Source organism: Lontra canadensis, unplaced genomic scaffold, assembly GCF_010015895.1.
Source record: "Lontra canadensis isolate GAN:19392208 unplaced genomic scaffold, GSC_riverotter_1.0 scaffold115, whole genome shotgun sequence".
Classification (NCBI taxonomy): domain Eukaryota; kingdom Metazoa; phylum Chordata; class Mammalia; order Carnivora; family Mustelidae; genus Lontra; species Lontra canadensis.
In genome coordinates this window covers 5,092,271-5,234,169 of record NW_022631109.1, presented here as the reverse complement: position 1 = coordinate 5,234,169, position 141,899 = coordinate 5,092,271, and the positions used below count along the sequence as shown (strand labels likewise).

Sequence of the window (141,899 nt, the reverse complement as noted above, 5' to 3'; positions counted from 1 at the left end):
TTGTACAAATGAATATAAGTCTATAGTTGTGTTAGGTGTGGTAAAGGAGGTAGGAGTCTTCCTGAGAAGTGATAGCTGATTACTGCTCTGATCTTCAGTATTTTTGGAGACACTTTTCAGCAAAAAAAAAATTGAGCGTGCATGTTGTACATATATATTTAATTCTTCATAAAGTATGTATATATATTTATATGTTATACATATTTTACTCTACTAATGTATCATATACATAATAAAATGTGCACAAAATGGATCTTTTAAGGAAATGAGATAAAAATAAATTATAAAATGAAATTCTGTTATTCTTTTCCTATACCCCAAATGAACTGTCTTGCATACCCCTATGACATACAGTTAGTGGTATTTACTAGGTAAAGGTGTTGGGGATGACATTTGCATCTTCTAGGCATGTGCAAAGGCCCTGTGGAAAGAAGAAATATCACTCAAGAGGGATGGGATAAAGGTTAAAGTGGGTAGAGTACAAAGAACACAGGAGGGAATGAGGTGAAGGAGCCAGTCAGCAGGGCAGGGGCACCCAGGACCCTCTGGGTCACCAGAATTGCTTAGATATTTATCCCAAGAGCAACGGAAGCTCCTGAAAGGCCTTCAGTGAGATGTGACATGGCTATATTTGGGCTGTGAAACCATCCTTGTGGGTGGGGGAAGAGTGGAAAGAGAGACCAAGGGAAGGCCCAGAGAAAGACTATGACGGTTTGGGTGGATAAGATGGCAGCAGTGGGTTGGCCGGATGTTTTGGAAATAGATCGACTGGGTTTGCCAATGGGCTGCTTGTGGGCTTCAGGAAGAGGGAGGAGTTAGGTATGACACCGAGATTTTTACTTACCCAAATGGGCCGTGGTAGTAGTTAGCAAAACGGGGAACACTCAGCAAGAATGAGGTCATGGATTTGAAGTCACTTCTGTGCAGGGAGAGTGTGAGGAGTCTCTGTGCTATCTGGACAAAGACGTTAATCATGCCGGTGGTCTGGCAGGCCTGGAGCTCCGAGTGTGGCTGTGAAGTATACTGGGGAGCTGACGATGTGTGCTGGGGTGTCATCTGTAGGAGGCAGCAATCATAGGCATGAGCATGACTGAGACCACGTAGCAAGAAGGCAGAACGAGAGAGGAAAAGAGCCTGGGAAGTCCTGATCCACACCAGCATTTCATGAGAAGGAGGAGTGGCCAGAGAGGAAGGAGAAGAACTTAGAGAATGTACTGTCAGAGGAATAGTAATAACAAGAGAAAAAGCTTTTTGAAGAGGAAGGAAATCCTCTTAAATGCGAACCGGCCACTGAAAAGTCAAGGAAGAGAAGACTGAAAAAAATACATAGGAATCAGAAGGTAAAGGTCATTGGCGACCTTGGAGACCAACAGTGACGTTCCGGTGGGCTGACAAGGGCCCTATGGGAATGGCTTGTCACACAGATGGAGAGTGAGGAAGCGAGGAGGGCACCAAGTACTGGCGATTGTTTTGAGATTTGTGGCTGCCGGAGGGGCAGAGAGGGAGAGGACTGGGACTGAGCAGGGGCAAGAAACCCCTGGAATTCTGAGCACATTTAAAAGCTAGTGGGGGAGGAGCCAGTTGAAAGAGAAAGGTAAATGTTCAAGAGAGGAAGAGAGAGCAGGCAAATACCTGGGGTGGGACTCCCACAAGTGCTATGGGGACGGGTGCCAGGCTCGGACAGAAGGGCTGGTCCCCAAGGCAGAGAGCAAGGGGTGCACCTCCCGCAGTGTCACAGGACGGGGGTGGCCACAGCGTCCCTCCAGCTGAGGGAGAGCGGGAGGATGTCTGTGAACAGGATACAAAGGGACCCCGTTCTCTTGGCTTCCTTTTTGTCTGTGGAGGAAGCCTGAGGCAATAGATTCCAGAATGTGGGGTCGGGGAAGGAGTTAGGGAAATGGTAGGATTGTGGGGCAGGGCTGGGAGCCAGTGTGAGGCTGCTGACTGAATTTGTCAAGGAACACCCACCCCCCCGGAGTGACCCTCCCACAGGGCAGGACCATTGGGTGCAGGCATTGCCGTGTAGTGGGTTCATCCAAAGTTGGGCTTTTGCCACGTGGCATTAGGGAAGGGCAGGAAGGCAAGGGGGTCTTTAGACACTAAAGAGGTATGGTCGAAATGCTGGCCTGAGGAATCAAATGGGGAAGGTTGCCAAGGGAAGGAAGGGGAAAGAAAGAAGAAGGCTGGTCTGAAGTCCCGTTAGGGGTGGGAGAAGAGCTGTGGGGGGCTCCGGCAGCGGCTGCAAGAGGGGCCTGCGGCTGCGGGTGCCCTGAGGGCAGTATGCCCACCAGAGTCAAAGGTACCAGAAGCATCCTTTGGTCCCCTCACAGGGCGGGTAAGGGGTGGGGTGAAGGCCCCCCGTGGTACGGTGAATATTTGACAGACTTGAATTCTTAAGAAGACCAGAGGAGTCAGCGGCTAGTTACGTCAGCACGTGCCTGCCCTGGGGCGTTTCTGGAACTTCATTTTATGGCAACGTGAGACTCTAAGGAAGGAGTGCCCCGAATCTATAACTCCTGAGGGCCACAGGAAGGATCGGGAAGGCTGCATGCTGTGGGGAGCCCTACCTGTGACTTAGCGTCTGGAAGGCAGGGTTGAGGCCACTGGTGTGTTTGCAGTTCCCTGGGCCATAGCCTGAGATCCAGGCACCTGCCCCAAGTGCACGGGGTGTCCCTGGCAGAGTCATGCCAGGGCCTGGGCCTCCTCAGGAGCAGAAGGGTGTCTCTGCCTGCTGCCGCCACTGGAAACCGAACTCCTATGACTCCTCCAGGCAGCCTTTGGGGGGGCCACACTAAATGCAACAGTCCATGAAACGGTTATTAAACTAATTAATAGTATTATTATTAAGACGTCATCAAAATGACTCTAGTAACCTGATGGGAAGTGACACACGAGATGAGTGGAGGACATGAAGCCCTCGAGCTTTGGGTTCTGGTTTCAGTCTGCCCCTTGCTTCTTGTGTGATGGCTGGCTAGTGACTTGACCTCTCTGTGCCTCAGTGTAGCCATTTATGAACTGTATCATTGTCACCGAGTCCAGGTAGGGCAGTGCCCAGAAATTAAAGGCTGGGCTGGACATTGTCCCTTTGCTTTGAGACCTCCTTTTGTATCTTCCTCCCCTCCCTGCCACTCCCGCCTAAGCCCGCTGCCTTTCCCTAACGTCCCCACCCTCATGCCCCTGTCCCAGAAGGCTCAGTCTAGGGCTGTGAACAGCGCCCAACTACCCCTGGCTCCAGAAGTCTCCATTCCATGTTTTCCTCAACCTTCCCCACCCTTGTAAACACCTGCTTTCTGAAACTCTCCTCAGTGGCCCACTTTGAACATGCCTTGTGTTCCTGCCCAAACCCTTAGGGATAGGGTTTTCATTCAGTGTTCGCTATTATTACCAACCCTGATAATTAATTACAACAAAGGGAGAGTCTGCACATCAGAGAGAGGGGATACAGGCTGGCAAAGGTCAGAGTCAACAATGATCAAGCCCTGTTTGCATAAGTCTCCCATGTTTAGAAACTGTTCTCATTAGCCTGTAGCCTGGTTTCTGTTTGGTCCAGCCTCTAGCATGGCTTCCATAGGGTCTAGCCTCTAGCCCCTGCCCATCTCGGAGCTCATGCGGGGAGGAAATTTCGGCTGTTTTTCTCATTTCAAAAAGCCTGACATAAGCCGAGGAAAACTCTTTGACATTCATAGTAACTTGGAGCCAGACCCTCTAGTTTTACTGACCTTCCATCATCAAATCCTATGTTTGTGATAATCAGTAGCCCGTTGGGATGTCGGCCGTGTGACGCAGAAGGGAAATCCACTGGGTGGGCAGCCCATTTAAAAGTCAGCAGCTGCCTAATCCTCCGTGGCTCTGGGTCGCCCAGATGGCCACCAGGAGGTCAATGTCAGAAGCAGCTCTTTGGTGGCTGTGCCTTGCAATCTCTTACAAAATCTCTTAAAATCTCATACAAAAGTCACACGGAAGAAATGATCTGTTGCGCAATCATCTCTGTGGCTGTAGACCTTTAGTGACCCTCAGAAACGATGCTTTTTCAGGAAAGGAGCCCTGCCGGGTAGAGATGGGTGTGCCTTTCCCTTAATGCAGCTCTCTCAGACTCCTCCCTCTGCCTACACGCCGCTCCACCCGTGAACACTGTCAAATCTTCCTTGGGAACGTGTCTCACATGTAGCTTTCCTCTCTCATCGGGACAGGTATAGCCCAGCCCAGCCCCTCGCTTCCTCTCACCGGTCTCTAGGCTGGCCTTCTCGCCTCCAGTCCCTCCGGCACGCACCTGCTAGTCTGATTTTACTGCACATGGACCTCCTATCGTTCTCCCATTCACTAACTGTCTGCGTCTCTCCACTCTTTTAGAAACTAGAATTCAAAATCTGTTGCTGGGTATTCAAGACCCTTCACGGCCGGACCTCACCATTCCTTTGCAAATCCATTTCTTTAATCCCAATCTTTCTCTTCAGCTGGTTTGCCAGACTCCCAGGGCCCCGGATATGTACCCCCTCTGCCCGAATCTTTCCTCTCTCTCCATCTGAGCTACCCCTGCCTCTCCTGTCCATAGTTTTCCTTGAACATTGGGCTGAAGCCCTTCTTGCAGGAAGCCTTCTCTGTTAACAAATGATGAGGACCTCCTCTATAGTCTTTTGTACAGTCTAGACATACGGTCCTTTGAGAATCATAGGGATTCAATCAGACTCTTATCTTTTTATATGTCTGTATCAGGAAAAGCAGAGAGCATCTAGCTTTCATCCTGCATACCAATTCTTATTCCTTTCTAGTGGCTTCCTCAAGCCCTGAGCGCCACAGGCCCTGTCTGAGCAGGGAAGTTAAAGAAGTCTTTAGCTAATTGGTTCTGTCTGCCCCGGACACAGGAGAGTTCTTGCATAAGGGCTCGTCTTTCCCGTATATGAGATATCTCGTCTCCACCAGGGCGTAGTAAACTTCCTGAGGGCAGGGACTTATTCATGTATCTGGCGTTGGTTTTAAGGGTGGGTGAGTCCAGAGTTAGTGGGCAACAGCGTGTATGGATTTCTGTGTTGTTGGCGAGAAACTGGAGGGTTCGGGCTTCAATCCAAAATGTAAGGAGGATCTGGTGAAACAGCCACTGTCCTGTTCTGAAGCCATGCTTTACAACTTGGCTGTTTTTTAAACCACCGGGTTGGAAAATGAGGTGCTTTCCAAGTGTCTGGCCAGAAGTGGATGGATGTCTTCTCTTAGTTTTTCTCTGCACGTGTGTTCTGCACAGTGTCACGTGTGATGGATGACATACACGCGCAAGGCTTTTACAGAATTTACCTCCTTTCTCTCTCGCTAAGAAAGCTTTTCAGAATGCAAATGTGTGAAGGAGGTATTATGAGAATAACCTTGAATGTGCTCTGATTTTGTAAGTGGGGGAAAAAATATCAGATTTCAGGACCTTCGCTCCCATTCGTAATGTATCAGCTTAACAACAAGGTTAAACACTGCTTCCTTTGTCAATAGTTTCATCAATCGTCAAGCATCATAGAATCAAAAAAATCCTATAGCTGTCCTGAAAGAAGATCCTGAATTCAAAGTCAAGTGAACTGGCCTCTAATGAGATTTCTCAGTCTCCCATGCTAAAATGACGTTCGAACATTAGAGACGAGGCGCCCAGATATAAGAAACTGAAAAAAAATATATCTTAAGCATTCAAACGGACAATTGACCAATAGTAAACATCTGTGTTCTCATGCTATGGAAATTTTTGGTGATGCAGGACTGAGATTTTCCTTCTATACATGGACATGGTTTCACAGAAAGATTTTGAAGGCCCCGGGGAAACAAATACAGTGGGTGTAGGGGGCAAGTGTTGACAGTTAAAGGCTGGCTGAGACTGTGCTCAGAGTCAATCCCATTGGCCCGCCCCACTAGCCACAGCCCTGCTATGGCAGCTGGACATGGCAGATAAGGATGGGCTGGATGGGGTGTCAAGACTGAGTTTGGGCCCCAGGCTACTGGACTGAGGGATTTTCTCTGACCTTTCAAACATCCTGGCTTGGAGACAACACTTATGACGGATGCTGATGAGCTTACAACATAGTCTTGCCGTTGTCTTGGCTCCTGTTGCAAACGAGACACATTTTCGGCACAAAGAACGTCAAGCCCGTATTCAAGACTGAGAGCGGTAACAAAGCTGCTGCCCAAAGATCCAGACACTTCTTTAAAAAAATCCCAGATGACAGGGTGGAGAGGTGGGGGTGGGGTTATCAGTCTCATGATGCGGCACCTGCCAGCCAATTAGCAGCAACTCACGGGAGTCTCCGTTTCCACCTGTTTATGGATGGTATCCAGAGATGGTCCCCCCAGGGAGCCATGTTGTGGTGTGTTGTGGTCAGCAGCTTGGCTTTGGGGCTTTCGGGGGACTTGGCTTCCAAGTCCAGAGCAGTCATACATTAACTGTAGGATCTTGGACATGGTTCAAACTCCCTGAGCCCCAGTTTCCTCCTTCATAAAGAATTAGGCTGTTTTTCTTTATTAATATGAGGGTGTACAGTAGGGGAATTATTAGGCCCTTATCTATAACGTTGTGTGAGGTTGTGTGAGGTAAAGTCTGTAGCTCTTCAAGGAGCATCTGGCACGCAGGCCGTGGTCCAGAGGCGGCGGCCATATTGCCCTTTCAGCCATTGTGATTCACTAACGAAGTCAACCAGTTGCGGGGGACCCCCTAGGAGAAGGAAGTCTCTAGGCATGGTCTTGCTATTTTGTGGCTTTCGGTCCCACAGAATGGTTTTGTTTTTTGAATTCTGTTTATGCTGGGAATGTTTGGAGAATGGCAATACGCCCTGTCCCTCCTCTGCTCACGCAGGGCTTTAAGCTTTAGTTGTCTCCACTGTTCTCTGCACACACTGTAGAGTTTCAAGCCACAGCCTCGGTCCAGAATGTCCTTCTCCTGCGTCTCCACCGTCAAACTGCTGCTCCTACTTTAGGGAGCGCCTAACCCAAAGTCAGAGCCTTAGGATCTTCCTGAAAATCTCCTCCCTTCAATGCACACCACCCACCCTGAGATCTGCCCCCAGGTGATGTGATGTGCTCCCCTAGAGTCTGTCTTCTACTGCTGATCTCATAAATATACGTTTATTATTATACGAACCCCTCCACTGCCCACTCCTCCCTCCACACACAGTGTGTGAGTACCAGGACCAGTGTGGGTTGTGGGCTCCTTCACATCAGGTTCTCAGTCTCAAACAGTGATTGATGGAATGAATGAACAGCTAGATGGGGTCAGAGGGCAGAGGTGGGACATCCTCCTGCTGGCCCCGGTGGCTTCTCCTTAGAGAACCACCCAACACCTTAGAAAGAAAACAGACTATTTTATCTTTGGTTCCTTGGTTTGACCCAGGAAGGGAAGGTCATGGTCAAGCTATAAAGCCTGTAGGCTCCATGGCCACGTGCTGGGTTCGAATACCAGCTCTGCATCCAGATAACTGTGGGACTTCAGACGTTCATCCTCTGTGCCTCAGTGTCCTGCTTTGTAAGGCGGGGTTAATAAATAACACCTCCTTCAGGAGGCTGTGAGGTTTAAATGGAACCCTCCAAGTAAACCACTTACACCTGTATCCAACATGTGATTAATGCTAGAGAGGGATTTTGCCCACCAATTTTAGCTTAATAATTTAAAGCCTTTTCCTGACCCTCACATTCTAAGTGGACACCACTTCTCCTTCCCCACCCCCACCCCCCCATTCCCATCTGTCCGTGAGATTGCCTTTTTTGCATCCAGTGACTTCTTGCTTTCTCCTTCCCTGGCGATGCTCAGTCTATAAGGGAAGTGACGGACAGTGTTGTTCCTGCAGCTGACCAGCCTCTAGAGATTTCGTAGATGTTGAACAAATGATTGGATGAAAGGCGACCAGCAGAGAGAGGGTTGACACTGGTCTGGCTGCCGTTTTCACTTGGGTGTCATTCTTGCCTGGTCGAGAGGCACAATGACACAACTCACAACAAGGCTAATTCACCGACAAACCCCCTTGTCTGTTGCAGCTCCCCATCCGTTGCATTAGGTACCAGCCAGGAGTCAGGGAGTTTCCCGGGTGAACTACAAACTAGCCTTTTTAGATTTTAAAATAACAAAGAAGGGGAAAGAAAGTAGCAGGTGAGTCCCAAGGGAGTGGGAGTTGAAAAGGGATTGGGGACACAGACTTGCAATAAACAGAGGAGGAGGTGTTGGGAGAGATATTGAAAGATGGAGCGGTGGCTGAGTTGCCATGGAAACCCTGTGTGGTGCCTGGACCTGAAGACAAGCTGCTCCTTCAAAATGAATTTCAACCTTGCAGCTGGAAGTGTGCCCCTCCTCCCAGAGTACACCCTTCCTTGGGGCCTGACCCTGTGGATTTGCCCATAAGCCTCTAAGACGTAGAAATCTGGTACCAGCAATCCCCTGGGGTGGGAGATCTACAAGACAAGTAATCAGGGAGCCGGAGCCGAGGAGACTTGCTGAGAGACAGGGAGATTGTGCCCAGGAACGGCTCACCGCACAAGAGGGCATTTCTACACCTATGCTGCCTTGATTTCTGGGACCTTTATGAATTCAGGGTGTTCCCATGTGGGCCACAGGGACCACCCCCATTACAGTCATGCTGGGGAGCTTCACAGAAATGTAAGTTCCCAGGCACTACCTATCCCCTCTGAATCAAAACCCTGGGCCTGCGGGTTTCAGAAAAATCGGGATTTCTCACTTCTGCAGCTGGGAATTATCCACATCCAAGTGCAGGAAGCAGTGCTTCCAGCCCTGTTCCTCTGCCTAAAGGGGCAGAGTTGGGATGGTCGGGCCACCCAGTGGCCCGGGCATCAATCTCCGTGGCAGGAAAACACTAGTGAGCTTTGGTAAAATATGACTGGAGATGAGAGGAGATGAAGAAAGTGGCCGGAAGCAGAGCAGAGTGGTTCAGTGTCAGGCTCTGGAGTGAGTCTGCCTGGGTTTGCATCGAGGCCCGACCACTTACTATCTAGTGGTACATCCTATCTGGAGAATGAGATTGCTCCTAGGAGTTCTTCCTGATAGGGTCATTGTGGAGATTCAGGGAGCTCCTATCCAAACAGTGCAGGACACAGGGCAGAACCGCAAGATGAAAGAGGCTGGGACTCTTGAGTTTGGGGAAGAGCCAGTAGACCCTTTAAGACCGTAAGAAATCAGCTTTCATTGTGCTCAGTCATTTAGATGTGGGGGCTCTTTGTTACACAGCAGTAGGGCTCGCCTGACCAATACAGGGAGATTAACAATCAGCCTGTTGACTGTGAAGCTTCAACGGTTGTGGGTGTGTGCCAGGTTGTTCTCTAGAGGGAATGGGCAGGGGGGATCAAGGCTTTGGGCTGGTCAAGAGCCCCTATGGCTGCACCCCAAATTCTCTCTGGTGGTGTTATCTATATGGCTGGAAGGACTTTCCACTCCCAGACACAGCCTCCAGGAGTGCATCCTTCCCTAGTGGCAAAATGAAGAGTTCTGTGAACTCTTAGCTCAACCTAATGGACTTACTGCCCATTGTCCAGACATTAGGGAGAGAATCCTACTTCTCCTTTAGGGGAGAAAGCGAGTGTGCATGTGAGTGTGAGCACGTGTGAGAGTGTGCTGGAGGCAGAACCAGCGTCCTGGGAAATTTTTCAAGTCACAAAATACACAAGAGCAAATTTTCCTTCTTGGTGATCATTTAAAATATTTCTGTCCTAAAACGGCCCTGTGGTGTCAAATCCAAAGGCTCACGTGAATTTTAATGATAGCACTGGAGATTTCAAGAGTTTCCCAATTGCTCCAGAAGACGCCCCCGTCTCTAGAGTATGTGTTACCTTTCTCTCCCTCTGGAGCTGTTTTGGAGGGAAAGTTTGAGAAATGCTGATCCAGAGACCAGAGGGTCCTAAATGTAAGTCCACAGACAGTTCTGAGTGGGCTGTACGCAGGAATCTCTTGGGACAATTGCTGAACACTCAGATTTTTTTGTTCAAAGAATTTATTCATTTATTTGACTGAAAGAGAGTATAAGCAGGGGGAGTGGCAGGCAGAGGGAGAGGGAGAAGCAGACTCCCTGCAGAGCAGGGAGCCCAATGTGGGGCTCGATCCCAGGACCTTGGGATCATGACCTGAGCCGAAGGCAGAGGCTTAACTGACTGAGTCACCCAGGCGCCCCCTTAACATTCAGATTCTTATGCCCATCTCAGAAAGCCTAACGCAGCAGGTTGGATCAAGGTATGTGTGTGTGTTCACCTCTGTCTAAATTATTAGTGGGGTACAGTTCACATGCAGTGAAAATGTACATATTGTAAGTGTATGGCTTCATCCGTTTTGACAAATATTTATCCCGTAGGCTATCACCACACCTCTGACATGCCCCTTACCACTGGCTTCTCCCAGAAGCACCCACTCTTCTGATTTCTATCACCATGGATTAGTTTTACCTGTTCTAAAACTTCTTGTAAATCAATGTTTCTCAATCGGCACTACCCACATTTTGGGTTGGCTAAGCCTTCATGGTAGAGACCTGTCCTGGGCATGGGAGGATGGCTGGCGGCATTCCTGGCTTCCATCCAGGAACAGCCTCCACCTGCCCATTATAACAAGCAAAAATGTCTCCAGACATTGCCAAGTGTCTCCTGAGTTAAGCACTAGTGATAGAAATTGAATGATGTGGTGTGTATTCTTACGTATGGTGCCTTCTTTCCTTCAGCACATTTTGGTGATTTTTCTCTGTTGTTGAGCGCACACAGAATTCATTTCTTTTTATTTTTGAAGAGTATTCCATCATGAAAACAGGTCACAATTTACTTATCCATTTTCATGTTGATGGACACGTGGGCTGATGTCAGTGTGGGGACAGGACGAGTGAAGTTACTACCAGTATTCATGGCTAAGTCTTTGTGTAAACATATATTTTCATTGCCCTTGAATGAATACCCAGGAGAACATTTGTTGGGCCACAGGGTAGATAGGAGTTTACTATGTCCGAAACTCCCAGTCGTCCAAAGTGGTTTCCTATTTTCCCTTCTGAGCAATGTATGAACGTTCCCATTGTCTCCCATCCTTGTCTGTCCTTGGTGTTACCACTCTGTTTCATTTTAGCCATTCTAGTGGGTGTGTAGTAATTGCTCTATTTTTTATGCCTTCTTGGAAAATTCTCCCAAACTGATGTTTTAGTTTTCTAGTGCCACCTAACAAATCATCCGCCAAATTAGTGGCTTAAAATAACACCAGGTCACAGTGCCTTAGGGTCAGAAATCTGGTCCTGACATAGTCGGGTCGTCCAGAGCTGTGGTCATTTCAAGGTCTGACTGGGGCAGGATCTACTTCCAAATTGTTGGCAGGATTCCATTCCTCATGGGCTGCTCTGCCCCCCTGGCCAGCCAGGGCTCCCCAGGCTCCCTGGGCAGCTCTCAACATCACAGCCTGCTTGTCAGAGGGAGCAGGCAAGATGAAATCTAGTTCTCTTGCAAGCTTATCTCCCTTGTGATATCTCATCACATACTCTCTTCACCAGAAGCAAGTCACAAGGTCCAGCCCACACTTGGAGGTGAGGGGCCCGGGAGGCCCCTGTCAGGCCACCTGCCTGTCGGACCACAGCTTGGTCTCCACCAGAGTTTCTCACACCATCTGGGGGGGGGGGGGGGAGAAGAACCTGTTTTATTTCATTTTAACATTCACTCTTCTCATCACAGAAGAGTTCATGGGCAGACCCCAATGCATGAGCCCTACTTCTCATAGCACTAGTCTAGACCTCAAGGTCAAACGGGTATTTCCAACTTTTGTTGAGGGGTTGTAATGCTCGTCTCTGTGCTGAAAGCTTTAGCCCAGTTCACTTAGTTAATCCTCCATCCAACCCCAGGAAATTGGTGTGGTGTTGTCAGCAACCCCATTTTACAAATGAAGAAACTGGGGGCACAGAGAGGTTCATGAATCAGACCCAGGATCATATAGCAAGTAATTGGCAGAACGTGGGCTCCAGCCGCACTGTCTTGTTCCAAAGCTTGAGCACCTGACCCCCAGGCTCCATTTCCAACTCTGGGCTGCATGTCAGTGTGTGTCATTACCAGCATCAGGGGCCAGAGGGACGGAAGCTGGCAGATTCCTTCCTCTCTGCTTGGCTGCAGACCCTAGCCACAGTGGCCTGTGTTTGACATGCTCCAAATGCCCTGTGTCCAACTCTCTCCCCTCTGTCCTCTCCTTTTTTAAATTCAAGTGAAAGGGAAGAAGCCATCTGTCCCCTTTCCCACCCGGAGTCTGCTTCGCCCACCCGTACCTTCCTGGGTGCTGCGATGCTCGAAGACAGATGCCCTAGCTCAAGAGCCCAATGTAATAAACAGCCTTGAGGTGAAAAAAATTAATCATGTCACGAAAGGGGTCGCCTGACGTCTCTGGTAAGGTTAAGCGTTTGTTTACAGATCATTAGCTGCATAATTAATTTCTCTTTTTCCCACACAGGCCCCATAAGGGAAGGACAGCATCTGTCTTGTTCACTTCTGTGTTCCTGACACTTAGCATAGGACCTGGCCTGTAGTGGGGCTCAATAAATATTTGTTCATTAAATGAAGGCTCGCCCCTCCCTCCCCCCACCATCTGTCTTAGCCTGGATGAGGGAGAGCTGAGCCTGCCTGGAGGCCTCCGTCCGGCTCTTCAGCGGGAAGTATGAAGGGGCACAGGAGGGAGGGGGAGGAGGCCACACACAGGGGGTGTCACGGAGCCGGGCCACCCCCTGGCATCGGGGCGATTGTCGGAGGTGGCATCTTCCCAGAGGTGCCTGAAGATACTTTTGGGAGGGGTAGGCAGGTGGAGAGGGGAAGAACTCAGGTCTGGCTTCCAGCTCCCTACGGTCAAGCCCCCCTGCCCAACCCTGGCCCCTTACCCCATGGAGTGTTAAGTCTTGGCAAATCAGGGTTGTCCTTGGGTGGGTCCAGAGTGTCCCTGGGTGTCTCACGCACCTCAGCTGCCACTGAGAGACCCCACGACAGGTGGCAAGAGGGGAGTGGGATGAACATGAGCATGGTGAAGCTGCTCAGAGTCCACTGCAGGCAGGAGCAAGGGGCCCGAGGCCCCGGAGACAGGCGAGGCCAGGACAATGTGCAGAGACCCATCAGAGGGGCCTCCTGGCTCCCTACCGGTCATGCCAGCACAGGTGGGCGTTTCCCTCATTGTTGAACGTCTGTGTCCCCAGAAACACTCCCTGATTCAGTTGGTGCCCATATTTCCACCCTGAGTTCAAGGGACAGTGGGGGGAGGGTCCGCACTTCCAAATCCTGTCCCTCATGCCTTGCAGGGTTAGGCTCTAACATGGGCCCTTCTCTGGGGGTCTGCTCCCCCCACCCGGGAAGCCTCCCTCCTCCCGGCCATCCTACCTTGCCCCCCACTCACCCCCCTCCCTCACTCCCAAACCTCTTTTCTGCTTCTTGGGCACTGAAGTTCCAGCTGTTAAAAAAGGAAACATAGATGTCCTTGAAAGATGAGGCGGAACCAGGCTTTTGAAAGGCAGTAAATAAGGTTGGACGAGGGGACAGGAGAGGCAATCAGCTGCTGCATTTCCTACTTGGAGAGATTCATGTAGCAGCCATCAGACTCTGCTCTCAGCCCAGTGAAGGCCCATGACTCACTCTCCTCTTCGGGGAGCCCTCGCCACACGGGATCTTACAACAGCGGGATGCCGAGACATTCAGGAAGCGGGAATGGCATCTTACCAGAGGCAGTGGTGTCCTGGGATGTTCAAGAACAAGGCAGTGTGCCTCAGTTCTGAAGGCTCCTGGCTGCAAATCCCAAAGACCCCGATCCCAACTCGATCACACACTTGCTTGTGTGACCACCGGTGCAGAGGTGGGACACCAGGCTTGGCTGGTTCAGTGGCTTGAGGACACTGTCCCCAGAGAGAGTTTCCTTTTTTTCTCTCCACCCTGCTGTCCACCATGTCAACTTTGTTCTAAGACTGGCTCATCTCGTAGTCGCCAGACAGGGCCACAGGCTTCCTGTCCGGCTGGGGAGAGAATCTCTTCCACCATTGTGAAATGCAAGTCCTTCCATTCTGTCTGGGTTGGCGTTCCAGGACAGGCACCAACTCCTGTGGCGGGAACAGCACCCAAGACCTGATAGGATTAGGCTAAACAGGTCCCCACCCGCCGCCACCCCACTGCTGGGCCTGCGGTGGGACTCAGAAAACCAGGCGATCTGGAGGAAGGGCAGCATGGAGAGGATGGATATTGGTGGACACCCAAGAAAACCCCAACTATGTGCCCTGGGGCTGCATTTTAAGCTCTTATCAGAGGCTCCTGAGCTCTTCAGGGGCACGCAAATGAAGACCCAGTGAGTAGGGAGGAAGGCCGACCCAGGCCTTGCAGAGACTTGAGGCAACGCAGAGTGAACCTCACTCAGAATTGAGCCCAATGATTATTTTCCCATGGAAAATGCAGAATGAGCCAAATCTGATTCAGCTGGAAATCCATCAACGTAACCCTCTTTTGAAGCGATTGAACTGGGATGAAATCAAATATGAAACTACAAAAGTATCCCCCAAACCAGCCAAACAACCTTAGTTCTGGACCCAACAAGTGACAACAGGGTGGCTCCAAGAAGAGGCTGGGTGTCCAGCGGCCAGTGGGAAGCCGAGCGCCTTTGCGCTGAGGAACAGGAGGGAGCAGCAGGGGCTGTTGCCGCTCAGCATCCAGCATCCAAGACAGACACGGACTTTTTTTTTTTTTTTTTTTTAGAGAAGCAGCTGCAGGGCAGTGGAAGTGACGCAAATTTGGTGTCAAAATATCTGGAGGCTGAACTATATACCACTTGTCAATGATATGACCTCGAACTTCCTCAAGCCCTTTTCCTTGTTGTACGATAGTATAATAAGGATAACCCAGACTTGGATGAAATGTTGGAGGTGGGCGCCACTTTGTGGAGGATAAAAAGATGTGGGGACATCAGTCGTTGCCCCAGTCAGGAGGGCAGCCCCCCCCACCACCCTGTCCCCTCCCCACTCGCCACCCTGCTTTCCAATCCGCCCCTCCTTCAAGTCTAGCTCACGCCCTGGCTCCTCCCTAATGCCCTCCCTGGCCTCCCAGACCCCTGCTTGCCCTGTGCATGCACCGTCAGCTCCCACCCCCTCCCCTCCACAGACACCTACACAGACTGCCTGCCGCCCCTGCTTCTGGAACTGCTCTCCCCAAAGGCCAAATACACCTGTTATTTACTCTCCAGTGAATGACCAGCTCCCCAGATCACCTGTACCTGCAAATAAAGAGCTGTGTCTCCTACGTCCTCGGAGGTCAGAATGTAGAAATCACCTGTCCTTTGAGGGGACACCTCAGAGAGGTGAAATGACCTGCCAAGAGCTGCTCAGCTCTGGAGGTCGGGTCAGCACCAGGAGCCAGGCCCCTTGGTGCCCAGTGACACGGTCAGTGGGGTGAGGGTGTGAGGGGGACCTGATTTTGCAGATCATTTGGGTCTCTCTGTGGGGAACTCGTCACGACGTGTAACGGTGACACATGTTTCTGATGGGTGGGTGTTGGGCCTGGCAAACACTTGAAGGCAGGGGGGGATCCGGGGCCATAGTGACAGGGGCTCTGGGCCAGGCTGGTCTAGGTATAATCCTGCCACACACACAGCCCCCCCCACTGTCTTTGTTCCACTGAGGTCAGAAATGCTTTTCGAGCCTGACCGTGGCAGGCACACCCAGCAGAGATCGGGATGGTGGTGCCCTCATTTGGTTGTACTATTGTCCGCTGGGCAGTGTTTCCGAAAGAGGAATAAAGTGTTTTTTCCCCTCTAAGTCCCTTAGGGAGTTGGGAGAGAAAGGACCACCATGACCCACACGGTGGCAAGGAGACACCAGCTCCTGCCTCTGGCCCCTGGGAGCCCTGGTGATCTCCTCATCTGTTATCCAGACAGTTATGAATCCCTTGTCCCCAAGGTCTAGCCTCCCTTGAGAATGGTCCGGGACAGAGTGTCAGTGAAGGCAGAAAGTCCAGGATTTGTCCCAGGGTAGTGGAATGCAGAGTGTGCAAACACTGTGAACACATGCTTTGAAATAGTGTGTGTGAACTTGTCAGCGCTGACCCTCTGCAGGACTGCCTCACCCCAGCCCTCCCCTAGGCCCCACGCCCCAGTCCCTGGTCACTCCTGTCACTGGAGAGAGCAGCCTTGACCCCTGACTGGCCCCTCTAGCAGCCACAGAAGGGGGAGAGACAGGAGGGCCAGCACAGGGGGGCAGGAGGCTTCTTGGGGGATGCTGCCATGGCTCCGTACCTGCCCCAACTTGAGGGCTACATTGTGGGGTACCCAGCCAGCATGTTGAGATCCAGGTCCAGTCCTCAGTCCCTGATTTCCCTGAGACTGGGCAGACCTTTGATATGGCTGCCTGGTATATAATCTGAATCCCTCCGGTAGAAGATATCTCAGTCCCTAAGGGAGGGATGAAGATTCCACCTGTCTGTGTGAGGCAGCCCTGCAGACTTCAAGCTTCACAAGCACGCGGGCCTTTGTGTAAAGAAAAAGATGCCCTTTCCTCCAGGGGGACTAAGCTCCCACCTCAGGGCACACAGCTGGGCAAGTGGTGCACAGACTGCATTTTGACCCCCATTGCCCCTCATTTAAGCTCTTTTGTGCAGTGCACAAACCATGCAACTAAACACGGCAGCCCTAGCCAGAGTTTTGTATTATATACTCCCTGTGAGCAGGCACTGCGGGCACTGGGGACACAGAAGGAGCAAGACAAGACATGCATGATCCCTGGGCTTACGGGGCTCACACAGGATTGGCCACAAACAGGCCAACCTATGACTACAACAATATAGAGTGAGCTCAAGCCTATCCAGCCAAGAGCATGATGTGGGGAAAGGGAGGGGACAGGCATGGTGGAGGGACTTAATTCACAGCAGGTAGGGAAGGGGTGGTTTCTGGGGGATGGGTTGGGGCCAGGAAATCAGACCCAGAAAGAGTTCAGCCTATCTGAGAAGCAGGGAGGTCAGTGGCTGGAGGGGTGCAAAGGGAGAATTCTGGGACATCAGAAAGGTGAGTGGGGCTGGGTGGGGCAAGTGCTTGAAGGTCACTGCTGGAAGTTTGGATTTTGTTCAAAGTGTGGTGGGACCCCTGGCCCTTCTGAGCCACTGGGTGGAAGAGGGAGTGGGAAGCGACCAGAGACAAGTGGCCCGGGGGATAACCCCTGGGGGCTCAGCAGAGGACAAGGGTCAGGGGAAGGAGGGATGGTTGAACAGGGCCCAAATCTCACCGGGCCCTGCCACCGCTCATGATGTCATGGATTCTGGTGGGGTTGGAGGTGACATTTCGACTTCTGGGGTGCCTCGCCTTGGAGCAGAAAGGGACCACAGGCCTCACTCTGCCCCTCGTGACAGATTAGGTCATAGCGTCTCCTTTCTGTGGGTGGCATGCAGGTGTGAGGTCCTCTAGCGGACTAAGCAGAGTGATGTGTGTTTGCAGTTCAATGTTAAAAAGTCCACGGAGCCCGTGCAGCCCCGAGCCCTCCTCAAGTTCCCAGACATCTACGGACCCAGGCCAGCTGTCACAGCCCCGGAGGTCATCAACTATGCAGACTACACTCTGAGGACCACGGAGGAATCCGCTGTCCCTGCCAGCCCCCAGGCCCCTAAGGACAGCCGCCTCAAGAGGCAGGTCACGGAGGAGCTGTTCATCCTTCCTCAGAACGGTAGGGGTCTCCTGCCCTTGGTTCCCCCCAAGGTGGCACTCCGGGGGGCGGGTCTAGCGGCCTCCCTGTAGATGCTGGGCCTAGCCCAGCCCCAGCGTCAGTCCGTAGCTTTTGGTGCTGGGCAAGCAGGTGGGCCCGGGGCCTCGGAACCACAGTGCTTTACTCCCCCAGATATGTTGCTACAGTGCCTCCCTCCAGGGCCTCCAGCTTCCCACTGGGCAATGGAGAGTCCTTTTCAAGTCTGTAGAGAAGTCCTGATTAATGATTAGATCACAGGCTTTCAGAGTCATGGGTTCAATTCTCATGTACTCGTTGGGTGGCCTTGGTCATGTTGCTAACCTCTCTGGGCCTCAGTTTCCTCATACATAAAATAGGATTGCACTTTCATCTGCCCCATAGGCTTGTTGTGAAGTGTAAATAAAATAATGCGTGTAAAGTGTTCAGCCCAGGGAGTGGCACAAAGGACATAATCACAGCACACTGTTACTATGGTGTTCCTCTTCTCCTTCTCATCATTGTGGACTTCAAGATGTAACACCTTCAGGGGTACGGCGCTATGCTGGGCACTGGGGCAGGTGTGCAAAGCAGACACCATCCCTAAACCAAAGGAGCACGCAGGCTTTCACAAGGAGGCAAGAAATACAACCAGGAGAATGGTTGTTGTGTGGTTTGGGGATTTTGTTTGTGTAGTTGGAGGCAGAGATGGTGGAAGAGGAATCAGTGAACTGATTCTGGCATGGACCCCGATTCTTATGCATCTTCTGGCCTGGGTCCAACTGTATTTCATTCTGGCCGGTGGACAGCGCCCCCTCCAAAACCCACCCAGGACCAGTGATTAGTCCGGCATTTCTTCAAGAACAAATTCACATAGTGCCTGTGGCATGAACGAAGCTGCTCCACTTTTAGCTTCCAGCCTACATTTTATTTTTATTTTAGAGATTTTTAAAAAATTTATTTATTTGAGGGAGAGAGAGAAAAGCATGAGCGGGGTGGGGGGCAGAGGAAGAGGAAAAAGAAGACTCCCTGCTGGGCAGAGAGCCCGATGCAGGGCTCGATCTCAGGTCCTTGAGATCATGACCTGAGCCGAAGGCAGAGGCTTAACTGACTGAGCCACCCAGGTGCCCTGAGAGACCTACATTTTAAATAGATGAAAACAGACCCATTGAGGACTCAAGAGCTTACACTTGGAGGGTGAGGAAGAGCTTGTATAAGGAGCCTTGAGGGTGGATGGTCAGAGTCCTAATTTCTCAAAGCCCAGATGAAGCCAGGATTGGATGCTTTCCACCAGGAAGAACAGGAGAGGATGTCAAAGTCTGGAACTTTGAAAAATTCAGAGCATTAGCTCATCTTCTCGTGGTCATCATTCCTCTTTTTCTTTCTCCCCCCAGAAGCCAAACACCAGCCCTACAGAAAGCTATCAAGAATTAATTCTTCAGCAAATATTGACCACAGGCATGGGTGTGCCACAGAGGGGGATGCCAGATCAATTGGATGTTGTCTCCGGGATGCTGAACATGTCCTACTCCTACCCGCAATGATCCCCAGCACCCCCCGTGGGGCTCAGCGTCCTGCTTCTAGAAGCTGAATCCATTCCGCATTTCCAAGTGATGCTGGCTTTGTTTTGGTTTTGGTTTGGTTTTGAAATTGAAGGCTAAGGTCGTCTGAGAGCAGAGAGCTCTGGGTGCCAGGCAGGCCCTTTCTGTCCTTGACCCTGCTGTGTTCCTCTGTGTAGGACTCTCAGAAGCCACATGGGTCCTGTGTGTGTGTTGGTCTCACTTTACGCGTTGCTCACAGCCTGGTCAATCTGTTCCTGACTTAGACATCAGGAGAATTGTTCACCACTTGCACGAACCTCATAGCGAGCCATTTAGGAAGTTCAATGGTCCTTCAAGTAGCTACTCTCTAAATTTCTTCTGAAAATCAAAATTTTTAAAATTCCTATCTGCCTCAAGTGGCGTCTGCTACAGCTGCTGGAACCTCTAATTCTTGGAGTGTGTTAGAGTGATGGCAGTCTTCCAGACGTTTGGCTCCAGTGCAAGGGAGGCCGAGTGAGCAATCTTGGTGGGTTTAGGAACGTCTGAAATAAAGCTGCGGTCATTCATTGGTTCCACAAGCATTTATTGCACCTGCACTGAAGTCACGTCCACAACCCCTGACCTTGACCCCGGCATCTCCTCCTGATTCATTTCTCTCACATTGATCTCTGTCCGTGAAAGCCTGCGGAGCAAGGATGAGATTCCAGGAGAGGCGGAGCTGGAGACCTGAGCTTGGTTTGCCTGAAGCAGGGTGCCTGGACCACACACGCTCTGACAGTTTCCCTTCTCGAAAGTTCACCAGGGGCTGAGTCCTGGGCCAAGTACTTTCCCCACTTTATTTCATTTCGTGCAAGTAACTCTAGGAAGGAGGAACTATGATCACTCCCATGGTAAAGATGAGGAAACTGAGAAGTCCAGGGTCACATAACTATTACAGGGCAACAAGGTGTGACACCAAAGCCTGTGTCTTGCCCACTGGGTGGGGACAGTCCTTCAAAATGTCATCCTGGGACCACCGGTGTCACCCTGGTGTGGCCACCACGATTTGGCCCCCCAGTTACGGAGCTTTCAGTTTGCATTCATGGTGTACGTGGCAGATGGGAAAGCTGTGATCTGGAAAACGGGACCCTAACAGAGGTGGCAGTGACGGCCTTCCCTCTCTTGACAGGTGTGGTTGAAGATGTGTGTGTCATGGAAACCTGGAACCCGGAGAAGGCCGCCAGCTGGAACCAAGCCCCCAAACTCCACTACCGTGTGGACTATGACCGGCAGAAGGCAGAACTGTTTGTGACTCGTCTGGAAGGTATTATTTTATTTGACTTCCACGGGCTTCCATGTGCCCATCTCCCCTGGAGGAGCTGGGCGGGAGGGATGGGAGCACCTGTGGCAGAGGGAGCACTCTGTAACCAACAGACCCTGAAATGTGTGGGGTTCTCCCCTCCTCCAATAGAACATCCAAAGTGGAGAATCCTGGTTAGCAAACATCTTTACTCCAAGTGGTGATTCAGAGGCCGGGCTCCTTCCATCAGGGGCCCCTCAGTCCTCTCAGGTCTCCTTGTCATCTGTGTCTAGCAGGTGGAAACAGAGGGAGAAGGAGGAGAGAGCACAGCCTCCCCCTTAAAAGCCATGACCTGCATAGACCATGCATCCCTCCCGCTCACTCCTGGAACTCATGGTCACTGACTGCGAAGGAGCCTGGGAAGTGTGGCTCAGTGGGTGCTCAGCAGAAAGAGGAAAGGGGGTTTGGGTGACTAGCTAGCTCTCTCTGTCACAGGTGCCTTTGACATTGAATGGAGCTTTGTGCTGGATATGAAGGGTATTCTGAATGGGCAGCAAAGTTTCTGTAATCCAGGAACTGGGTGGTCTTTCCAAGGGGGTCACGATGTCCCTGGTGTTCCAACCCCAACAGTTCACTTTGCCATCAGCAAACAAAGCTGAGGCTTTGCTAAAGAATTGGGGCTAACAATAGTCCATTCTATGGCTCCTGGGAGTTGGGAGCTGTGAGCAGGAGAAATTAGACTTTTGTATTAAATGTTATGTTTTTAGGGGGTGTTTTTCTTTATTATTCTCTTTCAAGATTTTTTAGCCTTTTCATATCCTTGAGTGCATTTGGTTTTCACAATAGTCCCATTTAACAGATCAGGTAACTGAGGTCTAGCAACCTAGATGACTAGGTGTGACTTGTCTGAGATCGCTCCCGCTATTGGTGCTAAAGCCAGGACTAAACCCAGTGCCCTTGGAGCCCGGTGGAGAGTACTAGCGGGATATGTGGCCTCAGTCCTTCACCTTCTCTTTGGGAAAGGTCAGCTACCCTTTCTCAGGTGATCATTGAGTAGCCAGCCATAAAAGCACCAGGGGTATAAGTTTTTGGAATAAGCCCACCTTGGGAAGCATTAAAAACACCAGAGTTCAGAATGAGAAAACGACAGAGGTAGTGGCCAAGCGATGTGGGTCACAAACGGTTGTGTGGTAAATATTGAAGGTATAGAACAAACAAGAACAGGATCGGAGCACAGAAGTCATCGCCATTCGTGGGTCTTGGCATCTTGGGGACACATCAGGGTCATGAGGTGGGTAGGGCTCTGGGAAGGACCCTATCCTGTCCCTGTTCTCCCAGGAACCAGCATGAGCTGACATGGGCTACCTCGGGGGAGCTCCAGTTTCTAGGGTGATTCCGCAAAGCCATGGTGGTCAGCCTGGGGGCTCCTGTGCTCCTGGGGTCATGACTGTGAAGCTGGACACGGCCACTCCAAGCCAGCATGAGCCGCCCCCCTCCCCTAGTTCTTGCGAAGTCCCACGACTGTGTTGCTGTCTCCTTGGCTGCAGCTGTGACCAGCGGCCACGATGGAGGCTGTGACTGCTACGTGCAAGGCAGTGTGGCCAACAGGACCGGCACAGTGGAGGCCCAGACGGCGCTGAAGAAGCGGCAGCTGCACACCACCTGGGAGGAAGGCCTGGTGCTCCCCCTGGCGGAGGAGGAGCTCCCCACAGCCACGCTGCGCCTGACCTTGCGGACCTGCGACCGCTTCTCCCGCCACAGCGTGCTCGGGGAGCTCTGCCTGGGCCTGGATGGGGCATCTGGGCCTCTGGGGGCCGCCCAGTGGGGTGAGCTGAAGACTTCAGTTAAGGTAGGGTTATGTCTTTCCAGGAAAAGTGAAACCTGTTGGTGGAACTTGGGGTGATGGGACTGGGCCGGTGCTCACGCAGCAAGCTTCACAGACCTTCCCGGCGCGCGTGCATGCATGTGCGTGCAAGGAAGATGAGAGTCGTGGACGGGGTGGAGGGCTGCAGCAGACCACAGCCCAGGCTGTGGAATTCCCGGTGTCTGATTTGCTTCTAGATTGCTTGCCATTGTGGAAAATGTGTTATGAGTGTGTTATGAGTGTGTGGATTCTAATGCTGACAGTAATACCCCATCTGAATTCATGTACACGCCCTGTGTCCCTCCTATGTGCCAGGCACTGCTGGGGAGACGGGCACCACTTAGGACGCCTTTATCCCTAGAACTTACAGACCGAGAGATAAATTGGAGCAGACGAGTGATGATGTGGGACATAGGTTGAATCCTAAGACACCTAACCGAAGTGCTCTGATGGAGAGTTCTAGAAGGCATGGTGGGAAGTGGTGTTTTTGCTGGGCTTTGAAGGACGGACTGGGCTGGGGGCAGCCCTAGAGCCCAGTGTTCTGGGGCCCCTAGCCCTGGTTCCCCGCACCCTCTGCTGCTGCGGGAGCTAAGAGAGGGAGAGAAGGGTCTGCCGAGAGGCTGAGCTGTTCAGGCGGGGGTTCTTGGAGAACAAACCGGTATTCCTCACAGGCCCAGCAGTGAGGGGTCAGAGATCTCAAGGCCGAAGGATGGTATGTGGTTATTTAGCCCATCAAGGCCTAAATCAGGATCATTTAGGATCGTTTAGGATCGAGGCCTCCTTCAAGGGTCTGCCACAGTGCAGCCTAGCGGGAGCCTTCCGGGGACTGGTCTCAACCAGCGGATCAGTGCCTTATGGGGGGACTGCATAGCCTACAAAACCCCACGTATTTACTCCCCGGCCCTTTACAGAAAACGTTTGCTGACTGCTATGCTCGAGTAATAAAAATACTACAAAGGGCATTCATTTTTGAGTACTTACTCTCTGTTCATCTGTTGCTGTGCTTAGAATTTTACTTCAGTCCTTTCCCAGAGCAGCTAGGCAGGAACGACACCGAGACTCATTTACAGGGGTGGGGCCTGGGGTCACCCAGCTGGGACACTGCCAGCTCGGCTTTCCAGCCAGCTGGGTCTGGCTCACTCAGTCTGGTGCTGCCCTCTGGTCACCGCCTACAAGGCCCCCTCCGAGGGGACCTCTCCTGAGGGACACTTTCACTCCCCGCTGGCCCCCCTTTAGGCTATCATCTCCTCCTCACCTTATTTTTTTCTTTCCCAGCCACAGACACTTGATAAAAATTGACAGCCACTCTCCGCTGGAGCCAGGCTGATCTGCAGCAGGATCCCTAATGAGTGTGCGATTTGGGACCCGAGCGGAATCACAGCCCTGGGGTGGGGGAGCAGGGGATGGGGAGAACATCGGACACTTGTGGTCCATTCAGCTGCCAAACCAACTTTCTCTGGAGGGGGAGGGCCTCCCCAGGGCTTCGGGGACTTCCAGCCAGAAGGCTCAGACCTGCTGTCACTCCCCTAGGAGAGCAAAATGCATCCCTTCATCCTGGGAACACCTTGCCCAATTTCCAGCATGTGCCAGGCCCTGTGCCAGGAGCTGGGGCACAGCAGTCATTCAAGGGGTGGCCCTGGCCCCAGCTTGGGGTTGTGGGCTGAGGTGAAAAAGGTGGGTCGAACCCTCCGTGACCACAGCCCTGAGGCCTCTCTCCTCTAGGCCAGAATGGGTTAACCCAGGGGCCGTCTGTGCCCCGGTTCTCGCCGGAAGACACTTAGCCAAACAGTGGCGTCACCCGGGATCGTAGAGCACCCCCCTCTCCAAGGGCATCTTGGATAATTCATTGAGAGCCTAAGAGCAAGTTGGTGGGCAGGGTGAGGCTGCAGAGCCGAGGGGCAGGGGCTGCTAAAATTATCGGTCTAGTACAGACAGGGGTCTCCCCCGGGGCTCTAGGCACCCCAGCACGAAGGGAACGAGCCCCTCACAGGCTGACGCGCCCAGGATCTTCCCGCTTGGCTTCGGGGGAGCAGGACACGGAAGCCAGATTGTCCTGTGACTACAGCCCAGGCCCACCATGGACTTCCAAGAAGTGGTCTGGAGCCAGGAAGCTGGGCACATCCCTCTGGGTGCCTGGACAGGTCCCTGGGCCTAGCTGCTTCATCGGGGAAAGCTCCGGGTTAGAACTTGGGCTTGTGGCATCAGGCCAGACCTGCACTAAGGCTTCGCTTTGCTGCTTCCCTTCCTTGGGCTGCGGGACCTCGGGCAGCGATGTGCCCTCTGGAGGGTCAAGACCTTATGTTCAGAATGGGAACAAGTTAGTGTCGCCAGGGTGATTGTCAAGATTCAGCAGGATGTCTCCCCCTACTTACTTGCAAACATTTATTGCGTGTCAGCTGTAGGCTACGTTCTGGGGAAGGGCTTTGTGGAGCCCCAGCCTAGCGGGATCGGTAACACAATTGCACCTAGCACACAGTAAGCGTTTAAATAGTCTTCACAGCTATTATTCATGCCCTTGCAAGAGTCCCTGGTAGCTCCCAAATCATTTTGTCATGTGACTAGTTACTTAGGGCCAGTTGAATCTTTGGGGTCAGTGGGGTCATGTTGCATACATCCCCCCACCCTGGAGAAAAGGGGTGACCTGGGCAGAGGGCTGGCCAGCTTCCTCCTGCCTCACTCCCAAAGCCCACACTGGCTCCTATTCATCCAGAAACAATATTCCCACTTAATCATCTCGAAAAATGAGGATTGTCCTTCCTCGATGACTGATGGTGATCTTCTGAGCAGACAGTTCCACAGCGATTCATGTGGGCCCCAGGCTCACTGGGTGGATGTATTATTATTCCCATTTTACAGATGAGGCTCTGGAGGCCTGGGGAAGTGAAGTCACATGTTAAAGCACAGACAGCGCTTGGAAGGCAGGATTTCTCAGCCCTCTGTGGTCCGGGGCTAGGGCGTACACACTTTCACCGCCTTGGGACTGTGATGGACATCTGCCTCCTGGGTCTGGGGGGGCTCTTTGGGTCATTTTTGTCCCTTGGTGGGTTTGTTGAAATTCCAAACAATTGCTTGTCGGAGACACTCTGGAAAAGACACTCTGGAAAGCCACCAAAGAGGCGAAGTGTGTTGGACGCTTCGCAGAGGCGTCTGGCCCCCCACAGAGTGTACTTATTGCCAGTGGCCTCTGGTGCCCTCTCTACCATCACGTGCCCAGCTTTTTTGTTGACACGGTTGGCCATTCTGTTGACTGAGCAGGGCTGCACTCAGCATCTGTCATCACGTTATTGTCTCTCAGCCCTATAGGGGCTGGAAGGAATTATCTTCTCAGAGTAATGAATCACACCTCTCCGCGGCCCCTGGAGCCCGACCGGTCGATGCAGTGGTTCTCAAATTGTGTCCCCTAGAACCCCAGTGTTCTTTAAAAATACTCCAAGAACTTGTGGGAGGGAAAGTTGAAGGATGAGAAGGGGTCCTGACCCTCTGTTCCTGCCACGTCCTAAGTGGCGTCTCTTCATTCTGTTTTATATGTCAGGTTTGAATATATGATATTTGGAAAACCACATTTTGTAGCAAATGGAAACCTCTTATTGAAGCTCACACTCCATATCATTCCTCTGTGCCCTCCTCCCTTCTGCGAGAAAGCAGTGTTGGTGGGTGAAGGGTTTCTAGGATGCCTATTGGATACAAGACCAGTGGGACCCGAGCCTCAGCGGTAGCTGATGGGTCAGAAGCCACCCCTAAGAGAAGCCCCCCTCCTTCATCTTCTTCTCTGTTTCAGGAGCTGTCTGCAGGAACTGGGGAGGTCCTTCTGTCCATCAGCTATCTCCCGGCTGCCAACCGCCTCCTGGTTGTGCTCATTAAGGCCAAGAACCTCCACTCTAACCAGTCCAAGGCACTCCTGGGGAAGGGTAAGTGAGACTACACTCCTTTCCTTACATTCATTTCCATATACTCCCAGGCCAGTCCTTCATCGGGCCCGGGTCCGAGTCACCTGGAGTTCCTGACCCTGCAGGTGCACGTGCAGAGAACCCGTGGGTCAGAGGAAGCAGAGGATCGAACCAAGGAAGCCACAGAGCATAGTACCTGGGCTGTAGAGAGGAAACTTAGCTCAGCCCATTGCCCACACGGGACTGTACTGACCTCACCGGCAGGTGTCCGGAAGGCGGGGCGGTCGTCCCATCCCAGCTCACCATCCCTGTGTGCCCCGCACCCAACCCCAGTCTCTTCTCTCCTCTCAGTCTTTGTTGAGCTGCCGCCCCCACACCAGCTGAGTGTGGGCGCTGGCAGAAGGTGTGTGGGTGCATGGGCTGAGAAGGCCTGAAGCTTAGGGCGTCTGTGCCCCATATACCCAAGTAAGCCTCTCTCCAACATTCTGGGAGCCTCAGTTTTTCCTTCTGGATACCCCAACACAGATAGACACCTGCCCCCCGAGTCTTGGGGACCAAACAGGCTCTCTTGTCGGAGCAGGAAAGCAGCACTGGTTAGCAGTATGATACCTGGACCCCAAGCCAAGTGCTCAGAGCAGGATATAAATAACCAGGTATTTATAGCAGGACGCAAAAAAAGAATTACCACCGTGTTCAGAATCTCTGAGCAAACAATTTTGGGCAAATGAAATCAGAAGAGCTGGTCTTGCCGCCAGATCCCCCAGCTGAAGGCCAGAATTCTGTGCCTCCTTTCCTCATTCCCTCCAGACAATTCTTTGCCTCCTGCTCCTTTTTTTTTTTTTTTTTTTTTTTTTTTTTTGTACAGCTCCTGTCAGGACAATTACGACACAACACTTTGTCTCTCAAATCTATCTGCTGAAATAACAAACTAGCCGCATGGGGGTGATAATTATCACCATAAATACCAAGGAACAATTATTTTCCCATTAGCTTCGGGAACCTTGACTGATGAAAACGTAATTCAGCATTGGAGCCTAGTGAGGTTCCATGCAGGCTTGTCCTGTGACCCGTGCTACTGTCGGGGAGGCAGTGGGGAGCAGCTCTATTGGCCCAGAACCCAAGGGGGCCTGGGCAGTCGGCTCTCACCCTCCACATGAAGCCGGGCTGCTCTAGTAACATTTACAAAACAACAAAGGAGAAGAACTCAACCCATCAGCAGGAGACCTTCTATCTTAATAATCAACAAAAATGCTGGGAGGGAGAACCAAGGGGATGAATATTGGGGATGGCTTTGTTTTGCTGGTTGAGTTGAAGGTCAAGTTGTGGTACATCGGAGGCACTATCTGGAATCTGGGTTGATGTGGGACATGAAGACTCTTGGAAGGGCTCATAGCAGGTAGTGGTTCCAGCTTGACCCAGTCATGGGCTACCCAGTGACCACCTTGGTGTGTCGTACTATCATGGGTTTTCCACACTATGGCCTAAGTTCTACGGAGGCAGGAAGTTTTGCTGTAACCCTATGTCTAGTGCCTCACAGTGAGCATGTAATCATTGCTGAATGAATGCGTGGCCCAGTGAGGAGGGTGGCGCCGGCAGAGGGGGTGCAGAGAGAGGGAGCCTTAGGGTACCTCTTTAGCCAGGGACCCTGTCTCTCCAGCCCTCAATCAGAGCATTATCCTGGACCGTCCACACCCCACAGGCTCACCTTTCCGTCTCTCTTTCCCCCAGATGTCTCCGTCAAGGTGACCTTAAAGCACCAGGCACAGAAGCTGAAGAAGAAACAGACAAAACGGGCCAAGCACAAGATCAACCCCGTATGGAATGAGATGATCATGTTCGAGCTGCCCGACGAGCTGCTGCAGGCCTCCAGTGTGGAGCTGGAGGTGCTGGGCCAGGATGAGGAGGGGCAAAGCTGTGCCCTTGGTCGCTGCAGCCTGGGCCTGCACGCCTCGGGTTCTGAGCGCAGCCACTGGGAGGAGATGCTCAAGAACCCTCGCCGGCAGATCGCCATGTGGCACCAGCTGCATCTGTAGGCAGCCGCCCGGGCTCCTCCCCTTCCAGGCCCCTCCCCGCCCCTCCAGCCCTGCTGTCCTCTGCAACGTCCTTTTTGTGCCCCATCCTCATTCTGACACCCAGGAGACAGATGTGTTTGCAAAGGCTGGGACCCCATGCCTCTCCTAGCACACTCGTCTTTCCAAAACATGAGCAGGGCGGGGTGGGGCGGTGTGTGGAAACGGGACATTCGGGTGGCACCGAGGAAAGTACGGTGCTCCTCTGTGCTATTGCAGAGACACTTGTCAAATACAGACCACATGCAGTTTTGGCAGGTGGACTCAGGCCTGATGCAGAGAACGCATAACGTGAAGAAGAATGAGTGCAGAGAATGTGGCTCTTTAAAAACGAGCATTTCAAAAATGGTGGAGGACATAAAGCATCCTGGATCAACTCGTAGAGTTAGGGATTGGGAAAGGGAAAGGGTGGGATGAAATCTCAGCCAGCATGACAGTGTGCCCCTGACCCAAGGCTGTCACCCAGTGGTTCTCGAACCCTAGTGTGTGAAGAATCACCAGCAGATTCCCTGGACCCACCCGCTGACACTCCAGATCAGTATTCCTGGCCACGACCCCAGCACCTGCATTTTTATCAAGCTCCGTGCGGTTTTGATGCCGAGGTTGGAGCACTGCGCTGGGAGAAATCCCTTCTACAACATTCCAGACAGGTTTCCCCAGTCCTTGTCGGGACTCCCAATACCCTGGGGCAGCCGGTTCCGAGGCTGGACATCTCAACTGTCAGTGTGAAATTTGGGAGGCCTCTGGTTTTGTTTTCTTTTTAATTTAATCATTTTAATTCTTAATACTTTTCCTTTGTGCTCTTCAGATCCTGTTCTTGGACTGGACTTTGTGCTTTTTACTGAAGAACTCTGTTGTTTTAACTCAAAGTCCGTTTCTGTTATCCTTGGGGAGATCTTCCTTGACCAGGTGTGGGTGGGATTCCCCTGTTTGTCACGAGGCGCTTGTTGTCACGCGCACCAGCATCACCAAAGTGACCCTCTGAGACAGATTCATCTCAGCATTCCAGCCACTGCAGGAGGAATAAGAGGCATGTGTTGATTTAGGATGTTCTATCTGGCTGCCTACAAGTGCCCGAAGAAGGAAACTTGAAATAGGAAAAAAGTCTTGCGCGAATGTGTGTCCCTCAATTTTCAGGGCCTGCCACTTTCATCAGTAAGTAACCAGCAACTTGGCTTCAAATTCCTACCTTCTTATTCCAAACAGCTGTCCACGTGGTCCCTTAGACACTGAGTCTCGCTGTTGGGTATACCATTTGCCCAGGAACCAGGATTCAGGTTCTGTTGTTGGCCGTCTGTCAGATGGGACAAATGACGGGGCAGCTCTGTCTCTGTGAATGATGTGGCAGATGAAAGAGAGCTCAAACACCGGAGGCGCTCTCTGCTAGAAACAAAGCACAGCCCCAGGCAGGTCACCTTTAAGCCTCACGATGGCAGCTGACAGTGACTGGAAGGGACCAGAACCATCCCAGGCACTTACAGAACTATGGATTCTGCATTTGGGCTCCTCGCTACTGACACCTAGGCTCTGGGCTTTCAAATGTCACACAGTCCTGTCATCTGCAAGGGAACCCCTGGGTGAGGTGGGTAAGGGCCTGCTTCAGGCCTGTGACGAGTCAGGCCGCTCTTGGCCTCTCCCTAAGAATCGGAGCGGGCACCTCATCACCTTTGGTCATGATTTTCCATTTCTGTGCAGAAGAAGAAATCATCCCAAGAGACAGAAAAAATATCGAATCCCTGTTTAATTGGCACGTTTTTCAGGTAATTGGAGAGTTTGCCCCTTAAGGTTAGTCACCTCCTGCCAACATTTTTTTTTTTTTACTTTTTTAGGCAAAGCATTTGTTGGTGATTCCCTATGGCATGTTGTTAAGACTCCCCGCACACTCTGACCTCCTGGTTTTGGCCAGCATGGCCCCAAGAAAACAAAGCATTTCCTCTGGGGGCTGGCCGGTACTCTCCTCTCTGTAACACCCGCCACTACAGTGTAGAAAAGTCTGGATTCTGGACTTAACCTCAGGAAACACAAGTTCTGCTTCCTTATAAAATCTATTCACCTGCCTCACAGTTACACTGAAGGGTGTTGGAGGTAGACTGAGCCAGAAACATCAGCTCTACAGACTATGGTCTTTCCATCACAGGCATCCATGTCTTTGTGTCTTAAGGGTTTCATTTTCCAGAATCCAGACTCAAGGTTGCCCTGGACAGGAGTCAAGTGCCAGCACAAAACATCTCAGTGTCGACCACCACCTCACTTAGCGGGCAAGCGCAGGAACGAGGGAGGTCTTGCGTGGGGTTTTGTCCGTTGTCTTCATTGGGGTGTTCCAAGAACCTAGAATAAAGCTAGCTGATGGCCCTCAATAAATATCTGTTGAATGAGTTAATGAGTGCGGGATAGATGGGGGACCAGACAGAGAAAGACACTGTAAGTGGCATAAAGGTCAGTCTGCCCTGAGTTCTCCATGGTAAAAGCATCAGCCATCTGATGACAATTCACAGCCCTCCGTATAAGTGTAATGAACAATAGAGGAGGATATAATTGCTGTGGTTTTCCAGCAGAGCTCTGTCTTGGTGAATTTTAAATTTCCCAGAGACATCAGGCTGCCACATCAACGGACTCGAGGAATCTTTGCATCTGGGTGCCTTGTACCAGATCCCTTCTCAATTTACTACCAGCTTAGAGTAAGCGGGTCTGGGTGAAATCAACCGATCATTTTTGAAAGGCACACCTTGTACTTTGCCGGGAGCGTTTTCTAAAAAGGGCATGGAGCGAGGTGAAAATAAAGGGAGAACCCACCATAGACCAGGCTGGGGCCGCCGAGGTCACCTGGTTCTCTCCTAAATACAGTGAAGGGGATAGAGAACTGGGAGCCCACCCTCATTAACCTGTGGCTCCACTGCCCACATCAAATCAGCGTGTATCTGCCAGGTGCCCATTGCTCCAGGCCTCGCACAGGACTGTCCATTTCACTTTGAGATACAATCCTTGGCATGGGCTGAGGGACCCGTCACTCCAAAGGACACTATGTAGAGAGGTGAGGATGCAGAAGAGGCTCTCCGGGGGCAGTTTCTTGGGGATGTAGAGGGGTCTGAAGGGGAGGAAGCTGCAGTGTAAGCCAAACTGAGGCGAAGACCCCCAAAAGAGAGACCTAGTCCTTGTGATCTGTTTCTGCTGCCTGTGTTTCTTGTTGTCAGTGCTAAGTGTGTATTTGTTTCTCGATCATGAACTGAAGCACAAAAAGACGCATGAGACATTGTAGTCATATGTCTGGTGTCACACTTGGGAGCAAAAATCTCTCAGTGGTAAATAAATAATTTCCAGCGGGGTCAGGGGCCCAGTGTTTTCTTTTTTCTTTTCGCTTCATATTTGAGACACATCAGATGCACAGACAATAATTTGATAAACACTCATCATTACCCACCGCCCAGTTTTAGAAACCTTGACGAATGCCATCGAAGTCCCCTTGGTTTCACTCAGGAGAGCGTCACGTTTCTCTCCACCCCAAACGTGTCTTCACCCCTTCCCTCCAGGTATACATAAACCCTGAGCAGCCAAAGAGTACTTTTGCGTTTTAAACTTTATTTAACTTGCATCCCACTATTTGGGCCGCACATGAAAATTTTGAACTTGACCCCTGCAGACCTATGTAGGTCTAGCTTGTTTGTTTATTTATTTATTGACTTACGTATTTGCTGCTCTATCCTATTCCATGGTACGGAGAGGCCACGGTCCTATTCTCTTAGTAACGTACATTTAGAGCTTTCTTTGTTTTTTCTATCATAAGGCTGCTAGGAACATTCTCATGCATGTCCCCTTGTTCCCGTGTACAAGTTTCTCTAAGGTATGTCCCCACGAGTGAGTAGAATAGCTGAATCAGGAAGGGCTCTCTCTGCGTAGCTGTGCACGTGAGAGAGAGAGAGAGAGTGTGTGTGTGTGTGTGTGTGTGTGTGTGTTCATTCTCATGCCCCCTGGTGGCTTTGCTTGAGCACCAAATCCAAGGTACACAGGTGCTGGGATGCCAGCCTTGGTTCTGGCCTCTTGGGGGCTCTGCCTTCATTCTTGAGAAGAAAAATCATGTAGGAACTAGAGACTTCTTTCTCAAACATCCCCCAAAGAAATACTCCTATCACTGGAAGATCAGTGCATCAGCCAGTGGTTCTCCTGCACTCTAGAAGGTGGGCCAGAACAAGGGGACTTCTGGAGGCCTGTCACCCTAGGTCCTCCTGGCGGCTGCCGCAGCCCACCCTCTGGAGGCAGAGCCTCTGGCATCAGGCAGAGGGCAGGGCCTGAATTTTATAGCCAGTAGAGAATTAGCCAGGGCTGATTAAAACCAAAGTTCTCATAAAAGAGAAATGATCCATGAAGAGAGCCATGAGATGTCTTTGCTTTCCAAGTCTGTGTGTGTGCAATTCCTTATTTTATATGCTACACATATTTCTTATACTGTAATGACAACCAGAATTTTTAGTTTCATAATTAAGTAGAAGTTGGTCCTATCCCACAGAGAGCTAAGTATACAGACTGTGTTTCACGGGTAACTATGACTTGGCCCACAGGAGCCTAAAACTAACATCTAAGAGTCTGGAAGAGAGAAGAGTTCATTAATCACTTGATACAGGGCTTTCCACTGAACCGCCTTACATAATAAGCTCTGTCCCTGCATATAAAATCCACTCATGCCTAGAGCACTGAGGGTAGGAGCCAAGAACCTACATCCCAGCGTGGCTGTGTCACTTCGCGGCCTTGGGCAAGTCACTTGCATTTGGGCCTCCGTGTCCACGTCTCTGAAATGAATTTGGACCCAATGATCGCTTGCTTTAAGGTGTTAGGATTCTGTGACCTAGAGCGGCAACAATCTACCTTTCATACGTAGTTTCGGTCTCCTATCTCGTGCATGAAGCAAGAAAACCCACCCACCTGTGTTCCTGCCCTCTTCGCCCTGTGCCTGGGAGGTCCCGCCAGCATCTCTGACAGTCACCCACTCCCTGAGGTGAAACACAATGTCACCTGAGGCTCTGAGTCAGCCTCTCTCCTGTGCTCTACTCTTAATGGAGCTGGTGGTAATTTTCCACCCAAGAGTTTCTTTTTTTTTTTTTTCTTTTTTTTACTGCCAGTTAGAAGCACCACCATTCCAGAAGCTCAGAAGACCAGCATCTGTTCTGTCTCCCTTCCCCAGCAGACACCTGGCAAGGCTAGAGCCACGGGAGGTGCTACGGATAAACTTAGGCTGTTTGGCATTTTCTTGGTGCGAGTGTTGAAGGACTGCACCCCCTTCTCCCCTCCTTTTCCTCCTGCAGGTGAGCCTGCACAGATGGTCCTTGGCATGAACCTCAGAAGCTTCCTCAAGCCAGAGATGGAGGCAGACACCTCTCTGGGGGGAGGTGAGAGGAAGTCGGTCTCGGGGCTGGAAGCCAGGTGTCGCCAAGGAAACCGTCTAGTGGTGACCACCGTGTGCTCCAGTGGTCCCGGACGGTTCTCCTTCAGCTTGGTGTGGTCTTGCAAGCGGCCTAGGCTGGAGCAAGGCTTCCCATTCTAGTTTCCCAGCACTCCTCCTTGGTGTTTCAGGACCGCCCCTTGGCAAGTGGGTGTTGGCAGGAATCCTGCTTCAGAAGCCCTGAGGGCTCAAGCCAGGGACAAGCAAGGAGAAACTGGTTTTTCCAGCCAAAAAAACAAACAAAACTTCTCTGCAGCCCCTTTTTTTCTTTAAAAGCCAGGTGGGACGTGCTCTGGTGGCAAAAGGAGCACCCTCAGGGTCTCAAGGCTGGGAGGGGAAAGGTGAACCACCCCCCCATTCAGGCAGAGGCATCCAAGTCAGCAGGCAGAGGAAGTGTTGGTGGCTATGTATTACAAGTCACAGGCAGTCCCCTCATCCAGGGTAGCTGCAGGAATTCCGGGGGAACCAGGACGGCAGTGGGAAATCACACAGCTTTCTAGCACCTACATCCTGATCTAAGAGGTAACAATATAATGATAATGATGACATACAGCATGTAGTAGCCCACTGCTCTGTGCTGGGCACTGAAGACACAGACTAAGATAAGTGACAGCTTGTAAGAGGCAGAGGGGGGACTGAATGGGGTGTTCTCGAACCCTAAGTCCAGGCTCTGATACACGGCCAGTGACCAAGACTCTTCACTGCAAAGGTAATTTAGATGCACTCACAGTGACTTTCAAATGTTGCCTAGGACCGTGGACTGAGAATTGCCAAGCTGGAAAGAGCTGGGGAAAAGAGGGGACACCAGCCTGCATTGGGAGGGACCATTATTCAAGGGACAAAGAGCAAGTTGGAGTGGAGTATCACTCAAGGGAGCACCTCAGGGGCCACCGCCAGCATTGTTTAGAGAAGAGGTGGGGTCAAGGTCAGATGTAGCCAGGGGTAGGGTGCATGGTCATCCTGATCAAATGAAGAAACCAGTGCAGAGACAGAGGAAGTGGAAGAATCCAGGACTTCCCCCGGTGGCGGGTACAGCATTAATGGGATTATACTTTTGTCAAGGGGCTGCTTAAAGTCATTCGTTCAACCTTTCACTGAACATTAAATACTTACTATGTGACAGGAGCTGCACACAGTGGGATATTAAAAACTCTCCACTTTTCCCTTGTGGGCTTTACAATCTTAAGGGGGAAGACTAGACATAGAACAATCACACACACACACACACACACACACACACACACACGGTGGCACACAGAGATAATGTCATTAAAGGAAATACCAGGGGCAACACTGAACAGTGCCTTGAGGGTGGCTATCTAGAGAGGGACCCTAAAAGATGAGAAGAGTTGGGGCACCTGGATGGCTCAGTGGGTTAAGCCTCTGCCTTCGGCTCAGGTCATGATCTCAGGGTCCTGGGATCGAAACCCGCATTGGGCTCTCTGCTCGGCGGGAAGCCTTCTTCCCCCCTTCTCTCTGCCTGCCTCTCTGCCTACTTGTGATCTCTCTGTCTAATAAATTAAAAAAAAAAAAAAGAAAAGAAAAGAAAAGAAGAGAAGAGTTCAGCCATACAACCATCCTGGGGGAAACCATCCTGAGCGGAGGGTGTGGGGTATTGGGAGGTCCTGAGGCAGAGAAGAGCTAGGGGAGCTTGAGGAACAGAGCAGGGCAGTGTGCCCGGAGCTCTGTGCAAAGGACACAAGCTGAGGCCAAGAGGTAGGCAGGGGCTGGACTACATAAGGCAATGGTCAAGCTCATGGACTTTGGAATGCACTCCAAGGGAAATGGGAAACCACTGGAGAGGGGTAAGCAGAGAGGACACATGACTAGATCTGTGTTTTCAAAAGATCACTGTAGAAGCTGTCCCATGGGGCGAGCTTCTCAGGTCTTTGAGAGACTGGCCAGCGTCCTGAATCTTCTGAGTTGAACTCAACTTGTCCTTTGCATCTTGGAGAGGGTTGCTGGGGAGCTGCTTGGGAGAAGGGGGAAGGAAGGAAGTGGGCTAGACTTCATGGTCTTTACCCCATCCTCCAAACCCTGCTTTGGGGAGAACAACCTCATGGCCAAGTGCAGATGGACCATCTTTCTGTTCTTTGCTTCCCGGTGATGGAATCATTCACAAACTCCAGACACGGTTGCCAATATGTCAAATCTGGATGGCCAGCCGTGCGGTGCAGGCAGACCCTGGTTCACCTGGGCTGCTCAGACACGGACAGCTAGGCCCCTTTGCTCCTTCCTTTCTTCTTCCCCCTCCTCTGGGAAAAGAAGAGAACCAGAACATTCCATGGGAACTGTGCAGTGGCTTTCACAACAGCCTCTGATTGACCAGCTGGAGGGGCTGGGAGGGTCACAGGCTGGGAGGAAGATGGCAGGCACTAAGAAGACAGAGGTTAAAAAAGGGGGAGAGGGATCGGCTCCTAAAAAAAAGCCAGACTAAGGGAAGCAGACGCTGAGAGTAGGAGAGCTTCGCATCCTGAGAAGAAGGAATAAAAACACTTATCTGTGTCTTTATTGAATTTATGCCCATCTTCATTCTAAAACAATTTGGGCAAAGTGCTGCTGATCGCCCATCACCGGTCAGTGCCGTTAGCAAACCACCGGGGAAATGCTCTTGAGGGCAGGACAGCATGTGGAGAATCGAGCAAGGCAGTCGGAGGGAGGGAGAATCAGAACAACAGTCCGTTGGCAACAGCTCTGTACGCTTCCTCCAAGATCTTTTGTGGTGTAAAGGCATGTGGGGGCAGTTAGATTTATTTTAAATGGTTTTAGTAACATCTCCTTTGGGTCAGGTGGGTGGGTCAGGCATGTAGGTTACCTGCTGGAAATGGACTCCACTGGGGAAAGAGTCAGAAAGGGCGTTCTTCTAGTTCCTCCCAATGGGGCAGCAGGCAGTCTCCCAGCCTGACCCTGGAGCCCTTGAGATGGGACCCATTCTGAATGGCCTAGAGCCCAGGCCTGGGATGGAGGCAAGGAGGCAGAGATTTGACTTTGGCGAGTAAATTTAAATGCTTTTATTAACAATCTTCTTACATTACAAGGATAATATGACAAAAGGAAAGTTTCTGCGTACATATTATGATAAACCAACATAGCTCTATTTGTATCCAGTGTTCTAGGCCCGTCACACAGGTACTATAAAGCGTAGTCTGCAAAATAATAACATCAAGAGGTTTTTTTTTTTTAAAGAAAGAAAGTATTAACATATTAATATGTATGTGATAATAGACTCCTAGGTATTTCCCCCCACCCCCACTTTATTTTTCCTTTGTGATTGAAATGAACCGGTTCAGCAGCGTGGGGGTGGAGAGGAGAGAGGGCCCGAAAAAGAGCAGATTGGATTGCTGGCTCTTCCCCAGAGACCAAAGTGAAGACGGAGGGGTGCCCGAGGGCAGCCTGGCCCTTGTCTTCTTGCGAGCTGTATTGTAACCGGTTGTCCTCCCCTGGATGGGGGGCCCGGTGCCCGTGAGGTCCAGGCTATGCTCTCTCTCTCTGAGGTACAGTGCATCGTGGGTTGCTCCCCTGGGATGCCCACCCCTGGCCACGGGTCTGACCCACCGCCGTGGCAGGGGCTGGCCTGGTCTCTCTGGAGGCACTGGAGGGTGTCCCGGGCCCCGGCTGGCAGCCAGCTGTGGCTCAAGGAGACCCAGGCAGATGTGGAGGGGAGAAGAGGTGGGCATTGGCAGAGCAGACCCGGCCCGGACAACAGGTGTAGGGGTGGGTCTGCTGGAGACTGAGGTACGTTGGTAGATGGCAGGAGAGAGGAGGACGTGGGGGTCAGAGGAGGCTCGGGGACAGAGGTAAGTGCCTTTGGAGAGCTGAAAGGTCCGGGCCAGTCCAGGGAGCCGAGGATGCAGCCAACGCGGGCTGTCTCCCATCACCTGTGGCCCCATCAGCCCCTCCTCTCCTACCTGCAGGGCGGAGAAACGGTAGAGAGAAACCTGGAAGCTACACGGGCTCCTGATTCAGTCAGGGCCGTAGGAGCCCTCCGTCGGTCTGCCAGCCGCACCAGTGCCCCCAATCCCGCCCGCAGGCCTCCAGACATGCCCTTCCAGCCTCGGGTGGCAGCAGGGACAAGCCAGGGATGGCATCCTCCCCAGCGGAAGCGGATAAGCTTGGGGCACCCGGCTCAGCCGCTGGCCCGAGTCACAGAACGAGAACAGTGTACATGAACTAAACCTGCCGGTTATGGTGGCGGTGGGCTGCGGGGGTCGTTGGACCTCCACGCGGGAGAGGGGGGAGTGTTGTCCTGAGTACGGCCAGCAGCAGCAGCTGTGCAAAGTGGGCTGAGCCAAAGCCCGGCTTCGGAATTTGAGTTGCCACTGAAGTTATGAGTGTGTGGGCAGGTCTGTCCCACCTTTCTCTGGTGCCCCCCTGCCCAGGCCGGAGAGCCCCCGCACGGCGGGCAGCACTGGCTGGCGCTCCTGCTGCCCGCCTCACCCCTGGGGGGGGTGGCCGTGGGCGGTGGAGGGGGTGCTGGAGGGGGTGAGGGAGGCTGGGCCGCCCTTCCTCCAGAGGCTTGGCCTCTAGGGGGCAGCAGAAGCACCTAAGGTGGGGAGGGTGGCCTCCTCCCTGGGCACCCCCGGGTCCAACTGGCACCTTTCCTATTGCCACCAGTGCTGCTCCTTCCGGGGGGAGGGGTGTGGGATGGGAGGGCATTGGGGAAATTGTGCAGTGGTCCCTCCACCAGGGCCCAGAGACCACATCTTCGTGCCAAGCGGCACTGACAACCAAAGCGTTGGATGGCGTGGGGGCGGTGGGGGGGACAGGTGAGGAGGAATACGGGAGAGGGGTGAGGAAGGATGGGGGCCCCTGCGGCTGGAGCGCGAGTCTCCTTCTGCCTCAGCCCAAGCCTGCAGGGAAGGCGAGAAAGTGCATGGAGAGGGCGGGGAGCCGGTCACTGTCCCCTCCTCTGGGGAGAAGGCCCCAGCCCCTGCACACCTGCCTCCCACCACAGAGGCTCCGCCTCCTGCCACCTCCCCACCTCAGCCCGGCTCCGCGACAGGCTTTCCCGTTGCTCTCCCAGCTCTCTATAGACTCTATTTTTTATATCTATTTAAAACATAGAAATGTATAAATATATAGGATATTATTTATAGATATATAGACGTGATTTAATCTCTTACTCGCGTGTATCCGTACTGTATATGTCAGTATATACAATATATATGCTGTAATATTTGTATTACACACTGCACACACCCCCTGCTTCCATGCGCTCACGCTCCTAGGGAGACTGGATTGCATAGGTATTTGCAGAAAACACCACTTTGGGGGATTGGGGGTGGGGGGAGGGAAAGCCAGATGGAAGAGGAGGGCCGTACCATTTTCCTCCCCAAAGGGCACTTTTTCTCCCTCTGGCTAACGCACAAGGATCACCTCAGAGGCTCCTTACAAATACCACAGCTCCATCCACTCAGCTAAAGGACCCTGTGAACAGAGAGCAAGAGAGGGGTCTCCCTCCAAGCAGAAGAAGGGCCCTGTGTGTCTCTGGACAAAATCCTCCCTCCTTAGGACGTGAGGAAGAAACCAGACCACAACCCATGACCCAGCACCACCTCCCCCAGGAGGCTGGTGTCTGGAATGGGACCGTCCCAAGGTCACCTGCCTTCCAAACATGCCAGGCCCACCTAAGGAGGCCTGGCCTCCCTGCCCACGGCACCCCAGGCTGGCCAGGCTAGGGCAGCCACCTGAAGGGGTCAAGGGGCGTGAGGTCCAGTGTCACTGGAGCCCTCATCACAGACTGGGTGTGGGGCCTAGATACAGCACCAGTTCTGCTCAGAAATCAACCCAGACCACATGCCAAAACCAGATCCAGATGCAGAATTCTCTTCCTGGAAGGGGGGAGGGGGAAAGGCAGGGAAAGGAATCTACATGTTCTACTTCAACTCCCAGGCTGCCTCCTGGACCCCTTAGGGCTCCAGGTGACCAGGAACCCTACACCTGCCTGGGCCAACCCTGTAGTCCATTCCGGTGTCACCACAATCATTTTCGGCATCCAACATGCTTTTTCCCTCTTTTCTCTTTCTTGTTATCACATCCAAACATAGGGAAAATATTTAAACACGACTTTAAGTAATTATAAGCTTCTTCCTCCAAATGACAGGGTTGACACAAGCAGGTCAAGGAGAGGGGGCTCAGCAAGACGACTCAACATGGAAACATACAGCGGGGGCTGGGGCGAGACCCCTGAATGCCCCAGACTCAGGGCCCAGCACCCAGGCCGGCCGTGCAGACACCCTGGAGCTCGAGCCTGCTCTCATTCTCCAGAGAGGATGAGAAAGTAAGGATCGGCCCTGCATTACAGGATGTGAAAAAAAGAAACAGAAAAAGCAAGTGTATTGGATGCCTGGACTCTTACCTTCAACCAGGCAGGCAAAACGTGGGCATTCCACATGGTAAGAGTTGTAGACAGGGCTCGGCTGTCCTCAGGGTTCACAGATACTGGATGGCTATGGTTGTCTCTTTCCTCCACGGACGGGAAGCAAAGCATCTTCGTCACGAGGGCTTGGGGCTCTGCAGTGTATCTGCTTGACATAAATGGCCATGACCCTGAACTCGCTTCCCACCCGCCTCTATGAGCCAAAGAAAGTCACCAGTCAGCCAGCCCTACTAGGACAAGTCTCAACCCCAGAGACAAACATGTCCTTCGAAGCCAGGAGCTGAGCTGCAGGGCTCCATCGCATCTGAAGTGACCACATTCGAGATGCCAGGACCGGCCGGCCACAGCGTTTTACGCCCATCAAAGGGAGATTAGGCTAGGTAAGCATTTGGTTCCCGAGGCTAGACCCCGTGGGTCTCAATAGCCCAGGAGTCTTTCCCAAGGAGGCAGAAGAGTGGAAACGCCTAGGCTCGAAATCACAGGCAGCATTCACGGGATGGCAGCACTGCGCCTCCTGGGAGCATCCAGGTTGAAAAAGTCCGTGTGTGAATTGCAGTGGAATGTCACCCAGTTTGGTCCCCGGTTACTCCCTGTCCCAGGGCACAGTGACCTTCAGAGTGCCTGACACAGCCCAGGCCTGGCTGGATGCAACAGAAGTCCTGAGCTCCCCGAGTTTTAGAGCACCTTGCCAAACTTCAAGACCTGATGCATGGGCACTTGCTGTCCAGCGCTGCCAGCAGTTTCCAGCTTCTAGCCTCGAGGCAGCTTACCCGCTCCCAGCTCTCTCAGGAGATACGGAGTAGTTGCTGGCATAGGCCCAAAGGATTTTGTCTCCCGCCCAAGATAAAAATGTGAGGTCATTTTGGCCATGGCCCTCTTAAAACAGCCAGAGCCCTGACTAGTGCTCAGGGAGACATAAATGATTGACCCAGGGGATAGCTCCCATTGTTGGGGGTGGAGGGGGGCAGAAGGGGAAAGGAGAAGGTGTAAGGCATCTGGTGGCTAGAAGAAAGGATCCCAACCTACTGTTTCTGGCCCCCACCAAGGCCCCCTTGCCAGCCATCTCTGCCCTCAACCCAGCTTAGTTACTCTGTGTGATGTTCAAAGAAAGCTCCCACGGACGTGACAGTTTGTGTGTGTGGTGGAGAGGATGTCGAAGAGGGACAGATGAAACCTTGTGCTTTGCAACAGTATCCATGTGACCATAATTACTGACCCGGATGGGGAAAAGCAGGCGGTGGAGGGAGTTTAGTTGAGTGGGGGGAGGCTCATCAGCTTAAACTAGGGACACAGTACAAGGCTGGGAATTCCAAAGCCTCAGAAAGAGCTCTGGGCGTTTCCTTGCTAGTTCCTGCTCTCTCCTTGTTCAGAGGACAGTGGGGAAGAATGTGGGACCAGGGAGGAGGCTGGCGGGGCGGGGGGTGAATGTCACCAGGCAGGGGTGCATTGATTTGTTGAAGAAGGCAGCATATGAGGCCTGGCAGTGGGACAGTCGGAGAAAACCAGTTTTTTTGTGTTGTTTGTTTCTTGTTTTTTTAACATGCTACATCACTGTTGAAAATGAACAAAAAAGTTTCAAAAATAATATATAATATATATATATATATATAATATATTTATATAATGAAAAGCTATCGACTAGCAGCAATGATTCTAAAGTTATCTTAGCACCAAGACCATAGGGGTGAGGGAGGGGACGTGTGGGGGGGTGAGGGGACTGGGCAGGACAAGGAAGGGGGAGTGACATGTTCAGTGTTGATGACATTTCCACTATGGTTCTCGACAGTGGCATGAGGCCTCGGAAACAAGATAAACCCAGAAGAAAGAAGCCACCACAGTTTCATGTTTGAGCCAGGCAGGTTGGGGACACGGGGGCCTTGCTTGTGGCCAGATCACACCGTCCTTCGCCCGCCCTCTGCCATGAGAGAGGGGCGGGTCCCTGTAGAACTGACCATGGACGACGCAGCTCTTCCTCCCTCCCCCACACAGGACCTGTATCCACAATACAAGATCTCTGCATACCCAATATGCATAAATCAGACATGGAAACATGAACAGAAGTTCTAAACAGCTCACGCACATTTTTTTTTTTTTAAAGAACTCCCTTGCGAGGTATACTGGTAGTTAAATGAACAAAAGAGCATTGATCAGACTCCTCTAGCTTAAACCACTGCTTGCCCCAGGGAGTAGGCAAGTGGCTATTTCTAAAGCTTATATCATGGTTGTGTGTGTGTGTGTGGGTGTGGGTGTGTGTGCGTGTATGCTTACGCATATGTGTGTGTGTGTGTGTATGTGTGTGTAGGCTGATGCCTTGAGAGTCCTGTCTGACCTCTTGCTTATTCCTTTTCCTTTAGGACATCTCTACCCTGTTCAAAAGAAGGAAGCCTTCCCCGGCGTGGGTGCAACGCCTGTTTTCCCACTGCCTTCTGCCAGGTCCAAGGGTTCATTACCAGCCTTGTCACCAAAGAAGGCCTCGAGCTCTAGAGACCCTCCTTTGGGTCACACATAACCCAGGGCACAACTTGCATTGACATCTCCTGCCACTGAACTAGAGCAGGCATTTGATTATTAAAGGAACAACAACAACAAAAATACCCCGACACATTCTGTGATTATAAAGACAGAGCATAAATAATTCATGTAAATGAAATACATACCTTTCATTTTACTTGTTTTTAGCCCCAAATCCCTGCCCTGTTAGGGTCTGGATTTCTTGGCTCTTCATTTCCCCCATAGTCCTGGATCTGACTGGAATTATATTATTTTACCCCACACTACATAAGAACAGGAATGCAAAAAATCCCCCCCTTCCCCATAGACACACACACCTTGTCCCTTCCCCAGGATTTCAAGCTCGGTGGTAAGGCAATTTTGCCTTCAGGATAACAGGTAAGATCTTTAGGATTGGGGGTTCTGGAAGGAGGGAATCCATAACCCAGGGATGGGAGAGGCTACAGAGGTGGGCAAGTAGTGGGTGTCACAGTTTGACCGACACATTTGTTTCTAAGACAGTGAAGGAACACTCCTCAGGAAATGCATACAGGCCTGTTGAGCTGAAATCAGGGGGAGAGGGAAAGAGTCACAAGCCCCGATCCAGATACACCACCCACCCCGTCCCAAATTAGAGATGGGATTCAGCTCCACCAGCGTGGCCACAAAGGGGCCGACGACCCCGTCGCAGACCGAATGAGAAAAGGAAAGGCAAGAACAGAAACCCAAACCCAAACCGCTCCAGCCCCAAGCAAAAACGTACAACAAACCACCTCGACCGGATGCCAGAGACCAGTCACTTAAGCTTCAGGCTGTTGGTTGGCTGTGAGGCGGGAACGCGTGTGGCCCCAGCACGGGCTTCCGTGAGGGAAAAGGATGGCCACGGAGGCTACAGCTGCCAGATCTTGTAGAGGAGAGTCCGTTTCCAACATCATTCCTTTCTGAAAGCTCCCAGTGGCTTCTGGTGGATGCGTCACCTTGGTTTTTAAAAATTTTCAGTGTGGGTTTATATATATATATATGTGTGTGTATATATATATATATAATGTAATATATATATTTATATAATATATCAAAGCTTATGAGTATAGATTAAAAAAATATTCAACAGCTTAGTGAACTCTGGGTCGCCGGCCCCCTAGATGTCCGGGTAAAACTCGGACCCGTGGTCCACAGTCTGTAGCACGGGCTTCTGCTCCAGCACCGACATCCTGCTGAGGACCTCGGCGGACAGCGCGTAACTGTTGCCGGACTTCTCCTCGAACCAGCTGTCCAGGGCTCGCTTGGCGTCGAAGTTGGCGATCGGCGGGCCGTTCACAGCGATGGTCAGCAGGTCGCTGAGCTGCTCCAGGGTCAGGCGGGAGCGGTGGTTTTTGCGGACTCGCTGCAGGGCGTTGCGGCCTTTCTCGCAGCAGGCAGTGGACGTGGGGAGGACTTTGAGGACCTGGATGATCTTGTTCAAGAGCGGGAAGCGCTGTTTGTACTTGCAGATGTGGCCGATCAGGTCTTTGAAGCCATTTTTGGTATAGTAATCCGCCTTGAGCTCCCGCCACTCCATCAGGAGGCTGCCCCGGGGGTCCAGCCCCTCCCTGCAGACGTCCCGGGAGAAGGTCGGGATGGCCTCCAGGTGATCGAATATCTGCACCATGTCCTCCTTGCCGTAGCTCAGGAGCTCCTCGCTGTTCCTGGGCCAGGCGGCCAGGTCGAACACCTGGCAGGCCTTCACGAAGATCCGGCTGCGGGAATCAAACCTCTGAGCCAGGATCACCTGGGTCTTCTGGCAGATCTTCTCCCTGACGGACTGGAACTTGGCCTCGGCCACCCTGAGGTTCTTCATGGCGATCCCGTTGAAGCTCTCTCGGAAGTTCTCCTCGAACTCCTGCAGGTACTCGCCGGGGGAGTCGGCCAGACGGCTGACCTCCTGGATGGCCTCCTCGATCTTGTCGTCCACCTGCGACACCAGGAGGTACTCGCCCTGGAAGACGTAGGCCAGGCGCGAGAGCACGGCGATCACGTCCAGGAGGAAGTAGATGAGCTTGATGGACTGGTAGTCCATGAGGAACTGAAGCAGGGCCAGCGCGATGGCCGACGCGTCCGCCCGCTGCGTCTGGCTGCTGACGTCCTTGAGGTGGGCCACCACCTCCAGGTAGTCTTTAATGAGGGCGTTGAGGACGTTCTGCTCCCCGATGATCCACCTCACGGCACGGATGTCCCCCAGGAACTCCGTCTCCTCGCACAGGGTGGACGCCGTGGACCGCAGCTCGCCCATGAGGCGCGGCGAGTAGCGGTAGAAACTCAGCAACTGCTTCAAGTTGTTCTCCAGCTCCTCCAGGCAGGGCAGCTCCTTGCCGCTGATGGCGTCCAGGATCTCCAGGTGGGGCCGGTGCACCATGAAGGGCAGGCACAGCAGCCAGGGCAGCGTCTTGCGGATGGTCATGAACATGCTGGCGCGCAGGCTGGCCGTGACGTTGGCCCCGTCGATGCCCAGGCCCACGGTGGGCTTCTCGTCCTGCAGCCGGATGCCCAGGGCCGAGAAGGCCCGGTCGAGCGCCTGCAGGTAGCTCTCGGTGCTGGAGAAGCCCAGCTCCTGCAGGGACAGGAACTCGGTGGCCGGGGGGCCGTCGCTGCTGGTGTACTGGACGTAGACGGCCACCGTGTCGGCCAGCAGGTCGTCGCTCTGCCCGTCCAGGATGATGCTGAGGCAGGGCGACTGGCGGACGCGCTCCACCAGGTCCTCGCGCAGCGCGCGCGCGATGTGGTGAATGAGGATCTGGCAGTCGCCCTCGTTCATGTACTGGTCCACCACCTTGAGCTCGCACTTGCGCAGGAGCTCGGCCAGCGGCCGGAAGTCCAGGTAGGGCCGGCCCTCGAGCGCCAGGTGGTAGGCGGTGTTGAAGAGCAGGGTCATGTTGCGGCACATCTCCTCCGTCTTCTCGGGGTGCATCCGCAGCTTGTACAGCTGCAGACACTTCTTGTGCAGATTGCTCTGGCTGTGCAGCTTGATGGTGTGGATCTTGAACTGCTTGGAGCCGATGATGAAGGCCGACGTGCGGGACGACTGCACGGTGTACTGGCGGCATACGTGGCACCACATCTCGTTGAGGGTCGGGGAGTACCGCAGGAACCAGAACTTCTTCAGCCACTCCTGCTTGAAGCGGCGGATGCGGCGCCCGCTGGCGGAGGACAGCTTGGAGGGCTCATCGGCGGCGGTCATCATGTCGTTGGACACGGACTCGTCGGCAGAATCGACCTCCTGGTCGTCGTCCTCCATGAGGGCGGGGCCGGAGACCAGGCTCTCCGAGGCTGGAAGACAAATGGGAAGGAAACATTGAACCCCGAGTGGCCAAAAAGGCAGGCGGTTCCAGAATGAGCCGGGGCTCCGGCGAGAGGTCGGTGGCACACCGTGTGAAACAGAGGCCAGATCTGGGGACAGACTGAACCCCAGCCTAGAATTTATTTATTGATTCATTTATTTTAATGCGCACTCCTGTTCTCCGCGTGTGACCTTTGCTCTCCGGGGATCAGGCCTGGTGGCCTTCCTGCTCCAGGCGGCCTGCCTTTACCCTCCGCTAGTGGGCGCTCAAAGCCAGCGGGAGAGAACACAGCGCACCCAGCCTGCCCGGGTCACACAAACAGCCAAGTCGTGGGGCTCCGTTTCTCTGGGCGCTAACGTGGTCAGGGAGGTGTGCTGTCCTCCAACGCAGGCAGCTTGCCACGGCCCCAGCTTACTTCAGGATCAGAATGCAGCTGAGTTAAGACGCATGCTTTGAATATCTGAAACAGCTCATTCTGAGCTAAGGGATGTGGTTAAAATAGGAAATGCTATGTAAATACTCGGTCTCAGCGGCAGCTGTGTACTGAAAAAAACCTTCCCGGTTGTCGACGGGCTCTAGAACATCCAGGCAGCCAACAGAAAAGGGCCAAGGTGTGCAGCCACGGGTCGTATGTCCCAGGCCTTCTGGAATTCCAGGCAGGGGAGAGAGAACCATGTGTGCCAGAACAGCAACTCGGGAGGAGAAGAACGAGGCCGTGTCCGGGGGCTGAGTTCGAGAAGGCCAGGAGCTCTCCCCACCAACCCAACTGTGAGCTGCCCTGCTTGGGCGGGGGCAGAGACAAAGATTGGGTTTGGAAGTTGAGCATGGGGCTAAGACACCCCCAGGACCGCCAGAGAAGGGCAACGGGTCAAGAACACAGCACACACCCCTCCTGCAGTGGAACTTCCTTTATTGACGAGGAGGATACAAGGGCGAGACACAAAGCACCCCCCCCCCAGGGGCTGCGGAGCAGCCTGTCTGAGGCAGGCACCTGCGGGTGGGGGGCTCCCCAAAGGTGGCTCCCACAGAGCGTGCCTGGCCCCCTCACACTGGCCACAGGGCGCTCTTCCCTCCGACCACCATCTCAACCACACCAACTTACCTGCAGGGTCCGAGAACTCTGGGAGCTCCAGTACCTGTGTTGGCAATACGGGGGGCTCGGGAAGCTTCCCGGACTTAAGCATGTCTAGTTCGGCCTGGAGTTCCCGGACCTTCTTCTTTAGGCGGATACAGTTAGGGCAAAAGGAGGTGGTGGGAAGCTCGTGAGGGTCGGATGCAAGGGAGGCCTCTGCGGGACTGTCGGCTTTGAAGGACGAAGGCTCCTCCTCTTCATCCTCCAACGGGCCTGGCTCCTTGGAAGCCCCCTGCGGGATCTTCCAGTCCCCTTCCCCCGGGGTCCGGCTGACATTCTGCACGCCATGGGACACGCTCATTGCACACCGACTGTAGGCATCATCCTGGTACTTGGGGACCTTCCTGATGACCAGCGAGGTGCTCAAAGCCAACTGACGAGCTTCCGCCTTTGCAGACTCCAGTGAAGCCTCCAACACATCCTTGAAAATGAGGTCAATCTTCTTCTTCTTGGCCTGGGGGTGTGCGTCCCCCTCGTCAAAGCCACGCTTGTATGGACTTTTGCCCTGTCTCAACACGGGGAGCTGAATGGGACCCCTCAGGTCTTCTGGGTTATCCAGAGCCTGCTCAGACTTCTCCCTCTGCAACCTCTTCTCTCCTAGGAAGGAAAACCAGGGTGTGAGGATGTGGGGAAAAGCCCCGAAGTGGGAGAAACCGACAGAAAACAAAGCAGGCCTCCTGCTAGCCAGTTGACTCTGGGGCTGGCCCTGTGGGCGGCAGGTGTGACAGAAAGGGAGAGGCGGGTCACTCAGTGGGTGGTAGGGTCTAGAGTGGGACCCGAAAAAGTGGGAAGAATTCTTGAAAAAGACCGTTTCGAGGGAGCCTTATGTCTGTACGCTGCACATTTATAGGTCCAGGGAACGCTGGAGGGGAAGGCAGTTGGGAGTGCGGTCACCCTAGAAGCGGACACCCCACCAATCAGACCGGGCAGGTGGGAGCAGACCTCAGAGCTCAGCTCATGTGGATTCCCACCCTCTGGGCTTCTTGTCCAGGCCTGGCAATCGGAAGATGTCTGCTTCGACTTGGTAAAAGGTACGCAGGAAACACTGCGTCCGCTCCTCCCTGCTCCCTGCCTGCTTCCAGATGGCCCCGTAGGGCCAGAGCGGCATGACCGCACTGACCCAAGCATTCTTGAAATATAGCTGTGTCTCCTTACCTGATCCTTCAAGGGACGTTCCCTTTTCTATCTCTTGCCATCATGTGACTGACTTCAAAGATGTTGGTGAGCTCCCAACAGTAATTTTAGCCTGATTCTCTAAAACAGCCGACATAGTTTCATAAATGGCTACAGAAGTGGGTTCCTGGGGGGTACAGATGCTCAAGGGGAACCCTCAGAAGGTCCTGACAAGCAGCCCATGGGACTGGGAAATCACAAAGCCTTCCTAGATCAGGGCAGGGCCTTGGGAGATGACTCTGGGCAAGGACTTGTCCCAAATATACATTGCCATTAGGCTTCTGGAAGCTGGGTTTCCTAAAAAAAAAAAACCTCTGAATGAAGGGCAAGGGGTCTCTGTGAGTGATCCAGGTGTTCCAGAAGACAGAACCCTGGCTTCCCACAGCTGGCGAGGAGGGCTGTGCCCTGGGCCATGTAGGAAGTCTGTGTTTCCTACAGGTAACAGCAAAAAGAGGCTACCTTATTCAGGACACCCATCTTCTGTCCTCACATGAACACCTGAGGAGCAGCCTCATGTTCAAGGTCACTGGAAGTCAGGTGACTCTCACAGCCTACACTTCCATAACAGCTGAGGGGCAGAAATCGTGAAGATGAACGCTTGTTTAAAAAAATAAAAAAAAAAAAAAGCCACGTTTGTATTACACATCAGATGCGACACTTGCCCATTTAGAATCTCTAAACATCAAGGGCCACCCTGTCACTTCTCACGGACCAGTCAGGCAGCAAAGAGCTGAGGATGTCGGGAGGTCAAGGCTACACATCACCAGGGAGTCCTCATGCCTCTCTGCTCAAAGACAAGGTCATTCAGATTTTCTAGGATGCATGGGAGACTTCTTGGGGGCTCAAGCCTTCCAGAAAAATCTAGGGGCTGAAAAAAACCTTGAAGCAGCAATGGAATTGATTTCAAAGCGTCCATAAAGTATGGGGGAAAACACCACAAAGTGAATCAGTAACTCAAAGTAGATCAAATAACATAAATTTTTTGAAAACACTATATCAGATGCGTCCTGTTCTTACAAGAAAACCACAAAGGCATAATTTACACTGTCTTCAGGGAACAGTTCTGGGCTCCGAGTAATGTCCCTACTTAAGAAGGACTAATAATTCATGCTCTGGCCTTTCTCAGGGCCCCATCCTCCAATTACAAAGAAACCTCCTTCCATGCAAGACCTTCAGTGACTGAGGGTAGGAATCCTCTTTCCGGAGTGGGGCTGGCACAACAGTCTAAGCTTCCACCAGCTAGCTATTCAGTCCGCCGGAAACTACCAGCTACAGAGCCACCGCTGCATCCAAAGGCCACTGAGCTCACCACTGCTCCCAAGGGCTTTAGGACCAACACCCCTCCATCCCCCCTCCCCCGCTCTGGCCCTGCCCCACACGGTGCCTTTTGGTGTCCTTCCTGTTTCCTACTGCTCAGCCTGGCCAGTCTCCTGTATCTTTGCAAGTCTTCATGGATCTCTTTTCAAATCTCTCTGCCATGCCTCCTTTGAACCACTCCTGAAAGCTCACTCCCTTCTCTGAGCATTCCCCTTGGGTCTCAGAGCTCTCTCAGGACGACTGCAGCTTGAGGTACTTTGGAGAAGACACTGGGAGGGGGGAAAGGACATTATAAATCCTGAAGAATTCAAGAAGATTACGGCCAAGGGATGAAACCTGTGTCCTCAGATATGACTTCTCTTGGTTTTTTCTTCTGGTGATACGGTTCTCGTGGAGACTTCTTGGGTGTCTTCATTCATTTCTTCTTTTATCCATTCGACAAAGATTTATTGAGCTGCTACTAGGTACCAGACACGCTTACATAAGGCATCTTCAGAGGTTAAATGGAAACCGTGGCAATCTCATCATAGAAACATGCCTTCCCGCGAGAAATCGGCCTATGCCCAACCCCCAGATCCGAAGAAGACAAGAAGTGGGTATGTTTACTGGGCCTTGTCACTGCCCATCCAATCACAGATACCTTTTACCAAGTCAGGCAGTAGCTGTGCATTCAATGTCCACAATCTGCTTTATTCTGTTTTGTTTCTAAAAATAGCTTAATTGCAATGGGCCACCCCACTCCCTCTTCCTCGTCTCCACTCACACTCCACATGAAGATTTATTTCCAGTAAGTAGGTTGCTCAGGAATGTGATATCGTCAGGCCTGGGGATAGCCCCAGTTCCTGGAACCACATGGACTCTAGGTATTTGAACGTGTGTTTTTAGCGCAAGAAAGGTCCCCTGAAAAGAAGGAGCCAGACTCACCAGTTTGCTTTGGCCAGACTGAGGATATGGTAGAGAGGCAAAGGGCTAGGGGCTGGGGAGTATTTTAAGCCACCTTCCAATGACTCATTTAAATGGAGTCTGGATGGACATCTCACCCACCAAGCCATCACCCACACCTACGGTCTCCTTCCCACCTCCCTCCAGCCTTCTTCTAATAGAGACTGTTCGTGCACAGCATGGGACTTGGCCTTCCAAGGAGACCAGGAGGTAGTAGGGAAGAAACTAGTTTGGTCAGAGAGGCCTATAACACTGTAAGTTAGAGGCTAGATCCTGCACTGAGACCGATGTGCACGAGAAACCCCTCACTGCTCTTCTCAGCCACGTGACCCCGGGGCGGGGCGGGGGGGGGGGGGGGGGGGGGTCACCGTATTTATCTGGTGCTAGGTTTCTGCAGTTGTGAGATGGGGATCACAGTCCACAGGGGATCATTAGAATCAAGAACTCACAGCTGAGGGCTTACAGGGGTCAAGGTGGACATTGCTCTCGATGTGTTCTGTGTGGTACCTAATTCTCCCGCCATGCTCATGAGGTGAGCACTCCTGTCCTGAGAAGCACGTGCACGCTACAGAACAGCAGCTTTGTGCATGGGACCCACTTAGTCAATGTTTGCTACTACTGAGCCAGTGGTACCTTCTAGCACCTTTCCGTCCCTTTGACTTAGGCAAAGAGGATCAATTTTGATGAAACGTACATGCTTAGCTCTGGGGCCTCTTCTCTTTGGATACTCTCAAACATCTGTAACAGGGTTTCTGAGGGAGGACAACACGCAGGAGTGCCTGCCGCCCTGCCCAGAGCTGTCGCTCACACCCAGACCAGCTGCCCATCCCCCCACCCCACCCCCCGAAGTCCCTCTGGGTCTCCCCATTGCTGGTAGACTGTGTTTCCCATTGGTTTTCTTAGGAAGCACCCAGAGAAGCTGGCTTCCCCTGTGTTGGGTGGCAGGCGTGGCCCTTGCCTCGGGGTGGGCACTCACCTCTGGCCAGATTGCGGTGGATGGTTTCCTGGGACATGCTGTGTAGACGCCTCATGTAGTCCTCGCTGTACCAGACCCGGAGCCGTTCCCCAGGCCGGATGTCCCGGCACGCTCGGAAGTAGATGCGCTCGCTGTGCTGGAAGGCCAGCAGGTTCTGCTCCCTCTCCTCCCGGGAGATGACCACGTACCTGGGGGTGAGGGGGACAGGTGAGAACACACAGGCCACTCATCGCTGTGTGCCTGCCGGGGCCAGGCACGGTGCCAGGCAGGCGTGGGAGGTCAGAGGTCCACCAGCATGTGGCATGTGCTGAAAAGTCCAGGGGCAGCTGACTGTCCAGGATTGGGACACCAGCTAGGGGCCCGTCCCTGGTCTCAACCTCACCTTTTTGTGTGACCTTGAGCAAGTCTTTGAGTCCCTGAGAATCTGTGTTTTCTGAGCCTAGAAATGACAGCTGCCCTGCCTACCTCCCAGATTCTGGTAAATATACAATTCAACACCAGATACAAAAATGACAGCAAACCGGAAAGATCAGGTCATTTCTTCCTCACTAACTTTTAAGTGCAGGGATTCCCAGACACCCACAGGCCTCCGATGGTGGGGAGTGTGGGGTTTTCGGACTCTTTCCAGTATTTCACAAAGCCCACCTGAAATAACTCATGTGACGAGGGTGCCCAAAAAGGCAATTAATTAATGCGGAAGATTAATATCTTTAAAAAATGGGTGTGCAATCCAGACAGAAGATGGAGGTAGATAAGTGACAAGAAAGGATTAGCAACCACTCACTAATCTAAGTTATTTTAAGGTAAGGAAACTAAGGATCAGAGAAGGTAAGTGACTTGCCCAAGGTCACACAGCTAATAAATGGGAGGTGGAGCTTTGAGTCTATATTTTCCCCTGTAGAACTCACGGCTCCTCCGTGAGTCTGTGAAGCACCAACCCAGTGACACGCAGATAACATTGAAAGTTCCACCAAACCCTCAGTATCTCTCTCTTCCCCAGCTCTCCCTGAAATCACATTTCCAACATCCAACCTGCCTCCTCTAAAAGATGAGATGACATAACACGTACAGAGAAGTGGAGGCATAGAGATCAAAAGAGGAAATTATTTGACGTCTTAAGGATCTAGGAAATTTGGAAAAATAAACTTTTTTCCCTTAGGTTATGGTTTGTCTCAAAGGACAGGGAAGAAATCAAAATCTGTCTGACTGCCCTAACCCAGAGAGCTGTCTGTAGAGCAGTCCAGGGTAAGGCGTAATTGACAGAAAAAAATCCACGGGGGTCATGAACACATAAACAAATGGAAAGTATTCAGCATCTCTGATAAGAAACACAAAGTAGCAACTTGTCTCATTGGCACAGATTTCTCTCCTTTTTTTTTTTTTTTTTTTTAACAATAAGATCCATATTGGCTAGAAGAGCATTTCCCATCCTAATGGTAGAGAGTAAATTGGCCCGGCCCTTTGGGACACAAATTTGGTAATACGGACTCGAACAAGTATTCGACACCTTCCTAGCAGCATGATTCATAACAGTCAGGTGGTGGAAGCAACCCCTGCGTGGGGTACGCACACGCTGCGTATTACTGGGCTTGAAAAAGGAAGGAAATTCTGATATATGCTAGCACATGAATGAACCTTGAAGATACATACGAAGTGAAATAAGCAGATCACAAAAGGACAAATACTGTAAGATTCCATTTATATGAGGTACTTAGTCCGAATAGAAGAGTTAAATTCAGGGATACAGAAAGTACAACAGTGGTGAGCGGGGTGGGGCAGGGGTAGGGTGTGGGGGTGGGGCGCGGGGGGCGTGGCGGCTGGGGAATGGGGAGTTAGGGTTTAATGGGTATCCTGTCTCAGCTGGACAAGAAGAAAAGAGCTCTGGAGAGGGATGGTAGTGATGGGTGCCCAGTGTAAATGAAATGAATGCCACCGAACTGTACACCTGAAAAAAAAGAGTGGTTAAAATGGTCAATTTTATGGTATGTACGTTTTGTCACAATTATTGCAAAATTTAAAAAGGGACCATGAGATGCAGACCGAGTAGACAAACTGTGCTCCCATCACCCTGCCTGTGCCACTGTTTACAATCGTGCAAAGACATTGAAACCTCTAATACTGGAGAAACAGTTCAGTAAACCATGGTATATCCGTATGATGGAATGTTGTTACTCATCTAAAGAAAATGTTTGCAAAGGATTTTTCACGACATGGAAAAACGGTCCTGATAGAACGCAGGGTGACAACAGTAGGACCGGAAACTGTTTACTTTACGGTTCCAATCATGCTTTCAAAACACGCCTCGGGAAGCTACTTGAAAGAAATACACCGCTGTTTTACCAGTGATTGATTACCCATTACAGGGGAATCTGCTTTATCAGTTTTTTCTCGTATTTTCCAAGTTTTCCTTGTTAAGCAATTACTACAGTTACCCCCACAGCCACCCCCTAAAAAAAAAGACATGCACGAACGCCAATTCCAGGACTGGTGCCGTCCTGGCGGCCAGCCGCATTGCCAATCTACATTGCCCCATGTTGTCAGGGACAGTCCCCTGTGGACTCTGTTCTACTCGACCCTGGAGGAGGCCATGACCTTACAAGGGGACAACTAGAGACCAGGGACCAATCCCCCTAGCAACCGGCTGCAGCACGGGTCCCCAGGTTGTGGGAGTAAGGCCAAGGATGGCCGGAAGGCAAACATGAGTTTTTGGCTGCTTCACCCCTGTTGAGAGAAGAAGCAGCCTCCACCCTGCCAGGGGGCGGTCACACTTGCAGGATTTTTGGAGTTTAGATCCCCAGAACTTGCTTGGGTCCAGGAACTTAGCCTCAACGCATCTGCGCTTGTCAGCATCAGACATGAGCACTGGTCTCCCTGAGCTGTGACGATAATACTGTGATATCCACGACACCCAGTCATGCCGCTAAGGATGAACTTGGGGAAAGGGAAAGAGGACCCCTGGCCTAAAGAAGCCTTTCCGAACGAATACTTCTGAGTCACAACTCTCTAGCACAGGGGTCTGCTTTCCTCCAGAACTGAGATTTCTTCTGAATGTGCAAAATGTTTTCCAGTCCCCAATTTAGTGAAAGCTTGGGGTTTGACATCCACAATTAATCACCCTTGTGGTTAGCACAGAACTGGGGTAGATCCAAAGTTTCCTACTCCCGGATTCGGAAGGCAAACCATTCATTCATCTTCCCTCACAAGAATCACTTGGACCACAAAGCACAAGGAAAGAGACACTCTTCTCTTTTTGGGGGGGTATTTACGCAATCATCGAGCTCTAAAACCTAGAATTATTTTCTCTGGCATTCAACTTTAGGAGAAAAAGAGATGAGGAACACGTAACTCTCAGGCATTTCTTCAAAAGAACAACTTCTAGACTAGATCCGAAGCTTTAGAAAGATTCAGGTCAATTTCCCTTTCTACGTCTGGTGGTTTCCTGCCCGATAAGAATCAAGGTTTGGAAGAGAACTCCAAGTCTTTGTAGCGATCCCATCTTCCAAGACAGATCAGAATGTGTTCAGCATCTGATTGTATTTGGTTGTTCTGAAACTTGGCCCTTGAAATATGACATATATGGCAACTCCCAGCAAATTGTTAACAACTCATCCCCTCAAGATGGTAAATGGAGCCAAGCTAAGTCCCAACACAAATGATTTCTAATTAGACCTCCCTCTTACCAATATTTTGCAGTAACACCCAATGGTTTGATCTACTCCCAGAATCTTCCTGTCCCCATAACGACAATCCCTTTATGAAGAGCCACGCCTGTCCCATTCCGAGAGCCCTTCCCTGGAAGACAAGGCTTCTGGAGAGTGAAAATCTCCGGATCTGTTGTTTCCAGGTTACTACTTTGTTGGAGAAAAAGCACAGAGTATGTCAGAAGGAGGCAGAAAATGGCTAACACAGGCCACTCTACAAATGCTAGGGCTCATCTGATGGCTTTTCAAGTCAGACCCAAAAAGCTGACGCCCTTTGAAGCAATCAAGGGGATGGGGGGGGGTCTTGTTTTCTGGACTGAACGTTTCATGATGAGAATCGATTGTTTTTATTCTGAACTCCTTGCGGACTTTGGGTACTGGATAGATAAGCACTAAGACAACACTTTTTATACATCACCCACTGAGTCTTATCAAATGCACCATATTTTCTAGCTGGGTCAGGAAATGACTATCAGTTCCAATAGAAGAGAGCAAATAACTCACGGGGCAGCCATTTTGTTGGAGTGGGGGCACATAAAGGCCAGGCTCAGACGGTCCTGCTCAGTGGGTATATCTCTGATGGAAAGGAAACTACACCAGCCACGGAGCCAGAAATGGGAAGGAGGGACCAAGAAGGGGCTGGGTTCGGTTTTCCCACACATGTTTAGGTCTCTGAGCAGGGTGGGTCTTTGGGTCAGATGGGCACCCAGCCTCCGCCAGAACATCACCCAGCCAGCTCTCAAAGCGGCTGGAGGCATCAGGCCCTTAGGTGGGACTTCCCTATCTTACACTGAAATTGGCTGCCCACTCACTTCCAACCACTGGCCCCAGTTTCGCCTTCCTGTTTTGATGAGCTAGACCCACAGTCCCCACTAAAGCCAACAAAAAGAAACTAAAGTAACTTCATCTCAAGTTCACAGGCTCTTCATCTCTCTGTCCCCTTTGCTTCCAACTTGATCCCTTCCCTCCCCAGGAACAGAGGGAGGGGCCTGTCAGTTCCTGCTCAGCTCCTCGATGGGGCTGGAGAAGATCCCAGCTTCCCAGTATCTTTGCCTGTGGCAGAAATGGGATTACGTTTGATTTTCACCACCCTGCTTTCCGGCCGAGAACACAAGAGGATGAGCTGGATTCCAGGAGGTCAAAGGGGCGCTGGAACCTTCTAGAGAGGGGATAGATCCCTAGTCGGGAGTTGGGGATTTCCTGCTTGGGAGGATCTCTCTGTGTGACTGGGAGGAAGCCTGGGCAACACCCGGGTTAGGAGGTCCCTTCTCTTCTGAGAAGGCTCCCAAAGGGACCTGGAGGAACTGCTCTGGCTATTTTGAAAGCCTCAGCTCTCGGTGGGCGGGGTCCTGCCTTGTGACCGATACCAGGATCAGTGGGGAGACGTCCCCCCAAAAAGTTCATGCTGCAGGCTGGTCCCTGAAGTACACTGGCAAACGGATAGCCCCTGACCCTTCTAGAGTCTCCTGTCAGAAATGGTGACTTTTGTTTTTCCAGGACCCCTAACTGTTTTTAAGGAGCAGAAGGTAAAAGTCACTTAGTCACGCCCTGCTTGTGCCGTGCAGAGACTTCAAGCATGGCTAAACGGTTTCCTATGTGGCTGCTTTTCTCGCTCAGCTCCCCAGCTCCGTTCCTGTCCTCACAGGGCTAGCTAGCACGGCGCCCGATGCAGGGCATCTGAGTCCTTTCGGAACCAGGAAATGCCGGTGGCGCTGGAGCCCCTCTGGCTGGCATGCTTTCCCTCGGTCACCTAACCCCTGCTCTGCGGGCCTTGGGGTTTTCACAGGAAGCGAAGAAAGAGAATATACACCAAAGAAAGATCCTGGAGACTGGGTGCGTTCCAAGTGTGAGATCAATTTCTTTTTATTGCCATCTTAACAAAAAGACTTGGGAAGGCAATCTTGGATTCCAGCATTGGAGCGCAGGGGATGCCAGGCAAGGATCAAGCCACTGGGCTGTCGGACAGGGGACTGTTCGGTCTGGGGTAGCAGGAGCCCCCAAAGAACCACAGAGTGGGGAGATGGAGCTGAGGACACAGGGACATTGCCGGTGTCCCCCATGCTCTCAACATGGGACAAAGCGTGGTCTGGTTTTAGATGCAGCACTCTAGGAACAGCCACAGCAGGCACTGGGGAGAGCAGTCCTCCCACCCCCACCATGGCTCTAGGGGGCGCACGTGGGAGAGGGTGGGGGGGGCGGGCAGGAGGAGAGCTTCTGCTGGGGTCAGCCTCGGGCCAGGGAGCAAAGAGGACACAGAGCTGAGCTACATGTGGGGGAGAGCTAAGCTTGCAAGTGCCACCCCACCACCCTCCCTGACTCGAGGAACCTGGCTGTCTGTCCACACTCCGCAATGAAACATGAAGCTAGACACATGGGTAGCTAATGCATATGCAGCCCAAGCAAGCGGAGGCAAGGCATGCTGGAGCTTGGATGGGACAGGAGCCCTGATGGGTTCTTCTAGAAGCCACAGGAGGAGTCACCCTGTGGGTGCCAAGGCTTGGGCCCTGCCTCTCCCCAGCACCGCGGCCTTAGTGCCAGGGTGGTGTCAGGGACTCACTTCCTAAATGCTGCTGTTGCCTCCTAGGGGCACCCAGGAGAGCGGAGGCAAGGAGCACCACCCCTCCCAACTCCAGATCTGGCCTCTGACCAGGGGAGCCGGGCGAATCCACAGATCCGGCTTCCGGGCCCGCCTGCTCCCCACCCCACTGCCCCACACCTGGACTAACTGTTGCGTCATCTGTCATCTATGAAATGCAGGTGATGCTGGTCTTGAAGGTGCCGGAAACACCCGGCTCGGCTGCCTCTCCAGCTGTCCTGAGGACCCACTGAGATCACACATCTGCAAATGCAGGGAAAGCGGAAGGTGCCCTGAGAATGCCAGGGCATCTTCTCCTTCCTCCGACGCCATCCCATTCGTCTCCCCACTCCACAAAAGGCAAGCGCAGCAGCTGAGCACACGCACCGCAAGGGCAAGCGCAAGGCCAAGGCAGGGGCACCCTTGGGCGCGCTCGGAGCCCCAGAGAAGGAGAGCACGGGCCCCTCGTTGCAGGGGCTCTGCTCCCCCTGCCCGTCCTCAAACTTCACCCCCTTGGGAAGCAGCAGGATCTGGGCGTGGGAGGTGGCTATGGCAGCCCTGAGGCTGGCAAGCAGGATTCCCAATTCAGATGCTGCCCGTTCCTGCAGCCTGCGTCCCCACGAGGCCCGCCGCCGCGGTGCAGACCCGGGGAGGCCGCCTCTCCGGCACGAGCGAGCGCCCGCAGGCAGCTTCGTCCACCTCTTCAGCCTCGGCCAAAGACGAGGGTGCGGGGCTGGGGCACACTCTGTGGGAGCCCAGGGCCGCTGAGCTGCACGTGGGGAGGAGATGGCGGGCTCCCCGGTATCCTGCAGGCGCCATCAGTCCCGGACACAAGACGAGCTCCCGTGTCGGAGCCGGGCCCCCATCCTCCGTCTCTCTTCCTCCTCCTGTGGACGGGCTGCGCTAGCAATTGTGCTTTCTCTTCCGAGACCTGGTAGTCCGTGCCGGGGCTGGGGCCGGGGCCGGGGCCGCCTGCGGGAGCTCTGCCGGGGGGGCCTCAGCCTGAGCAGTCGAGCCTGTGGGCGCGACCCCATCGGGGCCCCGCTGAGACGCCCGAACACCGTCTCGGATCTCTGTCAGCGTCTGGCACATCTGACCGACGCGGCTGGTCAGCTCGGCCATGGTCTGGCCGATGGCGTGCATGCCGTTCGCCATGTCCCGGTGCACGGTCACCAGCTCCCGGCAGATCTGCTGGAGCGCCTCAGTCTGCTGGACGTGGGCGTGGAGGAGCTGCCAGTCAAGGCCTGTGCTGGGCGGGCTGAGGTGTGGCCGAGGGGTCCTGCAGGCGGCCTGGGCCTGGGGTGAGGGCCGAGGCGGGGCCTCCGGCTTGGGACCCACCATCTCAGACTGGTCCGAGGAGGAGGAGGAGCGGAGCAGGGTGGGCCTGGCCAGGCGGGCCTCTTCCTCCGCGGACCGCTGCAGGGACGCCCGCAGAGGCTGCCTCGAGGGCCCGGGGGCTTCCTCATCTTCATCATCTTGGGGGACAGAAACAGAGAAGGGCAGATGATTACAACAGAAAGACAGGGGGCAGCCCTAGGCTTGGGCCCACCCCCAGGTCACTCTCTGGTCCCCCTGCCCCACCACCCCTGAGGCTCACTGAGCGCTACCCACCCCCAGAGAAGCACCCGCTCCCCAAATCCCTGAGGTGCGGGAGCCAGGCGCCCCCGGGGAGAAGGGCAGGCACGAGAACTGCCCAGGTCCCCCTTCCTCTTGCTGGAGCGGCACCACTCTAGTGGGATAGCCCAGGTCAGGGCTGTCTTGGGGAGCCCAGGTCGATCCTGTGGCTTCCTTCATCTGTCTGGGACTCAGTTTCGGCAAAGCTGATACCTGCTCTGTCCACCTAACCAACCACCTGCCCACCTAGCAGGGTTGCTAGGGAAACTAAACAAGAGAGTGGCCAGGAGGGAGCTTGGCAAAAGCCTCAGGAGCTACACCTGCCAAAAGGCTCCAGCCTCCACGCAGCCGTGGTGGACTTGCTTGCGCCCCCTTGTGGCCTGGCAAGAATCTGCAGCTCTAAGTGGTCACAGGGGGCCCATGCACAGGGTGGCGTGGGAGGGAGCTGACTGGAGGGTGTTTAGCAGGGGAGCCACCCCGGGGGCCAGCCCTGATGTCCCTCTCGACCCGCCCCCCTGGTGGGCCACCCGGGAGTGTCTGACAGCTTGCAGGCGCCCTCACACAGACGACTCCTTGCAGCCAGTCACAGGGAGAGGGGCCCAGCCCTCACACACTCAGGCCTCGGCTCTCTTGGGAGCCGGATCAGGAGCGGGTTCCCATGGCAGGAATAAAAAATATACAGGTTCCCTGGGCATCTCAGGGGGGTTAAATGCGGAACCATCCTCAGGCGAGGTGACGGGGAGGACAGACAGACTCATGCTGACCCCAGCCACACACATGCCTCCACGGGGTCCCAGGGCCTCCCTCAGGCGGGCTCGAGAAGAACCCAATTACTCATACCGTACCCGGTGGGACAGTTGCCATCCTCCCTACCCCGGGGATCCCAGGACACGCACTCTGGCGTGGCAGGGCTGGAGGAGAGGGTGGGGCTGTGACGGTGCTCTTTCCCTTCCGGGGCCTCCTTCCACAGAGCCCCTGGCCTCGTGCTGTAACAGCTGGTCCACTGACCGGGAAAGGGGGACTGGCCAAGCCTGCAGGGGAGGGGTCCCGCGCCCCCTGCCCAGCTCAGGTCACATTTGGTAACCTCATTGCCTTCTGTGTTAGGGAGCTGGAGGAGAGAGCAGGGCAGGATGGAGGGAATAGACTTCACTGGCTTGTAGGCCCCCTTCTTTTTCTCATAACTGGGCGGAATCACCCCCACAATTTAGCAAAACACAGATTCATGGGGAGCTGGCAGACCCGGGCTTGAGTTCTGGTTCAGAATCTAGCTCGGGGGCTGCCTCATCTCTGGAGCTCAGCTGCCTTGTCTACATAGCAAGGAAGTCAGACGGGACAGTCTCTGTTCCTTTCCGAGTCCTGAAGAACTGACCCCGAATGGCCACCTGTCACGAGCGCTAGCCAAACAGGAAACTAGCACAATCCCAATCCCGACAACGGCATGGGGCCTTGGAAGGGAAGCAGGGTCTTTGTGAATCACCCTCCCCAGGCTGGCCAGCCTCTGACTTCCCTGGAGTCCTCCTGCCCTGCTCCCTTTCTGAGAGGCCGGGCTCCCATTGGGACTTTGGCCTGAGGGTGGGGGCGGGTGCGTGCAGAAGCCAGAACTGAAGGGGGTGCGGCCCCAGCACAGAAGGGTCTTGACTGCTCCCCTGCCCCGTCAGGGGAGCCTCAGCTCGAACTACAGCCCCAGCTAGAGCCTGCTGGGCCTGAAGATTGCAGTCAAGCCCGTGGCATCCAAGTCCATCCTGGGACACAGGATGCCCAGGAGAACGGGGCAGAAGAGAGGTGGAGGGGGACGTGGGGGCAGTAGGGACAGGGACCGGACCTGGTGAGACAGGCAGATCTGAGAGTGCCTTAGCGGGGAAGAGAGGCAGAGGACCACGGGAGTGGGAGTGGGCAGCCGCAGCAAAAGAACGCAGAAGTCAAGACATGAGGAAAAGAAAGAGAAAAGACTGATCCCCCCCCCCCCCCCCCCCCCCCTGCCCCCTGGCCTGGGCCCTGAAGACTTGGCTGGCTTCCTCCCGCGACCCCTCCCCCGCGCCTGGCTCCTCTCAGTCCTGGAACGTGCCAAGCGCCTTCCTGATGCGGGGCCTCTGTACATGCAGTTCTCGGCCTGGAGGCTCCCTGCTCCCCTCCCCGAGCCCCACGCTGCCGAGGCCGGTTAACTCTTACTCACCCTGTGCCTCCCAGTTCCAAGGCCGCTCCTGGGAGCCCTCCCCTGCCCCCAGGGAGAGTCAGATCCAGGGTCCCTGGCCATCAGACAGGGCAGTGAGGGAACTGGCGGGGCCAAATGCAAAATGTGAATGCTGGGCCCCTTGTTCAGAAATGACTATGAACTTCGGGAAGGCAAGAGTAGCCCGGTAAAGTCAGCACCGTGACCTTGTGAGCGCAGAGCCCAAGGGACACGGAGCAGGTGGTCTAGGGCGTGCGCCTGGGAAGTCAGCCTCGCTCTCAGGACTTCCTGTGTCCACCCTTGATCTCTTCCTAACGGCTGTCCTTGTACAACGACTTAAAGTTCGTGTATTCCCACGAGTCTAGGGACGACCCAAGGGCAGGGGTGCTGTAGGTTTTATATACAACTCTGTCTTCCCAGCTCCCGGCACAGCTCCTGGCACAGAGTTCAGGAAATATTCTAGAATGAATGAACGGAAAGGGGCGGAGAAGACCAAGCAGGAGAAAGAGGGAAGGGTACACGGGAAGACTGGATGAGATGGGGAGGAACAGAAGAGAGGAGAGGGCCAGGGAAGGGGGAGGATGGCCGAGGAGGAGGAGGCCGGGAGCAGGCAGTGGGGAGGCCGGGAGGGGAGGCCGGCGGTACTCACAGCTGGTTGACGGGCTGTCGGTGCCATCCAGTTCTGCCCTGGGGAAGCTGTGCCCCGAATGGGCTGTGAGCAGGGTTGACTCGATGGCCCTCTCGTGGGCAGTGAGCACGATGGTGGGGGCCCGGCCCCCAGCCCCGGGGCCCGACAGGGACTGCTGCATGAAGGCCAGCTTGTCCTTGGTCCTCCTTTTCATGTCATCCCATCTGTGCTTAATGTCCTTGACGGAGCGGGGGACCTGGCTGACGGAGGTGATTTTCCGAGCTATGCCTTCCCAAATCTTGTCCCTGTCGGCATGGGACAGCCGCATGGTCTCCCTCCCAAAGAGAACCGCTTCATGGTGGGTCACCTCCGTGACCAGAATGTCCAGCTCCTCCTTGGAGAACTTGGGTTTCCTCTTGCGCTCGGCCAGGGGCGCCACATTCCTTGGGTTGAATATCCCACAAAGCACAATTGGGTAAATGACCATCAGGGCTGGTGGTCCTCCTCCTTCCTAATTGCCGGCCCCCAGTGGGGGAGCCAGGAGGCACCTGGGCACCCTCGCCAGCTCACCACCACCACACCCTCCTCCTAGCCAGAGGCCCCTTCCCCTACTCCTCAGGGGGCAGGAGAGCAGGAGGGGTGCGGCATAGTGGGTGGGAGCGTGGCCTGAGTCAGATGCCTTCAGTAGCAGGCTCTGCCTCAGCCCTGGCTAGAGGGGAGAGCACAGGCTGTGCACTTGGCCTCTCCCGGATCCCTCTCCCCGCCGGGTCAGAATTTAGAGGCGCGCAGACCTCGGGGTCGTTACTAGGGAGGGGTAAGCAGAGCGACATCCAAGAGCTTTAAAGCCCTCCAGAGGAACAAAGCATCCTTACCGGGCAGACCATTGACCCTGCAGACGGCTCACAGGGCGACTATTTACAGTGTGGTCACAGAAAGCTCACTGTCCTGTGGCTCATTTCATCTCCCTCCCTGGCTCCCAAGTGCCCCGCAGGTCCCTACCTCTGGGGGTGTGGACACTCCCCTCCAACCTTGGTGCTGGCTAGCAGCCACTCTCTGGGGGTGGGTCACTATGGCCTTTTGGCAGCTCTGGGGGAGAACGTGAGCAGCCCGTGAGCGCGCACTGGGATACCAGTTCCACTCTGATGCAGGCCAGGAGTGACCCTGGCTTCCAACTGCACAGAGTAGCCAGGGGCTGTTTGACTGAGTGAGACCTTGAGACCACCCAAGAGAGGAACCCCGAGCTTGAGTCCTTCCCCTGCCACTCCCACAACCGCGGCGAGAGGCGGGGGGCACAAAGATCCTTCAGCCCTCACCTCCCCACCCCACCTACTCAGAGCACCGTAGCTCAGGAGAAGGGAAGGCTGGGGCTTCGTTACCAGGCCAAGATGGTGACAGGGGCCCGCACCCGCACGCAGACAGACCTGGAGCTAGATGCAGAGTCTCCTGTGCCAACCAGCCTCGACTCTATTAAATGAGGGCAGTAGTTCTAGAATCGGCTTCTAGGGCTGCCAGGAGGAATTCCTGGGGAAGGAATTCCAGGGGAGGTTTTTAGTCTCTCCACTATTGGCATTTGGGGCTAGAAACGTCTCTGTGAGTGGGAACGGGCATCTTGGGCCATGTGGGATGTTTCTCAGCATCCTTGGCTTCTGCCTGATAGAAACCAGTAGCATTTGCCCGAAGACTTGTGACCACCCAGAATGTCTCAAAGCAAAAGAGTCCCTGGTTTCAGACCACCAATCTCATGAATGCAGAGCCCCCAGCATAGGGAGGCCATAAGGTCAACAATCATTATGTTGATGCCCATTCTCTTCCTGGCCCGCCACTTAATTTTTTGAAAAAACTCATCAACTCCATTCAATCATGCACAAGACCCAAAGTTGTCATGGTACAAGAGAGGATGTCTGCACAGTGGAATGAGTAAGCACAAAAGGAAGTTGTACATTAAGGGGAAAGGCAGGTTCCCAGGATGGAACTGGCTTTTCCCCTCCAATTACCATCAGAGGGACATCTCCATGGCAACAAATCACACTCCCAACCACCCCTACTCCTTGACTGTTGAAAGAGAGGGGCCCCACCTGGCGCCATCTTGCATCAGATCGGGGCTGGCTGACAGGCCAGACCCCATGCCAGCAAGGCTGCAGGAGCAGAACCCACCCCACACAGAGCCCAGGAGGTCCTGCTTTCGCCTGGGCCCTATGCACAAGCAGAAAGAACGCAGGCCCAGAAGTCCAGAGCTGGGTTCAGGTTCTGGTTCTGCCCCTGACCGTATGACCTTGTGTACGACCTTGCCCCGCTCTGGGCCTCAGCTGTACCACTGTGGCAGGAAGGGCAGGATAGAGTAGGGGCTCTCAACACGAGCAGTGCGTCAGCCTCGCTATGGCGAGCTTTAGAAATACCAGTACCATGGGCTCATCCTTGGCCCGATGAAGTCAGAATCTCTGGGGTGTCAGAGGATCGTCCAGCTAGTTCAGATGATGTCTTTCCTGGGGGTTGTGGTCAAGCCTGTCCCCAGAGTGAAAGATCAGAGATGGGTGGAGGCATGGCACGGAATCAGCTTGGCCGGCCAAGCTTCCGGTGCAGAAAGGCCCTGAAGCCAGGCTGCACTCAGACACACTCTCCTTTGCTCATCTAGAGCCAGGCGGGAGCCACAGGGAAGATGCCCAGGCCGCCAGTCTGGTCCCCATTTCTGTGTGGCTGGTCACAGTGTCCTCAAATGCAACCCGGCCCCTGGGAGGGTCCAGCTCAAAGGCCCCCTGCTCTGTCCTCTGGGCCCTGGCAGCACACTGCCTGTGCCTTCATTCAACAAGTACGGTACAGAAAATGATTTCCCCAGTGGAAGGAGGGAGTCAGGGAGGACTGGGAGGGCCAGGCTGTCGAGGGCCGTCAAGGGCGCCCCGTTCCAAGGTCAGCTCTGCAAATGGGTGGGGACTTCCAAGGGCCAGGCTGACCGGCACCCAGTGGTCAGGGAGAAGGCGGTTAGGAGTGTGACCATGGCCTTCTTGGAGCCCCCTGCAGGGCACGAGCTCTCCAGATGATGTGAAAGGGCGCTGGAGGGAAGGGTCCACCTGTCCTTGGGCACCTCTGTTTCTGCCCCTGTTAAGTGGCAGTGAGAACAGTCGCCCCGACAAATAAGAGGACGAATCCTAGCATGCTCTGGAGAGTGTAAACCACAGCCCCTCTCTCCCTCCCCACCCTCCCCATGCTCCCCATCCGCAGCTCTCAGGTGGGGAGCACAGGTGGGCAGGAAGTCTTGGGGAAGGAGACAGCAGACCTCATCATAGCCTCCTCACCTCCAATCAACTTCTTATTTGCTGGGAAGGTGGCAGAGTTGAAATACAGCACACTCCCTCTCAGGAAGTTCCTGATGGCCCTCCCTCCTGGCACAACCTCTCCCACATCCCCCAGCCACCAAGGGTCACAGAACCGCGCAAACGCCCACAGAAGGCCCAATCCGTGGTGGCCCTGGTCCAGCCAACCGAGGCCCTCCCCTCCCTCCCAACCCAGCTCCAACCTAGCTCCAAACCCCCTGTCACAGCTTCTGGGGCCTAGAGAGAGGCACCAGGGAGTTGACCTCCCACACAGCGCACAGACCCTTCTGGGCAGGAACCTGGCAACCCCTGCCCGGGGCCAGCAGCACAGACCCAACAGGAGGGCTGTGGGCGGAGTCCTCAGTTCCAGGCTCAGTTCCGCTGCCCCTGAGCAGCCCTGGGCCAGTCTCCTGCTCTCTCTGGCTGGCCAGGAAGGATCCTTCTGGTGCAAACTTCTGTCCCAAACACGCAACACAGTAAAACCACTCTTTAAAGTACTCATGCCTGGGTGGTGAGTACCATCGAAAACTGAGCTAGACTGTGCCAGAAGCCTCCTTTTCCATGGGGCCACTTCAACAAGTGCTGGCAGCTGCACTGGGATGAGTCCTGCACCCCCACAGCAGGAGACGGCCCTGTGAGGGGGTCAGAGTCTCAGGGGAGGGGCGCCCCCTCCTTGGTGGGAATGCTGCCCAGAGCTGGGGGCCCTGGGCACTCCAGACACAAGGATGAATGTGCAGACGTTAGGGGTCCATCTGTAACCCACAGGCTTCCTCCAGAGTGCCCTGATGGAAGGCTGGGGAAGCAAAAGGGTCCTCCCAGAGCTACATACATCCCAAACCCTGCAAACAGTAGTCCTGGAGCCTTCAGGGGCCTCCACCGCTGGAGACCTCGTAGGCCCCAGCACACTCCCTTGGCTTCCTTTCTGGAGTTTGGGAAAGACTCCTGGGAAATCAGCAGAAAGCAGGACTCACCTCATCCAGTTGGCTTTAGTCTCGTCTGACCCATCTATAGACTTGTAGCGGTTATTCTTGTCCACAATCTGGAAGACAGAGAGAGAGTCTAGAAGGCGCCACTCTTGAGTGGCTCTCATGTCCCTGGGCTCCTCCCCAAGCCAGGGTCTCCGTCCCTTCCGCTTGCCCTCCTGTACAATGCCTCTACTGCTGTAGGACTGAAAACGGAGCGGGGGCCAGGAATCCCATCTCCTTCTCCTGTCCTAATGGAAGACCAGAAACATGGCGGACAAGTAGCACTTCCAGGAGCCCCGTACTACAATGATGAAAGTTAGATCCAGCCCTTCTTCTTTCCCTCTAGCTTCCCCCAGCACTGGATGTCTGAGCACACGTGAGAGGGGCTTCCTCCTCTCCCCAGCCTCAAGCTGGTCAAGAGCCACATGGATGGGCTGGTCCCTTCTCTTCGGTAAAATGTCCTGATTTCCTCATTACTCTTGAATCAGAGTTCAGCTGAGTATGGAGTTCTAGGCAGACTGTTTAATTGTCTTTCAGCCCCTGGAAGATTGCCCAAAAGGCTGCTATAGGCTGTTCAGGAAACTACCGTTGTTTTTTGTGGAAAGGCTATCAAGGGTGAAATTTAAGATTTTCCCTTCATTTTTTTATTTAGTGCAATTTCCCTCTATTTTTGAAGTGGAGGATTTACTCCCTTAAAATTCTTATTACTCAACAAGCATATTACTTGGTGAGCACATATCTCTTCTTCCATTCTTGAAAATTCTGAGAAACTCTTACATTTTTGAGTACAGCTTTTTAGTCATTTTCTCCAGTCATTTTCTCTTTGTGTAGAATTTCTATTAAACATATTTGGGACTATCCCCTGTGTCTTTTGACTAGCTTTTTCTATTTTTCTCTCTCCCCTTTTCCGGGCGGTTCTCTGAAAATATTCCTCAGAACTCTCTTCCGATTCACTAATTCTCTCTTTGACTGTGTGCAGTCGAGAATTTACCCCCTTATTAACGTTCTTCTTTTCTTTTTCCTTTCTTTTTAAATAAGCACTTTTAATGCAATGAATATTTTTCATTCCCAGAATCTTCATATCTATCTTTTCTTCAATCTACCTCTCTGTTTCACAAAATCACGTTCCTTCTGTTTTCCTCTCTTAACAGCTTTACTGAACTGTAATTGACATATAATATACCATTTGATAAACTTTGACAACTGTGTACACCCATTGCCACACTCAAGAAAACAAACATACCCATCACCCCCAAATTTCCTTGTGCTGCAGAATCTTCCCCTCCCACCTCCCTCCATCCCTCCTACCCCAGTCCACAGGAAACCAGTGAGCTTCTTGTCACTGTAAATTACTTTGCATTTTCTAGGATTTTATATAAATGAAATCAAATAGAAGCCATGTTCTCAGCGCAATTATCTTGAGATCTGACCATACTGATGTGTGTACCAGACTTCATTCCTTTGTACTGGGAAGTAGTATTCCACTGCTTGGGTGTGCCATAATTTGCTTTTTTTATCTACTTCTTGATGGGTATTTGGGTTCTGTCTAGTTTCTGGCTATTACAAGTAAATATGGTAAGAGAATTCAGTTATAAGTCTTTCTGTAGACACACACATCTCTGGTGGCAAATACCTTGAAATGGAATGGCTAGGTCCCATGGTATGTATTTGAATAACTTTTAATAAACTGTTAAACTGTTTTCCCAAAGTGGCTGCAACATTTTACATTCCCATACAACAGCGTATGGACCCACCAGCTGGTCCACATCTTTGCCGACACTTGGTATGGACAATCTTTTTAATTTAGCCATTCTGATAGGCATGAAGCAATATCTCTGTGGCTTTAATTTTATTTCTCTGATGATTAATGATTTTGAGCATCTTTTCATGCAGTTACTTGTCAGCTACATATCTTCTCTGGGGAAGAGTCTACTGGAATCTTTGCTCATTTTAAAATTGGTTGTTTTTTTTTCTTTATTATTGAGTTTTGAGAGTTCTTTAAAAATATTTTTTGGATCCAGTCCATCATGAGACATAGGATATATGAATACTTTCTCCTAATCTAAGGCTTGTTTATTCATTATCTTAATGATTCCTTTCTAAGAGCAGATGTTTGAAATTCAAACAAACAAACAAAAATCCACTGTTTTGTTCTTTTTAATGTGTACTATCCTTCCTTTATTTCTTCAAGGATCGTAAGGCTGAGGCTGCTAATTATCCTTCATTATCTATTATCTCCTTTGTCCACGGTAACAGAACCCCTGGATTAGAATTGGGCACCCGGCTATTTGTAATGACACAATACATTTTGGGACACCTGACTGGCTCTATCAGGGGAGCATACAACTCTTGATCTTGGGGTCATGGGTTAGAGCCCCACGTTAGGTGTAGAGATCACTAAATAAATAAATAAGCTTAAACAAAACAAAACAAAACAAAACCAGAATATGTTTCTTGGTTTCTCTGCTAGCTAAGTTCTGGCCAATAGGATGTAGGTGGAAGGGTCAAGTGTCAGTTTCCCAAAAACTTCTTCATAAGGCAGCTGATACATGCCTTTCCACCACGCTACTGCCTGGAATGCAGACGTAATGGCTGGAGTTCTAGCAACCAACTTACACTCTGAGGATACACTCTGAGCTGGGGTCAAGCTTGGTTCCCTGAGTGCTTAGTGGGGCAGAGCCATGACACCAGCCTAGACTATATTCATAACAGAAAATTTAACTCCTATTTAGCTCGAGCTACCATTATTACTCACAGTCAAACCCATTCCTGATACAGATCCTAAACAGTTATTTTAAATTCACTTTCAGAATATAATTTTCATTTTCAAGTGAATTCATTTGTCATTGATATTCAGAGGCTGTCTTTTTAACACTGTCTTCATTAGTTTTGGAGATTTGGTTTGGTGGGAGGGTTTATCTTTCTTGGTGGCGGCGGGGGGGACTCTCACTGTAATGTTTGGGGAGAAAAGTGTGGGGGCTGGTCAAAGCATGAACTCTCAGTGCATTGGACTAAAAGCTCCTTTGCCCCTTCCACACACACCTTCTTTACCCATACTGTTCCTCTGGGTATTCCCATCCATCTCCAGACTCTCAACTTGTTCATTATTCACAATCCTCAGGCCCCTGCTGTGACTATCTGACTTCCCACGTGACTTCCTTTCCTTGGCTGTCTCAGGGGCACCTCAAACTTACCTCCCCCAAGGTACCCACTCCCCCAGGACCACCCCCAAGCCCGGTCCTCTCCTACTTTCCTCATCACAGTATCTGAAACCACCACACACTCAGGTTGCAAAAAGAAAGCCATCCCTACTATCAAAAACCAGTGAATGGTATACTTCCTATGGGTGAACTGTATAGTATGTGAATTATGTCTTGAAAAGGCTGTTAAAAACAAAAACAAGTTACCCATCATCCCTTGCTCTCTCAAAGCCCCCCGTCCAATCCCTCAGCAAGTCCTGCCATCGTATGTCAAAACTTCCCCTCTAGTTCCACCATGTCCTGCTTCCATGCTGGTCTGAGCCGTTAGCTCTCTTCCAGACGAGCACAGGAAACCGTAACTTCCCTCCCCTGATGGGGCTCCAGATGCCCCACCAGTTCTCCTCGGAGCAGCCACTATCATCTTTACGAATGTCACTCACCCAGGGTCGTCTGCAGTGCTTACAATAAAATCTGCACCTGGGGTCACAGCCTCCAAGGCCTGTGTCTCCCTACCTCCCCGATGGGCATCTCCGTCCTCCCCTTCACGTGCGGCAGCCACAGGCCCTGACAGTGAGCCTTTCCACCGGGAGGGCTCACTGCCTATGACCTCTCTGTCCTACTCCTAAAAAATTCACAATCACGGGGGTGCCTGGGTGGCTCAGTGGGTTAAAGCCTCTGCCTTCGGGTCAGGTCATGATCCCAGAGTCCTGGGATCATCCCTGCATCTGGCTCTCTGCTCAGCGGGGAGCCTGCTTCCTGCCTCTCTCTCTGCCTACTTGTGATCTCTGTCTGTCAAGTAAATAAATTAACACTCTTTAAAAAAAATTCACAATCACGAAATTTTTCACACATTCAGAAATTATAATGTGGCCGCCAACAAGAATGACCTCCAGCTGTATCTATCCCCTACCTCGCTCGCCTCAAGAAAACACCTCACCATAGTTGAAGACCATCTCTGCCTCCAATTTTACCCCCTCTCTCCAAGGTTAACCACCATCATGAGGCCGGTGGGGAGCCTTCCCATTTTTACCACACGAGGAGTTTTCTAGAAAAAGTTTACAGAATAGTTTTGCAGGTTGTACGGTTCAAAAATACGGCGTCCCACTGAACCTACCCTTTTGTACCTTTTTCCCACTGACTTTTGCATGACTGGTCCCTTCTTATCTTTCAGGTCTCAGTTACTGTCACCTCCCCTGAAGAAGCTTTTCCTGACCTGAACCTAAAGCAGGCTCTCCCCTGCCATTTCCTGCCTGCCACACACCACCCTCCCAACAGCATTATCTCCATGACATCACCTGTCACTTCCTTTTACAGACCCAATTGAATGGTGCAATTTTGACATTGACAGTGTTTATCTGTAAGCTTGGCCATCGACCGTCTCCCTCACTGGACCATAAGTGAATGAGCACAAAGCACGTAGCTATCCCATTCGTGATGGTGGCCTGGTCCTGGACCCACCCACAGCACATGGCATGGAACAGAATCCTGGCTGAACAAATGAATGGTTGCCTGAAGAGCCTTTTAAGTAAAAAGCAAATTAAAGGGAAAAAAAAGGTCTAAGTTAATATTTTAGGGAAAACGAAATGAGTGGTGTGCTGGAGCTGGCTTGCACTGGCTAATGAGCACAGACTCTGGAATCTTCCAGAATTTTATGAACCAGCTGTTATTAGAAATTTAATTATATAAACTTACAATTCCAGAAATGCTATTTTGAGGGTAATAAATACTGAACGCTTACCACTTCTTAATTATTTTCTATTTCACTATCACCGGTGTTCTTGAGGGAAATGGGCCTCTGCTGTACCTGCACAGGAGAAATGCTACAGAATAATGGCTAGCGCCTGTGTCTGCCCACCACCTGCTTCTGTGACCTCACGTGGGTACCCCGAAATCGGCCACGGTGGGAGCATTTACACCACGGAAATTGGCACGCACTCCTCCTACCCCCACCATCACCACGTGACCGGCGCGTGTCTGTATGTGCACAGAAAGTCTGGGAAACACATTTCAAGCTCTCAACTCTGGTTACCTCTAAAGGAAAGCAAAAGAAGAAAGCAGGATGAGGCTTTTGCTTCATTTGTCTATTTATGAGGTTATACTGCTTTTGTGGTTTAAATTTCGCAGATAGTGCTCACTTCGGCAGCACATATACTAAAATATGCAAATAGACCAAAAGAGGGAGCATGCAGCTCAGGCTTCACACTGCCCTGCATCCGTGCCCCAACAGCCTCCCCAGATGGTGCCCCAGTCCTCGGGGACCTTCCCCTGGAACGTCGCAGAGCCCTGTACTTTATCATAATGAGTCCCCCTGACATTATCATTTTCTGATTGTTCCTCTCTCTCCTGGGGAAAAAGAAAAGCATCTCTTGGCCCTGCAGCCAGTAGCGGGAGCTCTCAGCAGGCACTAAGAGCTATGGAGCCAGAGGAATGAGCTAGAATGTTGGCTTCACCATTTACAAGTGACACCATTTACAAGTGAGTGACCTTGGCCTCAGCTTCCGCATCTGTAAAACGGGGTAAAGGCCAACACAGCAATCCTGCCGTAATGACCTATGTGGGAGGCTCTCAGTAAACAGTTGTCATGACTGGAATTTGGGTTCTGACTGGAATCACAGTCTCTGGGCTCTTAATGAAGAGATAAATTGATAATTATCATTAATTCTGGGCAGTGGGAGGTATTCAGGTCAACAGTGAGTTGTTGTAATCTGCCTCTTTATGGCTTCAACTGGGTAGAGGGGCTCTGGGGGAGGTGGGAGCTGGGAGGGACGGGGGGACTGCCTCAGGCCTCTGACGCTGGCTCAGATCTAGAGGTTTGCTGAGGGACAGTTCTGGCCTTATCTTTCCCACCCATCAGGATTTTCTCAAACCAATCATTCATTCATTCACTTAACAGCTATCACTGAGGGGGCTGTTACCATGTCTGGCTCTGTGGATAAAATAGTGATCCAGGGAGACAATGCCTTTGCTCTCACAAACCTCACAGTTCAGGGAGCCACAGAAGAGAGACCACTGTAACAGTGCGTGGGCAGCACGGTGGTGGGCAAATCTGTGGAAAGGGGAGCTCAGAGCTGTGGCCAGTGTCTGGGAGTCAGTTGAGGACCTTCCTGGGAAATGTGGAATCCAAGAGAAGGTCTTGGAGAAGAGGAAAGTGAGGGTGTTCTGGGCGGAAGGAGCAGGAGGGGCAGGATCTCACAGAGCTTGCAGAGCATGTCACATGTTACTGAGAAACCCAGGCCATCCTGAGTAGACAGCTGAGACCAAGATGGCTCAGGAATGGTCAGCCAGGGTCAGATGCTCAGGTTCCAGCCCGCAGAAGGCTAGTCTCCCTGTGCCTCCCTCATCGTAGTAACGACTAACAAAGACATCGGTAACGAAACGCCAGTGGCTACCATTCAAAAAGCCATTTTGAGAGCACCTGGGTGGCTCGGTCGGTTGAGCATCTGACTCTTGATTTCAGCTCAGGTTGGTGGGATCGAGCCCTGCATCAGGCTCTGTGCTCAGCAGGGTATCTGCTTGAGATGTTCTCTCTTCTTCTCCCTCTGCACCCCCTGCCCCTGGCTAGTGTGCAGATGCATGCACGTGTGTTCTTTCTCCTTAAAATAAATAAATAAATAAATAAATAAATAAATAAATAAATAAATAAATAAATATTTTTTAAAAATAAAGAGCCAGTTTAAAAACAAAACCAAACCAAAAAAATCAATCTCACTGTGCCATGGAGTCTGACACACTGTTTTCATGGATTCTCACAACTCTGTGAATGAGCTACCATCATGCTTCCCATTTTGCGGATTAGAAAACTAAGGTTCAGGGCCACTCGGTAATTTGCCTGGGGCCACAAAAGAAATGTGTGATGAAGCCAGAGTTTGTTCAAATTCCGGCCTCTGCTGGTACAGCCTGCCTCTTACGCACTCTGCAGATAGATGGGCCTTATCCCCACACTCCCCTTAAGGACCTCATCAGAATCGACCAGGGAAGTCCTGGGGACCCCCTCAGAATTTCCAGTTTTGCTGCAGGCTTGAGGAGATTTGCTGTGTGAAGATCTGCATTTTAACAGAGGAACATTCTGCTTGGTGACAGAACATTCCCTGCCGTCAAGTGTTCACTGTTGGGCTCCTCTGAATGGTGCCATCACGGGATACTGCAGAGATCAGATTTTCAACAACGTGATTTGCTTGCAACTTTCCAGGAACCCACGGATCCATAAAGCATTCTGATTTTCAGCCCTGCACCTCTTCTTAAAGCAAAGCTGTTACAAAAATGATTGATGAAGCTATTCACAGTTGACAAAGCACTTCTGCGCATCTCAGATGCCCCTCCCAGAACCCCAGGAGGCAGACAGCATCGCCTCTGTTCTCCAGCCACTTCCCAGCCTAGCGAACTGAAATGGCAGAGCCAAAAAGAGGCCGGCCCGAACCTGAACTTGAACTGAACACTTGGGCTGGAAGCAGGGGTTAAGGGGGAAGGCGGGGGGGGGGAGTGGCTCTGAGATTATTTAGGCCCTGGCCTCCTAGCCTGATGTCTACAGATGGGCTTTGGCAAGGCGAAGGGGAGGCCCCTTAAAATGTGAGCAGCATTTGGGGAATATTGGTATATAACTTCCTAGGCTACTCTGGGGGCTTGAGTACCAGATCTAACCCCCCCCACCGCCTTTTAACTGCTAATGGAGTTAGTGCTTCCTCTTATCATTCTAAAACTCTCTTTTATCAAATTTCAAAAAAAGGCCTAGAGGCCTGATTAATGAGGCATGTTTACATACAATCCCAAATCCCACATCCAGGTTTTGCACACTGTAATATCGCTCACCATGCCCCTGTGACACTAACTGGAGGTAACACAGAGATCCCTGATCTGCTCATCACCCACTAGGCACCTGCCTACAACAAGCCTCAAGACTCACAACTCACAAGGGTGTGTTCTGGTGGACTCTGTATCCCCATTTTATGTAGAGGAAATCTAGGGCTTCAGGAGAGTAAGCGCCTAGCCCCAAGACACACGTCCCGCAAGCAGTAGAAACGTCTGAGTCCAAAGCCCCGTAAGCAACTCAGACAGGTCTTCCCCACCCAGGTCCAATCACCTCGTTACCAGCCTCAGGGCCAACTACTCCTTAACTCTGAACACGCTCAACCTCCATAAATCTGCCCATTGGTGAAACCAATGGGCTGAGCCCTTGGGCAAAAGGACTGGAGCAGCAGCAGGGTTAGAATGGGCCTGTGGCCAGAGGGAAAGGGAATAGAAACCAACTTTAAATATGCCACAGATGTCGAGGGTCTTCCAGGTTGATGGGGCAGAGGGAAGCAGCAAACAGGGCTGATGTGAAAAGCACCCACGGAATGGTCCAGAGAAAAGCAGCCCCTTCGCCATGGGCGGCTTGCCCCCAATCATCAGAGAAACGAACAAGAGTCAGAAAAAAAGCAGAGAACAAAGCAAAGCTCTGAGACAGCATCTCACATCCACGAGGTGGCTAGGATCAAAACGCTGGCCACCTGCAGGCGTCGGCAGGGACGAGAAGGACTCTGTCCTCACAGACGGCCAGTGAGGGGCAAAATGGTCCAGCCCCTCTGGGACACGGTCTGGCAGGTCCTCAGATGATTAAACACACAGTTCATTAACATGGGGTCGATTAACCCAGCAATTCCGCTCCTAGGTAGACGTCCGAGAGGAAATATGTCCACACAGAAACTCGCACACCAGCACAAACAGGAGCAATGAGCCAAAGATGGAACCAACCCCGCTGTCTGTCGACAGGCAAACGGACGAACCAAATGTGGTATGGCCATGCTGTGGAACAGAAAGGCCACAGAAAGGAACGATAATGCTACATCCACAGGGACAGCATGTCACAACAGGGAGGCACCTGGAAAACATCAAGCTAAGTGCAAGAAGCCAGTCACGACGGGCCACCTACTCGTTCACATGAATCCCCTAATCTCCTACGATCTCCTTCGTAGGGAAGTCCGGAACTGGGACATCTCTAGAGACAGAGCAAATCAGTGGTTCCTAAGGGCTGGAAAGGGGAGAGGGGTGATGGCTAAAGACAGAGTTTCTTATTGAGGTGATGAGAGGGTCCTCCCGCTGATGGGGGCGATGGCTGCATACAGAGGAGAATATATTGAACACCACGAAATTATACACTTTAAATGGGCAAACTGTGTGGTATGTGACTACATTGGAATAAAGTGGTTTTAAGAAATCTGCCAAGTGGCACCCGGGTGGCTCAGTTGGTTAAACATCTGACTCTTGATTTCAGCTTGGGTCTCGATCTCAGGGTCCTGGGATCCAGACCCATGTCAGACTTGGTGCTCAAGGGGGAAGGGGGGACAGGGGGGTGTGCCTGTCTCCCTCTCTCTCTCCTCCCACTCATGCTTGCTTGCTGAAATAAACAAAATCTTAAAAGAAAAGAAATCTGCCAAATATTCATCATCAGCAATCAGAGAAGGAAAAGGAAACCATGTTCTACTATCTGCTTGAAAAGTTCTCCCTAGAGAAACAGGAGTTTCTGTGTGAGTGGGAGTACCAAGGGGATGGTATATGGGCATTCATGTATGGGGCTGGAGACGAGCTCGAGTTTTGGTTTGAGGTCCTGACCCCCACAATTAGCTGCATGGCCTTGGACAAGCAACCTGGCCCTTGAAGGTCCAGTTTCCCAATTGGGACAAAGGGGAAGAGGGACATCTGTCCACTGGTACCATTCCAAGGATACAGAATTATGGCTCACAAATCTTTCAGTGGCCAATGAACAGATTTGGTGGCTGTTAGAGGTATTGCTGTCCGCCAAGCCTCATTAGCTTTTGCTAAGGACCCCCCTGGGAGTTTAAGACTGCAGAAGTGGGCTCCAACAAGACCCATCCTAAAGGAATTTTCAAACACCAGAAGACCCCAAGTCCCCTATTACTAAAGCCACGAAGTTCACCAGAAATTCGTGTCTCTCAAAACGAAGGCCTTTGGATATGTTCTCAAGATCCAAAAGCTCACACTAAGAATTTTTAATTCAATGTTTTCATTTAAAAAAAAAATCAGTGTATGGGAATCACTAGGAGATTCGCGTCCCAAAGAGTACTGTGCTTGGAACTCGGTTGGCACCTGTGGTCAACTGAATTCTTGGTCCCTGGTTCCTGCCCCTCCCCACGGGCCTCGGCCATGTGATTCTGCACGGGGCTCTCTCTTACAGGTGGTGGGGACTTCTTCTCCAGGTGCTTCAGCTGTGTGACTTGTCTGGCCGAAGGGATGTTAGCACACACCAAGCAAGCAAAGACTGGAAAGGTGCTTGCAAGGGTGGGCTTGCCTCTGGGGCCTCTCTGCCTTGACTGGGAGAAGAGCTTCCCCAAGGAGCCCCTGCTCCTTCAGCCCAGGCCTAGAACATGGAACAGACTTGGCTTCACGGTGAGGCCGCAAGTTCGCCCCGTGGCTTGTGGCTCAGCGGCCCAGCTGCACCCAGCGAAATCAGCCCCTTGCAGTCCCCCAGCAGACACCCCAGACACCCCAGACTATAAATGAGGACCGGCAGCTGGGCCAGCAGATACACGAGCAAGCATGCAAGACTGCTACTCTACAGAGCAGGTCGGCAAACTATGGCCTGCAAGGGAAATCCAGCTGCCGCCTGTGTTGGATGGCCAAGCAGTGAAGAATGGTTTGTGCATTTCTCAGTGGCTGGAAATAAACCAAGGGAAGACTATTTCATCATGGAAAAGGTATACGGAATTCAAATCTTGGCACCTGGAAAAAGTTTTACTAGACCACACCAGACCTGACTATTTTCCCGCTACAAGGGCAGAACTGAGGACATGTGGGGTTCACGGAGCCTAAAATATTTACGAACCAGCCCTTTACACAAAAAGTGTGCAACACCAGTTCTAGGTCACCGAATTCTGGACACACAGCTGACCAGACGACAGTACTTACTGCTGTCTGCCGCGAGCTAGCGAAAGAAGAGTAAAGGCAAACTTAAGAAACACGAGACCCATTCTGGCAAAGAATAGGTTAGGAACCATTGAGGCAGGTGCACTAAAAGATTCCCCAGTGTTTTAGAGACAAACGAAGAAAATGAGGGGGTCACCCGACAAATGGGAGTTTTGTTCCAGGAAAACACCATCTGACACACTACACTGATTTCCTTCAATTGAATTATGTTGGTTGGTATTGTTCTGTTCATTTTATATTTGTAAGTCTGTCTTGGGTAGTTGTAGCTGTTTAAGAGTTAGAAGAAATGGGGTGCCTGGGTGGCTCAGTCGGTTGGGTGTCTGCCTTCAGCTCAGGTCATGATCTTAAGGTCCATATCGGGCTCCCTGCTCAGTGGAGGGCCTACTTCTCCCTTTCCCTCTGCCTACCACTCTACCTACTTGTCCTCTCTCTCTCTCTCTCTCTAATAAATAAATAAAATCTTATTTTAAAAAAAGAGAGAGAGAGAAGAAATGTTGTTTCATCTAGATCTATGTTCACACCTTTTCAAATTACGTTAACCTAAGATTAATGTAACATTGGGACATCACCAACACCCACCCCCCCACCCCCGCTACATTAAAAGTCACCTGACCAACAGATACAGGAAAAGGTGCTGAAGATCTCTTTTCAGGACGGAAATGTAGATCAAAACCACAAAGAGCTACCCCTGCAGGCCTGTTAGAATGGTTAGCATCAAGCTGACAAGGGAGATCAAGCGCTGGCCAGGATGTGGAGAGAAGGGAACTCCTGAGCACGGCTTTGGGAACGGACACGGACACAGCCACCATGGAAAAGAGTGCAGAGGTTCCTCAAACACTTAAAAATAGAACTACCACGTGATCCAGCAATTTCTTTCTCAGAAACAGAAACAATGTGAAAAGTTTTGTGCCCTCCCGTCTTCCCTGCAGCATTGCTTACTATGGCCAAGACACGGGGACAACCCAGGTATCCCTCGGCAGATAAAGGGATGGGGAAGGTGTGGTAGAGATCTACCACGGAGTGTCATTCATCCATGAAAAAGAATGAAATCTTGCCATTTGCAATGACATGGATGGACTTCCATGTACAATGCTGGGTGAAATGAGTCAGACACAGGCAAACACCAGGTGATCTCACCTATATGAGGAATCTAAAAAAGAAAAACATCAAAACCCGAACTCCTAGATATGGAGAACAGATTGGCGGTTGCCAGAGGCAGAGGGTGTGGGGGTGGGGGAGTGAAGATGGTCAAAGTGAAATAAGTAAGCCCTGGCCATGTAACAGACAGCACAGTGACCATAGTTATTCCTATATTTAAAAAGTCACCGCAATACGAACCAGGTGAGAAAACCACCACAGCAGAAGTGCTGAGAAGACAAGGCATGGTGAAGGTCAAGTTAGGAGCTCCTTTACACTGGACATACTGTGCCAGCTCAGAATAGTTTTTCTCGCTCTTTTATTCCAGAATAATAGATTAGGAGAGTAACAGACAGTTCTAGCCAAAACAGGTTCACCAACATAGTACATATTTGTGTGGAATCTTTGGTTCGGTTTGTGATTCATAAACAAACGACCAGCATTTGTCAAATAGTTATATGAGACAAGCCCATTTAATGCTTATGATCTTAAGCGGAATCTTAAGACTCGGGTACATACTTTTTTATTCCTGGAAGAGCTGATATTGAATTGATAGTATTTTAAGGATCCCTCGCATGTTAGAATACGAGAAAAGCAACTCTTTTCTAGCATCATCTTCCACTCTTCCTTCTAAGCACACTCTGTACTTTCACTATCCCTTATCACCTTTCATCCCTCAGTGTGCCCCGTGCCCCCTGCTGCTCATGTCCCTGTTCCCTCAGTCCCCTACGCCATCAGCCACTCACTGCAACTTATCCCTCGACACCAAGTTCAGGCCTAAAAGCCAGGAGAGGGGCACCTGGGTGGCTCAGTGGGTTAAAGCCTGTGCCTTAGCCTCAGGTCATGATACCAGGGTCCTGGGGATCGAGCCCCGCATCGTGCTCTCTGCTCAGCAGGGAGCCTGCTTCCCCCTCTCTCTCTGCCTGCCTCTCTGCCTAATTGTGATCTCTCTCTCTGTCAAATAAATAAAAAATCTTAAAAAAAAAAAAAAGCCAGGAGACCCCAGTGGCCATGCACACACTTAGTGCCTAGGGATCTGGTGTTCTGCATGCCATTTCCACTAAAACAAATTAGGACTCCTGGGAGAGATGGCTAGAACATCTTCTTGCTCCAGAAAGTAAGGGAAGTATGAAAATAAGGACAAGGAGCCAGTCTGAATGGGCTCCCGCTGGCCAAATCTAGAGCAATTTAAACATCAGAATGAATAATGACAGGAATGGACTAGAACACACGGAAGAAAAAAAAGGATTCAAGAGTCCATCCTGATGCTAAAAATAACTTTAAAAATGAGGGATGAGGTGGAGGAGAAAGTTGAGCAATTTTTTTTTTTTTTAAACAGAAGGATGTCCCGTAGTGAATGTAGAATGTAAATCATTTCAAGCCATGAATCATAATTGATGATGCGGGCAAGAATCATCAACAGTTGCTAAAACGACTGGGTAAAAGGTAAGACAAACTGACCTCACGTGCCTCCCGCTATCTACAGGGAGAAAGACACAACACCCTCCGTGCCAAAAAGCTACAATCTGCATCGATCATGAGGAAACAATCAGGCAAATCTAAACCGTGCAACGTTCTGCAAACCACTGCCCAGGACTTCTCCAAGATATCAATATCCTGAGAGAGAGAGAGAGAAAACAAAACAAAACTAAACTAAAAAACGACGCAGGGGAACTCTTCTAGAATGAAGGAGACTAATGAGACGTGACCATTAAATGCGGCATGGGATGCTTGAGTGGGTCCTGGATGGGGGAAAGACTATAAAGGCCACTTCCCCAGGGCCACAGGCACGATGTGACTATGGACTCCAGTTGAGACAGTACTGTAACCATGGTTAAATTTCCTGCATATAATAATTCTATCGTGGGGACAGAGGACAGCAGTCAGCAAACTATGGCTACAGCTCAAATGCAGCCCCCTGTCTGCTTTTGTACAACTGGGAGCGAAGCATGGTGCTTGCAGTTCTTAATGATTACAAAAAAATTTTTATATTAATTTCATTTATATGGTTTTATGCGTGAAACGTAGATGAGATGTGAGTTGCATTTGAAGTTATAGGATGTTCACGTCTGGCGTTCACAAATAAAGTTTTATAGGAACACGGCCATGCTCGTTCATTCACCTACTGTCTCTGGCTGCTTTCGCCCCACGGCTGCAGAGTTGCGTAGCAGTGATGGAGAGCACGTGGCCCATAAAGCCTGATGTCTATGACCATCTCTCAAGCAGTTCAGAACACAAAACAAAAAGAAACAAAACACAAAGGAGCATGCGCACGCATGCGCACGCACACGCCTGTCGGTATATATAGGAGAGATTCAAGCAATTCTTACAAAATGTTAGCAATGAGTGAATTAGGTGCAGGGTATGTGGGTGTTTATTATATTGCCCTTGTAACTTTTTCAAGAAGTCTGAAAATTGCAAAATAAAGAGTTAATAAAAAATGAGCAGACAAGCATGGGAAGTACCTGCTCATACACATACACACATACACGTCCACCTGTCTCAGGTGTTCCTTCTTTTCTTTTCTTCCTGGACAAGCCCCTTATTCTTGCCTTCTCAGAGCTCTCCCAAACTCGGTGACACCTGCGTGCTCCCACTGACATCTCGCGGTATTGCTACTGTCGGCTTCTATGTCCCTCTAACCCAGTCACTCGGGGGTTTTCAGACTCTGTTCTGGATGCTGCGTCATGAGCTTCTGCACATTTTACAATGGAACTTGAAATGGAGAACACTGGGAAGTACCATTTCACCTCGGTTTCCCCCAGGAATAGTAGGAGCTAGCAAGCAGAGGGGCTGACCGACAGCAGGTGAGGAAGGCTCCCACACAGTGTCCTCATTATAAGGACCCCCGGGAAATCTCCCGTCCAGTATCAGTACCCAGAAGGGAAGACCTCCCCAGGAGCTAACTGGGGACTTTTCACGATATGGACAGAAGGTGCTGGTAGCTGACCAGGCTTCCCTTTTCCCCAGTGGCTGCCGGCTTGGGACCTCCTAGAGCTAAAAGCGCATACAAGGGTCATTCTGGTCTGCATTTTTAGCCTCATTCCTGCCTCTGCTTAGGGTCTCTGTTCTTGCTTTTCTTTCTTCTGTCACTCCCAGTTTTAATATGCTATGATGTTCTATTTTATGTGTCCTGCTAAGCTACCCTAAATCCCTTCTGGAACAAGACGGCGTCTAAGCAAGAAATGTAAATAGACACCCTGTGCTGGCCTCCTCCTTACTCCTCCTGTTTCCAAACCACACGGCTGCCCGCACTCCCAAACACCCCAGGCCTGCAGCATGGTCGCTGGCTGCCGCTGGCCGAGGGCGGCCTGGCAGGCCCGGCAAGAACTTCTGGGATTTATCCTTTCCAATGAGATGAGAAGGCAGAGGAAGGGGGCATTTCTTTTCTAAGCAGCCAGAGGTCCGGGCAGAACTCTGGAAGAGGAGGCCAGGACATGGAGAGATGCGAAACAGACATGGCCACCGAGTTCATCTAGAGACAGGCCCTGGCCTGTGGGACCAGGTTTCCTCTGGGCAGAGGGGAGACAGAGAAGGAATGAGTACTGCGCGAGAAGGATGAGTAGAATAAAGTCAGGCAAGGCCAACAGGGAGGAAGAGGCAAGATAAGGAAGGCAGGCAGAGAAGGCCCAGGAGGCAGAAGCGAGGGCTGGTTCTGGAGTCAAGACTACTAGGTTAGAACCCCAGCTCTGCTACTCATCAGTTGCTTGGTTTTGGGCAGACTGACTTCCCTCTCCAGACCTCAGTTTTCCCAGCAGTACAATGGGTAGAATAATATCTACTTCCCGGGGGCATCGTTAGGGTCAAATGAGATCACGCTGTCACGTGCTGAGCACAGACCCAGAAACTTCGTAAGTGCTAAAGAAGCGGGAACAGGCACGCTCCTCCTTAGCTCTGCCGTTATTTCCACTGGAGTAGAGTGTGCACACTGAGGCCCCGTGGAAGGAAATATGCTGGATGAAGGCCAGAGCTTTAGAAGGCAGGCAGAAGGTCAAGAAAGACATTGAGAACGGCTGTGAGACAGCATCTGACTAATGAATGCAGTGTATCTGAGATACCATGCTTCCATATCCCGGTCCAAAATCAGCGCTGTGGTTCATCCCAACTTTCCCCACCCCCTTCCATGCAACCAACGCAGCAACTGAGCAGACGGAGCTGTTCCTCATTCCTGCTTTTCCCCAACTCAAAGCCTGACCGAGGACACGCACGCACATGCACGCGTGCGCACACACATACACAGGGCTCTGCTTTCTTGAGCCATCTTGTCTATCTGTTCTCTCAGAGTCTCTCGCCTCTCTGGATCACAAAGGTCAGAGACTCCACATGGCCCTGTGACCTCTGGCCACTCCCTACCCCGCACCCATCCCCATGTCACAGCTCACAGCAGCCCCAAGGCCCTAGGAAGGAACCTCCAGCAGGGCAACAGGACCGCCCACCCCCGGGGCCCTGAATTGCAGGCCATGCCCACTCTCCACTGGTAGAGCTGGTCTACCACCAGGTTGCACACTCCAGGGGTTCCTCCGCTTCCTTTCCTCCAGACCGCAGCCCCATGCGGCAAATCGGGGAAGGCTGCTTGCCCAGCTGGGCTGTCCCAAGGTGTAGGTTCTTGTGGGCGGGGGAAGGAGCAAACCCTTAGATTTTTGCCTCTGCCGAACCTCTACCCATCCTTTAAGACCCATCTCCAGTCTGCCCAGTCAAAAGCCACTCCCCTCCTCCCTGGCCCCACAACATTCTACAAGGACTACAACCTCCAGCGACACTCCGCCTCGATGGTACCTGGTTGGGAATAGAGCTCCTCGCCTCCCATCCTGAAAGCCTGGCACTGTGGAAAGGGGCTATCTTTGTGAGAAGCCACAGTCTACCGTGCGTCAGCCTTGGGAGTTGGGGTCACATGCTTAACCTCTTTAGTCCTGGGCTCCATCCTCGGAACCAGAAGGCCAGCAACCTTCGCCTGTGGGGCTGTCAAAGGAGTAATGTAGCACCCAGCTAGCCTAGAATCCTTGCTTTTGAGCAGCCAGACTTTCAAAACAAGCCAGCCAGCCTTGCTGGCTCTCTCCTCCCCTCCCACTCATATCTCCATCCCCAGAAGCGTGGCTTCCATCTCGAAACTGCCTGTAGCCAGGATACAGAGCCCCATGCCCTGCGCAAGCCCAGTGGCTTTCAGTACCCCTGCTTCTCTGCCACCAGGCAACCACAGCCCATCCTTTCCAGGGGCCTCAGCTGCATCCAGGCAGGTGCTTCGTGTGCCCTCCGCCCAGGCCCCTGTCCTCAGCTGACCCGCATGCGCGGACCTGTCCTTGGACTGCCCACCTGGGCGTCTCCTAGCCATGCGCACCTGCAGCTCACTCACCGAGCCTGAACTCACCTTCGCCACTCCCCTGGCTCAGGCCAGCAATCTCCCGCTCTCTGCATGTGTCGACAGACGTCCCCCCACCCTAGACACGCAAGCCCACTGCATTCACCTCCTATCCCTTCTTAACAAACTGCCACAACACCATAGCTTCAAACACTGCCCGTTTATTACCTCACAGTTCCAGAGGTTGGAAGGCCTAAAAATCAAGGTGTTGGCAGGGCCGAGTTCCTTCTGGAGGTTTAAGGGAAGATTCTACTTCCTTGCCTTTTCTAAAGGGAACCTGCATTCCTTAGCTCCTGGCTCCTTCTTCTATCTTCAAGGCCAGCGGGATAACATCTTCCCATCTTTTCTGAGTCTGATTCTCTTGTCTCTGTCTTATAAGAATACTTGTAATTCCATGGGGCCCACCTCCATAATCCAAGATAATCTCCCCATCTCAAGAGCTTAATGTAATACCCTCCGGAGAGTCCCTTTGGCCATCTACGAGGACATAGGCAGGGATCCAGGGGTCAGTACACGGCCATCCTCAGAGAAGCCATGATTAGGCCCTACTACACTCCCCTCCCTCCAACTGCTCCGAGTCTCTAGGATATCCCTCTAGTGACAGCAAAACTGTTGACCTGTCTCCCTTCCATAGGCAATGTCTCCATCTGAACCTTCTTGGTCATAGAAGAGCTTGTCCACCCTACCTCATCGCTCCTCTGGAGTCAACCAGCTCTCCAGGAGGACAGTCCCCCACCAGGTTTTTCAAGGATGTTACTGTCTTTCTCTGAACAAAGCTCCCCGCCCCCGGGTCTGCTTGCAGTCATCCGCTCCCAGCTCCCGTCTCTCCTGCACTGATCTCACCGCTGTTCCAGCTTCCGAGAAGTGAGTCTACTGGTCACCTAACAGTGTTCCCACCTTGCCGCTCTCTCGAAGGGCTTCACCACAGCACCATCGGCTACGGAGACCAGATCATTCTTCGTGGGATGAGGCTGTCCCATGCACTGTGAAAGGTTTAGCAGCATCCCCGGTCTCTGCCTTCCAGATGCCAGTAGCATATCCCCATCCCAAGTTATGATGGCCAAAAATGTCTCCAGATGTTACCAAACGTCTGGGGTGGGCTGGGCGTGGGGGGGGGCACCAACTCCCCCAGGTCAAGAACCACTGTCTGACCGAGTAGTTGTTGCCAAGGTCGCCGGTGACTTCTCTGGCACTAAATCCAGTGGACACTTCTGAGCCCTTCTCTTGTTGGCCCTTCTGTCCTTCCTACCTCTCAGGCTGCAATTCCTATCTCCCTTGCAGGATCACGTTCCCCTCCTGGACCGCTAGCCCTAGGCCCTCTCCACCTCTCGTTCACCTGTTCTCGCTGGGGGCTGCCCTCAGCACCCTTAGCCCTACCGACACCTACATCCCGGTGACTCAGGAACTGACATCTGCAAACCTCCTCTCCCAGCTCCACACACACGTAGCTAACTGCCTAGTTGACAAGGCCACTGGGGACCTTGCCGTCACTCCAAACTCTGCGAGTCCAAAACCAGAAAGGGGATCTCGCCCTCCGCCCAGGCCCTGCCCTGCATTCCACTTCTAAGAGTCCCCTTCCTGACCTACTGAGAGCAGAACACGGAAAGACTTGTTCTGGCCAATTCCCTCTCCCTTACTTAGACCAACTGATCTGTTTGCCAGTCAGTCTCACTCATCCCTGAACCGGGTCACAAACCAGTTCGCCTATCTCCATGTCGTCACTCCACTCTCGCTCAAGCCTCCACTATCACCAAAGTAGAGAACGAATGTAGCCCTCTCAGTGGGATGTGGGCATCCATTCTCCACCAATGCCCCCACCCCTGATCTGGTCTCCAGGCTGCACCCAAAGTCACCCTTTCAAAACATAAACAAAACTTTTTATTGTTCTTAAAGAGCAGAAGTCCCAGTTTGGTCTACTGGGCCCTAGACTTCCAAGTTTCTCTCTCCCCCCTCCTGGCCCCTGGTACTCCAGGGGCTGCACTCCAGGTATGAAGCTCCACTCCAGGTACAATGACTTTCTTCTAGTCATGCAAATGTGCCGTTCTTTCCTGCCACAGGGCCTTTGCACATGCTGTTCTGTCCATCTGGTGGGCATTCTCTCCTGTCAATCACAGCTCCACTATCAGGAAACCTTCCCCGACCTCTGGTCACACCAATTCCTCCAGTTGTTCCCTTTTCTCCTAGCCTCACTGTCTCTTCATCTCCTGAATCATGATTTTACATTTATTTATCTTATTGTTTGATTCATTCTAGCTTCCCCATAAGAAGCCCTATGAGGGCAGGACTGATGTCTGATCTGGCCCATCACTATATCCCCAAGGCCAGTTCAATGCCTAGCACAGAGGAGCCCCACAAGAAGGGTTTAATTAATGACTAATGAATGATCTTCCTACTCCCTAAGCCTGACTTTCTCTACTGGCTCTGCCTTCTTCCCTCTCTGTTCAAGCTTGACTCCCGAGAGTCAAGAGTCATCCCTAATAATCCTTCCTCTTCAGATCGTTACAAACCCTCTTCCTTACCTCCACATCCCATCCGTTAATAAATCTCAGAGATTCTCCTTCCTGAACCTCTCGCGAATGTGCCTGCCCCCAGCACCCAAGTTGAAACCAGCATCTTTGCCTGCCCATCCCGGTTCTCCATTCTGCTCCCTACCCTGCCCATTCTGCAAGGCCTCTGCCTGGCCTGCTTCAATGTTTTCCCCCAGCCCACAGGAGAAGCACACACTTACCCAGACTCAGGAAATGTAGCGTGATCTGCCCCTGCCTCCTTCTCTGCTGATTTCTCTCCACACTGACTCTTGAGCTCATTGCTAACACCACACCGGACCTGTTGGGAGCTTCCCTCACTCAGCTGCTTTTGTGCCTACAGCATTCTTCCATCTCCCGTCCCCTGACTGCTACTCAGTCCTCAAGTCTCAAGCTGAAGGAAATCCTGCCCAAACCCCTCAAGGAGGCCAACGACAACGATAATAGCTGATACTCACTGCATGCTTCCCGAAGGCAGGCATGGCTCTAAAAACTTCATAGTATTGACCTATTTCCTCTCCACCATCAATTATAATTATTCTGTTATTCTGTTATAGAACACAGGCACAGAGAAGTTAAATGACTCGTCCAAGGTCACGTTTGATAGTAAAACGCCAGCAAAGCTGGCTGACAGAACGAACTTGGGCTCCAGGCCCCAGATCCCCGAGCACCATGAACACCACCGTCTCCCTCTGCTTCGAGAGTGTCCCGTCTTCCCCCTTCCCTAGCAATGATCATGTGTGCACATACCTGTCCAGTATCTGTTCTCCCCACCAGATTGTCCCCTCCCTGAGGGTAGGGGCGACTTCCTCCAGTACCCAGCCCAGCACCCAGCATCACTGCTTTTTGGGCTGAATGTCATGCTCTGCATTCCCACAGCCCCCAGACCCAAGTCACCCACTGCGGAGGAAGGCCTGGGTCAACCCTTTGTAAATGCCACACAATGGCCCGCCAGACACACACATGAACATTCACGGGGAAACAGCCCTGAGTTCCGCCTGGCCGGCCGGCCATACATTCCCTAGAGCCCCACCGATTCTACTGATGACCCCAGCCAGACGGGCCCCTCAGCATGGCCATCAGCCACCCAGGGTGGCACACCTACTCAGCCAGGGCAAGGGGATAGCGAGATCCATCATCCCCGAATCCTGGACGGATGGCAGGAAAGCTCTCAGGCCAGGCTGGGCCAGCATATGGCTCCCCCTGCTGGTTTCCTTCCATGCTCCTTAGCACCCTCTCCCACGGCTCGGGCCAGGCAGGGGACACTCACCAGCCAGGAGAAGAAGCCAGCTGATTTGTCCTGGGTGGAGATCTGCCCCTCATAGGGGCCGAAGATGTGGCCCTTGGGGATGACCTCATTTATGCATCGCACGTCATTCTCCCCACTGGCTTCCTTGACCACCTCCATGCCCTGCGGGATGGTGAGGGCAGCCCTGTCTGGGATGCCCACGGGCACTGGCGTGTCGGACACAAACACTGGGGGACCGTGGTTCGGGCACTCATCCACAAAGTACTCCTGGCAGGACTCGCAGACTGAAGGGACGGAAAGAGCGAAAGAGCCTCAGTTGGTGCGGGGAGGCGGGACGCCCACGGCGGAGGCTGAGGGGCTGCAGGGAGGCCCACCCTGAGGACGGCATCAGGCAGTGGAAAGCACACTGCATGGGACTCACGAGTCCCGGCCCTGGCTCCACCCCAGCCAGCCACAGGCCCCTGAGTCTTCAGTGGTAAAAACCCATTCCCCTCCCTGGGGGCTCGGCAGACACGCCTGCCAGTGAGGAGGAGGCCAGGAGCTCCCTTTGTTTCAAGTTCACAGCCTAGCTCTGGAGGCAGACGGGCCCGCGTTGGAACAGCAACTGTGTGAATCTGAGGGCTGTGGGACCCGAAGCAGGGCTCTCAGCCCCCACCAAGCCCCAGGGTCCTCACCTGGAAAATGGGACCAATAAGGGCCACTTCAGTGGTTAAGGGTGAGGATTAATGGAAGCCTGGACCGGTCTCTGATACATCATAGGCAAGCGCCTATCATTAGTCCTATGGCTGCAAATTCCCTAAGCAGAGATGGGGTATGGGTGCGGGGGAGCAGGGTGAAGGGGTAAAGGGAGGAGAAAGCCAGGAACAGCCCAAGGCTCCACTTACACCAGAAGTCCACTTGCTGGAAGCTTTTGGGCATGATGAGCTCACGCTTCCCCTTCAGTTTCTTGGGCTCCACTTCCATGGGTGAGGGGTCTGGTCTCCTAGAGCTGGCCAGGCCAGGGGCCAGTAAAGGAAGCAAAGAAGCCATCAGAGAGTGGGAGGCTGGTGGGCAGAGAAGCCATGGACCTGGCCAGGAGGCCACAGGGACGTGGGGATGTGGGGCGGGCGATGGAGTGCCAGCCTGTTCAGGGCAGGGGATCGTGAAAAGGTAGGTGTTCTGAGACCTGGGCCTAGGCCTTTAGGGCCACCATGTGGGTTCTTTTGGTCTTCTAGGGCCTGTGCTCACTCACATCTGCTCCCAGGAGCTGCCCAAAGCAGGCGAAGGACTATGGGCCAGGCGTGGGAACTCTCCCCAGGGCGTGCAACCAACCCAGCCCCGAGATTCCCCACTTCTCCCTCTCCTGCCCCCACGTCAGGGCCTCACCAGGGCTGGCCATACTCCTGGTCTCGGAGTGGGGAGCAGACCTCGGTCTTCACCACGGTCACCATATCCCCCACAGCCGCCTTGGTCTGGGCCAGGCACTCCTTCATGTTGTCAGTCATTCTGTCCTGGGGACACGAAGGCGGGACCAGCACAGGAAGAGGATCAAAGAGACAGGGGAAGAAGGGTGAGTGTCAGAGAGGGCAAGCAGGGGTCCCGTGGAGTCTGGTTACCCTCCCTGCCATCCCCAGAGGAAACGCTTGAGAACAGAGACAACAAAAACAGCTGTAGCCCGGCCAAGAGGAAATGCCATTTCTATCCCGGGCTGGTCCTGGGGAAGACTGGAGCCACCAGCCCCATGGGGTCAGAGGCCGAGGGGCAGCTCAGGCCAGGGGGCAGGACTGGATAGCACAGCATGGACCCCGAGACCAAAGAAAGGGCAAAGGATGAGACTTCCACAGAAGCCTCCGCACAAAAGTCTGCAATGAGGGACCGGGAGAGGGACCCACTCGGGTCCAGCTGGGGCCAAAGAGGGACTGACAGAGGAACCTGGCCCCTCGGCACGGGCTGCGCAGCCCCCTCACTCAGGGGCTGCCAGGGAATGTGGCCAAGCCCGCTCTGCCAGCTCAGAGCAGGTACAGGCGGGCCTGGGGGTCCTGGTGTGGGCCGGCAGGGCCAGCCCTGACTCCAAGCCCCACCCGCTCTCTCTAGGGGAGTCTCCCCAGCCCGCCGCTTACCGCCCTCCTCCACCACCGCGCCGGGCTTCAGCCCCTCCCTCGGCACCCCGGGATCCTCATGCCAAGCCCGGGGACACTCTTCGGGCCAGGGCGGCGCGCGGCTCGGACTGGGACCGCGCTCGCGGCCCGGGACTGGGCGAGCTGCGTGTGTGACTCACTACCCGGGGCCCCGCTGGCCACACCCCTGCTCCTCGGCTAATCAGCCCCCTGCTCCCCACCGGGGCCCCAAAGCCGGCGGCGGCTGGGAGGGGTGCGGGGAAACACGACGGCCTGCCCCCTCCTCCGAGCCGGCGGGGCCGGGGGGCGCGCGGAGGGGGGCGGGGGCTGCCCGGGGCGGGCCGAGTCGCCCCTCCCCGGCCCCCGGGCCACCGCCCCCCCCCACCCCGGCTCCCGCAGCCCCGCGGGGCGTCCCGCCCGCGTGTCCGGCGGGGAAAGTGTGAGGTCCCGCAGCTGGGCGCAGGGGCGGCGCGGGGGGCCGGGGAGGGCGCGGGCCGCTCTCTCCCTCTCACCAACCTTCCCGGCAGGGAGCTCCCTGCCCTGCCCGGCCCGGCCCTGCCCAGCGCCGCCCCCCGCCCGCCAGGCCCGGCATTCCTTGCGGGGGCATGTGGCTTCTTGCCGGCCCCGGGGGCACGCAGTTGGCTGGCGGCCGGGAGGGGGGCGCGCGGGGAGCGGGAGGGACCGGGCGCCCGGGAGGGGCGGCGGCCGGGGGCCTACCCGAGGGGAGGGGGGAGTGCAGCCCCCAGCGGGGCGGGGAGGGGGGCGCCGGGCGGGCGTCTGGGGTGGCCGGGAGCGCGGGGAATGGGGAGGGGGTGCCGATCCCGGAGAGGGCGGGCGTGGGGAGCCGGTCGGCGACGTGCGCGGACGGCCCCCCGCACTCTCTCCCGGCGACCGCAGCGGATTTGGAGTGGCTGCGGCGCGGCCTGCGGCGAACTGGGCCACACCACCGATCCCTGCCTGCCCCCCACCCGCCGGGCGCGCCGCACGCCGCCCCTTCCCCACCTGCGCGGTGCGGGGTGGGGAACCGGCGCCTGCGGCGGTGGGAGGGGGACACCGACCTCCTGGCCCACCGAATGGCTCCCAGCCACCTGTCAAGGGAGGAGGGTTGCGGTCACCAGACAGGAACCCAGGGCGGGAAGATGTCGAGGGACTCCCCCAAGGTCACGCAGTCCGTTCCTGATGGAGTCTAGACTGGAGCTGGGGGCCTGCTCTGAGTAAACTGGAAACAGGAGAACCCCCAGATTCAAGCGTTACGTTTCAGGTCTGGTACACCTCCATGCCACACTCTCAGCCCAGCCTCTTCCAGAAGGATCACCGGGCAACCCTGGGGTGGGATCGGCAGCCCACAAGTCCAGCTGCCAGGCAGGGACTAGGTCCTAAGGATTTGTAAAGGATTACTGAAGGCTTCCTTCCCTGAAGAGCACTTCTCACTGGGAGGGGCAGCATTCACACATAATACATCCTGAGGTAGTGAAGACTGGTGGTTAGAGGCCTAGGTTCCCAAAGGGGCACCGTTTATGTTAAAATCCCAGTGATTGGCTGTGTGACCAGCCCCCCCCCTCAAACCCGCACCCGCAGGTGTTAGGGTCTGAAAGTTTGTGTGCTCCCACCCCCTATGTTGGTGCCCTAAGCCCTAATGTGACTGTATTTGGAGACAGGACCTGTGAGGAGGTATGAAAGATTAAATGAGTTCATAAAAGTGGAGCCCTAATCCAAAAGGAAGAGACACCAGAGCTGGCTTTCTCTATGCCCCAGGTGAGGACAAGAAGGCATCAGTGTGCAAACCAGGAAGAGAACTCTCCCCAGGAACCAAATTGGCTTGTACCTTGATCTTGGACTTCCCAGCCTCTGAAACTGTGAGAAATAAATCTTGTTTAGGCCACCCCATCTGTGGCCTTTGTTCAGCTGCAAAACGTGGCTAGCGTTAGAGTCTATCACAGACATTGCCGTATGGAAATGGACGAAGATGAATTTGGAGGGGGTTAGGCACAGTCTCTGCATACCTGCCCGGGAAGAAAGCTGATCAGGAAGGTGGGTATGAGTGACCTCATTAAGGGGTGGCTTTGAATTCTCTCCATTGGATTGGATTTGTTTTTTTTAAGTCAATCATTTGCAGACTCTGGCAATTTATTAGAAACAGACTGCTTGGGACCATTTTGCATTTCTCCTGCTCTGGCCCCTCCATCCTTCACCAGCACAGGCCTCCTCCTCCCCGGGCCCTGCCCCCATGCCACCTCCACCCTGCTGTGGTGCCTGTGAACTTGCTGTGTCCTCTCCTCGAAGCACACCTGAAAAACGCCTATGGATCCTTCAGCTCTCACTGTTGTTCCCCACCCCCCTCCACCCCCACTGCCATAACACCTCCAGCCCCATGTCCATTTCTGCATGGCACTTGTCACCCTTAGAACAGTCTTTTGTTTGCGTGACTATTTGATTAATACCTGTTTCCCATAATACATGGTAAGTTCCACGAGGGCAGGCACTGACCATTGAAGAGCCAGCACTTGTAACCCTGCCCGGTACCAAGGCAGAACTAGTGAAAGGCAAGCAACGTGCCAGGGCAGAAACTTTAAGGAGACACCACCTCTCCAGGTCCTGCCCTTGTAGGAACAGCACCTGAAAAGTGAAAGCGTCCTTGAGTTTGGCACCTAAGGTACCTTATTGCCGCACCCTAGTCTCAGCCTTGCCTAGCACATAGCTCATTCTCAATATTTACTAAATGATTGACCAGATGGCCCATGTCGCAATTCACTGCCCCCCTCCATAGGTCCTGCTGGCCCCACTGAGAATCTCAGCTCTTAAAGAGATCTCAAAAGGATGGGGAGGTTATTGTTTTGAATCCTCTTCTCTCTGGGGTACTCTCAGCGATCTTGGCCAGGCAACGTGGGTGGTCTGGTGGGTGAGGCTGGCCTTGAGAGGCAGTGAGGTTCGGCGGAGAGTGTGATGGAATTAGACTCATGAGTCCTGGATCTGAACCTGATAGGAAGAGTGTATGCTGTGAGCATGCGCACATCACTTAAACTCACCAGGCCTTAGTGTCTTCCTGGTAAAATGGAAATCATCATAATTGCCAGGCAATCCCCATGAGGAATAAATGAGGTAAAGGCTGGGACGAGGCCTTGGGAAGAGCCAAGTGCTACGGATCTGTAAAGGATGTTAGTATTAAACTCGCCACCCAGAGGCAGAGGCAAGGGGTGAGCAGGAAGAAGATATGTGTTGGGTAGGGGGACCCAAAAAGGGGAAGGGAAGGAGGGAAAAGCAGGAGTAAGAGAATAAAGGATGGAGGGTGAGAGAGAGAAGGGAGGGAGAGAGAGGAAAAGAGACGTACAGCCACTTTTCTGAGTCTTAAGCAGAAAACCATCTCTTCTGAGAAAAGCATTTCTATCTCAAAGTAGAGATGTCTACTGGCCATTTTCTTTCATGTTCAATTTTTTACTAACATCCCACCTTCATCACGTAAAAAGCATTGTGATGATTTGTAACACAAACATAGAATACTTAACGGGACAGAGATTTCATGGAGAAAGGTTGATGCCAATCATACCAAGCATCTGTTATAAGATGGCTAGTCATCTAGCCGCCCATTCACTTCTGAGCCTCCCAGCAGCTAGAGCAAAAAGGGAACTACAATGGGTTACAGAGTACACAGTATTTGATATTTATTTATTGACCGCACAATTAAGTTCTCTCCATTCTTGGAAGAGTCCGGCTGCCTGGGGGAACCAGAACCGAGTCTCACTTGTATGACTGATGTGCACTACAGCTGTTTTCTGTGTCTGTAATGAAGGCTGTGGGGGCAGGGTGGGATGTGGCAGGACTTCCATCTGGGGAGAGAGAGAGAGATAACGCCATGGGCTAGTGTCCTTCGCTGGGTCCATCTCAGCGGGCACCATAAAGCCTGAGCCCGTTGAAGCTCCAGGAGCCATGTCTGCGGGCCGCTCTGGACCTGTTCGTCCAGCGAGGGGCTTGGGGGAGGGGTGGTCAGCAGGCCTCGTGGAGGACTCCGAGCTGCTGGCAATGCTTCCTCTCAGCTGGCTCCTCTGAGTCTGCACACGCAGAGATTAGGCATGTTGCAAACCCAGCAATGAGATGCAAACCCAAGAGGAGGGGGCAGAAGGCAACCCGGGAAGCAGCAGCTCTGTTTTCACCCTTGGCGGGGTGCCAGGGTCCTGGAATGCCCGGCAGCCGATGTAGCCCGAGGACTGGGAATCCGTGCCCACTCGGTTTCCCTAGCGGCTGGCACCCTGAGAATGTGACGGGTCCACGCCGGGACCAGCACAGCATCCTTGTCCTTCCCTCTGATACCCAAGGGACTGGAGATTAGAAGGCGGGGCCAAGCCACACAGGGACCTGGGCTGGGTATCCCGAGCTCTGGGTTTCAGTCGTGGCTGTGCCGTAAACATTCTAGGTGACCTTGTGCAAGTTCCTTCCTGCCTTGTCCTGAGCCTCGGTTTCCCCTTCTTGAAAAAAATCAAAGGTCCAACGTGGTTCTTAACGGTAAACCACGGGGGTAACAGAGGAAGAGCACAGAATTCTTACACGGAGTTGTTCAATTACATGTCCAGCAAACACTGCCCTTAGAGCAAATATATGCCTTTAATTTACACGTAAAACAGATTTGTAAATGTATGGAGATACTTCTAGGATGAATGAATGATACATTTATTTTAAAATGTTATTGAATTCATGGAAGCCGAATGTCACCACGCATTTGGTTAATCAAACGATACCCACACAACCACTTACAAGCTATGTAACCTGGAGAAAATGAACCACTCCTACCTTAGTTTCCCCATCTGTCCAGCGGAACAGAACCTGTCTCATAAGGCTGCTTTACACAGCATAACGCCTGGCATATAATAAGCTCTATAAATATGTATATTATATTATACTATATATTATAATAACTCTATAAATATGAGTTCTTGTTATCATTCATTTTATTTGTTGTTTTAAAAGTAGAGCATCAGGTGGGCACATTGATAAAAATTTTTTGACACCAAAAAGGGGGCATTTATAAGCAGTTACTACCTTTAGGAGAGAAACACTTTTAAAAAATCTATACTACAAAGATGCTCATCCCAACAGAAAAAAATGGGAAATACTATAAAAAAAAAACAATTTGTAAAAGAAGACAAATGGCCTGTATGCTTTATGGAAAACCACAAAACTTTCATACCCAAATAAATATAGATTAAAATAAACATCATTTTTCCTCTATTAAGTTAGCGAAGATTTTAAAAATCTCAGTAATATTCCAAATTGGCAAGAGTATGAGGGAAAGACCCTACATACTCTTCTGGTTGGAAAAATTAATCAGTATGAACTTTCTGGAAGGCAATTTAGCCACACATATCAAAAGACTTGAAATGAGCAAAAACTTCGTAGGAACAACCCCAAGTCTAGGAGTGTCTCCAAAGAACGTAATTAAGCGGTGTGCAAAGATGTACCCACAAGGCTGTCCTCTGCAACACTATTTTTAGTAGGAAACAAACAAACAACCAACCCAGGGAAAAATACACACCATGAAAATAGGAGCAAAATTAATATATAGCACACAGTGAAATATTAGACAGCAATTAACAGTGCTTTAGAAGAATATTTATTGACACGGAAACAACACGCTCAACATATTGTTAATGAAAAGTGAAAGCCACTAAGTGAAAGAAGATAATTTGAATGGCTCTCTGCTGTGTGATTCCAATTATAGGACATTCTGGAAAAGGCAAAACGATGGAGATGGTAAAAAGTTCAGTGGTTACCCAGGGTTAGCAGGAGGGAGGGATGAACAGGCAGGAGCACAGAGGATTTTTAGGGCAGTGAAACTACTCTGTGTGGTAGGATAATTGTGAACCCATGGGTCCACAATTGGGTACGTCTGTTTAAATCCATAGAATGTCGGGCATCAACAGGGAGCCTTGATGTAAACCACAGACTCTGGGCGAGCATGGCGTGTCAGTGCACGTGCATGAGTTGTAACAATGTACCACTCCCCATACTCTCCCACGGTAGGGGAGTAGGGAGGTGAGGGCGGGGGGGCGGGGGTACGGAGGGGTGGGAAGGGGTGGGAGGAGGGCCCATAGCAGGTGTGTGGGGACAGGGGGAATGTGAAAACTCTATGCTTTCTCCCCCTCACGTTATTGTGAATCTAGAACTTCTCTAGAAAGTAAAATCTCTTTTTAAAAAATGCAAATTGTGAAAAGATAGATACAAAATAATCCCATTTTAGAAATATATACACATATGGATTTGCACACACAAGTCTGGGAGGATATATTCTGGGGGATCGCTTGTGGTTACTTGGCGCAGCGTGTTAAAGAGAAAGAGTGTCTCTTTTCTTCTTTTTGCTTAGGAGGAAAAATAATGTCACTTAAAAACTGTTTCAGGGAACTCTTTACCATCATTTAATTTAGAAACTGCTGGAGAAGATAATGTTTAAGGTTCTGCATCTTCACCCACTTGTCCCTGGGTGCTAAGACCCAACCAACTGACTGGAGGAAGGAGAACTCCAAGTTCGAGGCTGAATGCCAAGCATACTACCCATTTGATGAATGAATGCAAATTGACTAATCGATCAGTAAGGACCCCGATATTTCTACCATGAAAGACTTCTATTTTTACTTTACCTTATGATTCCCATTTTGAAAGATTTCGTCTACCGAAAAGGCTGTATACATTGTATGATCTTTCATTCATTTTCAGGGCACCTGGGTGGCCCAGTCAGTTAAACATCCTGACTCTTGGTTCAGGCTCAGGTCCTAATCTCAGGGTCATGAGATCTAGCCCCGCATTGGGCTCTGTGCTCAGCAGGGTGTCTGCTTAAGACTGTCTGTCCCTCCCTGTACCCCTGGGGAAAAAAATATATTATATGTTTATAAAAAATAAAATAAAAAAATATATATAAAGGAAAAAAAAAAGACTGTCTGTCCCTCTCTTTCTGCCCCTCCCTCAGCCCCTCTCTCTCGGTCTCTGAAATAAATAAATACATCTAAAAAAAAAAATTCATTCCTTTTCCTAGCTTTTCCTATACACACTGACATGTGATAACCAGCTACCACACTGCTTAGTTACAATCATCCTAAGGAAAAGCAAAGAGATCTGGCCTGCTCATTCATTTGTCTTGCTGATTACAGGGAACTGTACAATATTCATTAAGCTTCTTTATGTTTACAGAATACCTCGGTGGGTCAATTACTATGCAGCAACGAGACTGAACAAACCACAGCTCCGTGCTATGGTATGAAGCCGCAATGCTAAGAAGTGAGACCCCAAATGTACATACTGTATGGTTCCAGTTATATAAAGTTAAAAAAAAAAATGGGCCAAACTATGGTGTTGTTGGAAGTGTGCGTGGTCATCCTTGGGAAGAACTAGAAAGGGATAAGCCAGGGGCTCCTCAGAGGCTGGCTCTGCTCTATTTCTTTATCTTGATGCTAGTCCACTGGGTGTGTGAAGTTTGTGAAAATAGATTGAGCCGTGCTTTTATAATATGAGGATTTTTCTGTGTGTATTTATACATTGGTAGAAACAAAGGGAAAATATCAGCAGGGGCCCTAAGGGCCAAGAGCTCCCATGGGGGGATCTCTGGCCCAGTCAGTGTAGCCCCTGATCATGCAGCTGCAGAACTGGGGTCCAGCCAGCTGGGTTTCAGGTCTTCATCTGCGGAGCAGTTTCCAGTGAGCGCATCTGGCTGTGAGGGGAGAGAGGGAAGGGCAAGAAAACACATTCTCCCAAGGTGGTCCCTTCTGAGGAACCTTTTCAGGGTAACAGGTTGACTCCATCCTTGATCAGATTTTGACAGAAAGAGGTTGGAAGAGCTCCCTGAGCCAAGCACAGATGTGGTCAAGGGTGGCACCTTTTATATGTGCGTGCGTGTGTGTGTGTGTGTGTGTGTGTGTGTGTTTGCTTCTCACAGTAGACCCTGCTGGTGGCTTACCTGGATTCCATTCCCCCATTCCTCCCCACTAATAAAACCGGACATTGTACAGGTGCGACGTGTTCCTCTCAGGACCTGCTGAGCCTACCCTTGGCTCCAGGTGTGGGCTTCCAATTAATTTAAGCCTATTACGGTGATACCATCCCCCCTCCTCAGTTATTAGATCATGAACCTGGTCTTTCATTCATTAGCACCTGACATTCCCCTCCCCAGGTCAGATACCTGACCTACTTAGGCCTGTCCGAGGGAAGAAAGGGACTTCTATTTCATGACTTGGATGGGGAAGCATGCAGCCATTGTCACGAAATAGACACGTTGTACAAAGGCCTTTGGCGGGAAGCCCCCCGAGGATGAAGCTGTACCAGCTTTGTGTGTACTTTATGTGTAATAACTTTATGTGTAATTATGTTATGTGTAATAAGTAATGTTTGTTCTTTGTCCCCAGTTCCTGGCAGAGAGCACCTAAAACCCGTGGAATTTCCCAAGTAATAGGAGTGTCTTTTGTTATTCATAAGGAGCCCTTTTCCAGCTCCCCTGAGTTTATGCTGGTAAGTGACTAAGGGTGGGGCCCCTACAGAACCCCCAGATGGGACTGCTCACCAGAACCAGGTTAGGGTTAAGAACCGGAAACTCAAAGTTAGAACTTCTGGCCCCATCCACTGATCTCTTGGGAGGGGAGGGGCCTGGAGATGGGGGTCTACAAAAGTCCTTTGGTTTTTAAATTGACAGATGATGGACATACAACAGTATATTCGTTTCAGGTGCGCCACATACTGATCTACTATCTGTACATATTGCGAAATGATCACAGTAAGTCAAGTTAACATCTATCGTGGTTACGGAATTCACTTTCTTGTGATGAAACACTTAAGACCTACTCTTGTAGCCACTTCCAAATATGCAACACAGTGTTATTAACTATAGCCACCATTGCACCTTACATCCCCAGGACTTGTTTATTTTATAAATAAACTAGTTATAAAGTACACTAGAAGTCTGTCCCTTCTGTCGCCCTTCCACCCCTTTCCCCTCACCCCACCCCCTCCGGCAACCTGGAGTCTGTTTTCTGTATCGTGAGCTTGGTTATGATTTGCTCTGATTCCACACCTACGGGAGATCCCACCGTATTTGTCTTTGTCTGACTTGTTGGACTAAGCCTAATACCCTCAGGGTCCATCCATGGTGTCGCCAACAGCAAGATTTCATTCTTTCATTTGGATAAATAATATTCCATTGTATATCTCTACCACATCTTCATCCATTCATCTGGCCATGGGCAGTTGGGTTGTTCCCAAGTCTTGGTTCCTGCACACGGTGCGGCCGTGATCATGGGGGTGCAGATACCTTTTCAAATTAGTGTTTTCGTTTTCGTTGGGTAAATACCCAGAAGTGGAATTGCAGGATCATAGGATATTTCCTTTTTTTTTTTTTTTTTTTTGAGGGACCTTCATATCGTCTTCCAGAGTGGCCACACCAGTTGATATTCCCAAAGCAGTGCACGAGGGCTCCTTCCCTGTTACCTCCCGGACAATGCTCGTGCTCTCTCCCGCCTTCCTGATGACAACTGTTCTGACGACTGTCGGGATATTCATTGTGGTTGTGATTTGCAATCCCCCGAAGATGAGTGATGTTGACTCGTGTACCTGTTGGCCCATGTGTCTTCTGTGGAAAAATGTCTATTCAGATCCTCTGCCCACTTTTGAATCCGTTTGTTTGGGTTTTTTGGCTGTTGGGTCATAGGAGTTCTTTACGTCTTTTGGATATGAATTCCCTTCTCTGATAGATGGTTTGCAAATATTTTCTCTCATTCAGTAAGTTGCCTCAAAAATTCTTGAGCAAGATTCAGAGACCTTCCTGGGTGGTGAACAGGGAGCAGTGCTGGGAGGGTAGCGGAGGGGGCCTGGAGGGGGCAGGAAAGCTCTATGCAACCCTCCCGCACACCCTCCGCTGCACATCTCTTCCATCTGGCTTGTACCCTTTATCAGAAACGGTTGATTGTTCGTAAAACCCTTTCCTCAGTTCTGTGAGTCATTCTGGCAAATCACAGAACCTGAGGAGGAGGTGGTGGAAACGCCCGATTTATGTTGGTCAGAAACACAGGTGTCCCAGGACGCTCAGCTGGTGTCTGAGGTGGGGACTGTCTGGTGGGACTGAGCCTTTCATCTGTGGGATCAATGCTTGGCTCTGGGTGCTAAGGCTTAGAACTGAAAGGAGTCATTGGGCACCTCATTGGTGTCACAGAATTAGAAAATTGGTTGGTGTCAGATTGTGCCTAAGAGACCAGGACTTGAACTGACAACAGAATCCACTACTTCTGGAATCTGTCCTACTTCACTTCCTGTTCGGTCCCTGTGTCACTCAAGCCCCTCCAGGACAGGCCTCTACTAAACACAGCCATCACCATCCGCCCCACAGGGACAGCCTCCCCACAACCTGCTCTGGCTGGGGTCCCGATCTCGGGCTGTACCTCTGTGAGGAGTCCGCCTCCACAGTGCCTTGACCTCCAAAGGGGCAGATCGGGAGGGCCTGCAGCATAGTCCACCAGCCATGGCTCTCCCCAAGCCTGAGGGCTCCTGACCTGAAGCTATAACCCAAGCGCTCTCTCTCTCTCACCGCGCTGCCGGTGGGAGCAGAAGCTGGTGTATTTATGGAGTGCTCTAGAAGCCTGGGAACCTTTACAAGATGCACATAATCTTCTGTCCTCCAATTTCACTTCTAGGAATTTCACTGAGACACATGTGCAAACAGATTCACTGCAGTATGGTCTAGAATAGCAAAAGACTGGAAATAACCAATGAGTCCATCTGGAGGCCGGGTAAATCAACGACAGGGTCTCTGGACAAAGCAGGAAGGGATGGAAGAAACGCCACCATCATGGCCTGAGCCCCTTCTCCCTCAGGCCAGAGGGGTGTAGGGGCAGCCTGGCTGTCTCCCTGTGTCCACTCTGCCCCTGCTGTCCATTCTCCAGCCCGAAGCCAGGGTGAACCCATTCCAACCAGTCCGATCAAATGGGCCCCTGCTCCAAATCCTTCCCAAAGCCCATCACATGCCCAGCCCCCAGCAAAGCTGCCCAGAGAGACGCAGTCTGCCCTCTGCGACCCTGTTCCTACTGCTGTGCCCCATGGCATGGCTCCCGTCTTACGCCTTTGCACTGGCTGTTCCCTTTGCCAGGAAGGCTCCTTCCCCAGATACCCACAGGGCTCATTCCCTCATCCCTTCAGGCCTTTACCCAATGTCACATTCTCTGCCACCTGGACAAAACTACAGTCCCTGGGCAAGTCCTACCCCGCTTTCCTTGCTGTATTTTTCTCCTGCACTTGACTCACACAGGCAAATTTACGTAGCCCTCATTTATATTCTTTGCCGTCTCCCCAGCTAGCATGTAAAGGCCAGGAAGGCAGAGATGTTTATCTTCTGTTGATTGCTGTATCCCCTGCAAGTAGGACAGTGCCTGGTGCAAAGTGAGCACAGGATAAACATTTGTTGAATGGATTACATAATCGCTGGTAAAAACAAAACCAAGGTAAAGACCATATGCTTCGTGAGAGAAGAGAGCCAGCAGCGAGTCCTGGTTGAGAGCGTGGATCCCAGTGCCCGGCTGCCTGGGGTTCAACTCCCAACTGTTTCACTTAACATTGTGTCATGTTGGGGTGGGGGGCTTAGCTTCTCTGTGCTTGGGGGACATGAATAAACCACCTACTTGGTAAGGCGGTTTGGAGGACTGAATGAGTTAATATTTGCAATATACTTAGAATGGCATCAGACGCAAAACGAGTAAGCTGGATAAATGTTATATAAAATAAACATGCCCTATTTCCATAAAATAGAAAGCACGTACACAGGTATTTGTGTTCATGTCTGTGCACAAGAGCCATGAGCTATGACAGCTGCTGGGGCTGAGGCCTAGTGGAGGAAAGGGCCTTACTTCTTACCGGGTTTTCCCCAGATGCATGCGTTTCTGATTTAAAAAACAGATTAGTAATGCCTCTGAGGTATTGATTATGGAGGAAGTTTATTACGCTTTCCTATCTTTTTTGCCAAACAACAAATTTTAAAAGGCATCTTAGTATTTATGGTATCAAAAGTAAGCTGGGGGCAGTCTTGCTCCCTCCCAGGCGGGGAGCAGAAAGGGAGAAGGCATCTGTTGATGGAGGGGGGCAGGCAGGGGGGGCTCCTTCCTACCACCTGCTGGCCCCTGGAAGGGGACTCTGAAGTCTACACCCATTCCCCCCAGGCTGACGTGGCTATAAGATCCCAAGTACCAAGCTGAGCACAGACACATGAGGCTTGGGGGAGAAGAAGGGGTGCTTGTGGAGGGCCGGGGTCCAGCTGCCCCTGTAGAGTCTCTGGGCTGGGGCAGCCAGGCTCTTGGGGAGGCCACACTTGCACATGACACCTCAGGAGGGTAGGCGGCCATGTGTGAAAGAGGCCTGGATGTGTAAATTCATTTAAGGAAGGTCAGGGCCATGCCACACTGATGGTTCCCTGGTATGACAGATGCTGGAGACCCCCAGAGCCTCTAGTTTGATTAGTTCCTCAGGTCCCCTCTCCCAGATCCTAATGAGGAAGGCAAGGGAGGGAGTTGAAGCCCTCTGTGCCCAAGTCCCCTCTGGCTTTTAAGGTGTAGGGCTGGGGAAAGCGAACTTGAACTTTTATGTCCCACCGCCTCCTCTGGGCTATTGGAGCTGAAAGCCTGCCCCCAGACCACTGGGTCCAAGGACCTCCTTTCCTTGCAAGGAGCTGGAGGTCTGGAGTGGGAGTGACTTGCTCAAGGCCTCCCAGAGGAAGGCAGTGGGAGATAGGAACCCACAGCCATGATCTGTGCTGGGCAGCTGCCTCTCACCCAGCCCTCCTTTCTCCAGCCCCTGTCCAGGGTGTCCTGCATTTTCTCAAACCTGCACTTTCCCTGCCCCAAGGAGCTGGAGCCTCCATTTAGCAAGGTAGGGCCCTGGGGAAACCCCACATGGTGTTTTGGGCTCCAAGGAAAGGGTCCTACTGCACTGTGAGATCAGACGGAAAGGCCCAGGGAGGGAGTCGCTTGGGGACTGTGGGGGGCCCAGTGGGCCTGGCACCCTCCTTTACCTCTCCTGAGGTATCTTCCTCCTCCTCCCTCACTGCTCCTTCCCGCCCCTGTCCTTCTCCTTGGCTATTGTTCTATTCATCCTGTCTTGCCAAGAATCTCAAAATTAAAAGAAACCTCAAAAGTCACCTAAATCCTGGTTTCTCAGTGTGTGGCCCGCAGACCAGCAGCAGAGGCGCTGCTTATTAGAGGCTGCCCTAGGTGACGGGCACGAGCAGAAAAGTTGGGAAGCACCCAAAAATGGCACAGTGCTCAAAGCCGTGGCACCTGTCGTCACCAAGCGTGATGATTACCTCCCCCAGGAGCTCACTGTCAGTAGCCAGGCCGCCGCCCCATCTTTGCACAAGTAAGGCATGTGTGGGGGGGCGTGGCGAGGCAGTCTGAGGGTCCTGAGCATCCCTGCTGAGTATGTGAACTGTTAAGGCCTCCCCGCCTACGACGCTGAGCCATGTTGGTCACGTAGGTAATTAAGTAGGTCAAAGCAACGGCAGCGCGGTGCTCGGGCCCAGAGGAAGGGAACCGGCTTGTTCATTGCCGGCCACCTGAGGTGCCGGGCCCTTAGCACCAAGTTCTTCTGGCACTGTGTGACCCACTGTCCACACAGTCAACTTCTGGGTCCACCATGTCACCCCACGGGACTGGGGGTGCAGTAGTCAGCCACCCCCATGTAATGACCTTACTCTTCCCCATGCTGGAGTCAATCGTCCTGCTGATCTGTAGAGTCCTGGCCAGAAGACTGGGGTCCTTCCCTGACTCTCTGCGTGTACGTATGGGCGTGTCTGTCTGTCTCTCTGTGTGCCCCCCGTGGCCATTCCCTAAGGTCACTGTGGAAAGACTCCTGGGGGAGACCTTGATCTGAAGGCATTCACAGGGAACCTGGGCTCGCCTGAGCACCCACTTTGTCCAACCCCTGCGCCCCTGGTGTCCCACCTTTTCATTATGTCGCCTAATCCTCCCCACAGCCCTGCGGGGTGGTTTATGGCCCCTTTTTACAGCTGCTGAAATTGGAGCTCTACCTGTAGCCCGGTCTCAGAACAGTAACAAACATACATCATCTGGACATGCGCAGTAAAGAAGCAAGGAACGAGAGGATTTGGGGGAAACGATACCTCTGAATGCAAGGGGCTGTGATCACCAATGAGTATAATTACACTTTGTCAGGATGGTCCTAACAAGTGGGTGTCCCGGGGCTCCCCCAGCTCAGCTGGCAAGCTCCGTACTGAGCGGGCCCTGCAGAACCATGACACTCCATCAGACAGGTGAAGCTGGTAAGGGTGCAAGACCATTATCCTGGCCCTCCGGGAAGGAGGCAGGAGGGGCACGGTGTGGCGCACGCGAGGCTCTGTGCCAGGGGCTCAACGCACTCTGAGGAGGCTATTCATTCGCTCTTGACTTTCTTGCCTGCCAGGCACTGTCCTAGGTGCTAGGAACCCCAGGGTGAACTGGGTCCTCGCCCTCATAAGGCTTACAGCCTGGGTAGAATGTCTGTAGGTTTTCCTGCTAGCCTCCAATCCCCCTTCTGGAACCAAGGAGCCTGGTGTCCTTGGAGAGTCCCCTTCTCCAAATGTTCCGTTCTGGGATAGGACCAACCAATCAGCACTTAAATCTGCAACTCATAGGGAATGGTGCAAGGAAGGGTAAAGGGCCCAGCCAATCACGAGTGGCGATTTGGGGGCTTTGGAGGAGTCTGCTGAGAAGAGGGAGTGCTGAAAGGATGGGATGTCACTATGGATCTGCTTGTAGCCAGCCACCGTGACACCATGGACACTAGCCTGCCTAGTGTCTCCTAGTGACACAAGGAGCCTAGTGACTCCTTGTACTGGAGTCAGTACAAAAAAAAGCAGAGTAAGATGAACAAACCAAGTCCTGAGGACCCTGTGTGAGCCCTGGATCCAACTGTTCCTGAAGTTGTACCTGATCCTGGACTTCACCTAAATTCCATGTTTGCCTAATCCTGATTGACTTGAGTTTCTGTCTTATGGTCTTTAGTCCTTTCAAAAACCCAGTGAGTACAGTTTACCTTACTTGTTTTTCACACTTTCCTGTGTGGAGAGGCTCAGAGAAGACAAGTGCCTGGAGCAAGGCCGCACAGCAGCCGTCTGGAATCTACTCAAGTCAAAGCCATGCTTTCGCCACTACTCCCAGGTGGCAGTCTTGCATGGAGGGTGACCAACAACAATCAGGGGGTAGGGTCCGGGGCTTTGTGACAGGTAGTGAAGGATTTCCCAAGAGAGGTGGCCCATGGGGGGATAGTTAGAACCTGCTCCAACCAGAGACAGGTCTGTAGAAGGGATCCACATGTTAAAAACTGGTGGCTGATTTTTGGTTTTGCTTTCCAATTTGTATTTTTGCTTTAGTTGCTAACTCTGAAGAAACAGACAATTTTAGGTAAAATTCCCATGTTCGGCTTTTTTAGGAAAATCGGAAGCCCTGGCAACAGCAGGCAGGTGGTCCCATGTAGCCACAGTGTGCCAGAGCTGGGGCAGGGGGCGGGGGCGCTCCTCAAACAGGCAAGGCGCTAACTCTCCAGATCTCCAGCCGGCTTGGGCCACTCGGATGCGTTCCCTGCCCGGCCCGATATCTGATCTGAGTTCACGGCCCACGTGGCTGAGACCACCATGCTGTGCAGACGCCAAACTCTGGGCGCCTGGCCTCAGGCAAGATGGGTGCTGCGGTGGGACCTCACCAGCCTCCATCTGCTCCGGCTGCTCCCAAATCTCCCTGGAGCCAGGAAGGTCCCTGATACCCGGCAGGGGTTCATCACACACTTGGTAAGTGGAAGAAGCAGATGAGAGGGTGTGAGCAACCTTGTCAGTGCGCTCGGCGGGGCAGTGTGGTGCAGAACTTGGGGCTCGGGGGTGAGACAGCTCAGGGCGGATGGTTGCCCAACACTTAAAACTGTGTCACCGGGGGCGGCAGGGGACGGGGAGTTCTCCTCCTTTCTGTGCCCTCAGCTACCCCTCTATAAAATGGGAATAACTATAGTCGCGTAAGGTTCTGCGAGCAAAGGGGCAAACTGTCAGTAACTAGTAGCCTGACGTCTTCCACTGATCGAACAGACCTTAGACGAATTCCTTTCCCGGTCCAAGCGTCAGTTCATCCAAGGTGCTTGGGTTTGATTTCATCAGGACCTGCCAGCTCTGGCCCTGGGTCACTGTGAAAATTCAGCATTCGAGCAAACTCCTGGTGCTGGGCAGGTAGACACACCTGAGGCCACAGGGGTCTCTCTGCGCACTGCTTTGCCATCTAGGTCAAAAGGGACCCTGGGGGCCATCATAGTCAGGTCCCACGTAATGCCAAATTCCTTTAGAGTTAGCCCAAGTTCCAGCTCTGGGACCTGCTATGGCTCACTGACTCCCAATCGTGATAACCCAAAGGCCCAGGGACACGGCTGAAAGGAGCTAGCCCTTGGGGGTCCTTCGTGGGGTCCCCGGGTGTCCTGTCCTTGCTTCGGAGAGCGTGCAAGCAGGGCCCAGCACGGCCGTTTCACTGCGGCTGGCCCAGGGGCATCCAGCTGGCAAAGCCGCTGCCATTCCTCTCACGCGCCCCCGGATGGGAAATGATTCATGAAAACCAAGAAGGTAAAATTAGCCCAAAGGCTGCTGAGTAATTTATGTAGCCAACAGGCCCAGGAGGGAGGGAAGGCCCACGCTGCCAGCTCAGTGCGGCCTCCTGGGGGCTGGCAGAGGTTGGCCTGGCCATCGGGAGCCTCTGTCTCTGGGGTCTTCTATTTCGGGACTCAGACTCCGGGGCTGTTGGCAAGGCTTCCGGAACGGTCCTGACCCCCACCCTCCCCCCATACTCAGCAGACCCGTGCCTGCCACCAGGGACCTGCTAAGTGTCAGCGGGTTACTGGGGAGAAGCTCGAGCATCCCATCCTCATCTCAACCTTGGGAGGACGGTTTCACCCTCCCCATTTCCCAGGTGAGAAACAAAGGTGCTCAGAGGTCAGGTAGATAGCCAAAGGTCAGGGGCAAAGCCAAAATTCCAACCCAGATCTCATGCACTCCAAAAGATGTGCTTTCCCCCCATGCTGGGTGTTGTCTGCCAATCTTCAAGTTCTCAGGGTGGGCCAAAGGCAGCGGACCCAGCGGGGATTCCCTGGCAAGTCCTTAGACATTCTTTTCACCATGTCAGGACGAGTCAACACCAGAACCAAGCCCTGTTGTCCCAGCTTGGCTAGGTGGAGGGTCCCCAATATCCTAGTCTCTTAAAAAGGGGTTGAGAAAATGAGGTATAAATCATACCCCTAATGGCAGCACAGAACAGTGGAGGTCAGTGAGCCCCATGGACTCACTTTCCAGGGCTGTCCTCCAAGGCCCAGAGAGGGGAAAGGGCTTACTCAAGTCTACACAGCAAACCTGTGGAGTCTGGGATGGAATTGCATCTCCTGAGTCCCACTACAGGGAGCCTGCCATCAAAACTACTTATAAAGATAGCAAATCTGAGTGGGAGGGGTTCCCCAACTAGGGGAACAGCTGAGGCAGGAGTCATCCCGGAGACCTCCCAGGGCCCCGTGATCTGGTTATGTCTGATACCCACTGCACTTTTGGAGCCCACAGGGGACACGTGAGCACCTGGAGTGGGGCTCCTTAGAAGGTCGTTGTTGGGAGCAGACCGGAATCCCACTCTAGGCCTGTGGGAACCTGCAAATCCCCTCACCTCCTGAGCCTGGATGAGAAACAGACTTGGGAAATCGACAAGAAAACACGTGTGTTTTCCCATAGGCCGCGAGTGCTCAATAGGAATGCAAGGGTCCCTCACGATCACAGTCACAGTGCTCACCCTCAGTCCTCTGGTCCCTGGCTAGGCCCAGAGGAAGCCCGAGGCCAGCCATGGGAACATCCCACAGCCACCCATGCAGAAAGAACTCACCTCTGCCCCCCGATCGCCGGTGCGGTAGCTCAGAGCAGCACGACTCACTCATGGGACAGGGTTCTGAGCAGCTCAGTGGCAGCGGAACCCCATGTCTCCCCAGCGGGACCCGAGCTTGCCATGGCCCAAGCCCTGAGCTCGTCAGCACTCTGCACTATCAACACTAAGTGGACCCTTCCCAGCAATGCTGGGGGAAAGGCACCTTTGACTTCACTTCGCTGCCATCCGAAAAGACGCGGTTGCTTATTCACTCGACATGTGTATACTGAGCACCGGCCGTGGGTCAGGCACTGCCAGGAAGAAGACAGGTATGATTTGTCCTGGGTGTGGGGAGGATCCTCCTGGTCCTAAGAAGCATTGGAATGGTTCACACACAACCTTGGGGGTCACGCTACTGGGATTCAAATCCCACTGTCCTCCCCATTAGGACTCTGGGGAGTCACTTAGCCTGTCTGTGCCTCAGTTTCCTCAGCTGTAAATGGAGAATAATAATGGTATCCACTTCATGAGGTTATTCTGAAGATTAAGGGAAATGTTATGGGTCAAGACTTGGAATAGCACCAGACACATAGTAAATGTTCATAGTAAATTAATATGAAGTTATTATTGACCCAGGACCCAAGCCCACATCCCCCTGACTCCAACAGCCATGCTCGTAACTCAGAGCTGGGCCAGCTCAAGGTCTTTGGAGTGACTCAATGGCATGACTGGTAAGGGTTCTATATCTGGAATCGGGAACTGGGGGTCTGAGCTTCCCCTCTGCCAACTGCCAGCTCACAGCAGCCCCTGCCCTCTCTGAGCCTTGCTCTCTCCAGTCTTAAAAAGGGCCCAAGGATGGCTGAGCTCCTGCTTCTCTGGGAGGAGCAACCCGAGTCCCGAGGGTCACTGTAGTCTTCTGCCCACACCACAGGAGACGGGCTCAGAAAGCAAGCCCTGTCCCCAGCCACACTCTGTCCCCCACTTACCTCGGGCCACCAAGAGGGTTTGTGGCCAGATCTAGGGAAGAGCAAGGCCCTGGGCCAGCTACAGTGCTTCTCCTTTCTCAGGAAATAATCCCAGCTCTCTGAGCTCACCGACCACACAGGCCGCGAAGGTGTGTCACCTTCTGCCAACACCCTTGCATTTGGTGGCCTCATGACAAAGAGCTGGACACGAAGCCAGAGAGCCTGGGTATATTCTCAACACCACTGGCGCCCCACTGTGGGGCTCTGGGAAAGTCACTCCATGGCTCTGAGCCTCAGTGTGTGCATCTGTGAAATGGCCTCAGCCAGGCTGCCCGTTTCACAGGGTGGCTGTGATGAGCAGGCTGGCGGGACAGTGGCATGAGAGGTGGTTTAGAACCTGCAGGGTGGGGAGGAGGAGGGGAGGAAAGGGCAAAAGGGCCATCCTTTCCAGAACTAAACATACCATCACGGGCAGAGACTCGCCTCCCGAGCAGAAAGGCAAACCCAAACCAGGGCCAGTGTGGCCCAGAGGGGCCCCAGGCCTCTCCGGGGAGAGGCTGGCCCCAAGCTGCTTTCTTCTCCTGCCCACCCTGCAGGCCAAGGGAGATCAAATCCCCGGCCACAACGGGCTCCATTGAGAGCTGGTAAATCTGCCCGAGGTGTGGGGTTACGTTACCCAGGCTCCCGGTCGCCGCCGCCAAGTGAAGGGTCAGGCTGACCTCCTTCCTTCCCTGTAGGTCCTAGTCCAGGACCTGCCGGGCGAGCCAGGAAGGATTCCAATCACCCGCTTCATTCCCAGGCAGCAGCCTCCTCTGGGAAATCAGGGAGTGGACAGTGGGATGAAACCGTTGCTGAGGCCACAGTCATCCTAGGCTGCCCACCGGGGACACAGGGCCCCTGCCTGCAGCGTGGGGGCAGGGGGAGGCAGCTGCAGCTAACACAGACCAGAGACCCCAGGACAGAATATTACTGGGATTTGATGAAGTGCCTGGCACAGCATTCTTCACGCTGCACGTGTTCGCTTCCTCCGTCCTCACGGCGGCTCTGTGACAGAGACACTATTGTCCTCTCCATTTTACGGAGGCTGAAACTGAGGCACACAGAGGTCAAGGTTAAGGAGATTTCCCAGAAACAACCTGGACTTGAACAACCAGGTCAAGTGACCCCAGAGTTCACTTACCACGACAGGCGCTCAAGAGATGGGTCACTCCAGAACATGCACTTTGAGTGAGGGTAGAAGCACCCAGGTGTGAAGGAGAAAAGTCTCCAGGGGCTGCGGCTACTATTTCCAGCCGTCTGGGGACTGCCTGGGGACAGGGGAGCGGCCTTTCTCTTTGCCTCTAAAGAAGAGACCCAGGAATAGTTGGGGCCCTACAGGGAGACATTTGGTTCCGTGCAGAGAAGTCTCCGTGGACGGCTTTTAAATATCGTGCAACCATTTTTTTAAAATGCCACAGGCTCTCATTCCCAGCAGTAGCTACTCTAGAGAGAGAGGACAGAGAGAGAGAGAGAAGAGAAAGAAGAAAGAAAGAAGAAAGAAAGAAAGAAAGAAAGAAAGAAAGAAAGAAAGAAAGAAAGAAAGAAAGAAAGAAAGAAAGAATTATGACAGCTTGCTATGTAAAACCATGACTACATTTCCTAGCTCCAATGTTAGGTAAGAAAAGCATTTACAGCATGATCTGTAACCATTTGTTTAAACACACACACACACACACACACACACACACACACACACACACACGTGTGCTGGGATGGCATATCTCCCTGTAGGTTCTGTGAGTGGATGTATAGAGAAATATCTAGAAGGATATGTACCAAAGTAATAACAGTGAGGGTTAACCTTGCAGAGGAGGCCGGAGTATTGTGGTAATGAAGGAAGACGGATATTTAGCTTTTTAAATAATATTTGATTTTAGTACATCAAAAATGTATTTGTATATTCCTTACATAATTAAAAACTTAGTAAAACACCATTAAAAAGACACAGTGGGCTGCCTTGGAACGAGTGAGCTACTGGTCCCTGGAGGTATGCAAGCATCTGCACTGGGGCGGAGGGATTCAAAAGAATTTGAAGAACACAGGGGCTAGGTGGGTTAGCTGGCCCTTCTGAGCCTCAGAGGCTTATCAGGCGAGTAGGAGCAACGGCCACATTCTCCCTGCATCAAGAGTGGCTTTAAGGAAGAGCTTAGCATTCCGACCTGGAGCAGAGAAGGCTGCGGGCCCTCCAATGACTTGGGCAAGGACGCACAGGCCAGTTTCTCCCTCTCCCCTTCCTTCCCCCCAGTGACTCCTAGTGCCAGCCCTTCAGTTCCAGCAAGCCCCCAGCCCCTGGCCAGCAGACCTGGTATTAGCCTCAGGCTCCCAAGGTCAGGGCTATGTCTCTGGGAGGACCTCACAGTGGGGACAAGAGTTCAGGAAGGAAGAAGGAGAAGAAATGCTCCTAAGGCTGATTGCTCCAGTGGCACTGAGTCCAAGCTGTGACCGTGGCCACATGGTGAGCCCCAGTCCCCAACGGGGTGAGCCCCAGCCCCAGCCATAGCCCTGGCCCGTGAGAGTCTAATAAGCAAAGGTCGATGAGCCCTTACCTTACCTGGCGAGACAGCAATGGGGTCAAGAAAAGAGCCAAGAGATACGGGTTTGAGTCCCAGCACCTGCCCCTGACTTCTCATAAGACCTTGACAAAGTCACTGAACCCTGTGGTGCCTCAACCTTTCCAATGGCAAAATGGGCAGACAGTATCTAACTCCCAAGTCTGCCACGTTAGACCCCATGGGATGTCATCCACAGAGCCTCTCTGTGGACTCCCACAAAATGTGAGGCTCCCATCCACACCACGGACACGGCACTGAGTAAAGGAGGGGGCCACAACTGAGCTCCAAAAGCAGTTAGACCTGCTGCAGGTCCGGGGGCCTGGGGGCAGCTGGAAAGGGGCCCGTTTGTGGCCCCAGGCGGGGACCAGGAAGCAGCAGGCAGAGGGATTCTCCAGCTGGAGACAAGGGCACACCAGAGGAGACAGGAGTGAGTCCGAAAGAGCAGTGAAGATTTCCTTGGCCACTGTCCTGGGCCGAGGGCCAGGGTGCTCAGGGAGGGCAGGGAGCCACTGGCAGGTGCCAAGGAAGAGTACAGTTTCTACCTGAAACTGGGGGCGGGGACCCTGGGAGCCAGGCCAGAGAGTCCTTGACTCACTGGTAGCCAGGAACTGGGGCAGAGGCAAGCGACAGATCCACACAGGGGAATCAGGAAGAGGAAGAGCGATGCTCAGTCCCGAGAAGCCCACGACATGCTTCAGGGAGCCCAAGGGCCGGACCTGCCCCTGGGTCCTGGGCACAGCCCCAGAGGATCCGAACTGGGATACAAGTGGCACCAGGCCACACAGAATAGGCTCGAGGTGTCCTGTGCAGGGAGAGGCGCCCCTGAGAAGCAAGGAGGTCCTCCTGCCTGTTGCTCACGGGGAAAAGCACCAGCTCTGGGAAGGGCAGGCAGCAGCGCGAAATCTGAGCTAGGAGGCTTGGCAGGCCTGGGGCCACCTCACCCCACCTCGGGGAGACCTGAGGGCTATGGCTGAGCTCAGTGTGGGGCCAGCCCAAGGCAGAGAGACAGGGAGGTCCGAGGACACAAGCCTTATGCCTCCAAGCACAACCCAGGCCACCATCAAAACCCAAGCCCCTCAGTGACTCCTGGTCCTGAAGCCGGCAGCCAGACGGGCTGCAAACGCCTCCCAGCCCATCCCGCAAGGTCCTGGGCAGCTGGACTCCCCACGGAAGGGCAGCCAGACAGTCCCGCCTGCTGTGTGGGGCCCAGCTGATGGGGAGCCTCAGGGAGGGAACGGAAACCGGGCCACTCAGAACAGGGGCCCCCGAGGAGGAGGGTGTAGGTGGGGCTGTGCAGGCTGGCCTTCTCTGGAGACCTGTGGCCACATGCAAGCCCAGACACACCAGGGGCTGTTCCCAGCAGCCCCAGATGGGAAGGGTGGGCTCCTCTCCTCCCCAGACTTTGCCACGGCAGCAGCTCCCCATCTGCTCACCTGAGCTGGCCCGGGACGGGATGTGAACTGTCCCCCTTGACCACATGTTCACTCCTCTGGCCACAAATGCAGGCTTTAGCCCTGACCCTGACCCGACAGACAGTTCGAGCCGGAGGCCACTTCAGGCAGCTGTCCACGGATCACCTCCTATTCAGACCCCACACCAGCACATGCCAGGCCCCAGGCCTGGCCAAACCCCCACCTCAGCTCAGAGCTCAGCCTTCCCGCCTTCTGCCCACACTCCCTGGCATGGCTCTGGACTCCTTGGGGCAGCTGGCACACTCCCTTTGACAGCTCACAGCACTGGTAGCATCAGGCAGGGGATAAAAGAACTCCATCATGGCCAACCAACCACACCACAGGTCAACGCACTGACCAGGAGGACAGCCTGGGAAGGCCTGCTGCTCACACGGCCGAGAACTGCCCACCCTGTCCAGCCAGGACTGACTCAGGGGCTGCCGGGCACCAGCAGAACCATGGGGCTGGCTGTCTCAGAAGGAACAAGGATAGGCCCGCTCTCCAGCAACTTATCCCACCGGGCACCAAGAAACAACCTTCCGGAAGGCAGAAGACTGAAAGGAAACCAAAACCTGGATGGCCTCTGCGGTCACTTAAAGCACATCCTCAGCTCTGACTCTATCTTCCACCTCCAGGACACCCTGGACTCAGTTTTGTTAAGTCGAGCCTCAGCCTGGCATTCAAGGCCCTCAAAGTCTGGCCCTAGCCTCCCTCTCCAGGGCCATCTCCTCTACTTGTTCTCCAAACACCCCAGACCACTCACCCTTCCCTGAACTGCCCTATCCTCATGCTGTCTGCCTTTGCACATACTGTTCCCGGTGCCTAAAATGTCCTGCCCTCTTCCTCCACCACTTCCACTCGTCCTTCTAGGTCCAGCTCCCTGCCTCTTCCTCCGGGAAGCATAACAGGCTCTCCCTCTCCCATCGCTGGTGGCAGAATGATTTGCTCCCCTCCCCATCACATCCACGAGCAAGTAGGACACTTCCTACCTTCAGTCACAGTTAGGATCTGGGCCAGAGCTGCTCACACTATCTGGGGAGAGTTTTCCAATCTGTTGCCAACTGATGCTTTTGTAAATTACAATTTTAAAAAATGAGGCAGCAACGGTCAAGTTGCAATAGTTTTTTGACACTTACTTTCAATGTTGTAACTATCTCGCATACAGATCACTAACACCCCACTTACAGGTGGGCGGGGGTCTGCAGACCACCCTTTTCTGGGTACAGGACCCATCAAATCACGTGTTTATGTTTGGCCCTCCAGAGCCCAAGGGGGGCACTCCATGAACATCTGTTGACCCAAATATGGGATGGGAAGGTCCCAACAACCCAGTAACATGGGCAGCACCTGTGCTGGGCCACGCTACCCTTTTCTCATGCCACAGCTGGCCCACGCTGTACTTTCTCGGAACCACCTGGCATCAGTGCTTGGAGCCTACAAGTCCCCCAGGTGCCCCTCCTACCTTCCCTCCCAGCATACCCTCCAACCGCAGTTCCCATGCAGTGGAGGAGAGCTCAGACTCCGGAATCAGAGAGACATGGGTTCAGGCCCTAGCTCTGCCTTTCATAGCTGTGTGGCCTTGGGTAAGTCATTTCACTTCTCTGGGTCTCACTTTCTCCTCTGTAAATGAAGGCTAATGACACCAGCGGGATGGGGCAATGTGCTGGGACCCATCCACACTCATAAGCTTCATTCAAGTTTGGCTATTACTGATATTTATAAAGGCCTGGCTCACCCAGCCCAAAACTTGGCCCTGTGTCCTCCCTTTCTGTTTTTCCTCCACCCAAGACCCAAAGTCTTATTTGGGGGGGTGGGGGGGAAGGTAAATTCTTCCCTGGCTGCTAAGTTTGCTGATTTCCTTTGCAGATATCACCCCCCTGGCTCTCCCTACCCCGGTTTAAGTGCCCCACCCCTGGCCCCAGGACACCTTGAGCCTGTGACCTCTTCACCTCCTCTCTAAATACCAGCCCTCTGGATGGTCCAGCTTTTCCTCTGCGGTACAGCTGTCTAAAGAGGTTTCTTGCACCACCCTGGGAAAATGCCGCCCTGTTTGGGTTGGAGCACGGAAGGGCTGGGCTAAGAGGTCAGGGACAGGCCCCCGGCTTGCAAAAGCCCCCACCACCACCTCCACCCACCCTCCAGAGCCCACCTTCCTGTACCTTGGGCCATGACAATGCTGAGTCCACCCGGGCTGGCTCCCAGTCAGCCGCCCCCACGAAAGGCTCACTCCCTGCTGGGGCCGAGGGTCCGGTGGGCTGTTCCGCAGGCCCGTCGGCCAGCCCAGAGCCTCCCAAGCCGGCCATCTCCATCCCCCAAGCATCGGGCAGCAGGATCCCTTCCCGGCCCTCACCCCTTTCCCTCTGGGAAAGTGGGAGATAGTGGGAGAAGCCACTCTGGGAAAGCTGACACTGTGGGGGTGGTTCCATATTTACTTGCTTGGTGACGTCCATACCAGCCCAGCTCGGTGCCCAGGTCAAGTTGCTCGCCTTGTCTGCTGGTCCCACTCTGGCCCCCAGCCTCAACATGAGCCGGAGAAGGCCCGCTGGCCACTCCCCCCTCCCCCCTCCCCAGGTCCTCATGCACATGACCAGGGTCTGCTGCCTCTGTCCCCTCAGGAAGGGGTGAGCTGCTGTCACAGCAGAGTCAAGCATTACCCCCACAGCCACTCCTACTGGAAAGCAGGGCAGAGAGATTGGGCCAAAAGCTCTCAGAATTCCCCATCCTACTCTGATGATTGCAGGAGGACAGTGAGTGCAGAGGAAGGGGTCCTAGATTTGGGGTTTAGCTTGGTCACTCCCTAAACAGTACAACCTCTGGCATGCCACTTCCCCTCTGGGAGCCCCCATCTTCTCAACTCTAAAATGAGGTTGAGAGCCAGCCCATGGGCCTCACGGAGGGGATCTGGAAAAAGATGAGTTGGGAGGAGCCCGTTGGCCTTACGGGTAGGGTTGGGGGGGTTAGAGAGAGTGGTGGAAGGGAAAGTTCTAGAAGGCACTGAAGGCTGGAGGCCCAGGTGTGGCTTTGCATAAAGGGTCCCTGCCCCTCAGCACCCACCAGGGATCTGAGGCTGATGCTAGGGAGCAGGACAGTGAGCAGACTTCTGCCCCCTCCCCTCCCCTCTCCTCCTTCAGCCCATGTCATTTCACTGGGGACTCTTGGTCTGTCCAAATTGTGCCTCCAAGTTCTTACCCATGAGGTTCCCAGGTGGGGAGAAGGGCCTGAAACCAGCTGTGTAAACCAAGGGCTTATAAATCAAATCCCACATTTAAAGCACCCAGGAGACCTGCTGAGAATCGTTAACTAACACAGGTAGGCCACCCCTGAGGCTACATTTATAAATGTGGGTTTCTCAAGGTGACTGGAAAGATTAGATGATAGCTGGGTGATCTGGAGCTAGTCACTTAACCTCTCTGAACTTGCTTGAGCTTCCCCATCCATAAATGGATATAGAAGGGGCCTCAGGGGGCACGATATGTGTTCCTCTTAAATCTGGTCATGAGGACAGGGAGGAAAAAAATTTTGTCCAAAGAATGTGGCACTGGACTGATCCTACAGTCTCCACTTATAGGGAGAGAAACCGAACTACTTGAGTTTCTCCAAGCCCTTCTGTGTGCCCAGGCCTTTGCACAAGCCATACCCCACATTAGAATGCCTCTCCCCTCTCTACTATCTCCTCAATCCTTCGAAACCCAGCTCGAAGGCCACCTCCTCCTCCAGGAAGCCTTCCTTGACTTAGAGTTGGTGGCCATCTGCTTACATCCTTGTACTAGAATCTTTAACTGCCTGGTTAATTGCTCACTTCCCATGCTGGTCCATAAGTTCTACAAGGGCAGAGATTGGGTTTCCCTTACACCCCCAAGCCCAGCACAGTACCTGGCACAGGGATGGCCGATGAGCCCTGACCACCTAAAGAAGAAAGGAAGGACTGAAGGAGGCCCCAGGCCTCCCCTCTTACAGAGCCCTGGCCAGGGACACCACCACGAGTGTGGCTGCACCACGCGAACACTGGGCTTTCTAACACAGATACAAATCTGCAATAGGAAACAGGCTTTTTAAAAATAACAGCACATTTTTTTCTTTTTTCTTCATTGTTTTTTTCCCCCCTTTCTGCACAGCTTATTTTTCCGGCGCAGCCCCTGGGCCAGCTGTGGGGAAGCCTCTCCCAGGCCCCACTCTGAGAACACGGGGCTCCGGGGCCTCCAAGGATTCTCGGGCCCCAGCAGGGGTGGAGATGTACCAGATGGTTCCAGACCAGCCCTGGCAGCAAGACCACCAAGCAGCTCTGGGCCAGAAACCAGTTTGCACAAAGCTTAAGGGTAGGTGGGTGTCATCTCCTGGGAACTTACCCCCCCCAGAAGGGTTTTATAAACCCATGTGACATTTCCAAAGGGATGTCTCCTTGGTGAGTCTGGGGTTCTCTGCCTTCATTCTAAGAGGGCATCCTTAAGGAGGTGGCATCAGAATGCCAAGGTTCCAATCGTGGCCATATCCCTGTGTAACCCTGGATCTTTTACACCACTTTCTGGGCCCTCAGTTTACCCATTTGTGAAATGGCAATAATAACACATACCTTGTGGAGTGGCTTTCTACATAGAGACATGCCTAGGACCCTCAATAGCCCTCAATAAACATTCACTTCTTTGTCATTATTTTCATCACCCATGGATCTCCTACCCTGTGGCCCCATCACCGTATCATATACTCTCTAGATCAGCAGAAGCCTCACGGTTTGTTAAATATCACACTCTTGCCCTCCTGGGTGTCCTCTCAGACCTCCCAGAAACATGGTCCTTGTGGGGGCATAGCCACCTGTAAGTATGGGGAGCTTGGTACCTGTACCCTACAGACCAGTTTGTCCACCACGCATGATGCCTTCTTCCAGAGGGACCCACCTGCCCTTACACCCAGGAAGCAGGGTTCATTTACCCTGTCTCTCGCCCCCGGCACCCAGTGAACCTGCAGTCAATGCTCAGGGAATCTTCAGAAGCAGCCCTTGTGTGCAGACCCTGGAAAGAGAGCAGCAAACCCCAGGCCCTGCCCCCGCAGAGCTGCCGGTCTGATGAAAGGAGGAGACCAGAATCAGTAATCACTCCCACAACTGTAAAATTGCTACAGAGACGAGTGCTGCAAAGGAGAGGTACATGGGGCCATGAGAGGCTGTCACGGAGGGTTTGACCTAATCAGGGAGGGCTTCCCTGAAGAGGGGAGTTGGAAGCTGAAAGACGGATGAGGAAGCCTAAGCAGGGGGAATGCAGTGCATGGTCAGGGCTGAGGGGACAAAGCGCCATGTCAGGTGGAACATAGCAAATGGAGGGATGCAAAATGGTGTCCCCACAGGGTCTGGAAGGCGGCTAAATGATTTCTAGCTTTCTCCTAAGCAATGGGAGTCCCTGAAAGTTTTCCAGGCAGGGGTTGATAGACTCACATGTGTTTGTCCAAAGGGTCACCCTGGCTGCTAATGGTGAGCCTTCCCGAGTCCCTGTGTGTATGTACTTATCTCAGCCTGGAATGTTCCTCTAGTCCTTGTATCGGTCAGTTCAGGCTAGGTTATGCTATAGTAACAAACAACCCCCAAATTTCAGTGGTTGCAAACAACAAAGGTTTAGTTATCATTCAAGCTGCATGTCCATCGTGGGACATCAAGGGGATCCATGCCACACAGCCACCCAGGGACACAGGCTAGCAAAGGCAGCCGCCATCCTACCTACTGCTACCTGCCACGCCACAGGAAAAGAACACTCTGGAGGCTCGTGCACTGGCCACTAGATGCTTTGGCCCAACCTCATTTGTATCACTGTAGCTCACAACTCACCCACCAGCCACATGGCCCCACCCAAGCACAAGGGTCCCCAGATTCAATCCTACCCTGTGCCTGGGTGAACTGGAAATGTTTAGGGGTTAGTATCAAGAACTACCCAGACACTCTCCTGCTCCACCTTGCCCTTACCAACCTCAACTCATTCATTAAATCATAAACGGTCCAGTATTCCAGAAGAAGGGCGGGGCACATGTAGCAGAGAACTAAACTTGGAGCGCAGGGAGACCTGGGGGGAGGGTGCGAGGTGAGGCTGAGGAAGGGGCAGGGGCCAGATCACTCCAGAGCTTTTAGGTCATGGGGGCGATTTGATTCTTTATCCCAAAAGCTAAGAAGACTCTTCTGAGTTTTAAGCAAGAAACGGGAGGCCTGATGTAAGCTTTTTCGGAATGGATCACTCTGATTGCGAGGTGGAGACTGGCAAGGAGGGGAAGCTGCAGGTGGACAGTTAGGAGGCTCAGAATATTTCCTGAGGACGGACAGGAGGCAAGGGACGGCCTTGGGTGCTGTGCGTCGGTCATGACTATGATACAGCCAAGGGGACGGGCCAACGAGGCAGCTGAATAAACACGTATGACTCCTCACTCCTAGTCCGATGGTCTTTACTTCCTTCACACTTGCCAGTGACCTAGAACCAGGGAAATCCCATCTCCACATCCAAGTCTCCGAGAGGAAAGATTCAAATGACAGAAGTCTTACTGACACCAAAGAAAACAAATTCATGAAACACATCGATCCAAGGGGTCTGGAGGACAGAACTCTAACTCATGTCAATGCTGGATATAAGTGATGGTGGTGATGGCTGATCGGGGCTCTTGGGACAAGGGAGGGGAGTCCCTCGTCTTTGAGAATGTCATTAGGAAAGAGAACTAGACCCTGCCCCAGCTGCTCCTTGGAGGCCCTGTCTGGAATCGGATGGTCTTGGGCTGGGCAATTCTGATGGTCCCAGGATAGTAGGTTCCACAATAATCCCAGATAGAGAACAATACTTCTCGAACCATGTGTGGAGCACAGACTAGGCATTTTATCTCTATCGCCTTTAATCTCAAAACTGCCTTGCCACACAGGTTCTGTTGGCTCCATTTTCAGGATGGAGAAGCAAGGTTCAGAGAGATCAAAGGTAACCGTGCCAAATCCAAAGTCATACAGTTATAACACGGTGGTGGGGGAAGGACTCCCAACTCTCCTTAAACGAAAACAATCATATGGGACTCTTCCCAGCAGGTTCTCAGACATTTGGCCACACAGAACTCTGCCCACCTTTCAGAGAGCTGAGATGCCCCCACCCCACAGGTAAGGACACCACAGCCTGTTACAGACTCAGACCCACGGACCCCACATCCCTAACACCTCCCTTCCTCTCAAGGGGTACTGTAGACAAAGGCCAGCTTGGGTGCCACTGGAATATGGCTCCACGGAAAATTCTTTTGCCCCAGCACAGACAACTCCCCCCCCCTAAGTTTATAGGGTTTCCAGGCATCAAGAGTAATCTCTCATTATTGCCTCCTGTCCCCGTGCACAAAGAACTGGGTGTGTTTCCTCTCAGCCACTCTAAATTATATACCACAGCCTTTCCCCACATGAAGCCAACGTCTACGAAGAAAGATTGAACATTTTTCTCTCCTAAGTCCCAGCCCATCCCAGGGGTCAAACCCCTCCCGCCCAACCCAGTTCAAGACAGAAGCAACTTTTCAACCAGCATCGCCCAAAGCTCAAGCAATGTGCATGCTCTTTGCGGCGACTTGCTTAGGGCGTGCTGGCCTTGACCGGAGAAAGGTCATTGGCCGCCAAGTTTCTGCAGTTCCTGCAGAAGAGAGCACCTTGGGCATTGCGAATGGGGGATGGAGGCTACACTCCAGAGAGATTTCCCGAAGAGTCTACACGGCAACTAAGACTTAAAATATATTAAAGAAACGGCCCCCGGCTCGGCCACCTTCCGCGGGAAATCGCCGCGGGCGGCGTTGGAAGAGGCCCCACCGCCTCCTGAAGGGCCCGAGCCCCCCACATCAGCCCCAGGCAGCGAGCCGAAAGTGCCCCCGAGAACTAGGCCAGCGGCCGCAGAGAGCCCTCCAGCATTCCGCGCTCCGCCCCACCCCTGTCACCGCGTTCTCATTCCGAACGCTCGGCCGGGGCCGCCGCTCCCATTGGTCGGCGGCCACGTCCGTCAGCGGGCGGAACTTCGGCGCAGAGAAAAGGCTACATTGTAACAAGGCGAGCGAGCGAGGAGCGAGCGGGGAGGAAGGAGGCGGAGGGGCGGCCCCCGAATCCCGCAGCGGCGGCGGCGGCGGCGGCGGCAGCTACCTGCCGAGGGTTAACCCACCTCGGGGCCGGGACGAACCGCCCCCCCAAGCCCGCGCCCGCGCCGCCCCGGGCCCCCCGCTCCGCCCGCGCCGGCCCCCGGCTGCCCGCGCCCCCCGCAGCCGCTCGCAGCCCCTGCACCCGCGGCCCCCGCGCTCGCTGGCAAACTGCCGAGCGCTTTCCGAAGCCATTTTCAATGGCCACATTGGCTACCGGGGCTGACTCACCTTCCCGGGAATGCTGCGGCAGCCGCGGGGCCCGGGCGGCGCGGGCGGCCCGGCGGGCGGCTCGGCGGAGGCGGCGCGGCCCCGGCTGGCGGCCCCCGCGGCGGGAGCGGCCGCGCTGCGGGCGCGCTGGTCCCCGGCGAGGCAAAGTTTCAGCGCCAGCCTCGGCGCGGCGGCGGCGGCGGCGACTCGCTGCTGCTCTCCTCCCCTGCTTTGACCACCATCTTATTAGTACAGGAAATGACATGGAAAACGGAAGAAAGCGGCGTTTGGGGCAGACGCGGACCCCCCAATTCAGGGGCCGGAGCCGGGACTCACCAGCCGCGTCCCAACCCGGCCCGGGAGAAAACTCCCGGGGCCCCCTCGGCCCCCGCCCCGCGCGCTGCCCGGAGGGGGGAACCTAGCTCCTCGAACCCAAAAGGAGAGGGCGAGTTTTATAATCCTGCCCGCGGAGAAATCGAGAAAAAAAATAAATGAAAAAAGAAAAGGTTAAAAGAACTTTCGAACTGGGACACTTTTTTTTTTTTTTTTTGGATCGGAATTAAAAGTTCTAAAATTTTAAAAAGTCAATCCGGGGGGGGGGGGGGGGGCTCCCTGGCTCCCCGGCCCCGTTGCTGCCCATTTTGAACCAGATAGTCAGGGGCGATTAGAGCGTTTATAATTTTAACCCTTTCGAGACACCTCCCCCCCGCCCCCGTCACGCGCAGCAGGGCCCCTCCTGGTCCCTTTTAACCCTTTGAACGCCCAGTAGTTTGGAGATACAAACTAAAGTTGTAAAACATAGGAGACCCGCGGCAAGCTGAGGGTAAGGGACGTGGGGGTCCGCTCGTAACGTTAACTGGTTCTGTGGGGCTGCGGTTTTAAGTCGGGCACCGCACGTGTTCTTCAAGTGGAAATTCGTTACAGGGTTTGAGATTCTGAGAATCCGGCAGGCGGGTCCCTGGCTGATTTGGAAAAGCCTCCCTCCGTAGCTCGGTTTCTCAGTTTCTCCATCTGTGAATGGGATTCAATATCCCAGAGAGACAAGGTAGCCAGGAAAAGGTGGGGCGGAATTTTCATAAAGACAAAGTGTTGAAAAGTCTGAAAGGCTTCCTTCGGCGCCCACAAAGCCAGTGGGGCGGCGATGGGGCAGAGGACACCGCGGGATGGCGTAACCACGACAACCATTCCTAAAATAACCGCTTTCTCTTGGCATTGTCCACAAGGCTTGTGGCGGAACTGCAAGGTCTGCCCAGGGAGGCTGTGCTACGCTGGCTCTAAAAAGCGAGCCCTAACCCTCCCCCACCCCTAGTCAGAGTTTGCTTGGAGGGATTCAGTCCCAAGAAGGCGCCCAGGTGGGGCGCTGCTCAGTGAGGAGCGCCCCACCCCGCTCCCCAAAATATCCATCATTCCGAGCCCTGCAAGAGCTGGCACTGGGGGCCTCTGGTGGGTACCACCCTAGGGAGGCCTCCTTCCAAGGGAATAAAGTTCAGGTCAACCTCGCGGTTGGCTAGGAGCCCTGCCCTAAGACTGATGTCCATGGTCAGGGCCCAGGATGTGGTGGGGGCTCTGGGAGTCGGATGTTGGGGGGGGGGGCAGTGAAAAAACTTATTGTACCACATCATCCTTGCCCCTTAACTTTGACATCAAGAACACAGCTTCGTGGAAGCCAGTTTCTAGCTGGGTGATCCTGAGTGACTTCCCCTTTCTGAGCCTCAGTTCCCTCCTCTGCAAGTGAGGCACACTAGTAACCCTCCAGCTGCCTGCCAGCTCTGTGTGAGGGGCCATGAGAGCATATTTAAAGGGCCCATCACCTGACTGCTCACGGTAGATGCTCAAGGAACGGTAACTAATGCCGTAATTCCATGACAGCCAATATAAATATAAACATTCCCAGAGAGTCTATCTGTTCCATGCCAGGCAGAGTATTGGGTACAGGCGAGCACCAAGATAGTAAAGAGGGATCCTTCAAGGAGGTCTCCACCTGGCCGGGAGATGGAGGCACTCACAGCGAACTCGAAATAATTCAGTGATTAATGCACATCCAACTGCCCTAAGCATTATACTGGAGGCTGAGTGCTTGGGCAGTGAAAGAGCACTGAGGAAGGAGCTGTTTGTTCTCTTCCAGGAGTAGAGTCCACTGAGGAAGAAATGTCAGAAGTGGGCCTTGCAGTGTTGGTTGTGGGGGGGTCAGGGGAGGGCCCACTGGTATTTCCACCAGCAGTAAGATGGCATTTCAGGAAGGCCAACAGCACAAGCAAAGACCTAGACATCGTAAAGTGCCCAGGGTGACTGGCATGGGGTCATGTGGCTATGGGGCAACTTCTTGAGGGCAGAATGTGGGACCCCTGGTCCAAATTCTTTGTGTCCTGCAGGAAGAAGCTGGAGCCAGGAAGTGGCTAGAGTGCAGAGTAGGTGGGCAGAGGACCTGGAGATGAGTCCAGAAAGCCAAGTGGATAAAGAGAGAGTGTGGTCACAGCTTCCAAAAAGCAAAAAAGGTCTTTAAGGGAATGAGCTGGTAAGTGAAGCAAAGAGAGAATTTTATCTTGTGGTGCTGGTTTTCTATTTAAATCTCCCCATCTGTGTGGCCCAGTCTGGCTTCCCCTTGCCAGGAACACTGGGTCCCAGGGCTGCATCTGTGAAGTGGGGTTGGGTCCTCCGGCATTACAGGCTGGGGAGCAGGGGCCACAGGTGTGACCCTCGGAGAGCAGAGAGACACTACACATTTCAGAGACCTAGGTCTGAGGCATAGCCTCCTGCCTACACCGTGTCCCCTGGAGCACAGGATTCTTCCTGTGTGGGCTCCAGGTTCTTCCCACAAGACCCAAAGAGTTTGGACCAGGGATCCCACATTCTGCCCTCAAGAAGTTGCCCCATAGCCACATAATTGAGACTAAGTCACAGGAAGGAATCTGAAACGAAGCTGGGACAGTTGCTAGAACCATCTCCCAAGGGACTCCATGGCAACCCAAGGGTCAGCACAGGTGCTCTGGGCAAGTGTGGACAGAAAGTGGCTCTGGGGTCTGAAGGTCATTGCCATGGACAAGTGGTCTGGACAAGGCAGGTCTTGTGAGGCTGTACCTCAGCTTCCCTCTGTGGGCTGAGTTGGGCCTGAAACAAAGAAGTAGGGGTGGGGTGGGAGCTCCACTTGAATTCCTTGGAACTACTAGCAGGGGAGGTGAGACGGGGATGGAAGCAAATAGAACACACTGCATACACTTTCGGGACATTACCATTTGACTCAGTAATCCAAGGCAGATGTCATCATCACTGTTTTTACAGACAGGGAAACCATGCTCAGAGAGGTTAAGAAATTTGCCCAAGGCCACACAGCTAGTTAGAGGTAGGATAAGATTCAATCTCAGGGGGCTTGACTCCCTAGCCCAATGTCTTCTGCTCCTGGATACTTCTGATTTATTGTCCTTTTCCATAATGCAGCTTTTCAACCTAATGGTAAATATTTCCTAAATTTCTCTCTTGGGGGTATCGCACAAAAGGAAGTGACCAGAACTTTGTGGTTTGAGATCAGGTACTTCATGACCTCCCCCTGACAAAAAAAAAAAAAAAAAAAAAAAAAAAGTACTAACTGAGTCACCTCCAGGACCCTGTGAGGAGACAGAGATGCTCTAAGGGAATCAAGCTTGGCTCTTTGGAAAGAAAAGCTAATCTGAGGCCTTTCTTACCTACCAATAATGATATTGCAAAATATACATCCAGTGATAAGAGCTGAATATCCCTTGGGTCACTAGCAATTCCCTTCCACATTTGCTGTAAAACAAGGATGTTATTTGTGGCATGAACTGTTGATCCCTCCTAAACCCTCAAGGGAGAAATTTCACTCAAGATTCAGTGCCTGGAAAACACAAAACCTGAAAATCAATTGCATTTCACCCGTGGAACTGGCAAGCATGTCCTTTGCTAATAAGAAGAGCTCCATAACTGATCAGGTTTCCCTTTTTGCATTGGCTGCCAGGAAGCTCTGAGCCAAATTCTACCCCTGTTCCGAACAACTTTGGCAGTTGCGTCCTCCTTGTTCCCTCTTTCTCACTTCTAATCCTACTGACTCAGCTTTGTTTTGTCTGCCTTCTATTAAAGATGCCCCCCCTTTATAATTGCAAGAAATAAATATTTACAATAAATCCACGTTTGGAAGAGTTTCTGAAGGGACCTGGATTCCACCGGCCTTGTGTTAAGCCAGGCCCGGTCCTCTTCTGGTCTGGTCTTGTTCACTTGCCCAACAGCTGAGGGATCCCTCTCTTGGAAGGAAGGAGGAACTGGCTTAAGACCAAGGGATTCCTTGCCCAGCTGCCGATGATGGCTGAGAGCTAATGCCCGGGGTTAGATCGGCATTACTATTTTTTGCTCAACTGACAAACAGCTTGCCTCTCCCCAGGAAGCCCAAACCACGATCCCCTACCTATGCCCCCGAAAGTAGCCCCCATTATTTCCTTCCTTTGAGGTATGGCAGGAAACAGACTCTTTGTTTCTGCAGAAGCGAGCACCACTTACAACTGTTTACCATGCATCCAGGCGATCAGGGCAGAGGTGGGGGACAGTGGGATGGTGGCAGAGGAGCAACTTGACCTCTTGAGGACAGGGGAGGCCACACTGAGGAGGTGGCGTTTCAGTGGGATCTTGATAGATGAAGAAGCTGGACCCACCAAGAGTTGGGAAGAGTTGCCCGCCCGTGCAGGGGCATGAAGCAGGACCTAGCTGAGGACGCAGAAGGCCAGTATGCCCAGAATGTGGCATGGAGAGGGACACAGGGAAGGAGATGGGTGGGGGGGAGTGCAGGGATCTGACCCCATGCTTTTCCCACAGTTTGGGTTGACTGGAGATGCAGCAGAAACCGCTGGCCGCCTTCAAGCTGGAGAGATGTACAAACGGATTCAAGTTTCACACCATTGCTTTGGCTGCCATGGGACGTCCTACATTTACTGAGTGCCCTGTGAGTAGGCCGGCCTCTTGTTTAATTATCCCCACATTAGAGACGAGGTTGATGTGGACACATCTCTTTTTCTGGCTGCCTGGCCTCTGACGTCCCTTTCAGTGACTGGGGAGCCTCCCACCTTCGGAGGCTTATTTGTGCCCAGGGAGAAACACCAAAACTCCTTTCTTGGGTGCTGTAGACTCCATGTGTGCAACCCTTCCTTCAATTCATATCTTGAAACCTAATCCCCATGATGTCGGTATCAGGAGCTGGGGACTTTGGGAGGTGGTTGGGTCCTAAGGGTGGTGCCTTCATGAATTCCATCAGTGCCCCTTATAAAGGAGGCTCTGGAGAGATCTTCCGCCTCTTGTGCCATGTGAGCGGACAGACAGAAGACGGCCATCTTTGAACCAGGAAGTGCGTTCTCACTGGACACGCAATCAGCTGCCGCCTTGATCTTGGACTTCCAGCCCTGCTCCCAAATTCAAGAATCCAGGCAACTCCCTGCATCTTGGGGGACCTCCCCTGTGTGGGGTGTTGGAACAGATGGCTTCTACAGCTCTCTCTCTCCCTAAGACTTTGTCTTCTCTTCTCTAAATTGGGTTGGGAATATTGGATTCAATCATCATGCCAATGATAAGATGTTCCCAGCATTGTGCTTTTCTTCTTGTCCATTAGACATCAGAAAGGAGGGAGGGATAGAGATTGGGGTATCAGAGAGGCTGTTTCCCAGTCCCTGCCAACTCTGGGAGAAGACTCCTGAATGCCGCACATTCCAAAACCTGCAGGACCCCCGTGCAGATGGGGGAGCAATTCAGGACTGCTGGGTGCAAATGCATCCAGATAGATGTCAGCTGGGGGTTGGGGGACAGGGGAGGTCAATGGCCAAAACAATGGACCTCTCCCATCACAAAGGGGACTATTACTGCAAATAGTGAGTTTCCTGCTACCAGATGTATGGAAGATGTATGGAAGCCCGGGCTGGAGCTCTTACGGAGATAATTTATGCCCAGGTCACATCTCAGGTTTGATGAGTTCCAAAGTACCCACCATAGGGAAACAGTCTCAATTCTAGGAAAGTGCAGCCGCGTTGCGGGGTCGCAGATACTGTTGTGAAGACAGCTCTGGGCCAGGAGTCAAGAGATGTGGGTTCTGGTCCCGCTCCTGCTGTTTGGCTGCAGGGGGTACTAGCGATGGTTCAGAGCCTCAGTCTCACAGTCTGTAAAATGACAGACAGGGTTTCACGTGCCAGTCCGTGGAGACAGCTCTGCCAGAGAAGAACTTCTCCCTGACTGTGGAGAAGATGAAAACCATAAAGCAATGTGGAGCACTTCATAAAGCAAATCCATTCCAGTTAAAGGATCTTATATTTGAGATGATGAATTCCCTATTAGTGTGGTGTTCATGTTCTTTTGTTTGGGAGCTGGTGGTTACACATATGTAAACGATGAAGGTAGCTTCATGGGTTCCCCCATGAAGGTTCCTCCGGTGACCTTACTTGGCCAAATAAAAAGTTATCAGATGTATAGCAATTAGTTCCCTCAATTTTTTGGAATGCCTATTAGTATATGAAATTAAGAAATACGAGAATCATTAAACTAGATAACTGCAAATAACCTTCAACATGGTTTCCCCTTCTTTCCCTCTCCTTTTTCGTGGACTCACTCATCCATTCATCTGTTCCTAAAACACTAAGGCCGACCACACCGGATAGTGTGTGACAGAGCCCCTTCACACGTGAAGCTCACGGGGGAACCAGGAGAGACCAACGTAAAGACACATAAACAAAATAATATGTGGGCGAGTTCCTATTTTTCTATTGTAAAAATGATGAAGTAGATGTCCTTACATGTATAGTTTGTGTGCTTCTCTCCTTATTCACTTTGAATAAGCTTTAGAAGTAGAATTTCAGGGTCAAAGCTTATGCCCAGCCGTACATTCTGGAGCCATTTTGCCAACTTACCTTCCAAAGATCCAACTGACTTCAGTTCTCACTGACTTTGTGTGAGTGGGCTGGTTTCTCGACACCCTCGAGCTGAATGTCACCCATCTGCTTAAGCTTCAATAATTTGATGCGCCAGTGATGTATCTCATTGTTGTTTTAAGTGAAATGATTTTGTTAGCAAAATGAACGTAGTTTCCCAAGTTAATCTTTTCTACTTCTTCTGGGAATTGCTTGATCATATCCTTTGTCCATTTTAAATTCAGAAACTTGTGTCCTTTTATTGACTTGTAAGTGTAGTTTACATATGAAGGATAGCAAAAGCCTTTGTTTGAAATGTATAATGCAATTTATTTTCTCAATTCAGAACTTTTTTGTAAGCTTATTTATGATGTCCTTTGCTATAGGGAAATTCAAATGTTTTCTGTTTTTCCTGTATTTATGGCTTTGTGGGCAGAGTTAGAAGGACCTTCAGGAAATTGTGAAAACGTGATCCTCGATTTTCTCCTAATTGACTTTTAATATTTTGCTAAATATTTGATCCATCTGGAATTTATTTTGGTGCAGCTAGCACTTGCCTCCATATTTCTAAATTTTATGCTTAGACTGCTAGCTTTTGGTTAATCAGTTTTAGATATTATCTGTTGACTTTTCTGACGTGGTAGATGAGAATCTTTAACTCATTCGTTTCTTTAGTTTTCTTTTCCGTGATGCCCCCCACCTTCCAGCACCACAGGCTCAATGTGGTCAGATCTCAATGTTGAGTTGTGTTCCTACCCAGTACTTTCCTTGTAATGACCACATGAATATTGTGAGCGACTGAGCCAAAGACACACTGTAATTCAATTCCTTCATTTCACGGCTTCTTGTTTTTCCTAGAATTTATAAAAGGTCATAACAGAATCATCTTTTCTCATTTGCTTATTTTTTAACAGCTGAGATTCTATCCACCCTCCAACACTATAGAGAACACCTTGCACTATAATTTTCAACATCCTCACATCTGTTAGATTATATATCAGAGTTTTAATTTTGTCCTAGAAACATTTTTTCCTCTAGCAGGGATCTGCAAACCTTCTGAAAAGAGTCAGATAATGAATACTATTGTCTTCATGGGATACCTATGACACTGTTACATATTTTTCTTCTTCTTTGTCCTCCTCCTCCTCCCCCTCCCCTCTTCCTTCCTCTCCTCCTCCTCCTCCTTCTTCTTCTTAAGTAGGGTCCACGCCCAATGTGGAGCCTAACATAGGGCTTGAACTCATGACCTTGAGATCAAGACCTGAGCTCTGATCAAAAGTCAGACGCTTAATTGACTGAGTCACCCAGGAACCCCTCTGTCACATATTCTTGTTATTTTTGTTTTCTGATTGTTCTGTTTATGTTTTTACAACCCTGTGTTCAGCAATATTTGAGATTCATTCATGCTGTTGCTTGAACCAGCAGCCTGTTAGTTTTTAGTGTGGAGTAGTGTTCTATTCTATTAGTATACCACAATTTCTGCCTTTTTATTGTACTTTCCATGAACTTATCTTTCAACATTTAAACTCTTTAAAAAAATGTTTTCAGTTCTCATATTTTAAATTTTTATTAAGAATCAAAACTTCTTGGGTGCCTGGGTGGCTTAGTGGGTTAAGCCTCTGCCTGATCTCAGGGTCCTGGGATCGAGCACTATGTCAGGCTCCCCACTCATCATGGAGCCTCCTTCCCCCTCTCTCTATCTGCCTGCCTCTCTGCCTACTTGTGATCTTTGTCTGTCAAATAAATAAATAAATAAATAAAATCTAAAAAAAAAAAAAAGAATCAAAACTTCTTGTGGTGCCTAGGTGGCTCAATCAGTTAAGCGTCTGCCTTCAGCTCTGGTCATGATCCTAGTGTCCTGGGATCAAGCCCTGCATCATGTCTCCTCTCTCTCTCCCTCTGCTGCTCTCCCCGCTTGTACTCTCTCATTCTCTCACACTCTCTCAAATAAATAAAATCTTTAAAAGGAAATAGAAATAAGATTTCTTGTTCTCTGTTTCTGATAGCTTCCTTTATTTTTAGTGGGTGCCATGTTTTCTCTTCCCTACAAATATCGCCCCTCCCACTACTCTCTGTTTTATATGCTTCTTTCCTTCCTTTATCTGCTTTCTCCCCTATTTATTGCTTTTTCTTTCATGTTGGGGTTTTCTTCAAATATCCAGTGATCTTTGGCTGCCTTTTCCTTTTTAAGAGTGGGACACTAAGTGGGCTCTGTGTGCCTGGTGGGTGGACTTGTAGACAGGAGGCTACGGTGGGCTGGTTTCCTGTGGTCCCTGTGATGCAGGCTTTCCCTTCCTTGACAAACGGTGATCCTCCACAATACCAGTGGAGGCGGGGGTTGGGGGGAGGAGGGCAGAGGTGGGACTTGGGATAATAAGTCTAGTCCTAGGTGACTTCAAAGTGATGCCAGGTCAAAATGACCCTTAATTTCGGACTTGAGTGGGAGGAAGCTGGAGGTCTCCAACTTCTGCTTGAGCATCTGTGTTTTTGTGTGTTTGTGGGTTTTTTTTTTTTTTTTTTGCTTTTTGTTTTGTTTTTGAGTGGTGGGGAGGGGTAGAGGGAAAGAGAGAGAATCTTAAGCAGGCTCCATGCCCAGTGCAGAGCCCAGCGCAGAGCTTGATCTCACCACCCTGAAATCATGGCTTGGGCCAAAATCAGGAGTCAGACACTTAAGCAACTGAGCACCCAAGTATCTATTTTTAAATTGAGCACTTTCCCGCCCTCTTCAATGCCTGGTGAAATCAAGTTAGAAGACTCTGCGTCCATTTCTCTAGAAAAGACATTTCTAGTGGTCTGCAGGTACAAGGAGAGGGCTAACCCCTTGGCTGCCGTGGGAGGGGTTGAGGTGGGCAGTCTGGGGGGTCTCACTGCTTCTTGCATAGGTTTTGAATAAAGATTCCCGTGTTTGTCAGCCATAGACTTGACCTCAACCTTCTGAGGATCCTGGTCCCTCCTATCCCTAGGAGGGGGATTGTCTTTCTCCTTTCCCGTGGCCCCCCCCAACTGGGCACTCACCATCAGTAGCTGATGTGAGCTTTGTCTGCAATGGCATAGCTGGGTCATTGTTTGACTTCCACATATATGCCTTGCCTGAGGCACTAGAGGCATAGGTGAGCTTTACCTCAGCTGCAGAGGGCAAAGGCTGGCAGAGAAGTTCCCCTGAGGGTGCCTGCCTTGTCCAGAAAGCAAATTGGCACCATGGAGGGAAACAAAACAGAGTCATAATTATTGTACTAAGATGATAATGTAAAAAAAAATAGGTATTAATTCTCACATATCAAAAAAGGCATTGATAAAATTCAATTTTCATTCCTAATATAAAATCCTACTAAAATAGGAATAGAAGGACATTTCCAAAATGTAAGAGATTATTGGGAACATATAGGAAACATCATAAAAACAAACGAAAGGCTGATGTCAGTGAAAAACCAAAGATACCTCTGTCTCTATTCCTAATCACCACTGCCTTGGAGCTTCTAATGAATGTAATAAGAAAAGAAAATGAACTTAGATGCTTAAATATTTAAAAGAAAGAGGCAAAATAATTATTTGCATAAGAGATTCTTGTCTATCAAAAAATCATGAGACTCAATTCGGAACTATCATAAACTCTGCATGAATTTAGTAGGATGGCTAGTCTGAATATAAATTTACAAAAATCAATGGCTTTCCAGAAGACCAGCAAGGATAGTTGAGAAATAAAGTTAATTTAGAAATCAATGTAATTTAGGATCTTTAAAAAGATCCTACTCACCATAGCTGTAAAAGCTACAAAATACCTTGAAATCAACCTAAAAAGAAATATGTTACCTCCACAAGAAGCAAACTATAAAACTTCACTGATGATCATAAAAGAAGACTTGAATCAGCTGGAGAAATGGACCACATCCCTGAAGGAAAACTCAGGATTGTGGAAATGTCAATTCTGTTCAAATTATCCTATAAATGTAATAACATCTAATCAAACTCCCAATGGCTTTCTCTCCCAAACCCATGACCCCAATCTAACCATGAGAAAAACATCAGGTAAACCACAATAGGGAGACAATCTATAAATACCCAAGCATTACTCCTCAAAATTGAGGTCATCCAAAAGAAGGAACCTCTGAGAAACTGGAAGAGCCAGGAGGAAACCAAGGAGATATGATAACTAAAGTAAGGTCATATCCCGGATGGGATCCCACAGCAAAACATCTACAGGGAAAAACTAAGAGCATCCGAATTAACTCTAGACTTCAGTTAACAAAAATGTATCAATATTGGTTCTTTAACTATCACCAATGTATCATATTAATGTCCATGTTGATAACGGGGAAAGCCCAGTGTGGAGTATATGGGAACTCCATAATATCTTTGCAATGTTTCTGTAAATCTGAACAGGTTCTTTAAAAAATAAAGCCTAGGGGCACCTGGGTTGCTCAGTGGGTTAAAGCCTCTGCCTTCAGCTCAGGTCATGATCCCAGGGTCCTCGGATCGAGCCCCACATCGGGCTCTCTGCTCAGGGGAGAGCCTGCTTCCTCGTCTCTCTCTGCCTACTTGTGATCTCTGTCAAATAAATAAAATATTTAAAAAAATAAAAAATAAAGCCCATTTAAAGAATCTCAATGGTATACTTTTGAGAGAGGCAGACTAAAGGGGAATTATCAACTTTATTCTGAACATTACCAGGAATAATAACCGGATACTGACAGGATGAGATTTCCCTTCCGAAATTCATGGGTGCCTACCAAGTTAAGGCGAAGGGAAGAGAATTCCATCCCCTCTCTTGAAGACCAGCCTCTGACAAGGAGAAAAAACAGAACACCAAATCTGACTTGGGTGGAAGGAGGAGGCATCAGAAATCTCAGATCACAATGTAAGCAGATGGAAGAAATGGAGGAAGAAATGCCTTGACCAAGAAGCAAGAGTCATATGATCTTTTCATGTCGCAATTTACCAGGAACATCTTCACAAGTCCATAACCTTTCATCTGTAATAGGATTTTTAATAGTTGCCTTGTATTCAGCATGTTGCAAGACATTCAGGTGTTGTCAAGTTTTTTTTTTTTGACATTGTAATAATAATGACTGTGTGATAATGACAGTGACATTCTTGTGCACACATCTTTGTGTCATGACATCCTCGTGCACACATCTTTGCGTGTTTATCTGGTTGTAGGGATTTTCTAAGAATGAAATTACTGGATAAACAGCATGTCTGTTATTAAGGTTTTTCTTTCATTTTCCCTCCAAAACTTTGCATGGATTCATAATTATTCCAGCAAAGTATGTGGCGACCCATTGCCCCTTCCCACTGTCATCTACTTTCCTTGTTAGCGTGCTATTTTTTAGCTTGTCACTGAAGTATAACGTCCATAAGGAAAATTACACAAATCAGGTTTAATGCACACAAACCATATGTTCCCATATAACCAACACCCAAGTCAAGAAACAGTCAAGCATTTCCATCCCGGAAGACTCCATCCAGACAAAAACCCCAAGAGGCAACCACTATTTGGATTCTATCACCACAAGTTAGTTTTGCTAATTCTTGAACTGCATGACGATAGAATCAGTGTATAGATTTTAATATCTACTCCTTTTGGACATCATTATACCTGTGAAATTTACCCATATCTTTGAGAAGAGCAGAAGTTTGCTACTTGCATCGCTGTGTAGTACCCCGTTGTGTGATGATCCCAGGGTTCCATTTTACTGTTGGTGGGCATTTACGTTTTGTCCAGTTCTTGGCTATTTTGAACAAAGCTACTAGAAACATTTTTGGATGTTTTTTGATGGACACGTGTATAGTAATCTCTTTTGGGTAGTTACCTTCGATTCAGATTGCTCGGTGATGAGCTAGGTATATATGTTTCTCTTTATACAAACTTATCCAAAAGCTCCCCAAAGTAATCCTATCAATTTACACTCCTCAAAACATTAGGTGAGAGAGTGCCAAGTGTTCCACATCATTGATAACACTTAGTATTGTCAGTCTTTATTCTTACTCACTCTGGAGGGTGTGTAGTGATATCTCATGGAGTTTCCATTGGCTTTTTCTTGATGATTAATGATGGTGAGCACCCTCTCATGCGTTCATTGGTCATTTGGACATCCTTTCTTGTGAAGTGCTTACGTTTTTCGCCCAATGTCTATTTGAGTTTTTTCTTTGTTTTATGGATTTTTCACATATATGTTTTTGTGAATATCTTCTCCCAGTATGGGGCTTGCTTTTTCACTCTCCTGAAATCTTTTAATGAACAGATAGTCTTGATTTAATGAAGCTTATTTTGTGGTTCATGGTTTTGGTGTCCTGTTGGAGAATATTTTTGCCTCTCCCAAGGCCATAAACCCATTCTTCTGTGTTTTTAGCTTAAAGCTTTAGACTCTTTTTGTCTTCCACATTCAGATCCATGATCCATTTCAAGTTGATTTTGTGTATGACATAAGGTGAGAATCAAGGTTCCTTATTAGCTGTATGGATAGCCAATGGATGGAAGAACATTGAACGTTTATTTAAAAAGCTTCCTTTAGGGGCGCCTGGCTGGCTCAGTGGTTTAAAGCCTCTGCCTTCGGCTCAGGTCATGATCCCAGGGTTCTGGGATCGAGCCCTGCATCAGGCTCTCTGCTCAGCTGGGGGCCTGATTCCTCCTCTCTCTCTCTGCCTGCCTCTCTGTCTGTCAAATAAATAAATAGAATCTTTAAAAAAATAAATAAAAAGCTTCCTTTATCCCTTGAATTGCAGTGGCTTATTGTAAAAAATCAGTTGACCATTAAAAAAAAAAATCAGTTGACCAAACAAGTGTGGGTCTGTTGCTGGAATCTATCCCACTTCCTTCTCTTATCTATTTAACCTTATATGAAAACTATATAGTCTTCTTAACCATTGTAGCTTTATATTTTAAGTATTAATATCTGGTGGTATGAGTCTCCTTCAAGACCATTTTGGCTTTTTTGATTGCTCTGAATTTCCATGTATATGGTAGAGTCAGGTTTTTAATTTCCTGCTGGGATTTGATTGAGAGGGTATGGAGTCCATAAATCAATTAGGAGAGGTAGTTGATATTTGGAGAGAAACAGTATTGAGTCTTTTAATCAATACATGTGAAATGTCTTTCTGGTTGTTTTAGTCTTCTTTAATTTATCTCAACAATGTTTTATAGTCTTCAGCATGCACATCTTGCAATTTTTTCATTATTTTCATTCTGAGGCATTTGATTTTTAAAAATCCACTTCTAAATAGTGGATGCTAAAGTTCTATTTCCAATTCGCCTTAAGGTGATGCAGAAATTTAATTGATTTGTGAAGTCACTTTGTTTAAACAAACTCTCCAGGTTTGTTTATTGATTCTAATAGTTTGTTCCCAAATCCTATTGAATTGTTGACATACACCATCTATGCCATATGTGAATAAATGCTAGTTTTACTTTTTCCCTTCCAATCTCATGCCTTTCCTTTTTCTTGCCTTATTCCACTGGTTAGAATCTTCAGGACAATGCTGAATAGGAGCTGTGATATTAGCTTCCTTGTCTTGTTTCTAACTGCAGGGGACAGCTTTAACTATTCTACTATTAAAAGATGTTACCTATCTGTTTTTGTGGGTACTGTTTATTCGATTAAAGAAGTCCCTTTTCTAATTCTCAGTTTTCCACTAGTTTATTATGAACAAATATTGAGTTTTGTCAAAGAATAAGTCTGTATCTATTGAGAGGATTATGTAAGTTTTCATCTTCATTCTGTTAATGTGGTAAATTACATTGAAAGAATGTTATAGTAACCTTGCATTCTTGGACTAAACCACTTGGTCATGATTTATTTCCCCTTTTTATATGTCACTATATTTGATTTACTAATATTTTAGTTGCAATATTTACATTTATATGTATGAGTGTTATTGACCCGTAATTTTCATTTTCTTTCTTATAATATATAATAATAAAAATGTCAGATTTTGTTATCAGAGTTATGTTAGCTTTATAAAACAAGTTTGGAAGTGTTTTCTCTGTCTCTATTTTCTTAAAGTACTTGTATATGATTGGTGTTCTTTCTTCCTTAAATATTCAGAAGAATTCATCAGTGAAGATATCTGGCCCTAGAGGTTTCTTTGAGGGAGGGTTTTTAGTTAAAGATTTCGTTTTTTTAAAATGAATATCAGATTGCAGTACTTCTACTTTTTCTTGTATTATAAGTTATGTTTTTAAGGAATTTGCTAATTTAATCTAAGTTGTCAAATTTATTGGGATAAGTAAATAAATGGTACTTGATATCACTGTATCTTTTAGTGTTTGTAGCAATGATCTCTTTTCTCGGTCACATAATCTGTGTTTTCTCTCTTTCTTTCTCTCTTTTCTTGATCTGTATTGCCAGGGGTTTATAGATTTTATTTACATATTTAAAAGCCCACATTTAATCTATGTTGACTTTATTATCTATTTTTTTCAATCAATTTGATTTCTGCTTTCATCTTTATACGTTCTTGCCTTCTACTTTTCTGTAGGTGTGATTTGCTGTTGTTTTTCTAGCTTACTGAGATAGAAATTTAGAAAAGTTGATCTTTCCATGTGTCTTTTTCTCTAATAACTACATCTAAAGTTATAGATCTCTCTGTAATCACTGCTTTATGATGAATCTCAGAAGCTTTCCTTAGCCTTTAGTTCAAAATATTTTCTAATTGTTATTGTGATTACTTCTTTGACCTATGGACTATTTAGGCATGTGTTGCTTAATTTCGAGACATTTGGACATTTTCTAGTTGTCTTTTTGTATAGGTTTTTTACTTAATTTCACTCCAGTACTGATCATATTCTGTATAATTTTTGCCCTTTGAAAATTTTTGTTATTTGCTTTATGGCCCATCATATAGTTTATTTTGGTAAATGTTCCACAAGCATTTAAAAAGAATATTCATTCTGAAGTTAATGAATATAATGTTTTATATATGTGTTAAGTAGCTCAATCTGGTTAATAATTTTGTTTAACTATTCCATATTTTTTTACTTTATTGTTTGTTCACTTGTTTTATCATTTACTGAGAAGTGCATTAAAATCTGTAACTTTGGGGTGTCTGGGTGGCTCAGTCGTTAGGCGTCTGTCTTCAGCTCCATCATGATCCCAGGGTCCTGGGATCGAGCCCCGCCTCAGGCACCCTGCTCAGCGGGAAGCCTGCCTCTACCTCATCTACTCCCCCCTGCTTGTATTACTTCTCTCACTGTCTCTCTCTGTCAAATAAAGAAATAAAATCTTAAAAAAAAAATAAAATATATAACTCCGATTTTGAATTTCTCTATTTCTTTTTAAGAATTTTTGTAATTTTAGGAGCACCTGGGTGGCTCAGTGGGTTAAAACCTCTGCCTGCAGCTTGGGTCATGATCCCAAGGTCCTGGGGAACCTGCTTTCCCCTGTCTCTCTCTGCCTCCCTCTCTGCATACTTGTGATCTCTGTCTGTCAAATAAATAAATAAAATCTTGAAAAAAAAAAGAATTTTTGTAATTTTAGTTTTAAATATTTGAAACTTTTAATCTGGGAGCATATGAATTTTGAAAAGTTTCTTCTTTTTTGCATTTATAATTATACTATATTTATTATATAATTAATTATATATTACATAATATCACTATATTAATTATATAATTAATAAACATATTAATTGTATAATTAATAAACATATTAATTATATAACTAATAAACATATTAATTATATAACTAATAAATATATTAATTATACTTAATTATCTATAATATAATATAATTATAATTATGATATTTTTGCCTTTAAATCTACTTTGTTTGGTAGTAACATAATCACCAGGTTTTTGCTAACAGTTTCATGCGATATCTTTTTTCTTTTTTTTTTTTAACTTAACCTTTGTGCTCATATATCTTGTGTGTCTCTAATAAACCACTGAGAGTTGGGTCTTGTCTTTGTGGCCCAACTTGACAATTTAAAATTTTAATTGGACCAGTTATCCCTTTATAATTAATCCAATTACTGACATGGTTGGATTTAACACTTAGTTAGATATATATTTAACACTTATTAGATATATATTTTTTTCTTCTAATGGATCTGAGTTGCATCCCTGTGTTATTGTAGCCTACCTTAAGATCATACTTTTACTTCTTGAACAAGGCAAGAACTTTACATCCTCTTGTCTTTCATGCCATTATCACCATTCATCTGTGTTCGTACATTTACTCCAGGCTTAGGATTCATTATCGCTATTGCTGGGTTGAGTAATCAATATTTTTTATGTTCACCTACCTATTTATCTTTTTTTGGTGCCATTCATTCCTTTCTGTGGTTCTGTCCTTCCCTCAAGGATTATTTTCATTCATTCTGAAGGACTTCCTTTTGATTTCTTTTGGTGCTGGTTTGCTGTCAATAGTTCTCTGTTTCCGTTTGTACAAAACTATGTTATTTCACCTCTGACTTTGAAGGACAGTTTTGGTAGGTATAGAATTCTAAGTTGGCAACTTTTTCTTTCGGCTCCTTAAAGATTACTCTACTGTTCTCTAGCTCCCATAGATTCTAGTACAAGTCAGTTGTCTTCTTTTAAGGTAATAGCTCCTTTCACCTCTGACTGCTTTTACTGTTTGTCTTTGCTTTTTGGCAGTTTGTTATAAGCCTCCAGATGATTTACTTTACATTTAACCTGCCTAGATTTTGCTGTGCTTTATATAACCGCATATAACTGAATCTGTGGTGTTTGGAAAAGTCTCAGGCATTATTTCTCAAACCCTGATTGTGCCTTATGACCCTCTCTTCTTCGTGGCACCCCAGTAACATGTGTGTTAGAACTTTTGAATGTACCTTCCATATGTATTTCCCTTTATGCTCTGCTCTGTCCCTCCTACCCCTGTGGTTTTTCTCTGCATACTTTAACTTGGATATTTTTCTATTGAGTTCATTTGAATTCACTAATCTGATCATGGACTATGTCCAATTGCTGTTAAAAATCCATCCAATAAGTTCTTAAATTCTGATTTTTTAAAAATTCCAGAGCAGTCATTAGATTTTTTAAAATATTCTAATACTCTGTTGGAATTCTCTCTCTCTCTCTTTTTACTATTTAATGCATTTTTCTCCATTTATTTTTTTTTAAGATTTTATTTATTTATTTGACACACAGAAAGAGAAAGAGCACAGAGGCAGAGGGAGAAACAGGTTCCATGCTGAGCAGGGACCCCAACATGGATCCCAGGAAACTGGGATCATGAGCCGAGCCGAAGGCAGATGCTTAACCAACTAAGCCACCCAGGCGCCCCTACATTTATTTTCCCATGCCGCTCACCCCATTTCCCCTATCAATCCCATTTCCCATTACTGTGATACAGTAGTTACAGTTAATGAGCAATATTGATGCTTTATTATTAACCAAAGTCTGTAAGTTATACAGAGTTTAGTTGGTCATCTTTTCCTTGTTTCTTCAGGTGGAAATTGATACCACTGAATGTAAACTATTCTCCTTGTCTAATATAAGCAGTTAATGGCACACATTTCTTTCTAAGCATGGCTTTAGCTGCATTCTACACATTTGGAGGTGTTATATTTTCATTATTATTCAGGCTGGAAAATTTTCTGATTTTTCTCTATGATTTCTCCTTTGGCCAATGCGTTATTTAAAGACACATTATACAATTTCTAATTATTTGAAGATTTTCTAGGTATCTAATTGTTTTTTTGTTTTGTTTTTTAATTTTATTTATTTATTTGACACACACACAGAGAAATCACAAGTAGGCAGAGATGCAGGCAGAGAGAGAGCAGGAAGCAGGTTCTCCGCTGAGCAGAGCGCCCGATGAGGGACTTGATCCCAGGACGCTGAGATCATGACCCAAGCCAAAGGCAAGGGCTTAACCCACTGAGCCACCCAGGTGCCCATAGGTATCTAATTGTTAATATCCAATTTATTTCCATTATTCATAGAGAACAGACTTTGTAAGATTTCAATATTTTGAAAGTTTTTGAGGCTTATTATACGGCCCACCACACAGACTATCTTGGTGAATGTTCTCTGCGCATTTGCAAGGAATATGCCTTCTGCACTTGTTTGGTGTGATATTCTATGAATGATGATTAGATTAAGGTACAGTTGAACTTGAGCAATGTGGAGGATTAGGGACATTAACTCTCAAAGCAGGCGAAAATCTGCATATAACTTTTTTTTAATAAAAATTTTATTTGACAGAGAGAGATCACAAGTAGGCAGAGCAGCAGGCAGAGAGAGAGGAGGAAGCAGAATCCCTGCTGAGCAGAGAGCCTGATGCGGGGCTTGATTCCAGGACCCTGAGATCATGACCCCAGCCGAAGGCAGAGGCTTAACCCACTGAACTGCCCAGGCACCCCTGCATATAACTTTTGACTCCCCCCAAATTTAACCACTAATAACCTACTGTTGGCCAGAAATCTGATAACAAAAAGTTAGTTAACCCATTTTTTGTTTTTGTATGTATTAGATACTGTATTCTTACAAAAGCGCAAGCTAGGGAAAAGAAAATATTGTCAAGAAAATCACAAGGAGGGGCGCCTGGGTGGCTCAGTGGGTTGTGCCTCTGCCTTCGGCTCAGGTCATGACCTCGGAGTCCTGGGATGGAGTCCCGCATTGGGCTCTCTGCTTGGCGGGGAGCCTGCTGCGCCCTCTCCCTCTGTCTACTTCTCTGCCTACTTGTGCGCGCTCTCTCTCTCTCTGTCAAATAAATAAAATCTCTTAAAAAAAAAGAAAGAAAATCGTAAGGATTCTTGCTTTTTTAGCAAGAGCTGAAAGTCTGATTAGCTCTGTTTTTTTTTAAAAGATTTTATTTATTTATTCAATAGAGAGAGAATGAGCAAGAGAGCGAGTACAAGTAGGCAGAACTGCAGGTAGAGGGAGAGGGAGAAGCAGGGTTCCCTGCTGAACAGGGAGGGGGATACGGGGCTCCATCCCAGGACCCTGGGATCATGAGCTGAAGGCAGACGCTTAGCCTGCTGATCTACTCAGGTAACCCTAAGCTCTGCTTTTTAATTGGAATGTTTAATTTATTTGCATTTAACATTAATCCCTGATACTCTTGGACGTAGGCCTATCAATTTTGCTGTGTATTTTCTATAGGTCCCATGCATCTTTTGTTCCTTTGTCCCTTTTTTTCTCTGTTATTTTGGGTTAATTAAGCATTTAAAAAAACAATCTTTTCTCTATTGACATTTCAGCTACACCTCCTTGTGTTATTTTATAGTATTTGCTTTAGGGATTCTAGTGTGAACCCTTACCTTCCCAGAGAGATTGTCTCCCTTCACGTTGGATGTAAGAACTTTGTAACAGTCTCCTGTTTCTTTGTGTTCCTTTTTTCATATATATTACTACTATATACATTATAAACTTTGTGACACAGGACTATGATTTTTTACTTCAATTATATCTTTTAAATCTTATTATACTTTATATTAATATAAATTATATATAATATGAAATATATATAAATTATCAACTTATATTAAATCTTTTAAGTGATATTTTATATCTTTTAAATTAAATTAAGAGAATAACACTTTTTTTTCCCCAATAACTACTTCCCTGTTTGCTATTTCTAGAGTTCCCTCCTTTCTCTAAATCTGAGTTTCCTTCAGGTGTAACTTCCCTGCAGCCTGAAGAACTTCTTTTACTATTTTTTACAGAGCAGGTCTGCTGGCAATGACTTCTCTTGCCTTTCCCTTATTTGAAAGTAAAAATTTTTTGAAAGTGAAAGTGAACCTTTTTTCCCCCTCATGTTTGAAAGCTATTGTTTTCTGGATATACAATTCTGGATTTATTTTTTCCTCTCAGCACATCAGTGATGCTGGTCCCTTCTGTTCCTGTCTCCCTGGTCTCTGATGACATGTCATCTCTCACTAATAGGCCCAGCTCTGTATGCAGTATGTCTTTTGTTTGCTTTGTTTTTACTAGCTGCTTTCAAGAGTTCCCTCCCCTTTCTCTTTGGTCTTTAGACTATGATGTGCA

The 141,899-nt window shown here is 51.1% G+C and overlaps 3 protein-coding genes across 8 annotated transcripts in view; 1 reads left to right on the top strand and 2 right to left on the bottom strand.

Annotated features, from left to right (window-relative positions):
• The window catches only part of SYT13 (synaptotagmin 13), a 41,295-nt gene extending 12,039 nt beyond the window's left edge, over positions 1 to 29,256 (top strand). The window contains exons 2-6 of the mRNA XM_032840699.1: positions 17,405 to 17,630; positions 20,334 to 20,468; positions 21,992 to 22,293; positions 26,087 to 26,216; positions 27,924 to 29,256. Coding sequence (XP_032696590.1) covers positions 17,405 to 17,630; positions 20,334 to 20,468; positions 21,992 to 22,293; positions 26,087 to 26,216; positions 27,924 to 28,228 — 1,098 coding nt within the window. The 3' untranslated portion in view covers positions 28,229 to 29,256. The remainder of the gene's footprint in view (positions 1 to 17,404; positions 17,631 to 20,333; positions 20,469 to 21,991; positions 22,294 to 26,086; positions 26,217 to 27,923) is intronic.
• Positions 29,257 to 43,607: 14,351 nt separating this feature from the next.
• PRDM11 (PR/SET domain 11) lies at positions 43,608 to 121,172 on the bottom strand. 6 transcript variants are annotated; one of them, XM_032840712.1, is made up of 8 exons: positions 121,080 to 121,172; positions 89,132 to 89,256; positions 88,651 to 88,754; positions 87,788 to 88,050; positions 66,386 to 66,453; positions 51,419 to 51,606; positions 46,981 to 47,607; positions 43,608 to 45,867 (listed from the first exon to the last, which is right to left on the bottom strand). In XM_032840712.1, exons 2-8 carry the CDS (start codon positions 89,248 to 89,250, stop codon positions 43,703 to 43,705), a joined length of 3,534 nt encoding a protein of 1,177 aa, XP_032696603.1. In that variant the 5' UTR covers positions 89,251 to 89,256; positions 121,080 to 121,172; the 3' UTR covers positions 43,608 to 43,702. The 6 variants fall into 6 exon arrangements, with proteins under 6 accessions (XP_032696603.1, XP_032696602.1, XP_032696605.1 ...); XM_032840711.1 differs by lacking the exon at positions 121,080 to 121,172 and adding an exon at positions 114,899 to 115,170; XM_032840714.1 differs by lacking the exon at positions 121,080 to 121,172 and adding an exon at positions 91,866 to 91,870.
• On the bottom strand, positions 57,966 to 63,023 carry LOC116856973 (myb-related transcription factor, partner of profilin-like). The gene is made up of 2 exons (XM_032840717.1): positions 62,128 to 63,023; positions 57,966 to 59,169 (listed from the first exon to the last, which is right to left on the bottom strand). Exons 1-2 carry the CDS (start codon positions 62,591 to 62,593, stop codon positions 58,598 to 58,600), a joined length of 1,038 nt encoding a protein of 345 aa, XP_032696608.1. The 5' UTR covers positions 62,594 to 63,023; the 3' UTR covers positions 57,966 to 58,597.
• Positions 121,173 to 141,899: the final 20,727 nt, after the last annotated feature.

What these genes read in the sequence shown, in the direction of transcription:
- LOC116856973 (XM_032840717.1), bottom strand. Translation starts at nt 62,593, where the DNA reads ATGGTCATTTACCCAATTGTGCTTTGTGGGATATTCAACCCAAGGAAT. An exon ending in CGACAGCCCGTCAACCAGCT is followed by an intron (nt 59,170 to 62,127) that starts GTGAGTACCGCC and finishes CTGTCCCCCAAG; the next exon opens with ATGATGAAGATGAGGAAGCC.
- PRDM11 (XM_032840711.1), bottom strand. Translation starts at nt 115,165, where the DNA reads ATGGAACCACCCCCACAGTGTCAGCTTTCCCAGAGTGGCTTCTCCCAC. An exon ending in CCAGCAAGTGGACTTCTGGT is followed by an intron (nt 88,051 to 88,650) that starts GTAAGTGGAGCC and finishes CCGTCCCTTCAG; the next exon opens with TCTGCGAGTCCTGCCAGGAG. An exon ending in AGAGTTCTCGGACCCTGCAG is followed by an intron (nt 45,868 to 46,980) that starts GTAAGTTGGTGT and finishes TTTGTCTTCCAG; the next exon opens with CCTCGGAGAGCCTGGTCTCC.